Here is a 144,179-nt window from a genome sequence, read left to right as displayed (position 1 = left end):
ATTACATTCATAGCAAATGACTACTTCCTTTTTGCTTGATTCACCCTTTTCCTTTCTAAAATTCTTCCTTGGGATGAACCTTTTATTTTGGAGAAGCAACTTCCTTATTCTCCTAGTTACCAAGGCCAATTCTTCCTCACTTATTTCTTCTTCTTCCTCACTAGTATCTTCGGAGGCTACCCTTAGAGCAATGTTCTTTTTCATCTTGCTAGGTTCCTCCACTTGCTCTCTCTTTAGAGTCATCTCATAGTCAATGAGATTCCCCAAGAGTTCATCCAATTGCACTTTGGTCAAGTCTTTGGCATCCTTTAAGGAAGTTACCTTTGGTAGCCATTCTTTAGGTAGACATCTTAGGATTTTCTTCACCAACTCTTCATTTGTGAATGTCTTCCCAAGAGATTTCATCCCTCCAATGATCTCAATGAACCTATCATACATTTGGCTAATAGTTTCATCGGATTTCATCTTGAACAACTCATATTGATAGATGAGGGATTCCATCTTGTTTTCCTTGACTTGATTGGTACCTTCATGAGTGACAACCAAAGCATCCCAAATTTCCTTGGCGGTGGACTTCATGCATACTTTGTTGTACTCACTTCTACTAAGAGCACAAAACAAGATGTGAATGGCTTTGTCATTGAGGGCTACCCTTCTCTTCTCTAGCTCACTCCATTCACTCTTAGGTTTTTGCTCTTGGTTTCCATCAATGAATCTTGTGGGAAAGAAAGGCCCATTCTCTACAATGTCCCACAAATCAACTCCTTCCGATTTAAGGAAATAATACATTCTATTTTTCCAATATAGAAAGTCATTTCCATCAAAGAAAGGTGGTCTCACAACCGATTGACCTTCTTGAGAATTGAGGGCTGCCATTTGATCTTTACTCCAAGATAATTATATCTTCAAGAAAGGGAGACTTAGCTCTGATACCACTTGTTGTCCCTTGAGGCAACCCAAGAGGGGGGGTGAATTGGGTTTATAAAAAATTTAATGGCAAAGACAAGAAATTAGAAGAGAATAGGGAAGAGAAAAATCAACACAAAGATTTATAGAGGTTCAGCTATCCAAGCCTACGTCCTCTCCTCAAGCTCCACTTGAGAGTTCAACTCCACTATCAAATCTTCTTTGGGTGAAGATCAAAACCCTTACAATCTTAGAGCAAGCCTTTGCTCTTTACAAATCTCTTTTTTTTCACTCAAGAGCAATTCTTTGCTCAATGCCACACTCACAACAACAGAATCTCTCAATCAACCTTTACTCACTCAGAAAAGCCAACCAATTACAACTCAAAACAAGCTTTCAAGAAATCAATGCTTTGGCTCAAGGTTTTGAGAGAGAGAGAATAAAAAATGCTGTAATCTCAATAAATATTTGCTTAGATGGTTGTTGTAACCTCACAACAACAAAAACAAGTTGTATTTATAGTTCTATCATAAATATGGCCGTTGGGGGTGCATTAAATGCAAATAGAGCCGTTTATGTTCAGAAATAACCGTTATACCGTGCCCAGAAAAACTCAGGTTCGGCGGCCTAAGCTTAGAGTTCGGCGGCCGAACCATTTGGGGCGAAGAAACTATTCCTTTAAAACTGAACTTTCGGCGGCCTAAACTCCATGTTCGGCGGCCGAACATGGTGGACTTTCGTTTCTGTTCCTCACTTTCGGAAGCCAAACTTTAGGCTTCGGAGGCAGACCCAAAACACACTTTCGGCGGCCGAAGGTTAAATGTTCGGCGGCCGAAGGTGTGGGACTTTCGTCTCTGTCCCTCACTTTCGGAAGCCAAAGGTTACACTTAGGGGGCTGGTTGAAAACCCACCTTCGGCGGCCGAAAGTCAATGTTCGGCGGCCGAACATAGGGGACTTTCGTTTCTGTCCCTCACTTTCGGAAGCCGAAGGTTACACTTAGGGGGCTGGTTGAAAACCCACCTTCGGCGGCCGAAAGTCAATGTTCGGCGGCCGAACATAGGGGACTTTCGTTTCTGTCCCTGACTTTCGGAAGCCGAAAGATGACTTTAGGGGGGCAAAAAAATAATTCTTTAAATCTTTGAAAAATCATAACTTAGGCTGTAAAAATCCTTTTTTCAAACCGTTTGAACTTTTGCAACCTATATTTTTAGATCTTTCATTTTGATAAAAAATAATTTCAAAATCACTTCTTTTGGAAAATTTCATTTTGGTCCCTGAAAGTCAAGTACTTTTTAAAAAGTGGCCATATCTAAAAGAACTTTTAGAAATGAAAGAACCCTTGAGCCATCACAATCAATTACTTGAAATTCACAATGAATAGAATTTAACAAGGCATAAACAAAAATAATTTCTTATCCCTTTCTTGTGGTATGCTTCCATAATTGGCACTTTTCACTTTTGTGATTGAAGCAATTTCATTTATTTCAATAGGGAACCTGCAAGCTCAATACAAACACCTTTGAAGATAATTAGTAGCACACCAATTGTTTATTAATCATCAAAACAAGGATTAGGACATTTAGGTCCAACAGGTACCTATCTTCACACTTGATTAATATAATGAATACTCGCCTGTTCTGTTTCATCTCATACTGAGTATTTAGTACTGAAGATCTCGCCCTAATTCAAACGTGAGAAGGTTTAACAAGAGATACAGAGTGCAAATCAAATTAGCACATCTGTCCCAACAGATCTGAATGCTTTGCATTTTACAACTTCTTGTTCTAACTCAGCAGGTAATTTCTCCTTAATTTTTTTCTTGTGCATTGCAAACTGAATCTTGGATCTTGGATACTGCAACAATTGTTCATGTATGTTTTTCTCTTACTCACTTTATGACATATAAGAAAATTAGGCCTGTTTATATTAAGCTACCTAATGGGACTAATGTTTCTGCTAATTTTTTAGGGTCTATTTATTTTTCAGAATTGTTCATTTTATCTGAAATCTTATACATACATGAGTTATCAATCTTATTTTTTTAACTAAATTGACTTCTTCTCTTTCATGTATTCTTATTTTTCGTTATAATAAATGTATTATACAGTAGCATAATACACTGAAAAAGATTGGTTTAGTTGAGGTTAAGAATAGACTTTTTACATCTTGATGGAACCTATTTTATCCTCTGTTAACAGTACTTTGTTATTCGTAGATACTTGTGAGTACAGTTTGTTGAAAAAGGTTCTAATATATCTTTTGATATATAACATTTTAGACTAGGACATCCTTCCATGAATGTTATGCATTTTGTTCGTAATACACACTCTTATATGACTTCTTTAAACAATGAAATTTGTAATACTTGTCGTTATGCTAAATAGAAAAGGTTGCCCTTTTCCATAAGTACATCTAAGTCCTCTGTCTTGTTTGATTTCACTTATGCCGATATTTGGGGACCTTTTAAGGTTCTTTTTATTCATGGACACAAATATTTTTTAACCATTATAAATAATTTTTCTAGGCATACTTGGATTTTCTGAATGAAGCATAAATCTGAAACTTTTTTTTTAATCCAATCTTTTGTTAATTTCATTGAGATACAGTTTAAAACAAAAATTAAAATTCTCAAAAGTGATAATAGTCCTAAATTTGCTATGACTCGGTTTTTTGCTTCAAAAAATATTATTTATTAAAATAGTTGTGTGAAAACTCCACAACAAAATTCCATAATTGAAAGAAAGTATCAACATATTTTGAATATGGTTAAAGCTTTACTTTTACAAGCTCAATTACCAAAGATATCTTGGTCTTATGCTGTTGCATATTCTGTTTTTCTTACTAATATACTACCTACACCTTTGCTTGCACATAAATCTTCTTATGACTTGCTTCATGGTTCTGATCCTGATTTGTCTTCTCTAAAAATTTTTATCTCTTTATGTTTTACTACTACTCTTAATGCAACTAAGACAAAATTTAATCATATAGTAAGAAAGTATATTTTTTTTGGAATATAAGATTGGTATTAAAGGTTTTGTGTTGTTTGATTTGTCCACTAGAGAAATTTTTTCTTTTAGAAATATAGTGTTTTATGAATCTGTTTTTCCTTATGAAAAACACACTTATGGTCCTTCATCTTTAACTGATCTTGTTTTACCTCAAGATTGCACTATTCTTGATTCTGATTATTTTTTTTCTCACTCTCCTTCTTCTGAGCATGCTTCTATTCCTCACCAGTCAATTCCTATTATTTCCAAAAAGTCCACTTGAAATAAAACTACTCCTACCTACTTAAAGGATTATCATTGTCATTTACTTAAATTTGTCTCTCTAATTCTTACCCCTAATGTTTTTCACCCTCTTTCTCTTGTTCTTTCCTATGATCATCTTTCCTCCTATTATAAGTATTCTATTTTATCTGCTTCTATTATTACTAAGCCAATAACTTATCATCAAGTAGTTCAATCTGCTTGTTGGAGAGACGCTATGCAAATTGAAATTCTTGCTCTTGAGTAATATAAAACTTGAATTCTCACTGATTTACCACCAGGCAAAGAACCCATTGGTTGCAAATGGATTTACAAAATCAAACTCAAAGCTAATGGAACTATTAAAAGATACAATACTCAACTTGTAGCCAAAGGTTATAATCAAACAGAAGGTATTGATTTCTTTGATACTTTTTCACTTGTGGCTAAAATGACTACTATTAGACTTTTACCTACTTTAGCTGCTGTATATAATTGACATCTTCAACAATTAGATGTTAATAATACTTTTTTTCTTTCACTGGTGGCTAAAATGACTACTGTTAGACTTTTACTTGCTTTATCTGCTGTACATAATTGGCATCTTCAACAATTAGATGTTAATAATGCTTTCCTCCATAGAGATCTTAATAAGTAAGTTTATATGATTTTGCCTCTTAATTTTCATACCACTACACCTAATAAAGTCTTCTCAAGTCTTTGTACAACCTCAAGCAAACTAACAAACAATGATTTTCCAAACTTTCTACTGTTTTATCTAATTTTAGTTACATTCAAAGTAAATCTTATTATTCTTTCTTTATTAAACATAATTCTTCTTTTTCTACTGCTCTATTACTCTATGTGGATGACATTATCCTTGCTGATAATGATATGAAAAAAATACAACTTGTTAAAGATTTTCTTGACACCTCCTTCAAAACCAAAGATTTGAAAAATTTTAAATTTTTTTTGGAATTAGAGATTGCCAAATCTTCCAAGGGTATTGTGCTTAATAAAAGAAAATAGGATTTAGATATTCTTTTTGATGCAAGTTACTTTGCCTCCAAATCTATTTAGACACCAATGAGTAGTATCCTTAAACTTCAAAAGAATAAAGGCACTCTTTTGCCTGATCCTTCTATATATAGAAGATTTGTTGGCAGATTATTATATCTTACTACTATAAGACCTGATCTGACATATTGCGTTCAATAGTTAAGGCAGTACCTATCACATTCTACTGATTTTTATTTGTAGGTAGTCCACGGGGTTGTAAGATATATTAAAAGCTGTCTAGGTTTTAGTATTTTTTTTCTATAACATCTGATCTTCACTTAAAAGATTTTAGTGATTCTGATTGAACTGGATGTGATGTGTTGACACTCAAAGTTAATCAACACAGACTTTTCTTAATATCACATTACCAACAATCAAGAATAGTTTATAATAAGTATAATTGGAACCTTGCCTAAATCTCAAATAAGGGATATGAACAATAAGTTTATACAGTTTTGATTCCTATTTTGCTAGCAATTTCTGCCCTAGTGTATTTTTTTCAATTAGAACTCTAAAGAATCTCATGATTAAATTTGTCTTTGTCTCTTTGATGTAAAAGCCCTTCTTCACGAGCTTCCATGTTCCTTTGATTTTTGTAATGAGTTGTGCAAATCAATGTGCTTGTGCTCTGTTGAGGCGGTTGATTCTATGTTAAGCTCAATGAAGTGCTAATCCTCCATCATTCTTTTTAAATTTATTACTCTTTTAATCGATCTAAAATGTGATGTTTTGTTTGTTTTCAAAAAGAAGAAAGAGAATTTGTTCTATTATTGTCAAAGTCAATGGATTGATAGGTACTTAATTAGATGAAGCCAAGAAAATAGATCATTCATGGTTAATCAATTATATGGTATCTTACAAAAGTAACATTGGTACAGTAATAAATAAGTAAAATTATTTTACTAGATAACTACCAAATATTACAAGATTGATACAACATGATTATCGACATAGATAAGCTTTATTAAACCTCCTCAATTTGAAATATGCATTATTGCTCAAATTATTAATGAAATAGAACTGTTTAAACTCGTTAGAAATTTTAATTAATAACATTTGATTAAAAAAATTTAGAAAATAAAGAGTTAAAAATTAAAATTTTTTATTGAATTCTTAAAAATCAGAAAGTATGTCAAATAGCAAAAAAATAAAAGAGACTATTTATAATAATAAAAATTTATAAAAATATCAAAATAAATAATAAATAAATGGCAAAAACGTGCGTACTTTTAATTTTTTTTATAATTAAACTCTATACTTTTTTTGCCCATTAAAATTTGATATTTTAAAATTACTTCAATTGTATTTGTCGGTATTTGTAACATTTTTTTATTGCAATTCTATCCTATATTTTTATTTTTTATTAATTAAACTTTATTTTTTTAATATCTGATCAAAAGTACCTACCATTACTTATATTGTTGGAGACTTATAAAATTATTAAATTACTTTTATTCAGTATTAAATATATTTAAAAATTACTATTATTATTATTATTCAATTTTTTTAATTTTTATCAATAATTTTTATAATAATAATAATTTATCTTAATCTTATTTTAAGTAAAATCATTATGAATCAATTTTTTTTAAATTTGTCTAATATACATACTATTTAACATTACTTTTAAAATTATTATTAAAAAAATAATTTTATTAAATACATTAGTCATGAAACATTAAAAATAATTTAAAATAATATTTAACATGATTCATTTTAAAAATATTAAAAATAATAAAATAATTTTGTAAGATTTTTTTTAAAATTATTCTTTTAACTTTGAAATATGATATTAATCCACCACTTTTTTTAAATTATACTAGTATGTAGAGTGAATTTTAAAAAAGTTAATGAAATAAATAATTGTAAAAAAATTCTATATTTTTAGTTTTGTTGTAATTTTATTCTAAATTTTTAAATTATTATTAAGTTTATTCTGAAATTTGCTGATGTGGCGAGTGACACACAGTTTCATTAGTTACTATTAATTTCATTAGTTTTTAATAGTAGAAGTAATAGTAGGATGCAATTGGAGCACTTTTAAAAGATTAGGTTTTAATTGGTAAAAAATGAGTGTAATTGTAATAAAATTAAAAGTAGAAATTTATTTGGCCATTAACTCAAAAATAATTAAAATGTAAAATTAACCCGATATAATTTGGATCTTGAACTTTGTAATAGACCTGTGACTCTCCTCACATTTTTTAAAGTCGTCTGTCTCGAAATTTCCTTTTCGCAAATTATTGTGAGCTTCTAACGTATGTCAGACGACAGAAATTAAATCCGATTTAAGTTGTTCATAAAATTTAAGATTAATTGCTCGGTATCAATTAACTTAGAGTTTAATTAGCCGCTCATGAGTATATCTGTGGCTTTTCACGCGAAATTCTCTTTTAACAAACTTTACAAAAAAAAAGTCAATTTTAAATGATGTTTGGGTATGAAAGATAAATATAACTAAAGCTATGCATTGATTAGTAAAATACATAGCAAATCCATGATATGCATGCATTACGTAATTGACATTTATGGGTTATTTAGATCAAATGAATCCACAAATTATAGAATCAATTGAATTGCATACATTAATTTAATTGCATACATTATTGTTAAATAAAATCTCTCCTACATGTTTATATGTGTATATACATAAAATTTTGAGTTTAAACTCTCATTAAAATTAATATTATCAAAACAAAGTTTTTTAATAAAAAAATTAAATAATTTTCTGCTTTTCAATTAAAAAAAGGGCATTTAAAGCCTATTCGCTAGCTTCCACTTCAATTAATTTATAATAAGTTTAGTTGGTAGTATTCCTAGTCTCACTATTAATCAAATCAGTTTTACCTCCTCCATTCTTTTGAAGTCATTATGATCAGACCATTAACCTTAGCTTTTCGATTTTTTTTCACTCTTAAAATAATTATGTACATTTTTCCTTTCATGATTTTCAGTTTTCTTAATTCTTTTACGAAATGATGTTCAGATGGCGTTAGCCACAGCACCATACACTACAAGAATAATAAATCACACCATGTAATTAATTAATTAAATCAAATCATGATTTCACAATTTAATCAAGTACTTAGGTTAGCCACAGTGTGATTCACTAGTTGAAATGATCCATTAATTAGTATAATAATTAAAAAAAATTAATATAATAAAATATGTGGGTAGTTAGTATTTCTCAAGAAAAAAATCTGGAGGCGAAGTGAATATTGATGGGTGATTGTGGTGCAGAAGGAAGAATGGGCATCACCAAATTAATGAAACATTTGCACAAGAAAAAGTTTATGGTAAAGAGATTGGGGGGATGCAGAACACAGAAGCAGTGGGAGACAAAAGAGAATAGAGGAAATGAAAATGTTAAGAGAAACAGAAGCAGTAGAGCAAAGGCAGCAAGCAGCAGAGCATGCATGCATGTGAGAGACTCACGCCTACTGTCACAGCAGCCACAGCCAGCAGAAACCAACCATGAGCTTATTAGAAATTGGGTCTAGCGTCGGTGCTTCCTGCATACCCTCTACTCTTGTGGACCCCAATTCCACATTCCATTTTATATATACATATATATATATAATCTTTTTTCTGCTGCGGTCGTTAGCTTGCTAGGTTCAACTAATTAAGTTTTTCAACATCATGTCAGCTGACTCTCAGCTTTTCCTTACAACCCAGACTTTGATAGCTATTTCAAGGAAAATCCATTTTCAATTCTTGAAATTTTTTTTTGTGTTTTAAATACAGTTTTTTTTTTATTAAATTGTTAATTTTTCTCCATAAAATAATTAATTCCTATGTGAACATATCGTCAAAATCTGTTGTATACACTTGTTTAATGCACATAATTAAGTCCTCTTATATAAGCATCAAATCTAGGAAAAAAAAGTATTAAAGAAAATATTTTTATTTTAATTTTTTTATCAACATGTTTTAAATCCAATAATCATGTTTATAACTTGTTTTAATTTTTTATAAACATGTTTTAATTAATTAATTTTGATAAACATGTTTTAGAAGTTAAACTTAATAAACATTTGAAATCCAATGGAATAACCAATATTTATTCTGAGTGACCTGTTATTAGTGACATCATTGGATTTGCTAAGTTTTGATATGCAAGAAGGACTCATACATCTTTTCAACCATAATTGTACCTTGTGCATGTATTTGTAATATCTATTAAATCTGAACTAAATTTAATTAGTTCAAAAAAAAATGCCACACTCTTCATATTGAAAACTATATTGAAGCGTATTATATTTATGAGAGATTCAATAACGAAAGAAAAAATTTTAATATTATATTAAATTTAAATTAGACCTCTAAAATAAAGAATATCTTTTATAATTTGATTTTTCAACACATGCAATGTTGTTTGGGTGGGGAAATAGGATAACATAGCTCGTCTATGTTATTCTAAAAACAAACACAAGTAGAAATAAATTTTAAAAATTAAATAAAAAAAAGAGAAAAAACAATGAGGGGAGAGAGTTGACATCCTAATATTTCTTATGCTAATTTTTCATATCCAACTTTATAAAATAATAGTTATTTAACCTTAAAATATTCAAATTACACAGTGTATATACTTCAAGGTTGCATTTTTTTATAAAATTTGATGGTTTAGTAATCTATCTTAGTTAAGTTACACCTTTAAACTAAATAAGTCCATAATACAACCGTTGTATGAGGATTATGCAGTAAAAATTTTTCATAAAATTACAGCCTTTCAATGAAATTATAATAAAGGTTTTTACCACAAACGAGGAGATGAAAAGCTTAGAGAAGAATGGAGGGAGGTTAGAGAGACAAGAGCTCCGGGAATGGAGTTTGACTGCATAAGAAAAGAGGTGGCTCAAGCAGATTCAGAAGAAAAATTAGAGATTTTAATTAGTTTTACTCTTACTGCATTTTAAATTAAACAACACTTCAATCTTTACAAATTACAAGATATATAATGGAAAAATATCTCATATTTCAATTTACTTTATTTTTTTAAATTAAATAAATAAGACTAAAAATCAAAATTTTAGATATTTATAATGAAATCATATTAAATAAATTAAAAAAATTAAAATTAAGGAAATTGAATTGTAATATTGAAGTTGTTTTTAGAACAGAAATTTCGAGTTGGGAAGAGTTAATTGTATTTAAAAAAATTGAATTTATTTTTATTATTATTTTTTTTAATTTTTTCCCAAAACCAGAATATATTTATCTGTTAAGTAATAATTAATACACTATTAAAATTTTTTCAATTTAAAATTTGTTATATTCACTCTCAAGTCTCAAAGCAGAAACATCAAGCAAGCGTGCCATTAATTAATTTAAGTTGGAGGACAGAGAGCACGGTTGTCAGTTCCGAAATGCCACCATTCTCACCTATGACTTTTAGGTCCAAGAGGTTTTCAGTAGTTTTTCTTTTTTTTTTTCAAGTCATATTAACCATTACCTCCATTTTTTACGTCAAATCACAAGAATTTTCTTTTCCTTGAATTTTCATTATCATTTTCATTCACTTTCTGCAAATGTGAACCAAACTTCCAACTAAAATCTACTGTGTGATTTAACTTCAATTTTGACGAAGATAAATATATCAATCTGAAATTACAAATTTAAACTATTAGATTATGTTAAGGAATTATTAGAATTTCAAATTATAACTATTTTATGGATATTTAGACAAATGCTTAGAAATATAATAATTAAAATAAAGATTAAGAAAAAAAGGTTTTATAAGGAGTTATGAACCCCAAGTATGGCGGACTATGGGAAATAATTAATGATAATCTAAAACCGAAAACAGGTATGCTGAATAAAAAATTGAAGAAGTGCACGCAGAGCTTAATAATAATAATAATAATGATCTTATTAATCTCAACAGTAGAAAGGGAGGTGTATATTATAAATAAGAGTTCTGCTCAGCCATCGTTGGATCATTCTCCTTCTCACAGCTTTCAGAGAGACAGTCGTATACTCATAAACGCAGGCCATTGGCAACCACAACCAGCTGCAGCTTCTTTTTCTCTTTCTCGCAACTCGTAAGACGCACGCATAAACTGTCCTCACATTGATTCCGTATATGTCTGTGCAGCTCAGCTTCCCTCGCCTCCACTCTCTTCCCGAACTCTTTGCCTATGAGACTCCCCTTCATCAATTCTCACTCCCACTACACTTCTTCCCATAGACTTTCATCTCTCCCATGCTCCTCCCCGCTCTTCAAACCCGCTTCCCGCCGTCCTCCCGGGGGGGTCCGCATGGACTCATCCGCTGCACCTTCTTCTTCTTCTTCTTCTTCTACTTCCGGGTATCATTATCGCCGCCGCCAGAAAGACAAGATCGTCGTCATCATGGGAGCCACTGGCTGTGGGAAATCCAAGCTCTCCATTGATCTCGGCACAAGGTTTCAATCTGAAATCATAAACTCTGATAAAATGCAAATCTATAAAGGACTAGATATAACCACCAATAAAATCCCGTTTCAAGATCGTCTCGGCGTCCCCCACCATTTGCTAGGCGTGTTTGACCCGGAAGACGGTGAGTTGGGTCCTTCTGAGTTCCGTTTAACGGCTGGATTGGCCATCTCGGATATTGTTTCGAGACAAAAACTGCCTCTGGTCGTAGGTGGCTCCAATTCATTCATTCATGCTTTGGTAGTTGACCGATTTAATCCCGAGTTAGATGTTTTCAGCGGGGCATCAGTGTCGACCCGGTTAAGGTACGAGTGTTGTTTCATATGGGTGGATGTGTCACTGCCTCTGCTCTGCGATTATTTGTGCAAACGAGTGGACGAAATGCTGGACTCGGGAATGTTTGAGGAATTATCGGAGTACCGGCGATGGAAAGACCCGATGAGTCAACCGGGTTTACTGAAAGCAATTGGAGTGCCAGAGTTTGACCGATATTTTAAAAAGTACCCACCAGGGACAGGAGAAGGGGAGTGGGATGAGGGACGGAGAGGCGCATACGAAGAGGCGGCGAGGGAGATAAAGGAGAACACGTGTCAACTAGCGAAAAGACAGATAGGGAAGATAAAGAGATTAAAAAGGGCAGGGTGGGACCTACAGAGAGTGGACGCGACGGAAGCGTTCAGAGAGGCGATGAAGGTGAGAACGGCGTCGTCGGATGTCAAGAAAAAGAAAAGAAAGAAGAAGAGGTGGATGGAGGTTTGGGAGAGAGACGTGATGACTCCAAGCATGGGGATTGTGAACCGCTTCTTGGAGGAGTAGGTTTTCCGTTCCAGCTATCCTCTGTTTTTTTTTTAATTCTTTTTTTTTTTATAGAAAAAAAAAGACGACAAAAAAATGTTTTGGAGATGTCCAGTTTTGCAGCATTAGGACACATCTGCAGTCTATAGGGTAGGAGGATTTCAATTCTCAATTAAACCGGATTTGTGAATTTTAGAAGAGAGGTCCTTTGTGAATGTTAATTTGTTAATACGTAAGAGAAAGAGAGTATTTCATCTTAATGAAATATATATTCTTGAGGCAAAAAAAAAGTAGGAACTTTTCTTGTGCAGGCCCTTCTTTTGGTCAGTTTGTGTAATAAACCATAAAGCATACAGAGGCCTTTCCGTTTTTGGTCTCATTCCCGGTTCTCAGAGAATTGATCTTAGTATGGGATCTTCCTGCCAGAGTGCAGAGCATAATTTGCACAGAAAATAAAAAACATGCTTTATTTTCTCTCTCTTTTTTTAAAAGTATTAATAAACATTGTTCTTGATTGAATAAGTATTGAAATTATTTTTAAAAAAATGAAAAAAAAAAAGAACATAACGAAATCTTTGCAATTCGTGACTTAGATACTTGATAGATTCTGTCAAATGTTCTACTAAACTGGAGAAAGATTTTAGCTTCGGAGAAATACTAGATTATTTTCCATTGGAATTTGATATTCAAATTCAACTGATAAATATTTTACTCAATATTTTGCAGCCTAAGCAATGAAGTTAACAGTGGAAATTCTCTATAATTGCTGCTAAAAGATGAAGCACTGGCAGTAATTATCTGAATTTATTTTTTTATTTTAATTTTATTGGGGATCACCAATATTCATGAAGTTGTAAGTTTAATCATCAATAGTAGGTAGGGGATCCAAGTAGATGGATGCTCAGAAAGCAAAATTTATTTTAGGGGGTCTAATGGGATTTATGATTATTTTCCCATTTCTGTGGTCATCATCTTCAACCTGCAGAGAAAGCTTAGCTAAAATCAGGAATTCTAGAATGCAGAGTTGGTGACTTGGTGACCCAATGGGTCCCCATCATTAGGCAACATTCACCTATATATATATATAAATTTAGTTTAAATCCAGCTCATGTGATGGGGCTTTAACTCAAACTGCTTGGTCTTTTTAAGCTAAGCTACAAAAATATTTGCTCCATTTATAAGCCAATAGCTGCGACCATCCTATTAGCATAATTACGTCTGCTAATCATAATTACCAGTTAGGTTATTTAGATACATGATCATAATTTCTATACAGTAGGTAAACTTTTCCACCTTCTTAAATTAACTTATTCATTTGAAGCTGAGATGTTCTTTGAGAGTTGAAAGAATGGATTAATTTTTCACTTTTAAAAATTTATTAAAACACAGACAGAAAGAAATTGGCTGTCGAGGCCGTGGATTAGAGTATGGGTCAGGACATTCCTATTGGGCTATTCTTCTGCCAGCAAGCAAGCGGTGCTACCTGGGAAGACTTATTCTTCAATTTAATTTTTCACTTTTTTAAAGAAATAATTAATCATTTCAAAAGGATTATAAATGAATTAATGCAGTTTTCATGATTGGTAAAAAAACAATTTGTAATTTTTCTTTTAGTTTGGGATTATTAATTAATTCTTGTGTGGTTAATATGATCACACATATATAGAAATGTTAGCAAGCAGTATTTGTAAAAAAATATATATAAAATAAATAAATAATTGCCTGAAGTTAGATTTTAATTTTTTTTTTATAAAAGTGCTAGAAATTAATTATAATTGTTATTGAGCGATTAAACTCTAAATTTATAAATAATTTTTTTTATTTTAAATTGATAGTTATTTTATTTTCAATTCTAAATTGATAAAAAACCACGTAGCAGCAGAAAATAGCAGAAGAAATGAGATCGACGAAGTGTAGCATCAATAAAACGGTGCGCACCGAAGTTAAATGAAACGGTGCCGTTCCAATTGCACAAACTTTATAACGCGAAGCGGAGGGTTAAGGTCAAAGCCAGGTATGCTGTTTTCTTCTTCCAACTACCTGTAACAAACTCTGATTCTTGGCTGAAAACTCAACCGTTTTCCAATCTTGTAATATAAATACAGCCTGTTTTCACAGATTTTCCTCACCTGATTCTTTTAAGTTCCATATTTGTTCAATGTCAAACCTAGAAAAATGGTCAAATGAGAAAACAAAACAGAGGTGAAGGACAAAAGCATCGGAAAAGGAGCAAATCCCATTAACATAAACAAAACATTATGCAATAAGAAAATAGTTTTGAGATAAACAAGATGACTCCATTGCAGAAACCCAGAAGAGGAAGAGGCCGAAGAAGAAGAAGGGACCCTCCGCTCTGCAGTGCGCGTGCGCTTCCTATAGCGCATGATCCTATAGTCTTCAGTAGTTTAAAATAAATTTTAGAGACGAGGAGCTACTTTGTGTTGCGCATGATCCTATACTCCCCAGCCCCCTTCACTTTTCTAATTCTCAAATAAATTAAAAAGTTGTCTTTTAATTTACGGCCACATTTTAATTTTAGGGTTACTTTGATTCTAAGCCACTTTATTTGTAATTTTTATATTTCACAGAGGAGATTTTAACCATGTTAATGTAATCATAGAGTCAAGTTCATAGAGTTTTCAGGGATTAAAATTATAATTTTCCAACATTGAATTTTCCATTAAGCAATATTGGAATAAATTAATATAAATTAGTAGAAAGTTAATAGACGAGATAATTTATTATTTCATGTATTTATTTTGGATGGTGTGTCATATGAGACATGTTGATATCTCCTCCTGCCACAAGTCTATTTGTTTCTAAGACTCTTTAAAGGAAAGTGACTAGTTGGCCACCAGTGAAAACTGCGCCCAGCTGACTATCGTGGGCTTGAAGTGTTGTCGAGTTGTGCCTCTACTTCTTGTAGATCATCTCCCTATCTACAAGTGAGAGTTGTACCTCTACTTCTTGTAGGTCATCCCCCTGTCTACAAGTGATGTAAAGATTATTGAACGATTGGATTGATGTGAATGTATAATTACAATTTTGCTCTCGGAATAAAATAAGTTGTCAGTTCATGAGTTTTTATGACCAGTTCTTTTCTCTTGTGGATGTTGTGAGACTTGTAAATATATATCGTTTGAGGGCTTCGTTGGAGTCTTATGTAACCTTGACTATCGAGATAGTATGAAATCACAAATTATCGGATGATTCTTAAGACTGACTTGGTTTGAAAAGTTCAAACCAAGTGCCCGCACGGTTCAAAGCAAGTGCTAAAATCTGAAACCGTGACATTTGGTATTATAGCCTAGTTTCGATTAATGAACAATCTAAATAATAGGATGAGATTCTACTGGAATGTCTACTATCCAAGAGAAGAGGTTTGAGAAGCTTCGGGCTTGGGTCAGTGAATGTCCCACCATGAATTGGCTGACATGAGAGATAGAGTCAGTCCTTTTCATCCTAAAAAAAAATATATGATGAGATACGTGCAATGTGGTGCTAAGAAGAAGGTGTGAGCATTTTGGCTGTGGTGGCCATGTTGACATGAGGTGTTGCACACTCCACTATGTGCACTAATTGGGAAAAAAGTAATGATTTAGTTCTGCACACTCTATTTGACCTGTCTTTTGAAGAGGGGGTAATGACTAGGTGTTGCACGCTCCTTTTTAGTAATCATTGAAGAGAGAGTAATGACCTCGCGATACAAAGATAAGGGTGAGGATGAACCAAGAGAGCTTGAGACCATCTAAGGATCCTAAGTTAAGCACCTTCAAGAGTTTAGGCAGAGGCCTCCTGTGTTAAAATTGAGTCAAAGGCCTCCAGAGATGAAATTGAGGTAGAGACCTACTGAAAATGAATTGAGGCAGAGGCCTCTTATGTATTTTTGCAGTAATTGTGCGAAAATGTTAAATATGACATATATAAGACGGTGAGAAGTATTTCGGAAGTGAATCGAATGAGCAATTATCAATTGTATGAATTACGAGCTGATGCCTATGAAGTAGACAATGGTGGAATCCCAGAGCCCCAATCCTTATTGTGGGATGGAGGTAAATAATTTGCTCTTCAATATGAACTTATTTATTAATATTATTAAGAATTGTGACTATGCAGGTGTATAGAGAATAACGTTTATATGGTAAAACTATAAAGGTAAATCTATTCAAAAAATGAAAGAGTAAAATCCTATGGATAGATAATATTCACACTTTATAGGAGAAAAGGGTGATATGAAATGGTAAGCTTCAATTTTACTATAAAAATGTAGCATTTGTTATTCAAGAGAGTTGATAAACTCCAATAATGTGTTCATACGGAAAGTACATGAAGGAATTTTTTTTTCAACATCTATGATTAACACAAAAGAATGTGGCATTTGACTTTTAATAGAGTAAGCAAATTATGATAACAAATTCAAGAGATATGACTGAACTTAAAACCTTCCTGAAGAAGATTGAAACCTTGAGGAATAGGGTATAGAGAAAGGGGTGACCAAGATTGAGTTGGTTATTATCAAGGAGTTAAAAGAGATGTTCAACTTTCGGTATCCGATTGGTAGCCGCCCAAGAAGATGGGCCAAAGCAATAAGTGGGGGAGTGGTCCGAAATGTGGTAAACAGGTGACATAAAAGTGGCACAACTAAGCACTATGAAGTGTTCTCTGTGAATAAAGCCACATTGTGCTGCAAATTGCTTGTGCGGAAATATTTCGAAGACCTTGAAAGACTTTGTGAGGAAAATTGAGTAAGGAAGGAGGGAACATAAAGTATAAATCACAGAGTTGTCAACCCTGGGTTGTTTGTGCTTTCTTGTTCCTCCTTGCCCAAGGTAGTGTTGTTTACGTGAAGAAATTGGAGAGTAATGTGTATTATTAAAATACAAGTTCAATTCTACCTGTGTGGTTGAGCAAGAAAGAGACCTCACAGCCAAATAAAAGTTCTCACAAGTGGGTCAACGTTAAGGAGAACCGAGATAGGTCAAGAAGTACATGTTGCTTGAGGCAAGTTGAGAAGGCAAGTCGATGTTATGAGTTACGATGAAAGCGGCATAATAAAGAGAGTATCTTTTAGTAATTTCTTAGTATTGAGTTATAATGATGGTATTAATTATTTTATATATAGTCAATCTTAATAGTTATTTTAAGTACATTTTTGTTGCTCATAGGGTTCAACAAGAAAATGTCACATGTCAGTCATATTAGATATTGTAATACCCGGCTAGACTCCGGTATCGGAATTCCTACCGTCCGGTGGAATTTCGGGTGTCGGAGACCTCTAGAAGGGTAGAACTATGTTTTTATAAAATGTTTTAATGTATTTTATGTTTTAAGCATGAAGGGAAATGAGTTTTTGCATGAAAATAGCATTGGAGGAAAACTCAGGTTCGGCCGCCGAACCTCAAGTTCGGCCACCGAACATGCATGCGTTGCGGGTGTGCTTTAGGCCCCCGAAAGCATAAGTGAGGGAAGTCCAGGTTCGGCCGCCGAACCTCAAGTTCGGCCGCCGAACATGGCATGCATGCGGAGGCACATTCGGCCCCCGAACGTGGTCTGGCCAGCCACTATAAAAGGGTCCCTTAGCCGAAAACGGGCGAGCTTTTTCCCCATTTTCGGCCAAGGTGAGTCTCCGCCGTCCCTCACCCATCCTTGACGTCTTTCCTCTAGATCTTTCAAGATTTTCATTTGTTTTAACTTTGTTTTGAAGATTTGAGCTTTTGAGCAAAGTTTTGGAGCTTGGAGGTTCAAGAACCCAATCTCTCCCAACTTCGAGTTTAGGTCGTCTCTCTCTCGATCTTCAAGAGGTAAGAGCTGATCTTAAGCTCATTGCATGTTTAAAGTAAGTTTTAAGTAGATCTATGGGGTAGAATGCATGTTTAGGTTATGGTTATGTTTATGGGTATAAATGTATGTTCTTGAGCAATGTGGATGCTTAATGAGTTGTAGATGGGGTTTATGATGGTTTGAGGCCCCTAGGAACATGTATGCTGGTGTTTGTGTGTTGTAGAATAGGTTTGATGCATGTTGGAAAGGTTTGGAGGCGAAATGTGCAAAGGGAGCCAAGTTTCTGCCCTTTGGCAGAAACCAGATTCTGCAGCCGAAGGACTTTCGGCTGCCGAACATGGCTGGGGAGGCAGCCTTTCGACTGCCGAAGCTTGCCCCCGAAAGGAGACTTTCGTCTCTGTCTGGCAGTTTCGGCCGCCGAAAGTGCCGCCGAACATGCATGAGTTTCGTCTCTGTCTGGGAGTTTCGGCCGCCGAAAGTGCCGCCGAACCTGCCTGACTTTCGGCTCTGGAGGGACTTTCGGCCGCCGAACTTGCCGCCTAAAGTGCCCTGTCCAGGCCTCCTTTGCATGTTTTTCTATGGTTATTTCATGATGTTTTAGGGGGTTTTTGGAGAGTAGTTTATAGTTATGTTCAGGTGTGTTTGGTCCCTCATTTGAGTCCACCTGTGTAGGTTCGGACCCGAGGAACCGAGGACCCCAGCAGTGAGTTCAGCTGCTTCGGTGTTGTCAGAGTCAGCCAGAGGTGAGTAGAACTAAACTTAATCTTTTAAATTGAGAAATTAACTGTTTTATCATGTTTCATGCATCATGATTATGCAATAGGATGATTGCATTAGTTTTCACGAATATGCCGCATTGCATCGATTGTTATTGATGTGGGTGAATATTGGATGACCCAATTAGTCCATGACAGGAAGACCAGGACCCCATTCTACGGCCTGGCACAGAGTAAGGAAAGACCAGGACCCCATTCTACGGCCTGGCACGGTTATGGGACTCGAAGACCAGGAGCCCAGAGGAGGCCCTGGAGTAATGGTAAGTAATGTATGTTATGACAGGAAGACCAGGACCCCATGCTACGGCCTGGCACAGAGTTAGCTTGGACTAATTGGTGACAAGTTCACCCAACCCTTATGTGAATTGTCTGAGTTATGATGCATTTCATTGGAGCATGTTTGATAATATGTTCTATGGTTCTACTCACTGGGCTTTTAGCTCACCCCTCTCCCTTTTACCCCCAGACTCGCAGGTACAGGATAGAAGAGGAGGTCGGTTAGAGTAAAGCTTGTTTATGTAATAGATAGAATGTGGACATGACAAATCGTAGAACGATGTAATGTAAAAGTACAGTATAGATATGTAATGATGTTTATGGATGTTAGAGGTGTGCTTGACCATAGATTGTTGCTATCCCTTTTAATACATGATCTTATAGATCTTTATGATGTTTTTGTAAACCAACTCAGCATATGTTATGTCACCCATTGGGGGCACTGATGAGATCCCACAGAGGGATCACTGTTATGATTATGTTATAGTGCATGCACAGGTTGAGTTGGTGTATGAATGGAAAGAAAAGTTTTTAATTTTTATGTATGTTGTTGATCATGTATGGGATTAAGCAGGTTCACAGGATGCATGTTAGGCTTGCTACGGGTCCCGACGGCCTTAAGTCGACCCGGATCCTAGCGCCGGTAGCGGTCCGATTTTCGGGTCGTTACAAAATGGTATCAGAGCCCTAGGTTCATATGGTCGGACCTAAAGTGTCGGGCTCATAGATGTTATAGAAGGTCAAGCACAATAGGAAAGATCATGTCCACTAGGATAGGATGTGGAGTCCTGTCTTGTATGATGATGTGAAATGCCATGATTATATGCATGTGCATTAATGATATGCTATTATATGTGATGTATGTGATGCGGGTTCATGTGTGCCCACATGAGCCATATGATGCTAATGTTTGCTTGTGATGTGCACTATTTTTCAGAAAACAGGATGAGAGGAACTCGTCGATCAGCAAGATTGACTGGAGTACCACCTGAGGATGAGGGCACGAGCGCCCGTCCTCCAGCATTACCTAGGGCAATGTCTAGTAGGTCTAGCAGAGAAAGAGCAGTAAGAGACCCTAGAAGGTCTTTGGATCTGGGTAGAAGCAGATCAGTCAGAGGAACAGTTCAGGGAGGAGCGTCAGAGGACATGGGGGATGATATGGATGTAGAGCAGAGGAGGGATGGCAGTCTGGGAGTTAGCATGTCAGAGGAAGGTATGGGAGAATCCCAAGGAGGCACTCAGGCCTCGGGATTTGTTCAGCCACCTTACTACCCACCTTTCTCACAAAACCCTGGGTATTCGATGGGAGGTACATCAGATGACCCTAGCTTCACCCCTTATCCCACACAGATGCCATACCCACCATACTACCCACCATATTCACAATACCCAATGTATCCACCCCCACCTTACTATCCAAATCCAGCAAACCCTACCTCAGAAAATGTTGCACCACCTCCACCACCTACAGAACCAGCAGCCCCAGTTACTCAACCTTCTAGACCTAGCTCAGCCAGTGGGAGCAAGGTCAAGATGACTGAATACATGAAGCTGGGTGCTCCCCAGTTTGAGTCAGGTGATGACCCGTTTGTGTATCTTGAGAGGGTCAAGACTATTACAGAGGAGTTAGGGGCGGATGACAGTAGAGCCATTCAGATGGCTGGGTTCACATTAAAATGCAAGAAAGCCCGAGAGTGGTTTAAGAGTTATGTGAGCCCGAGGGTGGAAAGCTTGTCTTGGGAAGAGTTTGCAAACGAGTTTGCAGGATGGGCTTTTCCCGATAGTTCAAGGGAACTGAAAAATGATAGAGTTTGAACAGTTGAGGCAGACAGAGGATATGAGTGTAGAGGAGTACACCGACAGATTCTTGGAGCTGTTGCCTTTTGCTGGGCAGAGTCTGGACACAGATTCGAAGAGGTCAAGGAGGTATGTCATGAAACTTCATTCTAGATATTCCTCCTTGATTCAGTCCGTGGACAGGGAGAGCTTCCATGCCATAGTAGATATGGCCAGGAAAATGGAGGCCAGTGCCATCATTCAGGGGACAGTTAAGCAGACAGTGGCACAGTCTTCTGGTTCAAAAACTCCGGGTGGGGGAAGGTTAGATCCCTCTACCTTGAGTGCAGCAGCTTCAGGCAGTAAGAGATGGAGTAAAGCCAAGGGTAAGAAGAATAAGTTCTGGAACAAAGTCAAGTCTAGTCTGGGATTTGGGAGTGGCTCAAGCTCTGGTGCGGATAATGCAGTTTGTGCGAAGTGTGGTAGGCCACACAAGGGAGTATGTCGGTTTGGGACGAACGCCTGTTTCAAATGTGGTCAGGAGGGGCATATGGCTCGAGAATGTCCAAGAGCAGTCCCGATGGCTCAGTCCCAGCAGACAACTTCAGGCAATGTAGCGCAGCCAGCAGCTCCAGCCATGACTCAGGCCAGTGGCAGAGGCAGAGGGAGAGGGGCAGCCTCTTCTTCAGCGGGTTTCAGAGGTGAAGGTCCATCAGCTCCAGCACGGATCTTCACAATGACACAGTAGGAGGCAGATGCATCTAACACCGTGGTGGCAGGTAACTTAATCATTGGTTGTTCAGATGTGTATGCCTTGATGGACCCTGGTGCATCTCATTCTTTTATCGCTCCGAGAGCCGTGGGGAGGTTGGGTCTGATGACTTCTGGGTTAGAGTGTCGTCTCTGGGTCAGTGGACCCAAGTGTGATCCATCAGTGGCAGAGTCAGTCTGCCAGTGTAGTCCTGTGTTTGTTGAGGGAAGATGCTTGTCCGCCGACCTAGTGGTTCTAGATTTGACAGATTTTGACGTCATTCTAGGGATGGACTGGCTATCTACCCATGGTGCTACCTTGGACTGCAGGGACAAGGTAGTCAGGTTCAGAGGTTAGGATGGGTCTGAGGTTGTCTTCAGAGGAGACAGGAGGGGTACACCTAGAGGTCTGATATCAGCTCTTCAGGCTCGTAGGTTGCTCAGGAGGGGATGTCAGGGGTATTTGGCTCATGTGAGAGAGCTTAGCAGTAAGGTTAGAGAGCCCGCCTCGGTGCCAGTGGTTAGAGAGTTCTTAGATGTGTTCCCAGACGAGCTGCCAGGTTTACCACCTGCTAGGGAGATAGAGTTCGAGATAGAACTGATGCCTGGAACCCGACCGATCTCTATCCCTCCCTACAGGATGGCGCCAGCAGAATTGAAGGAGTTAAAGGAGCAGTTACAGGAGCTGGTAGACAAGGGCTTCATCCGACCGAGTACCTCACCCTGGGGTGCTCCAGTTTTGTTTGTGAAAAAGAAGGATGGATCCCTTAGGCTTTGTATCGACTACAGGCAGTTGAACAAAGTCACTACCAAGAACAAGTACCCATTGCCAAGGATCGACGATCTATTCGACCAGCTAGCAGGAGCGGGTTGTTTCTCCAAAATAGATCTGAGGTCCGGGTATCATCAGTTGAGGATCAGGGAAGAAGATGTGCCAAAGACAGCTTTCAGGACCAGATATGGGCATTTTGAGTTCCTTGTGATGCCGTTCGGGTTAACCAACGCCCCTGCAGCATTCATGGATCTCATGAACAGAGTGTTTAGCCAGTACCTGGATCACTTCGTTATTGTCTTCATAGATGATATCTTAGTGTATTCCAGAAATGCAGAGGAGCATGCCCATCATCTGAGGTTGGTTCTACAGACCTTGAGGGAACATGGCTTGTATGCCAAGTTCTCCAAGTGTGATTTCTGGCTGAGGAGCATTTCGTTCTTGGGGCATGTGGTGTCAGAAAATGGTATAGAGGTAGACCCCAAGAAGGTAGAAGCTGTGGCTAACTGGCCTAGACCCACTTCAGTGACAGAGATTAGAAGTTTCTTGGGTTTGGCAGGTTACTACAGGAGGTTCGTCCAGGACTTCTCAAAAATTGCAGCTCCTCTGACCAGGTTAACCAGGAAGAATCAGAAGTTTGTGTGGACCGACCAGTGCAAAGAAAGTTTGGAAGAGCTTAAGAAGAGGTTGACTTCAGCACCAGTGTTAGCTCTGCCATCTAGTGATGAGAACTTTACGGTTTTCTGTGATGCATCCCGAGTGGGACTGGGTTGTGTGCTTATGCAGAATGAAAGGGTGATTGCTTATGCTTCTAGGCAGCTAAAGAAGCATGAGTTGAATTACCCCACACATGACCTGGAAATGGCAGCAGTTATCTTTGCACTCAAGATGTGGAGGCATTACCTTTACGGTGTTAAATGTGAGATCTTCACAGATCATAAAAGCCTGCAGTACATCCTGAGTCAAAGAGATTTGAATTTGAGACAAAGGAGATGGGTAGAGCTGCTGAGTGACTATGATTGCAAGATTCAGTATCATCCGGGTAAGGCGAATGTCGTGGCAGACGCCCTAAGCCGGAAGTCACTAGGCAGTCTATCCCACATCACGGCAGAGAGGAGACCAGTGGTGAAGGAGTTTTACAAGCTCATTGAGGAAGGTCTACAGTTGGAGTTGTCTGGTACAGGTGCTTTAGTTGCTCAGATGAAAGTGACACCTGTGTTTCTGGAGCAAGTGGCTCAGAAACAGCATGAGGACCCAGAGTTAGTGAAGATTGCCAGGACTGTTCAGTCAGGCAAAGACAGCGAGTTCAGATTCGACAACAAGGGGATCCTCCGCTATGGAAGTCGTTTATGTGTACCAGATGACATAGGGCTAAAAGGAGACATTATGAGAGAGGCTCATAATGCAAGATACAGCATTCACCCCGGAGCCACCAAGATGTATCAAGATCTAAGAAAGGTTTATTGGTGGCCAGCTATGAAGAGAGAAGTGGCACAATTTGTGTCAGCCTGCGAAGTGTGTCAGAGGGTGAAGCTGGAACATCAGAAGCCGGCTGGAATGCTTAACCCGCTACCTATTCCAGAATGGAAATGGGAGAATATAGCTATGGACTTCGTAGTGGGGTTACCGGCGACGTCCAACAGATTGGACTCCATATGGGTGATTGTGGACAGACTCACCAAATCTGCTCACTTCATCCCTGTCAGGAGTGGCTATTCTGTGGACAAGTTGGCGCAGGTGTATGTTGATGAGATAGTCAGACTGCATGGGGTTCCTGTTTCTATAGTGTCAGATAGAGGACCCCAGTTCACCTCCAGGTTTTGGCGGAGTCTGCAGGATGCCATGGGTACCAGGTTGGATTTCAGTACTGCCTTCCATTCACAGACAGACGGACAGTCAGAGAGGACCATCCAGACCATAGAGGATATGCTAAGAATGTGTGTGCTGGACTTTGGAGGTTCTTGGAGGCAGCATCTACCTTTGGTGGAGTTTGCCTACAATAACAGCCATCATGCTAGCATCGGGATGGCTCCATATGAAGCTTTATATGGAAGGAAGTGCAGATCACCTGTTTGCTGGGAGGAAGTTGGAGAAAAGGCCTTAGCAGGGCCTGAGCTAGTAGAGATCACCAGCAGGGTGGTACCCTTAATCAGAGAAAGAATCAAGACGGCTGCAAGCAGACAGAAGAGTTATGCAGACATCCGCAGAAGGCAAGTGGAGTTTCAGGAGGGGGATCTGGTATTGCTCAAGGTGTTTCCAATGAAAGGAGTGGTTCGGTTCGGGAAGAAAGGTAAGCTGGCTCCGCGGTACATCGGACCCTTTGAAGTTTTGCAAAAGATTGGGAATGTATCGTACAAGCTGGATTTACCTGCTTCAATGGAGAGAATCCATCCGGTTTTCCATGTTTCTATGTTGAGAAAGTTCGTGTCAGATCCGGGCAAGGTTCTTAGTGAGCCTGATGTGGAGATCCAAGAGGATCTCACCTATGTTGAGCAGCCGGTACGGATTCTGGACACTCAAATCAGGAAGCTAAGGAACAAGGAAATCCCGATGGTGAAGGTCCTTTGGAACCACCACAATCTGGAAGAGTGCACTTGGGAGACACGGGAGTCTATGCTCCGGCAATATCCTCATCTCTTTTAAGGTTAGTCTCTATGTGTTTTATGTGTATGTTGTGATGACTTTATGCATGTACTAGTTGGGGAACATTCGGGGACGAATGTTCTTAAGGGGAGAGAATGTAATACCCGGCTAGACTCCGGTATCGGAATTCCTACCGTCCGGTGGAATTTCGGGTGTCGGAGACCTCTAGAAGGGTAGAACTATGTTTTTATAAAATGTTTTAATGTATTTTATGTTTTAAGCATGAAGGGAAATGAGTTTTTGCATGAAAATAGCATTAGAGGAAAACTCAGGTTCGGCCGCCGAACCTCAAGTTCGGCCGCCAAACATGCATGCGTTGCGGGTGTGCTTTAGGCCCCTGAAAGCATAAGTGAGGGAAGTCCAGGTTCGGCCGCCGAACCTCAAGTTCGGCCGCCGAACATGGCATGCATGCGGAGGCACATTCGGCCCCCGAACGTGGTCTGGCCAGCCACTATAAAAGGGTCCCTTAGCCGAAAACGGGCGAGCTTTTTCCCCATTTTCGGCCAAGATGAGTCTCCGCCGTCCCTCACCCATCCTTGACGTCTTTCCTCTAGATCTTTCAAGATTTTCATTTGTTTTAACTTTGTTTTGAAGATTTGAGCTTTTGAGCAAAGTTTTGGAGCTTGGAGGTTCAAGAACCCAATCTCTCCCAACTTCGAGTTTAGGTCGTCTCTCTCTCGATCTTCAAGAGGTAAGAGCCGATCTTAAGCTCATTGCATGTTTAAAGTAAGTTTTAAGTAGATCTATGGGGTAGAATGCATGTTTAGGTTATGGTTATGTTTATGGGTATAAATGTATGTTCTTGAGCAATGTGGATGCTTGATATGTTGTAGATGGGGTTTATGATGGTTTGAGGCCCCTAGGAACATGTATGCTGGTGTTTGTGTGTTGTAGAATAGGTTTGATGCATGTTGGAAAGGTTTGGAGGCGAAATGTGCAAAGGGAGCCAAGTTTCTGCCCTTTGGCAGAAACCAGGTTCGGCAGCCGAAGGACTTTCGGCCGCCGAACATGGCTGGGGAGGCAGCCTTTCGGCTGCCGAAGCTTGCCCCCGAAAGGAGACTTTCGTCTCTGTCTGGCAGTTTCGGCCGCCGAAAGTGCCGCCGAACATGCATGAGTTTCGTCTCTGTCTGGGAGTTTCGGCCGCCGAAAGTACCGCCGAACCTGCCTGACTTTCGGCTCTGGAGGGACTTTCGGCCGCCGAACCTGCCTCCGAAAGGTGCCCTGTCCAGGCCTCCTTTGCATGTTTTTCTATGGTTATTTCATGATGTTTTAGGGGGTTTTTGGGGAGTAGTTTATAGTTATGTTCAGGTGTGTTTGGTCCCTCATTTGAGTCTACCTGTGTAGGTTCGGACCCGAGGAACCGAGGACTCCAACAGTGAGTTCAGCTGCTTCGGTGTTGTCAGAGTCAGCCAGAGGTGAGTGGAAATAAACTTAATCTTTTAAATTGAGAAATTAATTGTTTTATCATGTTTCATGCATCATGATTATGCAATAGGATGATTGCATTAGTTTTCACGAATATGCCGCATTGCATCGATTGTTGTTGATGTGGGTGAATATTGGATGACCCAATTAGTCCATGACAGGAAGACCAGGACCCCATTCTACGGCCTGGCACAGAGTAAGGAAAGACCAGGACCCCATTCTACGGCCTGGCACGGTTATGGGACTCGAAGACCAGGAGCCCAGAGGAGGCCCTGGGGTAATGGTAAGTAATGTATGTTATGACAGGAAGACCAGGACCCCATGCTACGGCCTGGCACAGAGTTAGCTTGGACTAATTGGTGACAAGTTCACCCAACCCTTATGTGAATTGTCTGAGTTATGATGCATTTCATTGGAGCATGTTTGATAATATGTTCTATGGTTCTACTCACTGGGCTTTTAGCTCACCCCTCTCCCTTTTACCCCCAGACTCGCAGGTACAGGATAGAAGAGGAGGTCGGTTAGAGTAAAGCTTGTTTATGTAATAGATAGAATGTGGACATGACAAATCGTAGAACGATGTAATGTGAGGTCGGTTAGAGTAAAGCTTGTGTATGTAATAGATAGAATGTGGACATGACAAATCGTAGAACGATGTAATGTAAAAGTACAGTATAGATATGTAATGATGTTTATGGATGTTAGAGGTGTGCTTGACCATAGATTGTTGCTATCCCTTTTAATACATGATCTTAGAGATCTTTATGATGTTTTTGTAAACCAACTCAGCATATGTTATGTCATCCATTGGGGGGGCACTGATGAGATCCCACAGAGGGATCACTGTTATGATTATGTTATAGTGCATGCACAGGTTGAGTTGGTGTATGAATGGAAAGAAAAGTTTTTAATTTTTATGTATGTTGTTGATCATGTATGGGATTAAGCAGGTTCACAGGATGCATGTTAGGCTTGCTACGGGTCCCGGCGGCCTTAAGTCGACCCGAATCCTAGCGCCGGTAGCGGTCCGATTTTCGGGTCGTTACAGATATCTTATATGTAGTGTGCATCTTTTTGTAGGCATTTGGATAAATTACATTCTTAGGTAGAAAAAAAGAGATAGAGTATGCATAATGCCTGAGCTTACGAAGGGGGGGAACTGTAGATGTGCAAAAAAGGAAGAAAGTGCTAAGTGAGTTCTTTTGAAAGTGCTGAGTGAGTTCTTTTGAAAGTGGGGACACCACTTTCATAGGAGGATTCGTCAAACTTCACTACAAGTGGAATAGGATTGCGTTGTGTCAAGGAGATGGGTAAAGGCAGTTCAAGTCTTAGGGGTTAAGTGCTATTGGCACACCTGTTGATTCATACTGTGTTGTATTCTGAATGACTTGTTATATTAACTATTATTTGGATCTAACTTGGTTATTACTAATATTTCTTATGAGACTTTTATAGGTTAATTACGATGTCATGTGTGGCATGAGTTTATGCATGTTAATAGATTTACTGTATGATTGGATCGTATTTTTGAGGCAAAAAATAAGGTCAACACTTAAACATAAGAAATGGCGAAACGAGTTAAAGAGAAAAGAACTAACGAAAACAAGTTCAAACAATAAGTTCGTATAGAAGAGTTAAGTAACAACTTCCAATAATATTTACAGTAGATTGAGGAATTAAGAGCATAACATTTATCAATCGAAGACAGAATTTTCATAGTTTCATCACCATTAGGAACTAGCAGCTCATAGAGATTAATCGGGGATATTAATGTAAATCATATTATGGATTGAAAGCATAAAATCTCCCTATAATTAGCTTGTCAGCACAATTTTAAATTGAAATTAATTTTGTAATTATCTTCCTTTCTTATTGATTTCTGCTTTGTACCCAAGAACAATATATAATAATTCTTTCTCTTATTATTTCCTTCCCTTTACTTTGTTAAAAACAAAATTAACTTGGAATTTTCCTTTAAAATACTTGTCAAACGCTAAAAACAAATCTGCTTATGTAGAGAGAGATCAATTAATCTTAAACTCAGGCCCATTCATTATTTGGTTTCGGTTTGGAGAACCTTTCTTTGCTTTTTGGCTTTTGGCTTTTGGATATAAATTGACTTTGTATTTTATTTTAATTTTTTTTTTGAGAATGAGTCTTTTTCTTTTTAGGTTGATTTTATAATTCAGATAAATAATTTTCAATAACATAACATGCATGTATTATTAAAAAAGCTGTTGGATTAGTATATGAAATTTTTTTTAATTAAATAATATAGTAATTAAAAAAATTTCCAACGACTTACCCAAAAAATAGTGCATAATTGATTTGGTACCAAAATGCTAGCCACGAAAATACATATGAATGAATTGAATATATGACATAAACTCTCTCCTGGCTGCCATATACCTTGGGCCTTTTTTATCAAAAACTTTTTTCCATTATCATTTTTCATTTGAACAAAGGCGACTAAAAAAATTAAAAAAAAAAAAAAAGAAAGAAAGACAATAGAAAAGGGTGCATTATGTTGAAGTTTCTTTACCATATGGCATTTTCCATGCCGTAATCCTTACTATTCCCAAGCCTTCTTTATGTGTACCACTCATTAAAAATGACATGTTATAAAAAAAAAAAATCTTTAAGAAAAATGTTGTTATGAATTGAGACTAGAAAAAGTAACATGGTTGTATAAAATTTTAAAAAATGAATTTATAAGTGAAAAAAAGGCCTTGTTAAACCCTAATTGTGGCTTCCTACTAGAATTTAAATCCTAAAAATAAAATCTGATTGCTGAATTTTTATGAACGGAGCTTAACGATCATGCGATGGTACTGAAGTTTAAGGAAGTTTTTCAGATTTTGAATTATGGCAGTATTGGGAAGGGTGAATCGAGGGTAATGGAAAAATCAATAGAATTTTACACAGGGGAAGGAGAAGTTAATTTGAAGAGGATAGAGAGAGAGAAATCTAGGTTAGATAATTCTTTTGACATTTCTTTTTTAGAAAAAAAAAATGTATGAATTTATTAATTCTTTTTCAGAATATATTTATTTATATTCAGTTTTCCATATTTTTTAAGAAATTCTTTATTAAATTAGGAATTTTTTAAAATAAATAAACATGATTTTATTGAGCAAAATCAAATCAATACAAATAATATGAATGATGGGCAACAACTTTTTGATCCTAACTGTCTATTTTAGTTTTTACTTTTTAATAATAAATTATTCGCTTTGTTTAATAATTGGATATTCAAAGAAGAGTCTCCGTTCCCCTCCAGGAATTTTTTTTTTTTTTTTTTTTTGTCAAAGGCATTAAAAAACATGGATCAAGTTCTCATGCCTTCCGTCATTCTAAACTTAATCAATCAATAAATAAATAATTATTTAGTATAAAAGTGTAATAAAGTAGGAAATAAATAATGGATGAGAAGATCTAAGATGTGATTAAAAGAAATAATATCAAAGATTATGTATGAATTAAAATCTAATTTATAAAAATAACTATTTAAAACCAACAGATTTTTGCTTAGGTGATATTGAAATTGTCTCCAAACTTTGTAATGGTAAAAAAAATAGAATAAAGTAAAATAATTTTCTTTGTAATTCTGATTTTTTACTTGAATTTTACAACACTTGAATATTGAATAAACTACTTTTATCTTACCATAATAATTAAGTTGAATAGTAAAAGTTGAAGCTACAATTTCCGAAAATTAAAATTCTGCAGCGTAATTATCTGAGTTGGTTTTACTTTTACATTTGAAACTTTGACTATGACTTTGAATAATTCCAGAGCTGGAGTTTTCCTTTCGCAAATTCAGGCACGTGCTGTGTAAAAAATAATAATTGCTAACTAAGTAATCAAGTCATTTTCAAAATTATGAGTTTTAGGTTTGGTTTCTAATTAAAATTAATTGATAAATACCAAATTCCTAATATAATTATGTGTTTTCCTTAGTATGCTAGTGATGAAATGAGAATATTTATAATTTAAAAATTTTATATATAGAAGTCTACAATTCACATGCAGCTATTATATGTTATTTCACACGAAAATAAGTTTAAACACTATTAGATAAATATTTATATTTAAATTTTTGTATTCCTTATATTTAGATTTATATTTTTGTTTTCATTATACACACCTTGAATATTTTGCATAAATTTTCATATTAAACATCTAATTTAATAATTAGATACCCTTCTATTTGTAATACATCCTTTGATATTTATATTTTAATATTTTTATTTATCAAATATTTTAATTTTAATTGATAACCGCCGAATCTCATACACTCTGAGTAAAATCGGACTAAAAAAACAGCGCTAGTCCAAAACCCACGAAATCCTTTAGGCTGATCGATCCAGCATCTCAAGCGCTTATCCAGACACGGGGGCAGGCTGGATTACCCGCGAGTCCAAGTCTAGCGGAAGAAATTTAGCCTGGTGATGTGACATGACGAAAGATAGCAGGCTCAGTCACTTCGCAGCCCTACTTGCATGCGCGTCGGAAGAATTAAATGACCGCCTAGTATGGAGATGGTTCTAACATGCCCGTACGTACAAATTTGAATGACAGAGACAGATGTCACTGTAACAGGGAGGCCGTTAGACGCCACTAGACAAAATGAAATAAATAAAAAGAAAGAATTTCTTTCTATCCATCTTATCCATCTAAGATTATACCGTACACTCTATTCTCTAAATCTCATAATATTATTAATTATTTTAAAAAATATTATTTTTAAACATAATTTTATAAATTAAAATTTATTATTTTAAAATTATTTTTTAAAATAATTTTTTAATTTTATGATTAAATCTATTGTTTTAAAGTTATATTTAAAAATATTTTTTTAAATTATAGTTTTAAAGTTATATTTAAAAGTAATTTTTTTTAATTAAAATATTTAAAATAATGTTTTTTTAATTTAAATGTTTAAAATAGTAATTTTTAAAATTCAGATATTTATTAAATGAGGATTAAAATTTAAATATCTGATAATTAAAAATACTAAAATACAATGTTCAAGTACGCAGTTTTATTGCAGTGGAAGGGAAGAGCAGAGTTGAACCATATACATATACTGCTACGAAACTAACGCTGCACAACCTTGAAATTTTTGTTGAAGAGAGGCAGCCGACAAAGCCAACCAGGATATGTCTAAAAAATAGCCATTATAAAGATGGAAGAAGGGAAGCGACCGCCTCACGAGGGCTTTCCGCTAAGCCCTTATATTTAAATTTATGTCAACGGTCAGAATCGCTGGCTACTGTTCATATCTCTTTCTCTTCTTCTATCCATTTATTTATAGTAGCAGACATTTCCTTATTCTTGAAAACTGAATCTTGTTTCTCGCTTGCGTCTGAAGTTTCTGTGCATATATCCCCTCTTCTATCTTCTTGTTTTGCTATAATTCAACTCCCATAATGAGCCCAGCAAAGTTTCAGCAACACCAAAATAACATTCTCAATAGTCTCCGTCCTTCTCCATTGAAGATCAACAAAGATTCCCACCTCATCCACAAGCTGTCTTCTTCTACGGAAGCTTCCAATTCTTCATCAACATCCACTTCTGTAGTAGCCCCTGTTGGTGGTGAAGCAGGAGCCAAGCAGCTGCAACGAAACCATCCAGTTATTATCTACACTTATTCGCCTAAGGTTATTCACACGGAAGCCAGGGATTTCATGGCTTTGGTGCAAAAACTCACGGGTCTTTCCAGCTCCAGCTATGATGAAACCATAAAGCCAACCCAACAAGGCCAAGAGAGCGGCGGCGTTAACGTTACTAATAATAATAGTAAGGATTTAAAGGCCGCTGTTAGTACTGATGATAAGGAGTCCATTCTTAAAGCACCCAAAAATCGTTACTTGGCTGATATTCCACTTTTCACTCCAAATTCGGTGGATTTCTTTTGCTCCCCTAGGCCTGCACGTAGAACTGATTCGGCTTATGCATCTTCAAGCATGGCGGATTCCATATCTCCATCTGTTTTGAAGTTCATGAAAGGGCTACCTGAATATTGACATCAACTGATCTAATGGGAAATGAGGATCGAAGTCACTAATGAAGTATTCAACAACTGTATTGACCCTAGGAGGTTTGGTTCTTTTATGTTGTTTGATCTTGAGTCTTCCTTTTCTCGATATGCAAATTAAGAGAGATGGGCATGCAACCATCTAATAATGTAAGTCTTATGTTAATTAATTAATTCAATTTATTCTTTGGCCATTGGATCCACGTAGTTTTGAAAATTGGTATGGCATATGATAAGTTGAACTTTATAATTATCTCTTATAAGAGTTTTAAACACTGCTCTCCTCAAACTAATTTATGAGATGAGTTAGTTCTTATACAAATTTATGATGGTATCAGAGCTAATAATATACTCTTATGTTATATACTTCATAAAAATTTAGTGTTATATATAGATAAGCTAATTAACCTCAATATACCAAGTATAGTGTTAGATAACTAGCAGCCTCCAAAAGATATGTCCATGCTACAATTAAAATACTTGTCATAGATCAATGCATCTCTAAGCACAAATAAGTGGGTTCATCCCCCAAAGAAACGAATAGCTAGAATCCATTTCAAAATCTATTGGATTAATGGTGAATCGAATACACGTAAGAATTTGCAATTCTTGAAAGTCAAAACAAGGCGTGAGTAAAATGTGGAAGGGCCTAACACCTTGAACTATTACGGGTTCCCTCTCTATGACTTGGGTGCTTTTGTCCTGTCTCTGTTAGCCTTAGTTGTTGTTTTCTCGTAAATCCTTTGATAGGTTATCGATGGTTAACGATGGTTTGCGTGCGACATGCTCAACTCAGTAGGGCGACCCTTCAGTATGTTCTTTATTTTCTCGCAGATTTTGTGTTAGGCTTTCCTCCTTTTATTTTAGGATCATCAAACCCTAAAACCATATTAAAAGTCTGTTTGATATTAAATTTAAAAGCTTTTTAAAAAAAGTTTTAGTGTTTTTATAATTAAATTATATCAAAAATAATTTTAAATAATTTTTAATGTTTTTAAATTGTATTTAAAAAAAAAATATTTTTCTCAATAATAATTCTAACAGTAATATCAAACAGACTCTAAATCTCTCATGCCAAACAAAAACATGCATCAAACGATTCATTTGCAAGCAGTATTAATTAATTTGTGAGAATTAATACAAATCAACCAAAATGAAAATCCCAATGACTCGGAAGAACACTACTAACTGTATTATTAATTTGTCATGCAAAAAATTTGTAGTCAATTGGCTTCATCCTGTTGGATTGTCATATTAATTTTAGAATTTTAATTAGTCTCATAGTGTATAATTTGTCGACTCTAAAGTGGTTACTGTTTAGGCAGATGCAACTCTCAGCCCAAACATACTCTGAGACTGACCATTTGGAATGAGTAGTCTGTGTATCGCTAGGCCCATGCCCAATAAAAATTCAAAGGACATCCTGGTCAAAGATTTAAAAAAAAAAATCATTTTAGAAAATATTTTTGTTTTAAACCTTATTTCTAGCTAGGGCTAATATGAAAATTTACTTAACGACGGTCATACTCCAAGCATTCCAATTTTAGCGAAGTCCAAGTTAAAAAGACCGGATATAAGTTCTAGAACTCAATTTGCAGTTTTTAGTTTCATGTGGAATTTAGAATTTTGATCTCAATTTTTTATTTTTTTTAATGGTAAAATAGATTCTGTAATATTTGGAATCGTATTTAAATGGTAAAAAAAAATTAAATAATGGTCTGACCAAAGAGAAAAAGATATCGTACATCTATATGTACTGTTAACGTGACTGTCGCAGAATAACACAATTATAAAATGGTGGTTGTGCATTATTAAAAAATAAAAAAAGATAATAAATGATGTGAGGAAAATGAAAATTAAATTTATTAAAATACATTCTGAATTTTAATATTTTTTAAATTTCAGATATCAATTAATACCATCAAGAAATGAATGAAATTTTTTGATGATCAAAATTTTTTATTTTTATTTACCCATTAAAATTCATATTATCAATCACGATAAATGACTCGTAAATATAACATGAAACCCACAATACTCAAATTATTAAATTAATGGTTATATCCTTTCCATCATTAATGTAATGGAATCTGAATACTGAAATGGGCAAAATAAATTGAAGAATCTAATATCAATAATTAAATTAAATTATTTTCTGGACGGATTAGAAAGCCAGATAACTATGACTTGCAAGGCTCCATAATTCACCTTAATTAGGTGCAACAACTTATTAAATAATTATTATTTTTTAGAATTATATATATATAGCACTAATTCAATTATATCGTGGCTTATATTAGTTTGAACCCATGAATAAATTTTATATTTTTTCACATAATTTTTATGTATTTTTTTATTTGTTATTTTAAAATTATTATTTATATTTTTTAAACTATAATAAAATATAAATTAATTATTATAATTCTATTTAATTTTATTTTATTTTTAAAAAAATTTTAAATTAATTTTTAACATTTAATAAAATTTAATATATTTAAAATAGATATAATTATAAAGTAATTTTTTAATTATATTAATTTTGAATATTAAATTTTATTACATATTAAAAAAATTAAAAATTTGTTTAAAAAAATAATAATGAATGTAATGTTATTTTAGATATAAAATAAAATTAAATATAATTATAATAATCAATTTACATATTATTATTACCTAAAAATAAAAAATAAATAAAAATTACGAGACACAAGAATTACATTAAAAATAATCACAAAATAATTATAAAATGCCACATATTATATTTATAATCTTTGTAGTAGCTGTTAATTAAAAGTTTAAAATATTAATTTTCGTGAAACATGTTAATGTAATTCTAAACTCCATTTAAAAAAAAAAAGAAAAATACCATTTTAAAATTTATTGAAAAAGGAAATTAAAATTTTTATTTTATTATTTTTGTATTACTATAACTAAATTAGATTAATATATCTAAGAATTCCCGTTTTATCCAACCGCAGTTACAGACAGCTTAAAAATAATTGGGAAAACGGCACTAGAATAAAGATTGGAGCAAGTGGCCAACAACTATTTTGATTGGGCATATCGTATTATTCTTATCAACTACCACTTTTATTCTTTTCCTTTTCCTTCAAACCTAGAAATCAAAACCATCTTTATTAATTAATATTAGCTGCTCACTCCCACTATATCACCTAATTATACTAATATCACTTATTCTTAATACCCAATAATTTTTAATTATTTTTTTCGTTTACGTATTAATTTATTTATATTAAATTGATTTATTAAAAAATAAAATATTTTCAAAAAAATAAATCGAATGATCAATTTCACGATAAAAATAATGTGAAATATGATATAAATATAATTATTATTTTTAAATAGTATAATTTTTTTTAAAGTTTGATTAAAAGCTTTATTTAAAAATAATAATAATTTTTTAAATGTTCAAACTAAATTCCTTTATAATTGTATTTAAAAGAACTCATGAATGAAATGTGAAAAAAATGACAATTTAGTAAACCACATATCCACGGAAAGAAAATGACAATTTAAAATTTAAAAATATAAAAATATTTAAAATAATTTAATTTTTTATTTAATTTTAATTTTTTTTATTAATTAATTTTTCTTTAAAGCTAAATTTAGATTAACTTTTTTTTGGTTGTTGTACACCTGGCAAGAAAGGAGGTACATGCATATTAATTGACAAGTAATAGAGAAATTATAAAACGTGCAAGTCTCGTGAATGGGAAATTCAAATCGCCAAAACGACAACAAAATCCAACTTTGTTGGTTTATCCTTTCCATAACAGCTGTTTGGACTGGGGCATTATTACACGTAAACACCTATGCACTTACGTGACGTATTCTTTTTTCCACTCTTCTCCCTATAATTATAATCTAATCTTCCCATTACTTTTCTTTCAATTATTAGGGTTAGCCTTCAATCTTATTTCCAGATCAAATTGAACTGTAAAAATAAATTTATTAACTAACAATAATTAAATTGAAATTAAGTAAAAATTTTAATTCATTTTAATTTAATTTTTAAATTCCAGCCTGTAACTTAAAGTGCAATCCGCAGTCTCGGCGTTGTTATAAAAACATGGCAAATGGCTTTAGTAGCCAAATCGCTTGGTGGAGTTGGGTCTACGGTAAAATAATAATAATAATAATAATAATAATAATAAACAACTTTTTTATTTTATGGTTTTGATTATTTCAATTGTTGACCGAAATAGTTGAATCAAATTTAAAAAAAAAAAGGAAATTGCGAAAATTATTAATTTAATTTAGTTTATTTTTTTTATTTTAAGTGAATTATAGTATTTCATTATAAAAAAGATAAATAATGTTTCAACCGTGGACATTGACCATGTATGTTCACACTTGAATGGAACAACTCAAATGAATATTTAGATATAGTTTTATTTAATATCAAAAATATTAAAATAAAAGTCAATTTATTATACTTTTTAAGCTTCAATTATTTTTTCTTTGTTATCGTTTCGGTTATTTAACCAACATTTTTTAATAAAAATATTAAAATAATATAAATATACTATTTCTCAGTATACTTTTATTTCCATATATTAATTTTTAAAATAGTATGAATATTAATTAATTTTTTCTTAATACTCTTTATCTCCACTGTAAATTATAACTATTTCTATAATCTTTTAAAAACCTTTCTTAAAAAGTTATTAATAAAAGAATTTATTAATATTAAAATAATTAAATAAAATAAAAATTCATTTTGTTATAATTTTTGTGATATCATTGTTATTTTAATATTGTATGCAAATTTAAATAATAAATACAAATAAATAGATAAAGTATTTAATAATTTAGTTTTAAGGCGAACATGAAATTTTTAAGCGAGAATTATTGTTTTGCGTTAATAAAGTATTTTAGTCTCGCGCGTCACGAGTTGTAACTTTTTTTCCAACCACCAGATTTTACTAGAAGCAAAGATTTCTGTTGATCACAATCTAAAAGAAACTAATACCAAAACGTAAAGAAATTATTTAATTAATTTGCTTTTTTATTATTTATTACCTAATAAATAAATATTTACATTTTTTTTTTCATGACTGTTTCGCCGTTTCCACGGCCAAACAGCTACGACTCAAGACTCTCAACCGCGTCGTAACACCGAGTCACCACCGCGCAGCTCGTCAACAGACTCTTCTTCAGCGACAATGACGGCGTCAGCATCCCACCACGTATCCACGTCGGGTTCTGCCGCATTTATTAACGGTGAGCTCACTTTTCTCATGTCACCCACCTTTAGTCTCCCGGTGACGTCATCTCTGACGTAAAACTTCTTCCTGCCGCCGGCACTTATTCCGACAAATTTTCCCAACCTTGGACGCCACTCCGCCATTATTTCTGGGATCCGACTCCCAACCCGCGTGTCCCACACCCTCAAAATGTGTCCGGACACATTTGTATCGGCGGAGACTATCACCGCAGGCGAGGAAGACGACATGGAAACGGCCGGAATGTCGCTTTTCTCACCAAAAATGGAGAATACATTGAGCGACTTATTCATATCGTAAACTGAAATGCAATTTCTTGATTCGTGGTCAAGGTTTAATCCAAATCCTAAGCCTAAGTTGTCCCAGAGCTTCACTACGTTACTGCCATTTGTGAACTCAGACCATGATGAAAAGAGGTCTTCAAGGCTACTGTTTCTACGTCTCCTTAAATTATGATTATGCAACTGATCATCGGCGTAATAATCGGAACCTCTGACTCTAAAATCTTCATCAATGGACCTCCATCTCTGCGAAGACGATGATGTATGTTCATCTTCTTCTTCTTCCTCTCCGTCGTCGTTGTCGTCTTCTTCCGATAGCGACGAACAAGACGTGTCTGTTTCGCTGCCGTAGTCGTAATCTTCGTCGGTGATGAGAGAAGGTTGGGAAGAGATTAAAAAATGGTTTTGGATTCGAAGGATGAGAATCTTAATTCTATTGATTATGGTGGAAAAAGAGGCGAGCAGAGCAAGAACCAGAGCTCCCCATTTCCAAAAACTGGAAGCCAGGTGAATCTTTTCGACCCCAGATAAAGCAAAAATCTGAGAAAGAAAAGATGGGTTTTGCAGAGAGGTTATGCCAGCTTCGAAATCGCCTATTCGATTGATCACAGGAATCTCCATGAGAGTACAACAAAAGCAAACAGGGGATCTCCGTCAAATCACAGACAAAACCAATAAAGCCTGCGGGGAATCAGCGATAAGAAATTGTAAGGAAATGAAAATCTGGAGTGAGCGAAAACGAATGGAAAAATATGAAGACTTCGGAAAAAGGAGGTTTTGCAAAGGGCAGAAGGTGGGGTTTATAAAGGCAAAAACAGGGAATTATTCTCTGGAAAACTATTAAAAAAAAACAATAAAGAGCAGAGACAGAGTTTTTGGAGCTGATGTGGCAAACAAAGATTGGTGATGGAGTATGGATTAAAGAGCCACGTCAGAGAAAAGTAGCTAGGTATTTGGAAAAAGAAGAAGAAGATAGGGAGCGGTGAGTCAGCAAATGGTAATGTGATGAAGTTGAAAGAAAAGAAGAAGGTGGCGGGACAGACAAAAACTGGGAACGAGTGGCTGTGAGAGAGAGCCGTGCGATGACAGCGAATATGGTTGGAGTTTAGTTTGGATGCCAAGACAAGATGCTGATGCTCTATGATAGTGTGTGGTTCCCACTCTCCACTTTTCACCAACACCGTCTGTTTTTGAGTTTGTGATTCACAAACAATGCCACAAAATTAATATTTGTGGTACAAAATCGAATTAAATTAAATATTTTTAAAATTTTAAATTAAAATTTAAATTCATTTAATTTTAAATAGAATTAAATTAAATATTTTTGAATTTTTAGATTAAAATTTAAATTCATTTAATCTTAAATTGAAACTTCACTTTAAATAATGTAGAAATTTTTTGTTATTCACTATATTTATCTAAAAATGAAGTGTTTTTAAATGTTTTGCATATTATAAATAAAGTAGGAGTTTTTTATACAACAAAAATAACAGAAAAGTTATATTTTAAACACTTGATATGCATAACTATGAGAAAAATGCGACTTCAGAATTTTCCTTACAAATTATAATTTTTTTAAAATACAATAAATATTGTAGTTCCACTGATTTATTATAATATCGATTACATGTAATTCGATTATAGTAAATAAAAAATCCACTATACCGAATGCCCCTAATTTATCCTTGCATATTTATGTACAATTTATTTAATTGAGCACTAAAATGCTGTCGTTTTCAGGTTAATTATATTAGTCCCTGGCCGGTAGGGTCGGTTGGGCAATCAACCATGACAATCCCGCTTCTTAATCATTAACTATATTATATTATTGGAAAATATTCAAAAAAAAAAATGTAGAAATGTCTATAAAGAAAAAAACAAGCAAAATTATTGGGAGAGTGGTAGTTGGCTTAGCTGGCTCATTATAGGTAGGAAACAATTTTCCTTAACCTCTGCCTTTATTTTATTTATTGAGGGCATTCTTAAAAAACTAGCAGCTTTGCCATTTTCACATTGCCCACTGCTGGTTAATCTTCAGTTTAAGTTAAGCAAGGTAAATAAATTATTATCAGTTTTCATCATGGATGAAATAAATATTAGCTGAAAACACTTTATTTTTATTAGATTTAATAACTTTATAAAAATAAAAAATAAAACATCCAAATATACTCTTGCACTCTTCTTCTTCTCCTATTATTATTACTATTATTATTATTATTATATCTTCCGCCATCCGAAAACTTGTAATCAATATTAATTTTCTCTCTTTAAAAAAAAATATAAAAAGTTTACATTAAAAAGCCCAAGCCCATATACAAAGGCCGAAAGAAACATTAGAAAGCTCATAATACAACCGTGGCCCAAAAAGAAGAACCAAATTAGACTAGCCCAACCTAGGTACAAGGTCCAACCTATAAACTGAACCCTAATTCTAAACTGGTGAAAAAACAAAGAGCTTCATCACCACTCATGTTGTGGCCCGTCGATTTGATCCTCAATTAGCCACAAACCGGTGTATGAAGGACCAAACAGCCACAATTAAAATAGATCAAAGATCTACATCCAGAAAGCTCAAGAAGTAAACAGCGAGGGCAGGAGGCAACGCATGAGCCATAGGAGGCAACCCATAACCATTTCAACATGGACGAAGGGAAAGCTGAAAATATTCTTTGTCGTTCCATTCGTGCTTTTTAGACTTTTTGAGTCCTATAAACTAATTACAAGCACTCATTTATTGAAAATAAATAAAAAAGAAAACAGAATAGAAATCTAAACGGTAAGTAAAAGAAAAGAGAGTTAAATTTGAAAAAAAATTGGTAAAGGAGAAGATGGATGAAATATAAGGCCACGGATATGCTCTTTCATCCGAAATTAGCTGTATTCACCTATATCTCCTACAAGAAATTACACTAGAATAGGAAAAAAAAATAATTTGGTCCAACATCTCTAACTATTTTGAAAATTATTTTGTTTTTTTTTTCTTTTATAATTTCTCTATATTAACTAGTCCAATTGATAAATTACATTAAATTTATGTGTTATTTATTTTTTATATTTATTTTTTAATTATATAATTATTTAATTCTTAATAAAGACATCAAGCATATCTCAAAGAAAACTCTTTTCAATGAAATTTAGATTTGGAACCGACCATACGAAATCTATATGCTTCCCCTCGAAACGGTGAGTGTCTGCCATTAATTTTATTATTAAATCACCGTTAACGATGGAGAAAAGTCCAAAAAAGTCTTCTTTCTCTGTTGTTATCCCATTTCCTCCAGACAGGGAAAAATAAGAAAGAAATTTAAATAAATTTTATATGATTTTTTTAAAGTTAAAATTTTTTAAATTAAAAAAATTTAAATTTACTGATAATTATACTGTCAGCGTTTAACAGACATATTTTAATTTATTTTAAAATTTATTATTTATTTTATGCAACTATAACAATATGAGGTTTAGTACGAAGTTTAACACAAATACAAACTTATTAAATAATCGTTATTAAGAATATGAAAAACCTAATCGATTGAATTAAATTAGAAATTTAATTTAATTTTTTTATTTTTAAAAATTTTTACTATTTTAATTCGATTTGATTTTAATAAAAAAATTAATAAAATCGAATCGATTAATAATAATAATGTATTATTTTTAATAATATAAAGAGATTAGATTATAATTAAAATTGAAATATATCAATTAAATTTTAAAATATTAAATATAATACGTAAAAAATAAAAAATTCAATCAAATCGAATCTTATCGATACAATTCAAATTGATATCTATTTAAAATTCAACCAGCTTTACTTTTTAAATATTAAAATTTTAATTTATTATTTATTTAATCATCATATGAATAATTTAATTGTGTAATATATAAGGTTTATTTTTAATTGAATGGGGTTAATTTACCATCTATAATTTGTCTCCACCCTTCTAGTTGATTCTATTATCAAGATAATCCGTTGGAATAACAATTAGAAAATATGAATTTATAATCTCATGAAACACATGCAACATAAAGAATTAATATATTTTGCTCCTATGTGACTGTCCGTATTTGTTAAGCAAATTAAATTATTTATATATAAAATTTTATTTTTACTACATAACATTATTAATTTACCATTTAAAATTTTAATAGAATTTTTAAATAATTTATTGAAATAAATATATTTTACCAAAATTTATTAATATTATTCTATAATTTTATGTAAAGTTAAAAGAATCTCTTATTATTCCTCTGGGTATATTCTGCATTCCAATTCAAATATCCAACTGTATTTCCAAGATTTTAAATCACAAGTCATAATCATAAAAAAAATAAATTATCTAGATTGAGTCTAGATAAACCGATGATCATCATATTCACTTTTCAATTTGTATCCTTTTCTAAAAATTTCTTTTCATTTCAACCACGTAGCCTCTGTAGCCAATAGGCACAGGCATGAAAATGACCTTAACTGGCCATTTACGTTGAGCTTCAAAACAAATATTTTAGAATACATCTATTATGCAATCGATTCATATAAGAACAGGCATAATAATTTAATTTATATCAAATTAATTAAAAAATAAATAATAATACACTAATTTAAATGTAAATTCCAAGTATGAACATAGGCACAAATCCAATCCAAGTCCACAGCCATTTAGGAAACCAGTTTGTCACATCCAAAAATAATTAAACACTTGCCTTTTCTGCAAATCAAACCACCACATGATTTCTGAGACACAGATCAAGGCTGACGAGAAAAAAGTTGGCATATTCATACCACGAGTTCACACCTGTCCATATCCCATACGTTTAGGTTATTGCATTTTGCCATTTCCATTTCAGTGGCTTTACTATATATGGTACTGAAATTAGCATTGCTTGTCTTAGAATCAAATGGGCTACTCTTCTTTCAAGGTTGAGATGTTATTAACTGTATTCTCACTTGCACTTCTCCTCCCTGTGATTCATGGCTGGGGAAGTGATGGCCACTTCATTATTTGCAAAATTGCTCAGGTCCTTCAGCCTTCCTTCTACTTCTCATGTTCTTTTTGTATGGTTTTATTCTTTTAGTTGGTGTAATACTGTGTGTTACTTTATGTTGTGAGCAGTCTCGGATGAGCGAAGCTGCTGCAGATGCTGTAGAGCAACTTCTGGCAGAGTCTGCGGAGAATGACTTAGCGAGCCTGTGCTCATGGGCAGACAATGTCAGATTCCGGTACCGTTGGTCAGCTCCTCTTCATTACATTAACACCCCAGATCTCTGCAACTATCAATACAGTAGTAAGTTCTTTTTCCTCATCTTCCCTCCCACCGACATTTTCCTATTTATTGATCAAAGAGTAATATTATTATAAATTTTGGGTCTTTAGGGGATTGCAAGGATGAAGATGGAGAGACAGGGAGGTGTGTTGCTGGTGCAATTAATAATTACACTTCCCAACTTCTTACCTACATCAATGCCTCCTCCCTGCAGACTGAATGTAAGTAAATCAAGTCTATCGTTCAATCTCTTCAATTCTTATCTGACAAAATATAATGATACGGGTGAATATCAGATAATCTCACAGAAGCACTTCTTTTCCTTTCTCATTTTATGGGGGACATCCATCAGGCAAGCCACTTAATAATGAAATGCATACCCATTTATTTATATCTTTGGAGTCGGTGAATGATAGTATAATCTTCCAAAATTTAGCCTCTGCATGTGGGTTTTGCTTCAGACAAGGGAGGCAACACAATTGATGTCCATTGGTACACAAGGAAACAAGTCCTTCACCATGTGAGTCCAATTGCTATACCAGCTCCATGAACTGTAATAACATAGTACTAATTGATGCAAATGATTAAAGGTCTGGGATAGCAGTATAATTGAGACAGATGAAGAAAGATCCTACAACTCAAATGTGGATGACATGATTGATGCAATTCAGCAGAATATTACGGTATTCAATTCCTCAAATGAACTATCTGCATATGTGTGTATAATATTTGGCTCCATCTGTTCTGACATACTTTTTCTTCTTTCCCTTTGCATTGGGAGTTATGAACAACAGACAGAATGGTCAGATCTAGTTCAAAGATGGGAGACTTGCAGTCGAAACAAGCCGACCTGCCCAGACATGTATGCTTTAAAAACCTCTGTTTATTTTATTTTTTATTTTTGCCAAGGTCACTGATTTAACCAAATCCACCTACCACCAGGCTAGCCTTTGAACAATATATCATAAGTGGGCTTCTTTTAAAAATATCAGGCTAGAATTGAGGAAGAATTATAACTGAATTGATGCATTACTCTCAAAGAAGTTTTCATGCTTGCTGTAGATATGCATCTGAAGGTATCAAAGCAGCATGTGATTGGGCATATAAAGGCGCACCTGAAGGATCAGTACTAGAAGGTAGTCATAAGATCTTGTGTGATTGACAATTAAGGCATTTCCATTTCTTTATTCGATAAATAAGAAATAACTAAGAGAATAATCTGCTTGTAGATGACTATTTCCTATCTCGGAGATCAATAGTGACTTTGCGATTAGCTCAAGGTGGAGTTCGATTAGCAGCCACTCTCAATCGCATATTCAAATGACTCAGTCTGGTTTTTATTAATGTTCAGGGTTAAGTAAAGCATGCCTATGCTATTCTTAATGTTGTGTTTCCTTTGATCAATTACATTTGCTGGGAAAACAATAGTACATAAATTCTAATAATTCTTGCCCTGTTTTCTTCAAGAATTATAGTCAGCATTTAACATTTGCAGATTCATGTATGTGTAATTCCGAGAAGCAACAGCAGAAGTGATATTCCATGGAAATATACAGTTTCATCCAAATGCAATTACAATATCATTCACTAATCGCTATCTGTAACAGGCAGTTAAAAGGAGAGGGTGAGGGGGGGGGGGGGGGGGGGGGAAGGATCCAACTTTGAAGAGAATCCTTGTAACATTACATGCTTCTTAGCATAGTTAATTTAACATCAATGGCCACCATCATTTCCTCTCAGCTACTCTGTTTGCCTGCCAAGCCATCACTGCTTCTGTCATTTTCAGGGTTTAGAACTAAAAAGCTTTAGTTTGAAGAAGCTTTCGTGTACATCAAAATAAGAGTTTTCAGCGTCTGGGAGATGAAGAAACAGAGGGAGGAAAGATTTTGTCATAACCGCCAGTCCATTTGGTCTTCATCTGAAATCGAGGATACAAGGAATCAGGAGAATCATATGAGTTCTTCATAATTTCATTTCTTATTGAGAAGTCGTAAAACACAAGTAGCCTTCTCCCTCTAAGTTTCTAAGTAGCTAAACCACGACAAAGCTACTAATTTTTCCATAAAAAGATTATTGGTAAAATATTTAAGTGGTTAACTTTATAACATCACATTTTTATAAAAATATAATTATTTAACCATTATACTTTAAAAAATACAATTATTAAAATTTATATACATCATATTTTTATAAAAATATAATTATTTAACCCTTATACTTTAAAAAATACAATTATTAAAATTTATAAATTTCATAAAATATAGTGTACTATTTTATTAGATACAAGTACTATCTCATTGCCCTAAGATAAGATACTAAATCAATCATATCATAACAAATTTTATTTTATTTTTTAACTTTTATATAAAAAATAAATAAAGATCATATTTCAAAATATACATTTAGTATAAATAAGTACAATGATTTAATTGTATTCTTATTTAAAGTCTAAATAAATTTAATTTTAAATTTTTTAGCTAAAGTGAAATAAATTCTAATATAATATAATATTATTTTTTAACAATAAAATATTAATTTTTATAATTCATAATATCAAAAATTTAATATTTTAATTAATATAAAAATTTTAAATATATGGATATAATAATAATTTTTTAAATTTATAAAACTGAAATTTTATTATGTAAAAAAATATTTTTATTATTAAAAAATAATATTATATTAAATGATGAGTTATTTCACATTAAGTAAAAATAAGGAGTTTAATTGATAAAAAAGTTTTGAATTAAGATTATTTAGGAAAAGTAAAATGACTTAATTGAACTTATATAAGAGAAATTTCTTTACTATTTTTTCTCTGTTAATTACACTTAAAAAACTAATTTAAAATATAATCCAAATACATTCAGCATAGTTTGGCTTTTTGAAGATCTTGAGGTCGATGACTTAGATTGGAGGCCTTTCTTAGACTCAAATAGAGTAAAACTTGATGATTTGAGATCCAGAAAATAAGGTTTTACAATGGGTTTTTGAACTTAGGAAAAAGCTTAGCCCCTCCAGAAGAGAATGTTTCTTCTTTTTATCTGTTTCCATTGTCTGTCAGTGACGTGTAACTGTCTGGCTTCCTTTGGACCACCTGTCTCTGCCATACTGATATAATCGTACGAGGATATCAGATTCCTGCCCCATGTGTAACGGCCTCTGAAGTGATTCCCCCCCGGACGCGCATGCGGATGGACCCTCAAGGCGGATGGGTTGATCCTCTTCCTGATTCTGAGCTAGACCCGAAGATTGGATTAAAGTTAAGCCCAGGTAGGATCTGTTTGATGGGCCGTGTGGACTGGGTCGGCCGGATTGAGGAAGATAATTAGAGCCCGGTCTTAAAGCTGAGCGGACCGGGCCTGGTTCATGCGGGAGACTTGAAGGCCTCCAGATAATGGGCTATTGTCATGGGTCTAGCCCTAGACCGGGGTGAAAAGATCCAGCGGTCATCAATTGCCCCTTTACCTTCTCGTCAGTTATTGTCCGACTGATGAGGGGGTAAATATCGAGAGTAATAATGACCGCGCCGCCCAAGGACAAAACTGCTCAAAACATCTTTTCGGCTCTTTACTATTTCAAATTTCGTATTCTCCAACTTTTCTAGAAACTTTTGCTCTCCTCTGTTCTCTCGCTCTCTCCGTTCTTCTCTGCTTCGTCTGCCCTAACTGTTTTTCAGGTACGCCTCTCCTTTTACCATGGATAGTTCTGACCTGCCCGATGTCGTCAACCAGGAGTCTAGCATCACCCCGTCCAACATTAGGAGTTTCATTTCTAGGGAATACCTGGATACCCCTCTTTTTCACATCCGGGCTCCTTACCGGAATGAGAGGATCGTTCTTCCTGATCCTTCTCCCCCTGGCCTAGTCGACCCTCAAAGAGACGTCAGTCTAGTCTTCTTCATCAAACAAAGGGAGTATGGTCTGTCCTTTCCTTTTTCTCCGTCCTTCAAAGAGGTCTTCCAGTATTTCGAGATCACCCCTCGCATGCTAACCCATAACTCTGTTCTTTTCATGTCTTGCTTTGAATCCATGTGTCTGAGCTGGGGGTTCACACCCACGGTTCATCTATTCGTTAGCTTCTTCAGGCTGGTTAAGGCAAGCCAAAAATTTTATTACTTTGCCCCTCGTGGTGGGTTATCCATCTTCACGGGCTATAAGGACTCCATCAAAGGCTGGGTAGAGGGGTTTTTAGTGGTAGAGTTGAAGAAAGAGACGGGGTTGGCTTGGGAGCTCGGTCTCCCCTAGGAGAATGTCTCTCTGGGTTGCAACGACCTGCCCAAGTTGAGCCTTACCGAGCAGGTCGGATTCCTTCGACTGACTTCTATGGATAGGAAGTATGACGTCGAAAAGTGCTTGTACGCGTCCAACCTTAGGGATATTAAGGACGCGGGTATCTTATTCTATCTGCCTGTGTTAATTTTGTCTTTATGATGCTTTGCTGAAAATGGTTCTAACCTGTCTTATTCTTGTGGCTTTTGCAGCTTCTTCAATGAAAATGGACCAGATTAAGCCCCCTAAGAATCTCGTGCTGTCCCGTGAGAGCATGGACGCTGCTCTGGATGCTCTCCTGGCTGGGAAATCTGTGAATGAGGCTACTCAAAGAGTGGTCGAGGCTATTTCTTCCAGGTCGGCTATCCGACCTCCTCTTCCTCCAGTCTCTTCTCAGGTTCCCAAGTCGAGCTCTCGACATAGCAAGTCGTCTCAGCCCTCCAGCGGCAGCAAATCGAGCTCGGCTCGTCAGTCTTCTCAAGCCCCCCGGCCTCGACATGCTTCTACTGAGAGGACAGAAGAGACTCCAAGAATTATTTCTAAAGTGGCTGAGGACGCCGAGCTGGCGAGGACAGATCCTGTCCTTCCTCCTGTGGACGCTTCTGATGCGGGGCTTGAAGTCTCCGCTGTTGCTGAGGAGGAGGTCCCCAAGGTGGGGCTCGAGGCCCCCATTACTGAAGAGGGAGCTCCAGGGAAAGGAAAGGAGGTTATTTTTGTAGACAAAGATGTCCAGGAGGCCCCTGCCGGAGATGCCCCTGCTCCTGAGGATGTTGGATCCGGCTATGTTAATGACAGAGGTGTCACAGAAAAGGCTGGGGACAAGCGTCCTGCCCCCCCTGAAATGTCCGCCCCAGCTCCTGCTCGGAAGAAATCCAGGGCTTCCAAGGGATCAGCTCCAGCTCTTCCTCCTATTGGAAAGGAGAAGGACGTCTCCGTGATACCCTTGTTGTCTGCTCCTGACAACGAGATCTTGAATGCAGAGGACATCACCCACCAGTCTCCCGCAAGTGTAGTCGCTGAAATTATCAAGGAGGGAATGTTTGGCGGTCTCACGGAGGCTTCAGACCCACGCTTGCTTGTTCTCACTGGTCTTCTAGCTAGTTCTACCAGGGAGCAGGCAGCATTCCGGTCTCGACCTCGGGGGGAGCTGGGAGACACAATCAGGGAGATGCTCCTGATGGTAAGTCGTGCGTCCCGGTGTCTGCTCATCTTCTAATTTTCTTTGTTTCTTTGTCGTGACAGCTTTCTCTTTTTGCGCTAGGTGATGGGCCTCTTCATGGAGGTGGACGTTCGTGACCACTCTCTTCGGGAGTCTGTGGATCGCCGAGTTGAGAAGGCACGTCTAGAGGAAAACCTGTCTACCACCAGTGATGCCCGGAGCAATCTGGCCGCAGCCCATGAACATGCCAAGTCCCTAGAAGCGGAGTTGTCTCACGCCCGGAGGGTTCTTAAAGAATTTGACGAGAGGGCAGCTGCTGCTGAGGTCCGCTGCGAAGAAGTCTTGAAGCAGCTGTCCTCCACGGTGGATGCCCTTCATGAAAGGGACGAGGCTATGAACCAGAGGGACGAGGCCCAGCGTCAGTACGAGGCCTTGAAGGCTGATCTCGAAGGAGCCCAGGCTCATCTTAACAAGGTGGAGGTCCAGAAGGAGGGGGCACTAGCTCGGGTCGAGGTTCTCGAGCTGAGTAAGAGTTCAGATCATATCAGAGACCTGACTTCAGCGGTAGAGGAGTCTAAACTTCATAATCAAAAGCTCTGCCATGAGGTCAGGACTTTGGAGCATAAATGCTTGGCCCTGCTCGAGGACGCCAAACTTGCCGAAGATAGGATTCAGCTGGAGTGCGAGAGGCGCTTGATGGAGTATAAGAAGTCCTCCGAGCTGAAAAAAGAGATCGAGCAGGCCTGTGAAGCTCGCCTCCAGGATTATAAGAGTTCTTCTGAATTTAAAGCCAAGATAGCTGAGGCCTATGAGAGGTGACTTGCGGAGTTCCAAGGCTCTGATGAAATGAAAACTGCCGTATGGAATAAGGGCTTCCGCATGTTCATCTCTGGATACAACTGGGGCCTAAGGACAACCAGATACGCTCCCTCTACCCCGTTGGCTGAACTTCGAGCTGTAGAGGAAGACTCTGATGGTGAGGAGGTGCTTTATGGGGAGGATGACAGGCCTCTACCCAAAAGAGCTTCTCGCATTGTAGCTGGGCCTTCTGAGGCAGAACCCGAGCTGGGAGACGACAATGCTGGGCCTCAAGGACAGGAGATCGTGCCTTTCGTGGGCACTGGGGGGTCTGAGCAGGAGGATGCTGGGCCTCCCATAGACAGTAATGTAAATAATGTAAGTGTAGATAGTACAGGGGATAATGTAGATGACAATGCCCCTAGGCATGTAAGTCCTTTAAGGACAGTTTTTCCTTCAGTAGAGTAGACTGTAAAGTAGGTTGTAATTACTTTTCTTTTTAATGAAATTTAATTTTCGAGTTGTGTTGGTATTTTGAGTTATTTTGATTGTTATTTATTTCTCTGGCTTTATTCATACTTGAGTTGTTCTTACCTCTGCTTGTTCTTCCATCCTCACCGGGCTACTTATTCTGTCTAAACAGTCTAACTTGTTTAATTTTAGAGATTTGAGAATAAAATACTTAGGCGGTGTCTAATAAGTCTTGTAAGGAATTGACTACATCGCCTTTCATTTCTTGCCCCTCAGTTAATCAGGGCTGAAAACTTAGTAAGAGACTTAGTCTTCGACTTATAATCTTTTCTAATTTCACAAGGGCGTTCTTATCTGTAAATTTTCTCCGAGCTGGATTTGCCTTAAGGCTAAGATCCTCAAGCTGTACTTTTTTATAGATCTCAATCTTATTAAGTCTTTTACTATGAGCTCGGTTTTTAACAGCTGACTTAATATCTTCAACTTTTTTTCCATTATTTTATATGCATTAGTTCGGACGTGTAGCCTTTATATGACTGAAGTAAAAGGGATTATGTACCTCTTTAAAACAATGAGCAGGGTTGATCTTCTTGTTTTCAGTTCTGTTTCTTATCTGCTCACGGCTTTGAACTTCCTTTCAGCTCATAAGAGGTTTGTTATCTTCATTTTGTTCTTTGAGCTTTCTGAGCTCGGTTCTTCTTCTTTGCTTGGTTTTCTGAGTTTGTTTTTTCAGGTCGGCACTCTTCGGCCTCTTGTCGTTCTTCATCTGATGATTCAGTTTTTAGGGGTTCCCCGGCTTGGTATTTTGTTGCTTAGATCTTTTTCTAGGTTAGCCGAGCTGGTTTAGTGTCATTCATCAATCTTTGAGGTCGGTATCTTACTAGTCTGCAATCCGAGTTCGGATTTAGACTTTTTATATCTGCTTTAGTATATTCTTGAGATCGGCATGGCGCTTTGCCTCCTTTGGTTGTCATATGAGATCTGAGTCCCTTTCTCTTAGGATTTGAGCTCCTTTGGGAGGTCGGGTCTAGCTGTGCTCCGGGAGATCGGGATGATCTCAGTCTTCCACCTCCTTAAGGTCTCTATGTCTCAGTTCGGTTTTTGTGGAGCCAGGAGATCTTGGGGATCCTGGGCTTCCACCTCCCTGAGGTCTCGATGTCTCAGTTCAGTGTTGGTGCCAGGAGATCTTGGGGATCCCGGTCTTGTAATGCCAGGAGATCTTGGGGATCCTGGTCTTCCACCTCCCTGAGGTCTCGATGTCTCAGTTCAGTGTTGGTGCCGGAAGATCTTGGGGATCCCGGTCTTGTAATGCCAGGAGATCTTGGGGATCCTGGGCTTCCACCTCCCTGAGGTCTCGATGTCTCAGTTCAGTGTTGGTGTCGGGAGATCTTGGGGATCCCGGTCTTGTAATGCCAGGAGATCTTGGGGATCCTGGGTTTCACCTCCCTAAGGTCTCGATGTCTCAGTTCAGTATTGGTGCCGGGAGATCTTGGGGATCCCGGTCTTGTAATGCCAGGAGATCTTGGGGATCCTGGTCTTTCACCTCCCTGAGGTCTCGATGTCTCAGTTCGATTTTTGTGCCGGGAGATCTTAGAGATCCCAGTCTTGTAATGCTAGGAGATCTTGGGGATCTTGGGCTTCCACCTCCCTGAGGTCTCGATGTCTCAGTTCAGTGTTGGTGCCGGGAGATCTTGGGGATCCCAGTCTTGTAATGCCAGGAGATCTTGGGGATCCTGGGCTTCCACCTCCCTGAGGTCTCGATGTCTCAGTTCAGTGTTGGTGCCGGGAGATCTTGGGGATCCCGGTCTTGTAATGCCAGGAGATCTTGGGGATCCTGGTCTTCCACCTCCCTGAAGTCTCGATGTCTCAGTTCGATTTTTGTGCCGGGAGATCTTGGGGATCCTGGTCTTGTAATGCCAGGAGATCTTGGGGATCCTGGTCTTCCACCTCCCTGAGGTCTGGATGTCTCAGTTCGATTTTTGTGGCGCTAGGAGATCTTGGGGATCCTGGGCTTCCACCTCCCTGAGGTCTCGATGTCTCAGTAAGGTCTTCTAATATCTATTCTTTTCTTTTTTTGAGAGAGTTAGTACTCACAGTAATAGAGATAATCATTGCATTGTCATAAGGTGGTGTTATTCCATTCATTCGTGTTTTCATAGTACAAGAATTTCTTTTTACAAATATTCTAAGAGAAGTACCTCTTCTACTTCACCGGCTTATTCAACCTTCTGTTCCTCCAACGATCATGTTGATGGGCCCACTGGACCCATCATTCACTGGCCCTGCTCCCACTCTCCTGAGTGTTTGCGCTGCTGAATTCGGCTGAGGCCTTTGTCCCTCCGGTTTCTTCACAAAGTTCTTGAGGTGTCTCCTCTTTATTAGCCTCTTGATCTCAGCGATCAACTGGAAGCAGTTATTGGTGTCGTGGCCATGTGTGCGATGATATTGACAGTATTTGTCAGGATTTCGCTGGTCTACTTTCGTTCTCATAGGTTTGGGCCATTGGAGGAACTCCTTGTCTTGGACGACCATGAGTACTTCGGCTCTGGAGGCATTGAGCGGGGTCGGCTTCTCTGGAACCCACGAGGGGAGTGATTTATGTTCTGGGACCCTAGGAGGGAGGGGTCTTTGGTCCCTTCACTCTCAAGGCTGTTGGTAGAGCTCAGGCCTTCTGCCTAGTTTCTTTTCTTGCCTTTCCGACCTCCTTTCTTCCGGGGCTTTCCCCTTATCGGCCACTCCTTTGGCGAACCTGCTTGTTATCAAGGCATCATCCTGCCTTATGTACTTCTCTACTCTCTTCATCAGCTCGGCTAGGGAGCTGGGAGGCTTCCTGCTTAACGAACCATAGAATTCGAGCGAGGTCGTCCCTTTCTGCATGGCTTCCACTGCTCTGCCCTCATCTAGCTCAGGGATCTGCAAAGCCTCCGTATTGAAACGGGCAACGTACTCCTTGAGCGATTCATCCCTTCTCTGCCTGACTGTCTCCAAATAGCTCATCTTCCTATCAGCAGGCACCTCGGCTATGAACCGGCTGATGAAGCGAGTGGCCAGATCTCCAAAGCTTTTAATGCTTCCGGTCTCCAGGCTGTTAAACCATGCCCGTGCTGGCCCCGAGAGCGTCGTTGGGAATACCTTGCACATCAAGGCATCTGACAAAGTCTGTAGCTCCATGAAAGTCTTGTAGTTCAAGACGTGCTCCCGGGGTTCCCAGCTCCATCATATGCGGCCATAGGCGGCATCATAAATTTTTTAGGGACGATCTCCTGCTGTACCCACTTCGAGAAGGGTGAAGAGGTGGGCAGAAGAGTTTGGCTGGGGTCCTTCGCCCCTAACTCCGCCAGGAGTTGCTCTCTCATCTTCTGCAGCTTTTGGTCTACGCTCTCTTCTTCCTGCCTGAGCTTTTTCTCCACGCGACCTTCCTCCTCTCATGTCTCGCTCCCCGTTCTTCCGGTGGTTCTGGCAGAATAACTATCAACTTCATCATTCTCTATCAGCTCTCTCCCCCTCTTTCCGTGAACTCGAGCTTCCGGCTCTTCCTCTTCTCCTGCTCTTCTCCCCCCGTCTCCGGTTTTTTGGCTGACAGTTCGGAGATGGTTGAAGGTAGGCTGAGGTTCGTTGGTCCGGGGCTCTTCCACCACCGGCAACGCCTGTACTGGGGTGCTGAGACCCCGTTGTTGCATTATCTGCCCCAGCTAGTGGGCGGTGTTTTGCAACTGGAGAGCCATGGCTTGAAGGTCCTGGTTGGATAAGGCAGCTCCAGACATGTTCCCTGCCAACCTTGGCGGGGGGTTGAAGGGGATTGATGTTTGGTTGTTTGGTATTGTGGAACTGGAAAAAGAGAACTGTTGTCTCTCCTGAGCGGAGCTCAGGTCATTAGGGGTATTGACAAGATTGTTTTCGTTGTGGTTAGCCATCGTGGATCTCAGTGGGTATTATAAGAGTGGAACTCCGGCGTTGAAAAAATCTCCTTCGTCCCCACAGACGGTGCCACTTGATGATCTGAGATCCAGAAAATAGGGTTTTACAATGAGTTTTTGAACTTAGGAAAAAGCTTAGCCCCTCCAGAAGAGAATGTTTCTTCTTTTTATCTGTTTCCATTGTCTGTCAGTGACGTGTAACTGCCTGACTTTCTTTGGGCCACCTGTCTCTGCCATACTGATATAATCGTACGAGGATATCAGATTCCTGCCCCATGCGTAACGGCCTCTGATTCTCCCCCGGGCGCGCATGCGGATGGATCGATCCTCTTCCTGATTCTGAGCTAGACCTGAAGATTGGATTAAAGTTAAGTCCAGGTAAGATCTGTTTGATGGGCCGTGTGGACTGGGTCGGCCTGATTGAGGAAGGTAATTGGAGCCCGATCATAAAGCTGAGCGGACCGGGTCTGGTTCATGCGGGAGACTTGAAGACCTCCAGATAATGGGCTATTGTCATGGGCCTGGCCCCAGACCGGGGTGAAGAGATCCAGCGGTCATCAAAACTAGCCATGCATGGCCACCACTGATAAATAATGCCTCCTGGCTCATGCTCCTCAGTGTGTCAATGTCTTCCCTTAGATACTAGGTGGCTCGACGACTAGGTGGTGCTGCGTCCCTTTATCTCTTTTTACCAAGTCTCCTATTGATTCCGGTCGGCGGTCGAATACTCGCGCTCTAGTTAGCTGGACTATTAGTTAGGAATCATCTCTGTAATTAAGACATAGACCGTGTACTATACATCTTCTTCTTAATGAAATCTACTATTGGAAAAAAAAAAAAAAAACAAGCAGATGATGTAGCGAAGAAAAAGCCTAAGAGTTGGAATAGACAAGTGGTGGAGAGTGGTTAATTAGCAGTGGACATAAATGGATGTGGACAGAATAGAAGCATAGAAACTCGTGGGGAGAAGGGTTCCACGCCTTCAATGTTTCAACTTTCAAGCCAAACTGCAACACTCCAAGTGATCTTCTGCTCCACACCAGCAGGCATATCCTCCTAAAGATAAGATACATAGTACATCACTCTAGTACTTGGGCTTTGCTTTTGCAACGTCAACTTTCAATATGGTCGCTCATATTCGCTTTCAAACATCACCACGGCCCTGCTGATTGTTGCATTTCACGAATGCCTCCACACAGATTACATCTTCTCTTACTTTCTTTTTTTTAATTATTTTTTCTTTTTGCTGTTGCTTATGTCTACTTCATTGAAATGGCACTATTAAGTGTTAGCCTAATTTCTGGTATGGCTTTGATTTCTTTCCTCTTCGGCAGTAGACCTACCATGCTTTCAAAATTTGCTTGAATTGCCAAAAGAAATGATGGCCCAATAAGGCCCAAGAACCCCTGACTATGCCCATGCTTTTATTGCAGCTTTTAGTGTACTTATCATTCTGTCCTCAGATCGAATAAATAAATAAAATTTCTTCAATTCTTTTGAAATCTCATAATACTGCAGCTGCTTTAGTTACTTTAGTATAATCCTAACAAAATAGTTCGTTTTTAATCCAATCAGAAAAATAAATTTAACAAAACACAATAGTATAATCAATTCATTTTTTAAATACTTAATTTTTAATTTTTAATATAATCGATTCGATTCAAAATCAAGTTAAACCATTCACGATCAGTATAATGCCAGTAACTAACCAACATCAATTAAAATTTACATATAAATATCTAGCAAGATAGAGAGAGCAGAATGTCTTTTTCTTTGGTTTTCACTATCACATAATAATAATATGCATCAAAGAGATTTGGAATCCTTGGTAAAGGGATAGACTAACTGGCAATAATTTTCAATCACATGAAGTGGCTAAGACAATCCTGTTAACCAAACAAAATTGTCAGCTTCCTTGTGTCCTTGCCCAATAATTTGTTTTCCTCTTCAATATGATTATGAATTGAATGACTAATATAGAAAAATAATTAATTAGATAAAGATACCATAGACAAAGTACAAGATTACATTAATAATGACTATATTTTATGTTTTTTCATTTGCTATACGCAGACAATACAATTAGTGGCGGAGCCAGGAGCTTCCCTTTAATAGGGTACCGGCTGCGCCGCTGCGACACCTTCATCCCCTTCAAAGCATTTTTCGATCGCCGGTACGGTACGTGCCCCTTGCCGTAACTTCCCTCCGCCCTTAAATGCAATGCATGTCTCCTTTTAAAAACATATATTATTTAGGTATAGAACTAATTGTGATTTTAGTCAAAGGAACCATGCTGAATGAAAATAATTAGAAGCTTCCCCATATCCTTCTCTTCCTATCCTCTCCATCTGTTGTACTTCATATGCATTTGTCCCCTAAAGCATAATAAATTCTTTCATAAATCAGAAAAGTAACTAAAAAAAATTAATTAAATTAAAATTTTTACAAAATTTTAAATGAATTAATTACCTGAGTAGTTTCAATAATATTGTCATTCTCCAAATTGAAATCATAGTACATACTAGCTGCTGAAAGCTTCATAGAGAGAAACTGCAAACGAGAATGAATTAAAGATTTAATTAAGTATTCAATTATGTAAGATGAGATTTTAATTATGTTTCATAATTAACTCACTTCAATTTGATTTTGGAGTGACTGAACATAATTAATAATGACGTCCAACATTACAGCCATTCCCATCGTCTGCAAATATACAAACAATTATCATATAATGAATTAAATAATTTAAAAAAAATACAAAATTGAGATTTATTTTGTTAATTATTTACCTTATAACATCCTGGAACCAGGTTCTGTAAGTTTTTGAGCTTCTCATTGATCTTCTCTCTTCTTACCTACAATGATACAGAAATATGTTCTTGTTCAGTTCTTCCTTTTTTCCCCTTTGCCTAAATAACAAATTAACTAAAAAGACAAACTTTTGATATCATTCCATTGTTTATCCCGTTGAGAAAATAAAATTGTTAAGCAACACTTTGATTATTGCATTTCGTGGTTGAAGCATGGATGAATTTGAGAAAATTTTAGTTTTGGATGCAAATATGATAATAGTTCAATATTTATATATCTTTTTGAAAGAAAATACCCTTTCTGCCAAACTGTGACTATCTGTAGCTTGGCCTCTTTTTGCTCTCACATGAACTACTTCTGTTGGCTTCTGCAAATCTTTCTCATCCTTTCTCTTTCGTTTTCTTCCTCCAAAGCTCTACAAGTATCACAGTAATCGTTAAGAAAGCCTAAACTTGCAAAGACATAATATAATAACAGAGCTTATAAGCTTATTAAAAGGAGCATGCACAACCCAGAAACATGATATATCAATCTGACCTTAATGTTTTCACTCTGCCCAGTTCCAGAAACTGCAGCAGCAGGAGATACGTGCAGCGAGCTTTGGATATTATTAGCCAAGTTCATAGGGAGATACGATTGCTGTTGATGATTCGTGAAGCTTCTGCCATAGGAGAAATCTACAAATTGATCTTGATCATCGGTTGACCTAAAATTCTCTAATGCTTTGTGGTCTATCAGCAGCAAATTTGAAGAGTCGAGTCCTGAGAAAGAGGGCTTAAGGTTTTGCAGATTCTCAGTAAGCTTATAAGCCATCTGATTCAGATTAAATCTGGTGCATATGCAAATAAAGAGAGGAGCACTCGAGAGTGCAATGCATAGATGAACTGCGGACCCAACTCCAATACATATATGTGTGCGGAGCAGGAGAAAGTATATGGTAGAATTCGTTACACGGTATAATTATTTTTCATAAAATTCAATATTGCTAAAACAATTAAGAATAAAAAATACTTAAGAAATATATAAATGCAAATTGTAAAAAATTAAAATTTATTTTTGCTTATTTTAAAATAAAACTATTTGTTCTTTAAATACTAATTAATTTCGTTTATATAATAATAATAGTAGTAGTAATTAGATAAATTAATTAATTAAAATATTAAATAATATTATAAAAAATGATAATTCTAAATCATAAATTTGACACGTTTGAGTACTAGAGACCATTAGTTCCCCATGGTAAAATTTGATGGGGATAGAAAATTCTTGGAAATGAAATGATTCCCGACAGCTACTATATTTCTGTTTTTCAAGCATGCTCCTCATTTCACTATACTTCTTCTGTATGGCCCAAAACTAATGAGAAATCTACGTCTCTATAATGGGTGCAAATAAATCTTAGTTTTTTTTTTTTTTCTTTAAATTAGAGATTAAAAAGATAAAATTTAAAATATTTTAGATTTATTTAGATCCATTTACCATCAATCTAAATCTGTAAGTGCAAATCTTTATAGGTTATGCTAATAATTAATCTAATATTTAGTATTAAACCTTCATCACTAATTTGGCATTATGTGGTCCAATATTGCATGTTCCATTAATACAAAAACCTAATCTAAGTAAGTTGACAACCTCATCACCTTTGCTAAAATCCAAAAACACAGAATCTTCAAGGTAATGGGAGTATGATTTTGATGCTCCTAAAATTTGACATGTTTTTCACACAGATGCAATGGAGGACTTAGTTTTTTTTTTTAAATAATTATTCATCAACTATGTCAAACATATATCCTAATATTGTAGCAACCGTAAGGTCGTTATTGTTCACCATACTTATTATAATTTGCCACCAAATATTTGTGGTAATGTGAGTTGAGACTGTCACCATCTTCAACAATAAAGGTGACCGATGATTATTTTGGTTAGGCTTGGGACCGCTTTAGATTGGTTTTGATCCAATTAAATTATATTAAAATGAATTTAGATAGTATATATATTGATGACCGCTGGATTTCTGCACCTCGGTTTAAGGTCAGACCTATTAGGGCAGCTCATAATCTGAAGGCTTCTAGGCCCCCTCCAAGAACCAGGTCCAGTCCATTCTGTTCAAAGACCGTGCTTCAGTCCGTTTCTTCAAAACAGACCGGCTTAGCTCTTCCGGCCCGATGGACAGATCCTCTCCGGGCCTAGTCTCAACCTCATCCCCCGGCCCAGCTCAGAATCAGGAAGGAGTTCAGCCCTTTCGCCTTGTGGGACCATCTGCATGCACGCCCGGGGAGAATCAGGGGCCATTACGCATTGGATAGAGATCTGATTCTCTCGTACGTCCGTATCAACGTAGAAGGGACAGGTGGTCCAATGATACACGTTCTGTTAACACGTCACTAGCAGACAAAAGAAAACATATAAAAGGAGAAATACTCTCCTCTAGGTTTAAACTTTTCCAGTTTTACAGAACCCATTGTAAAACTCTATTTTCTGGATCTCAGATCATCAATTGGCACCGTCTGTGGGAACGAAGGAGATCTTTTCATCGCCGGAGTTCCACTCTCACAAATACCCACTGAGATCCACAATGGCTAACCACAACGAAAACAACGTTACTCCAAATGATCTGAGCTCTGCCCAAGAGGGGCAGCAGTTCTCCTTTTCTAGTCCTACAACGCCAAACAACCAAACACCAATCCCTTTCAACCCCTCGCCAAGCCTGGCGAGGAATGCTTCCACCGCTACCTTGTCCAACCAAGACCTTCAAACCATGGCCCTCCAACTATAGAGCACCGCCCACTGGTTGGGGTAGATAATGCAGCAACGGGGCCTTAGCACCCCCGCAAACGTGTCACCAGTGGTAGAAGAACCCCAGACCAACGAACCTCAGCCTACCTTCAACCACCCCAGAACTGTCAGCCAAGAAACCGGAGACGGGAGGAGGAGAGCCGGAGAAGAGGAAGAGCCGGAAGCTCGAGTTCATGGAAGGAGGGTGAGGGAGCTGATAGAGAATGATGAAGTCGATAGCTACTCCGCCGGAACCATCGGAAGAGTGGGGAGCGAGACATGGGAAGAGGAGGGCCGCCAGGAGAGGAAGCCCAGGCGGAAAGGGGAGAGTGTAGACCAGAAGTTGCAAAAGATGAGAGAGCAACTCTTGGCCGAGCTAGGAACGAAGGATCAGAACCAGGCCCTCCTGCCCACCTCTTCACCCTTCTCGAAGTGGGTGCAGCAAGAGACTGTCCCCAAGAAGTTTATGATGCCGCCTATGGCCGCATACGACGGGGCTGGGAACCCCAGGGAGCATGTCTTGAACTACAAGACTTTCATGGAGCTGCAAACTTTGTCAGATGCCCTGATGTGCAAGGTATTTCCTACGACGCTCTCAGGGCCAGCACGGGCGTGGTTCAACAGCCTTGAGGCAAGAAGTATTAGTAGCTTTGGAGATCTGGCCACCCGCTTCATCAGCCGGTTTATCGTCGGGGTGCCCGCAGATAGGAAGACGAGTTACCTGGAGACGGTCAGACAGAGGAGAGACGAACCACTCAGGGAATACGTCGCCCGTTTCAACACTGAAGCCTTGCAAATTTCCGAGCTCGATGAAGGAAGGGCTGTAGAAGCCATGCAGAAGGGGACGACCTCAGCCGAGTTCTTTGGTTCATTGAGCAGGAAGCCTCCGACCTCACTGGCCGAGCTAATGAAGCGGGCTGAAAAATACATAAGGCAGGACGATGCTTTGGTGACAAGCAGGTTCGCCAGGGGAGCGACAGATAAGGGGAAAGCACCAGAGGAAGGGAGGTCAGAAAGACACGAGAAAAAGCATGGCAAGAGACCTGAACCGTATAGACAACCCTGGGAGCGCAGGGACCAAAGACCTCTCCCTCCTCGGGTCCCTGAGCAAAGGCCACTCCCTCTGGTGGTTCCAGAGAAGCTCACCCCACTCAATGCCTCTAGAGCCGAAGTGCTCATGGCCGTCCAGGACCAGGAGTTCCTCCAATGGCCTAGACCTATGAAAATGGAAGCAAACCAGCGAAATCCTGATAAATATTGTCAATACCATCGCACGCACGGCCACGACACCAATGACTGCTTCCAGTTGATTGCTGAGATCGAAAGGCTAATAAAGAGGGGACACCTCAAGAACTTTATAAAGAAGCCGGAAGGACAAAGACCTCAGCCGAACCCAGCAGCACGAAAAATGGGAGCAGGGCCGATGAACGATGGGTCCAGTGGAACCATCAACATGATCGCAGGAGGCACAAAAGGCTGAATAAGCTGGGGAAGCAGAAAAAGTACTTTCCTTAGAATGTTTGTATTATCAAAGCATGAATAAACACCATCCTATAGTAATGCAGAGATTATCTCTATTATTGTGAGTACTAACCCTCCTGGAAACGTAGAGACCTCCCGAAAGGTAGAAAGCCGACGGGATCACAAAGATCTCCCCGGAATAAAAATGGCCAGGATCTCGTAAGATCTCCTGGAGTAAAAACGGCCGGCGAGAATCTCAAAAAAGATCTCCCGGAGCAAAAACGGCCAGGATCTTGTAAGATCTCTTGGAGCAAAAACGGCCGGCGAGGATCTCAAAAAGACCTCCCGGAGCAAAAATGGCAGGCGAGAATCTCAAAAAAGATCTCCCGGAGCAAAAACGGCCAGGATCTCGTAAGATCTCCTAGAGCAAAAACGGCCGGCGAGGAATCTCCAAAAGATCTCTCCAGAGCAAAAACGGCCAGGATCTCGTCAGATCTCCTAGAGTAAAAATGACCGAGATCCCTGAAACACAGCCCGTATGAGGCTCGTCAAGAAAGCAAGAAATTAAATATTGACTTCACAATAAGGAAGACGAAATTCCGAACCCCTGAGCCTGTCGCACAGATAGCACAAAAGTCTAAACAAAAAATAAAAATCCGAGCTCCTTAGTCCGCTAAATGAACGGACTCACGACAAAAGCAAGAGACCCAACCCACAGCTCACAGCTCGAATACAAAAAAAAAAAAAAAAAAAACCCTATCCTAGTGAAGCATACAGCCCAGACCGCACCTACTGACAACGGGTCACCTCAAAAGAGGGACCAAATGTTCGAGCTCATAACCAGAAAGAGAGGCAACTTAAGTCTCACATAGAACCACACAGTTACCAATAAAGTCTAGGGATTTACCCCCTCACCACTCATGTAATAAGTACTGAGGAAGTAAAGGGGGCAGCCCGAAGAGAAATTCAATAGGCGTGAGCAGATAAAGACCCCAGATTCAGTTCCTGTCAGAACAGAACTAAAAACAAGAAAGCCTATCCTGCTCGCCACCTTAAAAGGTACGTGATACATTTTGCCTTGGTTATAAAGGGCTACACGCCCAAGCTCGTACATGTGAAATAACGAAAAGAAAAGTGGAAGACATTAAGTCAGCTGTTAAAAACCGAGCTCACAGTTAAGACCTAATGAGGACGAAATCTATAAAAGTACAGCTTGAAGATCCTGGTCTCAAGGCAAATCCAGCTCGGAGAAAACTTATAGATAAGAACGCCCTTGCAAAATTAGAAAAGGTTATAAGTCAGAGACTAAGTCTCTTGCTAAAATTTTCAGCCCTGATTGACTGGGGGGTAAAGAATGAGAGGCGATATAGTCAATTCCTTATCAAGTTTATTAGGCACAGTTTAAGTGTCTCATTCTCAAACCCTTAAAGTTAAACAAGTCAGATTGTCTAAGTAGAATAAGTAGCCAGGTGAGGAGATGAGAACAGCTCAAATATGAATAAAACCAGAGAAATAAATAACAAAATAGCTCAAAAATACCAAACAAAAAGGGAAAAGTAACTACAACCTGCTTTACAGTTTACTCTACTGAAGGAAGAATAGTCCTTAAAGGACTTACATGTCTAGGGGAATTAACATCTACATTACCTTCTGTACTTTCTACATTTACATTATCTACATTACTGTTTATGGGAGGCCCAGCACCTTCTGGCTCAGACCCCCCAATGCCCATAAAAGGCACAACCTCCAGCCCCTGAGACCCAGCATCTCCATCTCCCAGCTCGGCGTCTACCTCAGAAGGCCCAGCTGCAATACGAGGAGCTCCCTTGGGCAAAGGCCTATCGTCCTCCCCATAAAGCACCTCCTCACCGTCAGAGTCTTCCTCCTTAGCTTGGAGTTCAGACAACGGGGTAGAGGGAGCGTGTCTGGCTATCCTCAAACCTCTATTATACCCAGAGGCGAACATACGGAAGCCCTTATTCCATATGGCAAGTTTCATCTCATCAGAGCCTTGGAACTCCGCAAGTCACCTCTCACAAGCCTCAGCTATTTCAGTTTTCAGCTCATTGGACTCCTTGTAATTCTTGAGGTGAGCTTCACAGGCTTGTTGGATTTCCTCTTTCAGCTCAGCCGACTCCCTATACTCCCTCAAGCTCCTCTCGCACTCCAGCTGGATCCTATCCTCAGCCAACTTGACCTCTTCAAGCAGAGCTGAGCACCTCGTCTCCAGGGATTTGACTTGTTGGCAGAGTTGCTGATTCTGAAGTTTGGACTCCTCTGCTGCCAAAGTTAAACCCTTAACACTATCAGCTTGCTTGCTCAGCTCCTGCTTCAGGACCACAACTCGAGCTATAGCTTCACTCTTTTGAGCCAGCACGGCATCAAATTTTACCTTCAGCTGCTCGTGCTGGCGCTGAACCTCCTCCTTCTGGTTTATGGCCTCATCCCTCTCACGCAGAGCATCCACTGTGGAAGACAGCTGCTTCAGAACTTCCTTACAACGGGTCTCTGCTGCAGCTGCCCTCTCGTCTGACTCTTTAAGAACCCTCTGGGCCTGAGATAACTCCGCCTCTAGGGACTTGACATGCTCATGGGCTGCAGCCAGATTACCCCGGGTGTCACTGGTGGCAGACAGATTTTCCTCTAAACGGGCCTCTTCAACTCGGCGATCCACAGACTCCTGGAGGGAGTGGTCACGAGCGTCCACCTCCATGAAGAGGCCCATCACCTAGCGCAAAAAGAAAAAGCTGTCATAACAAAGAAACAAAGAAAATTAGAATATGAGCAGAAACCAGAACGAACGACTTACCATTAGGAGCATCTCCCTGATCGTATCTCCCAGCTCCCCCCGAGGTCGAGATCGGAACGCTACCTGCTCCCTGGTAGAACTAGCTAGGAGACCTGTGAGAGCAAGCAAGCATTGGTCTGAAGCCTCTGTGACGCCACCAAACATTCGCTCCTTGATAATTTCAGCGACAACACTTACGGGAGACTGGTGGGTAATGTCCTCGGTGTTCAAAATGTCATTGTCAAGAGCAGACAACAGGGGTATCACAGGGACATCCTTCTTCTTCTCAAGAGGAGGAAGAGCTGGAGCTGATCCCTTGGAAGCCTTGGGTTTCTTCTGAGCAGGAGCCGAGATCGGCACTTCAGAGAGGGCAGGAAGTTTGTCCCCGACCTTATCTATGACACCTCTGTCACTAGCAAGGCCGGATCCAACCTCATTAGAAACAGGGGCATCTCCGGCAGGAGCCTCCTGAACATCTTCGTCTATAAGAATAACGTCTTTTCTTTTTCCTGGAGCTTCTTCTTCAATAATGGAGACCTCAGGTCCCACAGCAGAAGCATCCACAGGAGGAAGGATAGGGTCTATCCTCGCCAGCTCGGTTTCCTCAACCACTTCAGAAATAACTCCCGGAGCCTCTTCCGTCCTCTCGATAGGAGAGCGTCGAGGTTGGAGGGCTTGAGGAGACTGATGAGCCGAGCTCGATTTGCTGCGGCTGGAAGACCGAGATGACTTGCTACGTCGAGAACTTGGTCTGGGAGCCTGAGAAGATGCTGGGGGAGGAGGAGGTCGAGTAACCGATCTAGAAGAAATAACATCGGCTACTCTTTGAGTAGCCTCCTTCACAGATTGCCCAGCTAAGAGAGCATCCAGAGCGGCATCCATACTCTCCCGGGATAGTATAAGGTTCTTCGGGGGCTTGATCTGGTCCATCTTCACGTCGGAAGCTGCAAAAGTCCAAAATCAATACAAAGTAAGACAACGAGCCATACATATCACAAAAGCACAACAACACAGCTAGGTGGAATAAAGTACCCGCGTCTTTAATATCACAAAGATTAGACACAAACATACACTTCTTTTCAACAGAAGTCAGTCGGAGATACCCGACCTGCTCAGTCAGGCTCAGCCGGGGCAGGTCATTGTAGTTCAGTGAAACGTCCTCCCAGGGGAGTTCTAGGTCCCAAATAAGCCCGGATTCCCTCTTGAGCTCCACTATTGCAAAGCCCTCCATCCAGCCCTTTATTGAGTCTTTATGACCCGAGAAGATTGAAAGCCCCCCTCGAGGGGAAAAATAATAAAAACCCTGGACTGCTCTTACTAATCGGAAGAAAGAAACAAACAAATACACCGTGGGTGTGAACCCCCAACTCAGACATATAGATTCAAAGGAGGACATGAACAAAATGGAATTGGGAACTAGCATCCGAGGAGTTATCCTGAAATACCGGAAGATCTCGATAAAGAAAGGAGAAAAGGGGAAGGTTAGGCCAAACTCCCTCTGTTTAGCAAAAAAGACCAGGCTGAGGTCCTTTTGAGGATCGATTAGGTCGGAGGGAGGAGGATCAGGAAGAACGATCCTCTCGTTCGGGTAGGGGGCCCAAATACAAAAGAGAGGGGTATCTAAATACTCTTTAGAGAAGAAATTTTTTAGGGTAGACGGAGTGACATTGGACTCTACCCTAAGAACGTCGGGAAGCTTTGGGCTATCCATGGAAGGACAAAGAGAAGAGCGTACCTTGGAGGTGGCTGGGGCAGAAAGACGATGTAGGCAAATCATACAGAAGATAGAAGAGAGCAAAGGTTTCGAGAAGACAGGGAGAAGTCGAAATTGAAAACAGTAATGAGACGAAGAGATGTCCCGAGTAGACTTGTCCTTTAGGCTGCGCGGTCATTATTATTCTCGGTATTTACCCCCTCATCAACCGGACAATAACTGACGAGAGGGTAAAGGGGCAATTGATGACCGCTGGATTTCTGCACCCCGGTCTAAGGTCAGGCCCATTAGGGCAGCTCATAATCTGAAGGCTTCTAGACCTCCTCCAAGAACCAGGTCCAGTCCATTCTATTCAAAGACCGGGCTTCAGTCCGTTTCTTCAAAACAGACCGGCTTAGCTCTTCCGGCCCGATGGACAGATCCTCTTCGGGCCTAGTCTCAACCTCATCCCCCGACCCAGCTCAGAATCAGAAAGGAGTTCAACCCCTTCGCCTTGTGGGACCATCCGCATGCGCGCCCGGGGAGAATCAGGGGTCGTTACGCATTGGACAGAGATCTTATTCTCTCGTACGTCCGTATCAACATAGCAGGGACAGGTGGTCCAATGATACACGTTTTGTTAACACGTCACTAGCAGACAAAAGGAAATATAAAAAAGGAGAAATACTCTCCTCTAGGTCTAAACTTTTCCAGTTTTACAGAATCCATTGTAAAACCCTATTTTCTGGATCTCAGGTCATCATATATATAATTAAATTATTTAATTTTAATTTAAAAATAAAATATATTAATAAATTTATATACATAATTATTAATAAAATTATCAAAAGGAATTTATTAAAGTAATTTAATTTTTTATTTGATTAAAAAAATATTTTTTATAAATTAATAGACTAAAAAATATAGAAAAATATTTTCATGTAAAATATTTTTCCTTGAAGAAATAGGATTTAAGTTTTGAAATTAGTACAATTTGGTTTATACGTTGGAAATCTATTACTGAACACAAATAATTATTTTAAGCATAAAATATATTTAAAATAACATAATAAAAATAATTTTTATAGTATAGTTTTACCTTGAAATTTGATGGTATTTTGCTCTAAAAATTCAATAAAGGTACAATAACTTATAATACTGAGAAAATATGTAGATCAGCATTATAAAATTTTTAAGAGTTTAAATTTATTTAACATAATGGATTCTTTTTTTTGAAAAAAAGATAAAATATTAAAAGTAATCCAATAGGAAAATACAATGGGGCAGCCCGTTTTGCACGGCCCATTAGTTATTAGCAAATAAATAGCGAAATCTGTCGTGCATGGGATAGATGAGTCTTTGAGCTTTCATTACTTCAGGCTTCAAATACAAAACTGAGGGATTGCTCAGACTGAGGGATTGCTCAGCCCTCATTCTACAAAATTTTTTATAAGCCCAACAATGGTCAAATTTATATGCAAACCTAAAATAAAGATATCTCGATTTTTTAGATTGAAATTAAATTTTATTTGTATCGAATTAGTTATTAAGCAATAACTGTTTCGAGTTTTTTTTTTAAATGAAAAATAAATTTTTTAATTTAAAACATAAAAATAAAAAAAAATCAATTTAAGTGAATAGTTGCAAATTTCTTAATTGGAGAATTAGTTTTCTAATACAAGAAAGTTTGTAATTAATTAACATAATTATAAATTTGAATTCCTAAATTCAAATCTGCAGGTTTTTATTGGCTTTCACAATGTTTATAAACAAGAAAATCAATTACTCAATAAAATTGTTTTGGACTCTTTGATTTGTTAATATCTCATATGTTTTCTTTCTCGTCTCTAACAACGAGAAAAAAAAAAAAACTATCTTTTTTTTTGTTATCCTCCATGTTTCTAGGATTTCAAACCCTCTTTACTAGAAACTGTGCTGGGGGAGCTCCCCTTATCAATCTTAGTCATCCCTTATCGAAATGGGTTGTAAAGATTTTTATGGCAACGCGTGAATGAAATGCCAATGATTCCTTCCTCTTTTGATTTTGAACGATTTATCTTCTTCACCGGCTCGATGAAAGATTTATTGCTGCAATCTCCATCTCTTTCTTCTAGTCTAACTCTTTAGCAATGTAAGAAAAACAAATGGGAAGCCTTTAAACTTGGGCGGTACTATTGAGTAACTTGACCTAAACTCAGTATCTGGTCTCTTGTGTCTATTGCGTTACTGGTGGCTAGAGGAGAGACACAAGAGGCTTTTTTTTTTTTAGCCAGCTTTATTTTATAGGCTATGGTCACATATTAATCTTTTTCTAATGAATTTCTTTAGAGAAAAAAAATTGTGTTAATCATCTACATGAAAAATTATACATGTAAAATTATCAATATAATATAATAAATCAATAAAAAATAAAAAATTATACAAAATTAGTTATTTTTTGGGAAAAAAAGTAATTAATTATTATATTTTTAAAATTCACTCGTTCATTATTAAGTTATATTTAGATAATTATCTATATTTTATTGACTCAATAAATATAATTATTTTATTGTATAATTGTTCGGTATGAAAAATTATACAGTGAAACAATTCTACTATATAGAATATGTCTACGAGCATAAACCTACTTAGTCCTTCTCTTTTAATCCTTTGGCGGTGGGCAGCCTTGAGGTCAAAATGCCAGAACATGCAAGGCAATAGCAAAATCTATTCAAATTTGGAAACTTCATGTGTTGCTAAGTTACTATGCATGTATCACCGAAAGTTTTGCTGGAAATATCAAATCTAGAGAGAAAGAGAGAGCCCTTTAGACCAAACTTATAAATAAGTGGATATCTATATTCTATGAGACTGGCATTAATCTTGGACAAGTGTAAAAAGGACAAAAAAAATCATTAAGGTTTTTTTCAAAATAATTTACTCCATTCTAATAAGATTTCGTAGCTCATCTAACTATTACAGCATGATTAACTTCAGGAAAATTTTTCCAAGAAAATTTGAAACCACCCGTTAAGGTTGTAAGAGGAAATTCTCTCTCCTCAAACATAGATCACAGTAAGAAAAGTTTTGAGTGAATGAACCACATGAGAAGCTTGAAAGTAAAAATGGATAACTGACAAACATCCTCTAATGGTAAACACAAGTACAAAACAGCTTCAATTATTGATTCCTGTATACTCTTCTTAATTATTCCAATCTTATCACAGATTAGGTCCCCACTAGCTTCTTTTACATTTATTTAAATCTCCCATGCCCTCTTTGTACCATTTTTTTCTAAAGTTTCTTGCTTTTTTTAAAAAAGAATGCAAGTTATTTTTTTTAATAAAATGAAATTCCATATCTTCTGATTTGGCAGATTTGCCAAGGAGCCTTTACAAGGTGTTGAACTTCAGATGTAGACACCAATTGCATCGTTGGGGTTAAGAAAAGTGTCATTACATCATTGGCTCATGTCTAATCAGTTTGACAATCTTATATTATATATGATGTGGAAATGGGCAAGCTAATCAATAAATACAGTCAAATTTAACTTACATTAGCAACAGTAAAAATTTCATTTTCGAATGAGTCTCTTTCCTTAGCTTTGATGGGTTCAGAGGAACAGAAAATCACAGTTGTTCCTTGAATATTTGATCACTTCATCTTTCATGAAACAGTTCTACATTCTTCAGGATTTTTGCTAATGATTAAGAAAATTTTAGGCTTAAATATTTTTTTTTTTCCGTGCATGTGTGATCAACAGCAGAAAGCTTTCTGCTAAATATATAAAATAATTTACTTAATTTTGTCTTTAATTTTATTTAAAAAAATTAAGAAACAATTGGTATAATAATTAAGATCCGACATTTAGTATTGTATTTAACCTATAATATATTTTGTCCAGTCAATCACGTTTCTTGCAAAGTGAATGAAGAAACACAAAAAGGAAAATAGGACTAAATCATCGCCCTCAAGAAACACACATAATTCATTTTCTTTAAATCATGAAAACATGACAAATAGTTAGCTGTTTTGAACTGTTAATACTCTTTTTTTTAATTTATAGATCTCTCTATTAAATCACGAAAAAACATAATCTTTAAAATTATTTTATTTTCGTATGAATCATTCAATTTTAATCTAATTAATTAATTCAGATTCACATCGACTATTCAAATATTCTATCCCCGCGTTGTTAGATAATCTTTTAAAATAATACAGTATCTATACTGTTGGTGGGATATAAAGGAACATGACCCACTTTGTACTTGCATGATCATGGTATGTGATTTGCTTCTTTCTTGATTGATTGTTAAAAGAAAGAAAAAGGTTGAATGTTCAATTATTCTTAAAGTTATTATTAAGAATTTTTAAATGTATTAATTAAAATTTATAAAATTAAGTTTAATATATTTTAAGTATAAGGTATTAAAATAATAAAGAGATCTTTAAAATTAATTTTTAATAATATTTAAAATGATATTGTTTAAGAAGTGTTAAGTCTAATGCCAAAAACTCTGTAGCTTTACACTAAGTTTGGAAGGAAGAATTTGATAATAAAATATTGATTTTTTTAAAGTAATATTCATGTTTGAGAAAAATGAAAATGTGTTGTTTAAGGAAGCTAAGATTATTATAAGTTCAGAAATTTTCAAAAACCTCACTTTTCTATCCAATAAATTAAAGCATTAGGGATATTTTGATAGTAAACTCTCCATTACTTTATAAATTCCCATATATTCACTATATTAAATATTAGGCTAATTGATTTGAATAAACAAAAACTTTTTGGCTAATCATAAATTATCTTCAAGATTTTATTTATTTAACAATAAAATATTTTTACATTTTTTTTTAACTTTTAGAATACTTGATTAATTAAAAATATTTTACTGGTGAAAAGGATAAGCCATTTTTAAAGAAAATTAATTACTTTTTCTTTAAAATAGCAAGCCATGTATTTTGATAATTTTATTCTCACATTTACTTTTTATTTGTAAATTTATAAAAATATTTTTAATATTACAAGTAACATAATAAAAAAAATTTTACTTTGTTAAAAATATTTTATACAAAAAATATCTTTAGTAAAAACTATTTTCTAAAAATAAATAAAGCCTAAATTTTTCATTTTGAATGTTTAAACTTTTATTTTATTTTATCGATAATAAAATACATTTATTACAAACTTTTTTAACAAAATTCAAAATTTTCTAAATTGATTTTAAATTTTGTTACGGTTATTAAAAATCAAAATTTTAACATTCATTTTGGAATCAAAAATTTTATAAGAATTGAATTCAATTAATTTTTTTTTTAAAGATTAGATATTAGTTTAAAATTAAAATATTAGAGTATTAGTCTAAAATTAAAATATTTGACTACGCTTGCTAATTATGGAAAATGTTTGGTAAGTTACTGTGATGGTAGGACCCATGAAGTAGAGCATATGCCATAGCTAATTAGCTATATTTTCTTTGTCAGTTGTGCAGATTGCAAATTCTATTAATTTTATGGGTATATAAAGAGAAGAGCTTGCAGAGATACTGCTCCATAGTTGATTTCCAAGTTTACCAATCAAAAGAAATTCTCTCTTTCGATCTCTGATCAGTGATGCGCAGCATGAGAGCTCCTAGTGTTGCAAACAGGATGTGCAATTCTAGAGAAGACGAAAGCGAGCTAAGGAGAGGTCCTTGGACCCTTGAAGAAGACACTTTGCTCACTCATTACATTGCTCGTCATGGTGAAGGCCGATGGAACATGTTAGCAAGCTATGCTGGTAAACAAAAAGAAAAAATTACAAGCAATTTCTCTTAGTTAATTAAACCACTAATTACAATTACTGAACTTTTAACTTACATTCTCCATGTTTTGTTTGATTAATGACTTTAATTTCAGGGCTGAAGAGAACTGGAAAGAGTTGCAGATTGAGATGGTTGAATTATCTAAAGCCTGATATTAAGCGTGGCAATCTTACTCCACAAGAACAGCTCTTGATTCTCGAGCTGCATTCCAAGTGGGGTAACAGGTAAATCTCAGTTAATCTATTACGCTGTTAATTATATATTACAAGTAATCTCAATTTATATAGACTTTGTGGGTTCTGTTTATATTTAGGTGGTCAAAAATTGCACAGCATCTGCCTGGAAGGACTGACAATGAAATCAAGAACTATTGGAGAACAAGGGTGCAAAGGCAGGCACGTCAGCTTAATATTGAGTCTAACAGCAAGAGTTTCCTTGATGCTGTTAGGTGTTTTTGGATGCCAAGATTGCTTCAAAAAGTGGAGCAAAATTGCTATTCTTCTCCTTCATCAACTCTCGATTCACAAACTCATGCAATTGCTTCTGCATCATCATCAAATTTCGAACAAGTTGCTAATTCTTTTTCATCAGAAACATTTCCTCCACAACCCAAATTGACACAATACTCGAATCCTGCAAGTGAACATTCTTGTTCAGTCACTAGCTCTAGTGTTCTCTCCACAGATTTCATTCCAATCTCACACCAGACTGAAATTCTTGAAAACCCAGCAAGTTCTTGTCCACCTCTTCTCGATAGTACAGTCTACAATAACCTACTTCTGAGTGATATTTATTACGTGGAGAACAGTGGGTATGGCATGGATGCATTCAATCCTGCTTCTATGCCTGAATTTGACACTTTTGGTGATTCAACATCAGAATGCAACATGGCAGATGGCAATTGGGTGTTCGACGATTACATGGCAGATCCTCTATGGAACATGAATGACATGTGGCAAGTTTAGACTTTATAGAAAGATATAATATATATATATATATATATATATATGATGTATGTAGCATATCTATAGATTGTAAGGTGGATCTGATGATTAGGGTCCATCAACACATACATCATCTTCACTCAGACATCAACACAAATCTATAGATGATTGGGTAATTTGCAATTATAAGTAATGTAAGAGTGAGTTGTTGCATTTTGTTTTTCATCTAGAGAAAATAGTTAGAAATTATCAATGCGGTGTCGTTTATGTTGATTAGTACCTTCTCTTTAATATCTAACAAAAGAAATAATGAAAATAAAGACTTATTAAAGTATACTATCCATGTCTGCAGTTATGACTTTCCCATTCTGTTATTAAATAGATTTTTGTTTTAGTTGTGTGGTTGACGTTAGAAACTCTTTTTTCTAAGTTTAATAAATAGTTTGCGCTTTTTCTGTTGGGTGATTGCCCTGGTATTCGCCTATAGAACTCTATACCTTTTTTTTTTTCTAAAAGGAATCTTCATTTGGCTGTAATTTTAAGAGGAAAATGGCGATTAACTGGGCTTAGCTGATTGATTTTCCTGACTTGTCTGTTTTTAAAGCATTTTATAGAAAAGTTAGAAAAAATTCCGAGGCTTCAAAGGGAAACTGAAAAAAAGAGAAGGGTAGAAAGGTGGTAGTCAATTCAAGGAAATGATGGGTGGAAATGACCACACATGGGATGAGAGGTGGAGTCATGTCTACATTCTACATTTAACACTATCATCTACAATGGCAACAGAACTCTGAGAGCCAAAAAAAAAAAAAAAAAAGATAGAGGGAGAGCAGGGTGTGGGGTTGGGGGGACCTCAGGGTGGTTAATTGTTGCAATTAGAGGGGTACTGCTTTTTTTAAAAAAATAAAAAAACAAGAAACGAGAGGAGGATAGCTCTTCAGCATCATTTCAAATAAAAGTTCTCCACAATCTTTCGGATGATTTTTACATGTAAAAAAATCGCTTTTGTATTCAATTTAGTCTTTTATTTTGACCATGTAAGAGTTGCAGGGCTAAGATGGGGGAGCTGTATAGAGGATTGGATATTGAAGAATATAAAAAATAAAAAGCTGTATTAAAGGATGGATTTGACGCAGATGTGACTATGAATGGATTCTTTGGCATGCTAGGAATTCAAAAGCCTCACCACGTGTGAAAATTCAAAGTCCAGATTTCATTGTACTTTTTTTTTTTTACAAGTCATAGAGTATATTAATTTTGACTGAAATCTGTTCATGTGCATTTATATAATTGCATTTCCAACTTGTTGAAAAAGTGAAAAATAAAGTGTCTAATTCTAAGTTTTTGAATTCAGTATCAAATTCTTAATACAACTAATTTCTGTTAGAATTTAAATTTGAAACTTTATTAAAGGTAACTCGAATGCCATTAACTTAAAATTTATGGGTACTATAAAAATCTAAGTTATCATATCAAATTACTGTATAAATTGACAATGTCAGAGTGTTCACTATTACACCAACTTACATAAGAAAATGCTTTCTACTTGAGGAAAGATTGTCGGATTTATTTGCTCTTAGCTGTGAGCTGTGGCTAATATTCCTTGACTAATTGATCAAGGCAACTAACAAAAACACACATATGCATAATTACAAAAAAGCAAGAAACCAAAAACACAAGAAAAGAGGACATTTTGTCCTTAAACTTAGTGTATAGGCAAGGATCTAGGGAAGGAAAAGAAAAATAATATAGAGAATATTAAAAAGGTTAAAATGATTAACCAATCATTATTCTGTCCACTGTTTCAATAACTTATAAAGATTATTTCTTTTTGTTCCTTGAAATTTATGGTTCTCTTTTTTAAATGCACTGAAGCTGGGATAACTAATCCTTGTGATTAAAGGGTTAAGTCTTGAAACTGAAAATCATTAGTGAACCCATGAGAGAATTTGGTTGCTTTTTGCTGAGGTCTTGGTTGAGCTTGATAAAGCTAAAGAGGGTCGATAACAAAAAGGAAAAAAAAGGGTCGATTCTGCTTATATCATGGTTCGAGTGTAGCCAAGAATCTAGGGAGGCTCATATGATTTTATGCGAGTGTATCAAGTTCCAAAGAGGAACTATGTTCTCAAGCACTATATCAGCATCTTATGCTAAGATGTCTCGAAAGTATTATTATTATTATTATTATTCAAAAGTCTCCCAAGTTATATACTTGGAAAAGTAAAGTCGCACTTGGTCATGTGAGCTAAAAGAATTTGCTTAGATACTCATCCTTTCAAATTTCTATCAAATCAACTTTTCACTATCACACAATAAAGCGTGAAGAGACTGAACTCTCGTGATGGGGGCCTTTGTTTCCATGACTGGCAAGAGTTCTTGACCTCTCTTAAGGCCCCTCCTTTTGAAATTTTCCCCCACGCGCACAACCCATAATGTTTTAGAGAGAGAATTTCTAAGGGTATGGTGCATGAACTAATTAATAAGCTTCTCATTTTTCAATGATGGTGGGTCCAATGAAGTGAAAGCCACCTTCTTACTCGCTGAGATTATCATTTGCCCTTTAACAATCCCCTCGCCTCGTTATATGGTTCTTCAATAGGGGATGGATAAGAATATGCCCACCAAAATTTTAACTACCTTCTTCGTCGTTATGTTCCCTAAAGGACTAATCATTAACTTAGATTCGAAACCACTTAAAGTACAGTTATCTTGATTTGAAATGCTAATTGCCAGTTCTAGGATTTTAAATGGAACCACATAAGTAGCATCTTATTTACAAATAAGATGCTAAAGCTATTAAATAGAGAGACTAAGGTTAGCACATAGTTATATAAATATTAGTTTTTCAACTACTAAAAATGAATGAAAGTTTTTTTTTTTATTAAATATAATCATTTTCATACATAATTAATAATTAAAAAATTAATACTCATATAAACACATATTGTCTTTATCCTCACCTACTAAATAGCCTGCTAAATATGAATACAATAGAGTAAATCTAATTATGAAGTAAATACTGAAGTTCCTTAATTTTGATTTCTCTTCTATTACAATAGATCTCATCATCAATTTTAGAATTACAAGTACAGAATTAGAATTACTAATACATGTTCTAATGATGAGATTACTAATGCACTTGCCTCTTTTTTTAATGGACTTTTAACTATTGTTATTAGAGTTATCTCTTACAATTAAAGGTCTCAAATTTAAAATCGTCAGAGCTAAATATACCCAAAAAAAACACCTATCTTCTTTCATATAATAAAAATATACACTTGTACATTGATTTATTTATAATTTATAAAAAAATTCAAAGTTAACAAGTACTATTACTAGCTTGACTTAATTGGCAAACGTTATACGATATTTTAGAAACTCTTATACGATATTTTAGAAACTCGTACTACAATCACATGGACAATTGAAAAGCATCTGCCTCATAAATGCCAGTACTCTGCGACTAACACCAGAATAGAAACCAGCTCTGGCCCTACGACTTTGGGCCACAGACCTTGATTTAGCATAAGCTGCTTTCAAATTTAGTCCACAAAACAAAATTAGGAACACTAATCATGGAGCAAGGAGATTGATAATCTAACTTCCATTTGTTTCGCATAAAACTTTTTAACGTTTAAAGTATTCAAAGAATTAAGTAATGGTAATCATTTCCATAAAGGAAAAAATATTAAATTATTTTTTAAAATTATTATCCACAAATAAAAGGGAGCTAAATCTGAAACTTGAATATAGAATTATAAGATGTTGCTAGGATAGTCCTACCGGGACAAGAAAATAATTATCACAGCACAAATAAAAGAATAAACTTAAGAAGAAGACGTCTCGAGTTGCCCTGGTTACAAGAATTACCTCAAAAATCCCACCCAGATAAACCATCTAAGGATCACAAAACTTTCCATGCAAATTTTCATTAGGCCTTCACATTTTAAATCGTGTACATTGTTTCATCCCAACGAAAATATGAACAACAGTCTCCGCCTCTAAAATGCTCATCCCGTTTCTCTTCTGCTTTCATCGGACAACCTACTTCCCGCCCTTACTATAGCCGTCTCGCAGAGTCACAGTGCGATTGAAGACGAGCTTATCGGGTGTTGAATCCTTGTCGACCACAAAATAGCCTGGTTTACATATTAAAAAAAGAGATAATAAGTATATATAAGACGGCAAATAAAAACGTCACTAAGTTTACAAGAGGGGGAGAGATGACAGCAGAGCAAAAACAGAACGCATTAATTCAGACAATCAGAAGTGAAATGCCAACGTGACATGACACCAATAAATGGCCAAAGGAGTAAGAACTAATAGATTAAAATTCTCAGAGTTTATATTTTTGTTCCTAACATTAAGATTTGAAAATCAAAATGAATAGAAAACTTGATGTAAAACTGGAAGCAACATCCACTTTTCAATTCAATATATATCCAGAAAATTCAAAACTAAAAGAGGGTTCTGGAATTTTTACCAAGGCGTTCAAACTGGAACCTTTCCCCAACAGCGGCATTTTTAAGTGATGGTACAGCATATGCACCGGACATCACCACCTTGGACAGTGGGTTCAGATCAGCAAGCCAATCCTCAAGTTCAGCAGGATTCTAATGCAATAAATGATTACAATTGATCAGATATTGTATTTGCAAGTGTGATAAAGTAATATTAGAAAGCCCCACGGGAATTAAACAATTGCCAACCTCTGAATTAAACAGTTTGTCAAACAATCTGACTTCCACCTTTAGAGGACCAACCCCTAGGGAAGATTCAGCTACCCAGTGCAGAACCCCCTGCAAAGGCAAATGGGGTTATGAAAATTAAAAACAAACAGAAATGCCAACTCAAAAGAATATCACCTTTTGAAATCCAAATATACAAGTACCCAACAGCAAGTGCAGTGATGGAGAGAAAAGAAAAAAGAAAAGACCTTAGGTTTTGTTTTCTTGGAAGGATCATATTCAGCCCGGACCTCGATAATAGTCTCATTATCATCAGCTAAGACTACTTCCGTGCACTTTATAGGGAAAGCATACCTGCACAAAAGTAGAATCATCCAATATTGATGCAATTTTCTAATAACTGGATTGTCATACTGAGACCAAATCTACTCTAACGTTTCTGAGATTTATCAATTAATTTTGCATAATGAAGTTCAATTCACTTTTTATATGATCATAATCACGAATATGAATAATAAATACATACAGTAACAAATCCAAATCTCCTAATTCAAATCTCTCCTTCCAAACACAAAATAAGTGAAATTGCATCCATATACCTGAGTAGGACAGATTTGCCTGGTGCAAGCCCATAGTAATCCTTTGAATCTTTCATCCGGAAATCAGAATGCTCAATATATACAACATTGGAAAATGGAACCTGAAAAAGGATAGTTGGAAGGAAAAAATTGTAGCAGATTAAGAATATAGCATTAAGGTACAAAAACCACACAAGGATCAATTATTCAAATTTATTATGAACTAATTATGAAAAAAGCGGTAACTAAACCAGTCTCAGACCAGCAGCAGTAGGCAACTCAGATATGTTATATAAGTTCATGATAGGCCAGCAAAAGCCAGGATCAGATATTTAAAAGGAGGGTTATGTGTGGCTAAAGATCTTATAGCATGTCTAGTAGAGTGTAATGCAATCAAATTTCCTGCAGAAATTCAATAGAAATTTTAACTGCATTACATTACATTACACCCTAACCTACACAGGCTTATAGTTTCTGATGTGATACTTTATGTCAATAGCCTAGATTTATAGTGATTGTGTGCATAAATATGATTAGGCTATAATTAAAGAATTAATTTATTCTTGTAAATAGTATAAACCCTAATTGGCTTGAGGGGAATGATCAAACATTTTTCTCTCAAAGTTTTTGCTTCCATCTTCTTTTTTTCATCACCGTTTTCATGGTATCAGAGCCAAGAAATTTGGTTCAGCTATGATTGGCAGATCTGCCATCTTCCTTTGGAGACTACCATTCTCACCAGCTTCCGATTGGCGACCCGGTGAAGCGCCGCCACCTGAACCGGCTCCTCACGTCGTCCAAGCTATCTGACTACAGTACGTGACCTGTTCTTCGGCGACTTTTTCACGCCGGTGACCCTTCCTCCAACATCGCCCGACGCTGGCGACTCCAGCCCACTCGGTCTGGTCACCTGCCCAGCTCTTCTTCACACATCCCTTGTGACTAGTAGCTTCACATCTACTATTCACAGTCATAGATTTTCTTTTCTGCAAATTCAGTCCCCATGGTCCAATCAAATATTGCTCATTCTAATAATTCTTTTGCTTATCTAACCAAGATTTTACCCATTGGTTTGTGAATCCTCTACTCTAATGTTTCTGATCATATTTCTGGTAATCCCAATCTTTTCTCTACTCTTGTTTTACCTTCTACACCATCTAAAGTCACATTAGCTAATGATTCACAAACTCAAATTAAAATAATCCTCAACGTAAATTTCCTTCCTTCTATCACCTTGACTAATGTTTTATTTACTCTTGAATGTCCATACAACTTAATCTCTGTTAGCAAATTGACTAAAGATCTTTGTTGTTCAGTCATCTTTACAGCTAAATCTGTGGTTGTGCAGAACCGGAGTGTTGAGAAGATGATTGGAGCAGGATATGAGTCACAAGAATTGTACTATTTTTTCACTTCTAACTCTCTAACTGCTTTTGTGTCTACCACTTCTGCTGAACTCATTCATAGTGGTTGGGGACATCCAAGTCTGAACAAATTACAAAAACTGGTTCCTAATCTCTCTTCCTTGCCTTCTTTAGAATGCGAGTCTTATCAACTTGGAAAGCAAACTCGAACTTCTGTTCCCAAACGAGTCAATAATAGAGTCACTTCTATATTTAACATTGTTCATTCAGATATTTGGGGTCCAAGTAAGGTTAGTACAACTTTGAGATTTCAATATTTTATTACCTTTATTAATGACTATGGCTTTTAGCTCTTTCTAATGAAGAATCGTTCTGAGTTGTTCTCTAGTTTTCAAAAGTTTTATGCTGAAATCTATAATCAATCTGGTATTCACATTAAAATATTGCGAAGTGACAATGCAATAGAATATGTATCTTCCTCATTCACTCATTTCTTGTGTATTACTCACTAAACTCCTTGTTCTCATACCCCACAACAAAATGGGATTGCCAGGCGAAAAAATCGACATCTGGGAAGCTGTCCTTACTGCCTATTACTTGATTAACAGAATGCCTTCCACTGTTTTGCAGTATCAAAGAAAGTTCTCATTCTGTTCTATTTCCTAACCAGAATTCCACCCAGTTGTCTCTGTGTATTTTCGGATGTATATGCTTTATTCATGATCATACTCCTGACAAAAACAAACTCCAGCCTAAATCAGTTAAATGTATCTTTCTCGGCTTCAAAAATATTACAAATGCTATGACCCTACTACTAACAGATATTTTGTGTCTACAGATGTCACCTTTTTTGATAACTCTCCTTAATTTTCTTCCAGTTTAGCACACAAAACCTTTGTTCCTAAAACTTTACCTATACCTCCAACCCTTATTTCTCCTTTGCCTCAAGTGTGTTCATCACCCACTTCTATGCCACCTCTTCAGCTCTACACACGTTGGCCTCACCCATCTGCTAATAACAATGACATTTCTCTCTCTAATGCAGATACTTCTAATGACTCACCTCCGGTTCCATCATCACCTGCTTCAGTCATGCTTTCAACAGCAACAACTACTTCTACTTTTACTCTTCGAAAAGGTATTCTCTCTTCTCAAAATCCTCATCCCATTTATAATTTTGTGAGTTACCATCATTTATCTCCTTCCTATTATACTTTTATTTTTGTTGTGTCTGCTGTCTCTATATCCAAAACAGTTAGAGAAGCATTGGATCATCCTGGTTGGTGTAATGCTATGGTTGAGGAAATAACTGCTCTTCATAACAATGGAACTTGGGAATTGGTATCCTTACCACCTGGCAAGTCTACTGTTGATTGTCGATGGGTTTACATAGTTAAGGTGGGACCTGTTAGCAAAATTAATCGCCTCAAAGCTCGCCTTGTAGCTAAAGGTTACAAATTTTTAGGCTTGATTACAGGGATACTTTCTCTTCAGTAGTCAAAATAGCTTTTGGTCACCTCCTTATCTCATTGGCTGCAATTAATTACAAGACCCTTCATCAACTAGACATTAAAAATGTCTTTCTTCATGGAGAGCTCGCTGAAGAAGTTTACATGGAGCAACCTATAGGATTTGTTGCTCAAGGGAAGTCAGGCTTAGTATGTCATCTTCAACGCTCTTTGTATGGACTAAAACAGTCTCCAAAAGCATGGTTTGGACGATTCAGCACTATAGTTTAACAATTTGGAATTTCTTGAAATAATTCTGATCATTCCGTATTTTTTTGTCATAATGGTGATAGATGCATTTACTTGGTGGTCTATATTGATGATATTGTCATAATTGATCATGATGGAATCTCTCAGCTTAAGCAACATTTGTTCAACCATTTTCAAACTAAAAATCTAAAAATATTGAAGTATTTCTTGGGGATTGAAATGGCACAGTCTAAAACAGATATTAGGATTTCTCAACGGAAATATGCTTTGGATATATTGGAAGAAACAAAATGTTAAATTGTAGACATGTAGCTTGTTCCTAAACAGGAGGAGTCACTTAAAGATCCTGCTAGATACTGAATATTAGTTGGCAAGCTTAATTATCTCAATATCACGCGACCATAAATTTCCTTTGCTATAAGTGTGGTTAGTCAATTTCTTTAAACCCCCTACAGTAGCCACTGGAATGCAGTCATTCGAAATCTTAGATATATCAAAGAAACTCTAGGACAAGGTCTATTCTATGAGGACAAAGGTCACTCACAAATTGTTGGTTATTCTGATGCAGATTAGACAGGTTCTCCTTCAGATAAACAATCTACTTCAGAATATTGTATTATGATTGGAGGAAATTTTATATTCTGAAAAAGTAAAAACAGTGTGTGGTTGCAAGATCAAGTGTAGAAGCAGAATATCGAGCTATGGTTCTGGCAACAAGCGAACTCATTTGGTTGAAGCAACTCCTTCAGGTATTGGAATTGGAATACGACGATACTGGCTAAATAAAGCTGATATGTGATAATCAAGTTGCTTTCCATATTGCATCAAATCCAATTTTTTATGAAAGAAAAAGCATATAAAGGTGAATTGCCATTTTATTAGGCAAAAGATTAAGTCAGGAATTGAATATTTGTAACAAGGTTGGAGCATGTCATGTACGCTCCAGCTTGAGGGGGAGTGTTAAGATACTTTCTGTAAATACCCTAAATTTGTAGTGATTGTGTGTATAATTAGGAATATAATTGTGTGATATGATTGGAATGTGATTAGACTATAATTAGAAAATTAATTTATTCTTGTAAGTAGTATATATATCTCAATTGGCTTGAGGGGAATGATGCATTTTTCTCACAAAGTTTCTGCTTCCCTCTTCTTTTTTCCATCACCGTTCTCAATTTCGAAGTTGCAATATGCTCTCTGAAATGCACATTAAAAAAAAAAGAAGGAAAGAACAAAAAGAAGCTGAGCTGAACTTCTAATCCTAACATTTTCTACCGGCACTGGCCCTAGTTAAACCTGGATTGTGAGCCCAATCCCAATTAGACCAATACATGGTCTCAATCCAAGTTTGAACCAGAATATACCCAGTCAAAATCAGGCCGGAACCATCTCGAATTGGAACCAAACCAAATTGGATCAACTTTTGACCGGCTTCAGGTCAAACCTTGATTTTTCAGTTAAAAAAATATAAAAACTTGACATACAGATTTGGTCAAATCAGATCAAACTGGATGAACCAACTGGAACCAGAATCGGGATTTTAGGTGCCCAATCCCAACCCATAGGACCGGCACTGAACTGTGGCCAAGCTTAATCCCAATCATATAGGCACAGAGCTATTAGCTTATCTAAAGCAAAAAACACCAAATGTGCACATTTGTAAATAGTTTAAATATAGAGTAGTATTCTAATTGGGCACTATCCTCACATTCAATGGAAGAAACCCTAATTATTCTTTCTTCTAAACACTTCCCACCCTTTCTCATAAACCCTTCATTTTCCTCCAAATTGAGACCCCTCCCCCCCAAAAAGCAACAAGAGGAACCAATATTCTACTCTTATTAACATAAAGTGTGTCCACACATTTAAGATTATAGTTTATTGGCAGTCAACCAAACTTGATCTCAACCTATTTTTCACAACTCAAATCGCAATAGGACATGCTAGGGCCCTAACTAGATCGAGTTGCAACTATATCAACAACTGCTAAGAACCAAGATAGCTCGAGATATTTCAAAACTCACAAACATTATTGCCTGATAGAAATATAAAACTATGGCTTCAACCAGAATTGTGTATTCACCTTGTAAAAAGCAGAAGCATCATCATTTTGAGCATCAGGCCATTTCTTTGCCTCAAGATCCATAATGCAGCCAGATTCTAGGTTGGTAATGACCACCTAAGAACACAAAAGTTGAATTGAAAACCAGAAAACAATTGATCATAAAAAAGATAATGAAAAAATATGCGAACCTTTAGGGGGTGCAATACAACCATTGTACGAGAGGCTGTTTTATTCAATTCTTCTCTTATGTGATACTCAAGGCGTTCCAAACGTATCAAACTACCATCACTGTAGCACAATGCATACATGGAGCATAGTACAATAGATGCAACTAGTTTTCATTCAGAAATGATTAAATAAAATTGCTATTGCTTTAACTAAAAGCAAATTACAGAAAAACCTTCTAGTGATTCCAATTCCTCGGACAAAAGCATTGATTGCAGTTGAAGTTACGCCCCTTCGCCTTAAACCAGCAAGTGTCATAAGACGGGGATCATCCCAACCATCAACATAATTTTTTGTCACCAAGAAATTTAACTGAAACAACAAGCATACCAATAATTAGATTTATCACAAAACAGCAGATAAAGTTCAAATTTCAAGCTTTCCAAGGAAATGTTGCTCACTTTACGCTTTGACATCACAGTATTTGTAATATTCAGCCGTGAATACTCCCACACATAAGGCTGATAAATGCCCAGTGCATGTAACAACCAGTAATATGACGCACGCCGTGTCTCAAATTCCAACGTACACAGCTGCTCAAAGTTTAAAAAAGAAAAATGAAACCGAACTGTAAACACAGAATATATGGAAATCAACTTCATAGAGGACATGAGAAATTCAAAGTTAGGATTCAAATTGGAATTTGGAAGTCTTTGCATGCGAATGGCAACTGTGGCTTACTCAGGGAAATAGTATGATCTATAAATCATTTGCAGGCCAAAACCATCAAATTATTCCCAATGAAATCTATTAAGCTAAAGGACAGACAGTATAAGCCAGGACTTCCAAAAAGAATATTAGGTGACCACAGTCAATGTTTGAGTCTCTTGAAAAAGTCAGTCTGAAGAAATCAAGCACAAGTTAATACAATGATCTATTTCTAAGCTCATACAACTAGCAGAAGGGGGAAAGAAGGAACTTAGGAACATTCTAGCATTTAAAATTTGACATCCAAGAAGATGATGACCATTTATATTATGCTCAAATAACAATACAAGTTCCCAATTGAAAAGTTATGTTTGCAGTTGGAATGCAACTTTTAAGGCCATATTTCCTAACAAACATAGGACAAGATAAAAAAGAGAAGTTGGGCTCATTTTTCCTGTAAAGATTGCTGATACATTGTGGGAAAATATACCAGTCAATATTCAGGACCAGGCAGAATGTTTAATTGAGACAATTCAGCACAATTTCTTGGAGAGAAAGAGAGAGAGAGAGAGAATAAATTCTTGATGCTCTCCCCCGCTGGAAATCAATTAGTGGGTTGAACAATCAAAGGGGGGAATCCAGGTATTGTTAAAAGAATACTCGTAGAAAGATTTCAATCTTATGCATAAAGAGTGACTCCTAGTAAAATTAGGGAAGGCAAAAATAGAGCTGAATGGATGATAGAGGTGAGGATGTGAGTTTGCTCAAGCAGCTTCTGTCCTTGGGCTTGTGGAGAGGGGTAAACTATCTTGGGCATTTCATCATATTTTCTCATCTACTTTTTAAGTTAACAATTCTATAATCGTCGGTGTACTGATGTTGAGAATTCCAGCTTCATGTCAAGATACAAGTAGAAAACTGGATATAGAGAATAATGATATCTTCATTTAAGGTTAGGGGAGAGATGTTGAGAATTCCAGCTTCATGTCAAGATACAAGTAGAAAACTGGATATAGAGAATAATGATATCTTCATTTAAGGTTAGGGGAGACTTTCTATTTGTTTTAGAACAATTATCGATCCAGAAATCTAATCTTTAACCAATAACAGATGCTATTAATCAAGCCTTCAGATTGGGATCTTTGGTTAGCAATCGCTTCTTATTATGGATACCCAGTGACATGGACCTGGTTTATAGTAGGAATCTCGGGTTACCAAAGTGCCATAGGGAAAGGAGGGTGAGGTAAGTAAGACTAGATAGACATCAACAAAGAAGAGGGACTATGGTGTAAAATCCTTTTAAAACAATCTATTAGAGAGGTGAAGCGCAAAACATATTTCTTTTCCATGGAGCCCTATTTAGAGAATGAAAGTGCCTTCAAAATATCATTATTCACTTGGGAAAACTACAAGGGAAAAAGTTTTCAAATTTGAAAAACTGATGAACATATCTATAAATATTCGCCTGCATCGTAAAAAAGCAAAGGAAGTCAAAGAAACTTTTGCTTCTTCATTAAAACTGACCAGGCCAGTCGACTCCTAGGGATAATGGCAGTATCCCCCATTTGATGTTGTTATAAGTTATAACATAGCTCTTAGTTTCATATACAGTCCCATAATGTTAAAATAAAAACACCTAAAGTAAAACTGAAGAACAAAAATAAGTTACCGAATGAGTGATATTCTCAAGAGAATCCACAATGCAGTGAGCATAATCATAACTTGGATAGATACACCATTTGTCTCCTGAATGTGGATGAGGAGTAAACTGAAGAAAGAAAGTGAAACCATGAATACATGGAAAAAAGAGAAGTTCAGAGTCAAAGATGTTTATTGATAACACTTGCCTTGATTCTATAAGCAATGAGGTCATACATATTAAAATTATCACTCTGCATGTCTTGCTTCATTCTAAGTGTTGCCTTGCCTTCTTCAATCATGCCTCGTCTCATTTCATCAAAAAGTTTCAAAGACTCTGCAATAGGTCTATCCCTCCATGGACTGTTCATCTTCTTTTCTCTATACTCCTTGATCTCCTCAGGTGTCTAGGAACAGTATTGACTTAAATTAATCCTCTGACATCAATTTTAATCATCCAAGTAAAATTGCAACTAATGCAAATTGCCATTTCATGCAGATCAATTATATTGATGCAAAACTTGCTGACAATATGATTTATGCAACTATATGATATGTAGAAAAAGCAAGCAAGCTGGGGTAGCATGAAGCTGCTCAATGACTGGGACCAAAGATTTCTGTATGTTTGGGTTTTTTGTTTGAGTGTATCGTTGGAGCGCACGCTTGTGCAGGGTGTCTGGTGGGCTTGAACCCTGGCAGACAACATAAAACACTGAAGGCTACACCAAATTAATTCCAAACAATTACTATTTGGTCGCTACCTGGTGATCAACATATGCATGACCTCTTTGTATCAGCTCAACAGCCAAGTCATAGAGATCTTGGAAATAATCACTAGAGTAAGTGATCTACAAAAGGAATATAGAAGTCAGAAAAGGCAAATCCATGCAAATGCATGCCAATCAAATGGGTAACAATATTACCTTGAAGGGTTTCCAACCCATCCACTGGACTATCTCTTGAATATGATCAATATACTCCTTCCTTTCCGCCTCAGGGTTTGTATCATCATACCTAAAAGGGGCAAAGGTCAGGGATTAAGAGTTAAGACTAAGAAATAATGGCCAATGCAACATCATGTCATTCGTTATCACAAGAGTCCAGATGAAGTTTGTTTGACAGGCACTAGGCTTTATAAGATCCTCATCATACACAACCATTGCCATAGAACCATAAAGAACAATCAAAGGGGAAAACATAAATTCTCAAATTCTATTAATTCTCAAAAATCTTCACCAAAGTACATAGATGAAATAGGAAATTATGATATAATAACTACTCTTGCTAGCACTAAGCCTAATAGAACTTTTAAAATATTCCTAGATAATATTTAATTTAAAAAATATAGTAGTCAAGTATTTGGTAAAACTATGCATAAGTTACTATTAAATAGTTTTAAGTTTTTAGTTAACAACTATCCAGAAGTATCTTAATCTGCAAGATGACCAAAAGGGATATGTGCTTGTTTTGCTTGATCATAAAACAAGAATATTGTTGGCACTTCAAAACATTATAAGGACAATATAGTCTTTTACTTGGTCAAAGAGCAATATAGGATAAGTAGATATCAAAAGTAAGGGGTACCATACTTGTGGCTTCTGACTAATTTGAAATGGTTTTTTTAAAGCTAAATCAAACACTATTCCACTTAGGACATTCCACTTATAAATAGGTTTTAACTGACTTATAAGCCAAACCAAGTGCCCTCTAAATTTTATCACATTGCATCTTTGAAACAAAAGAATAAGAGCAATCTTCACCTTAGATAGCAGCATCCATCTCGCTCTTTTGCCAAACCAAAGCTAACAAACATTGCCTGAAAAATGTTTTTCAAAATGAGAAATATAATTCTAATATGCAAATGATTAATCTCAAAGATCATTTTTCTTCTCCTTTTTATGAATCATCTCAAAACATCAACAAAATAAATAAATAAATAAAAGTAAACAAATGATACCTTCGCATGACCTATGTGAAGATATCCATTTGGCTCAGGGGGAAAGCGAGTAAAAACTTTTCCCCCCGTTGCTTTCAGATGTTTATCAAGCATTTCCTTCGTGTTGCAGCATCTCAAAACAGATTTATCACTGAAGAATATTTCAGTGTGCACCTGAACAAAAGAGATTATCATAATGAGAGATAATGTGAAACAGACAATTTGAAGATTTAAAAGAAAAATTAGCAGCAAGTAAGAATCTAACATCAGCATGCAAATCTCATGTTTATTTTGCAAATTAAAATTTATAAAATCTTTAACTTTGACAAATGCACCAACAATCATAAAGCACGTATTGGCAATGACCATGATATCATACTTAGATAATCAAATATACCTTGAAATTTTCCTCAGGATTAGGAAATATAAGGAATGGATTAAGATCTTCCTCAGATGGCTGCACTGGATTATCATCAGCAACTTTTTTATCCTGTGAAATTTCAACATAAGCAAAAGAGAAAGAGAAAAGGAATTAAAATCTCCTCAACAACGATGGCCGCAGAATCTCACCTCAACTTTAGCAGGCTTTTCCTTTTTCTGCTTTGAGGGCTTCTCATTGTCAGCTGCAGTCCTTTCACCAAGTAATTCAAATAATTTTGCATCTATCAATTGCTAACAAACAATAAGACATGGTAGTAGAGAGATGTCAATGATTGAAACATGACACAATAAATTCTTAATATTGGCAATTTTTAGTAAACAAAATAATCAACACTTACCTTAACAATCTTTGGATCAGCCCATGGAAGCCTCTTACGAACATGCCCAAATAGATCACCCACTTAAAACAAATCATACAGCCAAATTGAAATATTAATATCAGCATAAGGCAGTAAACCATAATCATGCATGTGCCATGTAGCAATGCGCATACATGCAACAATAACACAAACACTAGAGTAAATGCACAACATGCCAGAAAAAAAAAACAAATTAATGGGATGGTCCCTCACAACCCCCACCCCCACCCACCAAAAAGAACCTTCACTTTTATTTCCCTAATAGGGCATGCTGCAACATCTTCAAACACTCCTTCAAACTTTCACTCTCTTCCATATGAGCCCACAACCCATAAGAGTGTGTATGCAGCAAAGAAACCAAATGTTAACCAAGCACTATAGAATTACAAACACTAGCCCAATCCAAGGTAAAGCATATATATATAAAATTATATATAATATTAGAATTAATACCAACCATTTGTTCGATAACGTAGCTCCAAAATAGATTCCTTATTCTGTTCAAAAATTTCATTTACAGTACGTTCAATATCTTCTACAGAGACCTCAACACCTGCGTAGAAGTACAAAGTTATCTTATCTCCTGAATGTAATGTTATTGATCAAAGAAATATAATATTCTACATAAAGACCATAGAAAAAAAAGATTATTTAAAATGGAGATAATAGCCAAATCAAACCCTAAACTTTACTATTTTTAACAATTTTACCCTAAACTTTTCTTAACAAATCTACCCTGCACCATGGTTATTGAATTAATTGTACCCTACAATTGATTCATTTGTTTAACTTAACCTCCACTGCAACATCATCTCCCTAATCACCATCCATCCTAAATTAAATCCTAATAAGCTATGCCCTCAAAATTTATTAAGAATTTTATTTTCTGTTTTAATTTAGGCATAAAAGATTTATAATTTGGTTTTGATCTAAAATTTGGTTTGCATTTGATTTAAGATCATAATATTAATATGATTCGATCTTAAAGACATTAAAATAGTTTTCCAAAATTAAGGAAAATGTATTATATTATTTTAAATAAATCTATTATATATTCAAATATAAAATTCTGGTGATATATAATAAATTTATTTCAAATAATATAATTTACTTTCCTTGTATTTTATTATAAATTAAAATATTTATTTCATATAGGGGATAGAGCTAATTAAAATTTTATATGGAGATAGGAGCGATTAGGGAGGCACTGCCCTAATTTTAATAAAAATATTTAATGGTATATAGGATACAATTAATTTGATTGGCATAGTTTAGGGTGGATCTATTAAAAAAATTAGGGTAGAAAAGTGGTGAAACTTAGATTTTTGTTGGCCATTAACCCTTTAAAATAATGATGAGATTCAGAAAGCTAGAAAATGAGGCAACAAGATGACCAAAAAAGAAAAATACCAAAAGGATAGTGTAGTACATTCAATCAAAAGGATAACCTACCAACACCACATGCTTCTTCAAATTCATTCAACTCAAAATTCTCTGAAGCAGTCTTAGATAAAAAAGAAAATGCAGCTTCTAGCTGGGCTGGGGTTTTAACCTGCAGAATTTTAAACAAGAATTCCAAAAGTTTGTTCCGGACTAAATGTTCTCAATTTAAATTCTAAAAACCAAACTTTTGCAAGTGTTAAGTAAAAATAAATAAATAATTTAAACCTTTGAGGAGACAATATATCCCAGCAAAGTAGGTCGATGTATGAGGGCATTTGCTGGGTACTTTGTAGCTACCTGTCAAACATATAACGAACACCAGAGTTTCATATGATACACAAAATGGTAACATTTGTAATGGAAGATTCATGGGGAAAAGAAATGCATGCAAACCACCTTGATAAAAACGGAATCATAAGTTTTACCGAATGGGAATGCATAAACTAAAAGAATACTTATAAAGGAATTTTGATATCTAGAGGATACTCAATTTGCAAAGTGCTCGGCAGCATAACCGCAGAAGAATGTATATATGAATTGGCTTACCGTGTAAAGGAGGTTTCCAATTGTTCTACTGCATCCGTCGGTGACACCCGCCTGAAGGCAGAAAATTAAATAAAGGTGACATGTTATACCGCAAAACACAATTACACAAATACTTCTCTACCTTTCAATTTGGAAATAAAGTTAACTTTTAAAAGGAAATTACAAAAGTAGAAGAAGAAGAACTAATCACTTTCCGTTATTTGGCACTCGAGTTCCTCAGTGAGAAACAACAAAGCGAAGAAATAATAAAATCCGAAAATGATAAAATAAGAAAGTAATCAGAGTACCTCGTGAATGACGGCGGTGAGATTATTGGTGACTTTGTTGTTGGCGATGGTGTTCCGCGCGGTTCTTTCGTCGAGACCAATTTTCAAGAACTGCTCCGATGGCGTATCGGAGCTCTCTTCCTTCACCATCATTCACACACACACACACACACACACACACACACACACAGTGAGAGAGAGAGAGAGAGGATAAAACTAATGCAATTAGTGAGCTGAGCAGGCGATCTATGGGTGTGAAAGGAATGTGAGGCTATCTATGAAGAGGATGATAAACCCTAATTAAGCCTCCAAGTGAAACTAAGCTAGAACGAATACTGAATCTGTCTGCCTTTTTTTCAGATACTTGAAATATTTTTTGTGGAATTAAGATTCTCGCTGGAACGAAGATTCTTTTGGACAGCAGCGTTAATTTTTCTTGATTTCTTTTTTTTTTTTTTAATTTATTTTTGGGAAATTTAATACTTAGTTTAAGTAAAACATATTAGTTTCCTTAATTTTAAAAATATATTAAAACCTCTTTAAATTTTTATTAAAAAAATATTAATTTATTTATTTATTAATCTATTATCTATATATAAAGTTGGCTCTTGAAGGATGCCAGAACAATAAAATAGTTTTCTTTTTTCTTATTTTTTAATTATTTTAATAATTTTCTCAATTTTTTCCTTATTTTTGAATTATTTGAATAGTTTCCATTTAAATTTATTTACTTTATTTTTTAAATTTTTTTACACAATCCAATCCAAATTTAATTAATTTTCCTTTTAGTTTTTGATAAAAATTAATTTAATTTTATCTTAAAATATATACATATATATTTGTGTTAAAAAATAAAAATTTATTTATTTATAAAAAATAAAATATTTAAATTTTTCATCATAGTAAAAGTAATAATAAGTTTGTAGTATAACTTAATCATATGAATAGTTATATATAAAATATTTTTTAATAATATTTTTTTATTTTTTGAATTATTTTAATATTTTTATTATACACCTATATATTTTACATTTATTATTGATAAAATATAGATTCGATTAATTTATCTTTTAAGTTTTTTATATATCCATATTTTTACGATCTATATTTATTTAATTTATTTTTTAAAATTTTTTATATAATTATTTATTATTATATTTATCTATTAATTTTATTTTTACATTTAAAATCCACAAACAATATAAGTTAAGAATATTTATTATTTATATAAATAGCTAACATATAAAATATTTTTTAATAAAAATTGCTATTATATAATTATGAAAAATAATTATATTATATATTTTTAATAAATAAACTTAATTTTTATAAATTAATATAATGTTAAAAATTAAAAGTATAATATGAATCGTGGTAATTTAATTAATAATAAAATTTTTTATATTATTATTTGAAATAAATGTAAAAAAATATATTAAAAAGTTTAATTATTTTATTGAGTAATTTAGCTGAGAATTTTGATTTTTCAAAAAAAATTCAGATTTTTTTATCTTTATTGCAATTTACAAAAATCTGCACAATGCAAGAGTATCAATTAGTTTTAACTTTATACCATTCAATTCAATAATGTAAAAGAACTCCTTAAGTAATTTTTTAATTTTATAAAAAATTGCTAATTAATTTTATATTTTAAATATTTTAAATTTTATTATTAATACTTAACAATTAAATTAATAAGAGACTAATTAATTTAAAAACATTTTAGTATATTTTTTAAATTAAAAAATAATTAATAATTTTTTCCCATGGAAATTATACGGTGAGTTTCTCTTATTTTTGTTATTCTTCTTAACCAGGCAAAGCTGAAGGTGCCGGAATTTTATTTTCAAAAATTGAATAATAAAAAATGTTTGCCTGTTCTCATGGGCTATGAAGCTGCAAGGAGAAGACGTCAATCGGCAATTTCCTGGGCTTCAAGGGATCGACAGTTTTGAGAATGGGCCCTCTGAGTTACCGCCGTTGCAAAAGTTGGGATACAATATGGTACTTTCATAAATCTAAAGCATATTTTATTTTTTAAATTTAAAGGGGCTTTCTATTAACACTCGGAGACATAGACTGATCATAAGTATATTTAAGTAAATTTATGAAATTTTAATTTCTACCCTTCAATTTTCAATTTCATTTAAAAAGAAATACTCTTCATTATCAAAACTTCACCATATTCTCCATTATTTTCTAAATTTACAGGCGTAGAATGAAACTCTTGTTTTCAAACAATTTTATTTTTTACTCCATATTCTCCCATAAACCCATAAAAATAGAATACAAAGACTCGTGATTAGGAGAAGCAAGTACCTTAACGAGTTAATTCCAAGGTCGACAATACAGTCCCTATTTCTTCCCTTGGATCGAAATTGGACAATGAAAGATTAAACTAGACCTATTGAAACAATAATTAGTGGGGTTTATGGATATTAAGTTCCAATTCATCATTATATCTACCTTGGCCTAATTATGGTTGTCCTTCCATTATGCATATAATAATTACCATGTTCAAAAATCATCATCCATCTCAAATTCAAAGGTAAAGAGTTGTCAAAATATTAATGGTTTAATTATTGCTCATAATTTTTATATTTATTTATATTTTTAATTTTAAATAATTTATTAGTATAACAAATTAATATAACAATATAAAAAATTATACTCCTTCCTTCTTATAATTATTCTCCATTTTATTTCTTCACACATATTAAAAAAAGATAATTATTTAATGCAAATTAAAATATAATTACTGAAAAGTAAAATAGAATGACAATTAATTGTTTAATTCATATTAAGTATGTTATAAATATAAAAATTAAATATATACTTTTTAGAATCACAGAATTTTAAAATTGAATTTTTGGTATAAATTGAATTACTTTTAAACTGGATTTAATTCTAATTTACATTAATTATATTAGTTAAAATTGTCTTTATAAATAATAATAATAAAAAAAAACCTTCAAAGAATTTTTCCATTCACAAGTTTGTCTCATAATTCGTACACGATGAAGATAAAAAAAATAAAAAATATCACACAATTAATATAATAATTAAAAATAATTTAAAAGTTAAAAATAAAAATTTCATCTTACATTATAAATTATTGATAAAACTTGATTTTTTTAAATGTGTGATTAGTTAAGGGTAATAATAAGCTTAGCAGGAAAATTATTTTTTAGATATTTTATTTAAAAATAAATTTATTATGCTATCAAAATCTTGTATCACACGTTGAACCTCTTATAAATATATCACACGTCAATAAAATTTTAAAAGTGAAAATATATTGAATATATCCCTTTTATACACAGACTATATATATTCCTCTAAAATTTAATTTTAAAAATGGTAATAGATTTAAAATTTTAGTTAAATAATTAAATATAAAAATATAACAAAGAATTTTTTTTTTTTTTGCAGAGATATGTATAAATAAAATCCTAGGAGAAGCCAAAGATGTCCAAATGGGACAGTGTGATCTGATCGGAGTTGGGACATCTAACATGTGAAGAGGAATGAATATGAATACTCGACAGTCTGACAGGCCCCTCTCCTCCCCTTCACTATTCTCATCCATCAATCTCTGGATCTCATTCTTTTATTTTCATTTTCTTTTTTTATTTAATTTTCTCCACATTGCCAGCTCCCACCCACATCCATCAATTATTCTCAACATTAATTTAAACATAATTCATATGTTTTTTTATGTAAAATTACTGATTAAATTTAGATAATAATTAAAATTGATAATTACATTCTTTCTATGGAAAAATTCTTGCAATGGATGAACAGAAGTCGGACAGGAATGGAGAGTTGAGACTGTGAAATAATATGTCGGTGTAGGATAAGAGGATGTTGAATGGAAGGACTCTGGTTGGATTTAGCTCAGCTTAGGGACATATCACGTTTCTGCTTTTATCATGTTTGCTGAGCTCTCCTCCTTTGTCTATTTGCCTTATAACACTATACACCTTAGATAATGCAAAGACTTACTTCATATTTTCATCAATTGAATTTAAGGCGAATAATTCAAATCGTGAATATCTATATATTTAACTAAGCTTATTTTACTGTAAATTTATTATTTTAAAATTATAAATAAATTAAATTATTTATAGTCTAATCAAGAGTCAATTTTAATTGAGTTAAATTTTTAATTTATTGATATAAAAAAAAGTCGATTATAAACTCTTCAAATTTCGATTAATTTATTTATATTATATTCATTGTCAGTAATAAAATGATAAAAGTAATAATAGTAATAATAATAATAATCTATAATCAATTATTTCTCCATGGACCCTACGTCGCTTGCCACGTAATTGCATAACCCATCAATTATCTACCTCTTGTCTCCAACATTTAGACAGTAACATCTCAGCTCCTACATGTATAACCAATTCATGTCCATCGACGTTATCTTCCATTAATGGCTACAAATAATAGAAACAGTAGAAATTTGCTTTGCTAATCTTAATGTTATCTTCCATTAATGGCTAGAAATAATAGAAACAGTGTAAATTGCAATGCTAATCTCAATTATTTATATGATTAAGACAATAACAACGTAATGGAGGCTAATCATTTCAAGTTAATACAAAACATTCACAGTAAACTTGATTGAAACCACGGGTCAATGGATCAAATCGATTATAAAATACGTGGCTTGTATTACTTAATATTAAAAATATCATATTAAAAATATCGATATAAAGAATTTACGTTCTTTTTCTTCAAGTAAAATTAAAAATTTAATTTTCATAAATGAAATAAATATTTGTTTTTAATGGACTAATCTGTTAATGGATATAAAATTTAATTTCAATCCAATAGACCATTGATTCTTTGTTTAAAAAAAAAAGAGAGAAAAAAAGTACCCAATACGCACCCAAAGCATATAAATACGTACATGTATTTTGTTGCAGGAATGTATTATGTTTCCATTAGAGACTCACTTGGGTTGTAGCCAATAGGCGAAATATCAAATTCTTTAAAGTAAAAGTCTTCCTTGGAAACCATCCTAGAGAGAGAGGGAGGGAGGGAGGGATTTTGTTTTATAGCCTTTCGGTGCTTGAATTCTACTTTCATCCTCTTTATCCTTTCTTTTGCACTCATGTCTTGCAACAATGGAATCCATTGTTTCTCTGCTTCAATCTTTTGCGTAATTGGTATCATGTCCTTATCCTTGGATGTTGGAACAATATGCTCTTTAGCTTAGACACAAAAGCAAAAGCTAAAGCTGCAATTGCTGACTTCTCACTCTCTCCCTACTTCTATTTGTTTTTCTTTCTTTCTAAATCGCCTCCATTTATTGCAGTTCTTGGGCTTGTTTGTCTTTTGAAACTTTTAGTTGTCTCACAGACAGACAGACTTTGTTCTTCCAACCTCCTGTGACTATGGCTGTAGATGTCTGCTCAGAGATTTCAAGCGCTGGAATTAGTCCAAGAATTTCATTCTCTCATGATCTCAACCAAAATACTGATGCTGTATCCATTGAAGATTGTCATCGTAGATTAGACTCATCTCTATTGGATTCGGATTTTGATTTCTGCATTAGCAGCAGCTTTGTCCAAGAATTGTCTTCTGCAGATGAGCTCTTCTCTAATGGCAAGATCCTGCCTATTGGAATCAAGAAACACTTAGTTTCTACTCAAGATATTGATCAACCAAAGCCTGCCGCTTGTCGTTGCCCTCTGCAAACTACAACCGAGACTACACAGAAGAAGCTGCTGAAGGAGTTCTTGTCAATGAGCATTGATGCAGATGAAAAGCCTGCATCAAAATCCTTTTGGCAGTTCAAGAGAAGCAATAGTTTGAATTGTGATAGCTCTCGAAGTAAAAGCCTGATACGATCTCTACAGTTTCTTTCACGAAGCAACTCAACCGGGTCAGCTCCAAATCCACCAAAACAAGCAATGTTCTCTAAAGAAACTCAGAAACTACGTCTGCAAAAACAGCATTCTGTTCCGAGCAGAAAATCGGCAGCGCCAAGTTCAGGGGCATTTTACTATTACAATTCAGGCCAGAAGCCACCTCTGTTAAGGAAGTGTGGGTCTTATGGGAATGGAGTTAGAATCAGTCCTGTGTTGAACGTACCATCGCCTTACATTTCTAGAGGAACTGCGAATCTTTTTGGTTTTGGTTCCCTGTTCTGTAACGGTAAGGTTAAAAAGAAGAAGAGATGATTATGAAGTAGAGTTCCATTCATGATCAGATCTTTTTCAAGTACAGATGTATTTTAGCTATCACTTTGATTCCATGGAATAGCATGTGATGATATCTATAAATCGAAAGAAAAATTCTATTGAGGAAATGATTGGATCTTGAGAAACAGAAACTACTGCAAGAGTTAAAAATGCAAAAGTGAAGTGAAAACTAAAGTGGAGACATATAAACAAGGTATTCTTCTTTCATTTGCTACCCCATGTATGCTTTTGCTTCTTCTTTTTATCCTTCTCAATTTTCTTTTCTTTTCTTTTCTTTTTGTATATAAAAATATAAAATGTTGTTCAATTTGACCATATGGGGTCCTCTGGTTTTGGTCTTTTTGTTGTATATCTTGATTGGAGACAAACAGTTGCTACAATGAAGTGGTTTCAAAATTATAAAAATCCCATCTTTAACTTTGCTCTTCTTAAAGAAATATATATAAAGTTTTATATGTTTCTGTTGGTTCTGGCTTATCTTTCACAGCCAACTCTTGGATCTGCAGTTGCTCATTAGATGGAATCTCTTACTCTTTTTATTTTTATAAACAACTAATTAATCTTAATTTCATGTTATTAAAATATGAATTATGCTTTAATCTCGCATTCCTTATTCCTTCCTAATAATTGTTTAAGTTAATGTTGATGCCATCTAACTAAAACATCAATGGAAGAAGGTTACCTGCTCTAATTTTTTTCTTTTTGGCAGTGGCCACTCTATCAGCTTATACTCCTGATTAAATATATACATATATATTTTAAAAAAAAAACTCCTAATTGGGTATTTATGGGATTTTTCTAAAATCTTATTTTAACTTATTCTTTAATTTAATTAAAGAATAAATAAATTAAAAAATACAACTCTCTGAAAAATATTATTATTTAAAAAAAATACTTATTTTAATTCAATTTATCACCGATCGAGAAATTTTTAAAATATATATAAGTAAATTTCATTATTTAGAAAAAATAAACGATATCCATTTTATTGTATTTTGAGTTTATGGTAGAATATGTTGATCTAAAATTTTTTTATTTTAAAATTATCAAATAAATTTTTAAGATATTCTATTCTATTTATTTTATGCAATGAAAGTAAGCTCTATTGAAGTGTCTTCAGAAAATATATCTTTTGAAAAATATAGTATTTTAGAGTAAATATTTTTAATGGATGAGAATAATCTCTAATTATAAATGTAAATATTTGAAATATTGACATTATTGTATCATATGCAATCAAATTTTGGCAGTTTCATCCTAGACAATAGCAATGATGTGGATAGTGGTCAAATTGATATATGGGCTTGGGATCCTTTTGGTCTCCACTCCACTTTCCTCAATCTAGAAAGCAACGGTGTGTTCATAAACTTAACTGAAGTAAATGGTTCCAATTTGATATTTCTTTTTTAAAAAAAAAAAAAAAAAAATCTAGCTCTCAAAGAAATCCAAAATATAAGACTTCAAATTATTATAATCTTGTACAAAAAATAATTTTTCATAAAAAGATGAAAGAGTAAATAATTATAAAAGTCTGATAATGCGATTAAAATGTCATAATTTGATTTTCCGAACTTATAAGAGATTAAAATTTTGATTAACATGTAATTATTAGGTTGGCATCTCATCCGCCGACGAGAAAAGCAACAACCGTAGGTGCTGCAGTAAATTTATAAGCGCTTCCTTTCAAAACATTGATCATAAATCACATAAATCTCCAAATAAGGAGACAGAGACTAGTGGATCTTACCCACAACCATTTTACTTTCAATGCCTTAGTGGGATTTTTCATATATTCTCTGCTTCTGAGTTAGGTGAAAAATAGCATAATGTAATATGTTTTATAAATACAACTGTTGCATTGTATAGAATAAAAAAATGTCCATCAAGTATTAATCTTATTTTGTTTTTTTTTTAACAGACAGTAACTTTATTTATTAATTTTATACCAAACATATCTTTAAATGAAAATTTTATCATACAATATATTTTTTTTTCAAAATATGAGAATCTTCCATTAATGTTTTTACCAAAATGGTACTTTTTTACATCGAGACCAAAATAGTACTTTGACTTAAACAGACATTTGTTAATTGTTAAAAACTGGTTAGAGACTTTTAGCGTTGAATACAGATGAATAAAAAAGTGTTTTTATAGTATTATTTTAGATTTTGAAAAAAATAATTTGTAAAAACTGTTTTATTATTTTAATATTTTTATAACTAAATTATATACAAAAAAAAAGTTTTAAATCAATTTTTAATACTTTTTAACTAAATTAGTTAATACTTTTTAACTAATATATTTAAATCGAATCACAAAACAGGATGTGCCGCGCTCCAACTTTACGAAATTTCATTTGAAAATATATAAACTAATTAAAGTATTTTTAAAACGATAGTAAGATTCATTAAAAAAGAATTAAATAATAATTTTTTAAAAAAATTTATGGGCAAGTTGCAAAATTAGGAAGCTAAGAAAAGAAAGAAAAAGAATTTAACGTAATTAATAAAAAATATATATGGGAACTCTAATCAATTTCTTTCTAATAAGGAAAACAAGTTAAATTTATTCCTATAATCATTATTTTCCTTGTAATTAATTCCAAACAACTTTCCTTTTCATTATTATATTATATAAAGCGATCTAAATAAGAAAAAATTCGATGGATTTTTCATTTAAAGTTTACGGAACTAAAATTAGACCGCAAATTGAGTTAAATATTAAATTTAAATTATTAATTATTAATTTACTTTTATTATAGAAAAGGAATATTAATTTGAAACTGAATTTAAAAGGACAAGCTGTCCCACTCCAATTCAAAACTGAGGTTAGTTGATACTTCATATTTTAAAGCGAGTCTAATTCTGAATTGAACTTGCTCGATTACAATTTAAAATCAGAACCGTGGGCGTGTCTGCTCCCGAGTCAAATATATTATATAGAGGCGGCTATTTGGCGGTCGGTTTCCAACTTCCAGGTTTTATCAACTGCCACAGAGATGGGCGCTATCAAAGGAAGCATCGTTTCATATTTCAGAACAAAGTGAATTTTCGGGAAGAAACTAAATCGGCCTCATTAAACGTACCGTCAGTTCAATCCTTCTGGATTCACGACTTAAAAGGATTTCAGCTTGTTAGAGAAAGATGATGATGAAGCAGAAGAAGAAGAGCAGCAGTCCTTCAAGTGACCCCCACCTCTCAACTGAGAAGAGATCAAGAAGAACTAGTGGTTAACTGCCCCAAGAACTCTAGTCCCAGTTGACTTCAATGCAGAAACTACTTAATTCAACATGAATCCTCAGGAAAAAAACAAAACAAAACTTGCATATTCGCGTAATTATTTACTGATTCAACAGTGTCAACTAGATGTCGGTAAGTGCAAAGAATCTTGTTTTATGAACTTTTGTTATTTATGAAGCCTCGATAGCAAATGAAGGTGTAATTATGGGATCTGCCGTTCTTCTATTTCTGCTATCAACTATCAGGCCATTTAAAGCAATGAGATTGACTTTAACTTCATAAGTTACTTCTAACAACGAAATGGGGATAGGATAGCTTACTGAAGGCCCATAAAGAATTCCATAACAGCTTCATTCTTCTCAAGCTACAGTTCCCTGCATTTCTCGTCATTTTGCCATGAATATAAAAGAAACTGAGCATGTGCTCCAGCATTCATGCTTAATCTTAGCTTAACATAAACAAGCAACACCAGATTTCAAGGCGGAGAATGGATTCATCAATAACATACCAAATTGGTAAGAACAAGGCATTCCCTTACTTACATTTAAGGACATGAACATCTGACAACCTTTTTCTTTACACAACATTATTTCGATAAACAAGGAAGAGAGAAAGAATCATAATTGAAGAGAACAAAATTAGCAATTTCAGAGCAACTGAACTTACACCTCATTGGGTCACTAGCAAATTTATGAAATCAAATCCCTATTCTCGAAGATGGTGTGCTATTCTCCTAAACTGGCATTACGAATCTCAAGTTACCATAGTAGTCAGCAAACAGAAGCCTTGAAATTTGATCTTTGCTTAAAATCCACCGCTCCAATTACTACCTCTGGAAAGATTACAAAAAAATATCAAAGTCAGTGATTGTTCAATCAAATAATTTCATTCAGAGACTTACTAAAAGAATCCAAATGTCCCATTCAGAATTAAAAGGCTAGCTTTAAAATACGTTTACCATCAGAAAATCAAATAGCCTCAATCGGTGGTTGGAAGTAACAGCAAAATATATATAAGCGATTTATGACAAAAATTTAAAATTTTACCAAATAAGAACAAAACAAAGAACATAACAATTATGAAATCCAAGGAAAAAAAAAAAAAACTTCATCGATCAAGCGTTTGCTCAGCAACCAATCGAACATTAAAATGGCAGGCTAATGAAGCAAAGCAATTACCTTCCCATTATCAGGTAACTCCGGCACCTTATATGTGTCAACGGTAATATTCTCCGTCAACCACAATCCAGGAAAGAGCATCTGTCACAAAAATTTAAAAAAAAAACACCAAATTAATTCCAAAACTGGTACCAGCGATTTTAAGAAACGCAAAAAACAGATGCTTTCAAGAAACACAGAATCAAAACCCAGCGGTTGACTTACATCCAACTGCTTCTGCACGTTCCTGTTTCGCTTCTTGGGCCGCCGAGCTGGTCTATGACCAACCATCTCCATAAAATCCTCCTCGATCTCCTTCCTTGAGAGCGCCAATGCAAACTTCGTCTTCACCTTCTCCGTCTCCTTTTCCTTCTCATCCTCTCTTTCCTTTTTATCTCCTCTAAGCCTAGGCGATTTCGCGCTCTCACTCCTCGACGGCGAATAATTCCAGACATTCTTCTCCTCAATTTTCAAGCCCTTCCCAGTAACAGAATTTCCGACAATCGGAGCTTTACATGCCGCTCTCCTTTTTCGCAGATTCCAAGGTCTCACCTCTTGCTCTGCCTCCGCAACAACCGCCGACGGTAGAACTGAAGAGGGAGATTGCTCCTCCACTTCCTCTTCCTTATCTACCTTCTCGTGCCGCTGAACCACCCGCAACTGGCCTCCTTCACCTGATACTTCTTTCATCAAAATTGCATCTTTCATCTTATCTGCGGCCGTTTTGAAATCAAATACCAGCTTCTCTCTAACTTCACCGATCCCACCCTGGCCATCGCCGCCGCCGCCGCCGTCATATCTAGCTTTTGGTCTCTTGAATGGGCGAGTTTCGTAATCCGCAGGAGCAACAAATTTAGACGGAGGAGATCGGCTGCTGCGAATGCGATCGGTGGAGATTCCACTGCTGATGTTCTTATCCTTAGAAGTAGATGAATCGGAAACTTTCATGCAGCGAAGATGTTTCTGATTCCCCCACTTCAAGCAAGGCAGATTAAAATTATGAAGCGGTGGCTTCGACCTCTCCGTTCCCATCGCCATAACCAACCTTTTTGCTTTCTCTCCTGACTCTCCAGAATACACCATTGAAATCTCACAACACACACGGACTCTCTGATGAGAGCTCTGATCCCTCCTCTTTATATATCTCTCTCTCGGCTGTTTGTTTCTCGCGATTTTATCTTTCTTGCGGAGAAGTTCTTTGGGTTTGTATATTGTTTCTGTTTGCGAGTGTTTGTGGTGCTGTTTTGGAAATCGCCGGGAAGGAGGAGTTTATATATGAGGGAAGGGAAAATGAAAAAGAGAAGGGAGAGGGCGATTTTAACGTTCGGGTGATGGGGATTCTTGGTGGCTCGGGGGTCTTTTGGTAATTTTAAACTGCTTGCGGCTAAAGTGCGCTGCTATGTTAAGAGGGTAACGAGGTGGGTTTTCCCGGGTAATACGTCGTTTTTAAGTGATGATGATTGGCATACCCACCGTTGGATATGGGTATATCTTATTCATCTCTTCTCGTGGCCGTTGATTAAATCCAGTCTAATGAAATTACAATCGACATAAATGACAGTTTCAGTTGAGAGTTTCTATAATACTTTTTTATTTTTGGGATAAATTTACAAATTTCAGTTAAATAATTAAATCGTTAAAATAACTATAAATTTTATCGCTATATTTAAAAATGATCTCACTTGCGTTAGTAATACAAATTCCACACTAAAATCCTAAATGAAGTGGAAGTATAATTTATGAAGTTGAGTATGCTCGTAAAAAATTGAAAAGAAACAAATAATCATTATATAATTAAAAGATTAATAAAGAAACACACCACTGATTTTTAATCAAAAATTTAAACTTATTTCTACTAAATCATTCATCTATAAAAACACCTCCATTTATATAATTTAAAAAACTTACAAAATTTATTTAATTACAAAGCATTAAAGCTCGATTCAAATAAAATATTCATCTTTATCTACTCTTTTATCGATAAAGACTAAAAAGAGATATATAGCACTTATCAACTCAGACAATAATGTCCAAGAATTCATATCTAAACTCGTTTTGCGCCAAATCTAGACCATCTAAGGGAAAAGTTTTAGGCGCCAGCCATAGCCAGTATAATAAATTTGGCTCTTTAAGACAAATAAAAATACACATACAATCTCAAAATCCATATGCACAAACTATCATTAGTAGAAATCATAGACACCCTAATCATAGTAGTTATAATCTGCCATGGAGGATCAACTTATTGCTAAAATGTGTCCCTTTACCAAAGGCTCTTAGTATATTAAGAAGATATTTCAAATTCAGATCAAAATTTAAAAAGTCAACAGATCACCGTTAAAACCCTCTCTATAAAAACTAAAATCTAGCTAAATTATCAACAAGTCAGGTAAACAAACTATCATAAAAGAGAGAAGCCACAATCTGTCTAAACAAAATTGACTACGGCAAGGGAAGTGAGTAAAAAACTAAACTCCAAATAAAGGAGAAAATCACCAAAGCAAATTCCAAAAAAATTTTCTCTCTCTACTTGAAGGTATTTCCTCTTCAACTAAAACAGTTATAGGAAAATAATCAAAACAATCAAATATCATATTTTTAATGTAGACAAAAAATAATTCTCTTTTTGTAAAATATAAATTAAATAGGGGCTTTTGTAATTTATTCATTAGAGACTCCAGAGATGCAGTTGGAGGTTTATGCCTTGGCTGGAGGGAAGATTGTATTCTTTTCTATTGTCCTATGATGAGGACTTCTTCATCCATGCTTGTATCTATGATCCTTTAATTAATGAAAGTTGGGATGCTCTTTTTATCTATGCAAGTAGTGTCAATGAATGTCATTTAGCTCAATTCTGATTCTTGTCTGTTTACAAATACGAATGTTTTGTTAATTGGTGACTTCAACTCTTTACTCAATTCGAATGAGAAATAAGGAGGCAATTGTAATTTCAAACACAAGATAGCTGCTTTTCAGTTGTTTGTTGATGACCTAGGAGTTTTAGACTTGGGTTTTAAGGGCTCCAAATGACCTGGAGCAATCGTAGAGAAGGCATCACTCACATTAAACAGAGGATTGATAAAGCTCTTGCCTTTTCAGGTTGGATAAATAAAATATCTATTGCTGTTCTCACACATCTAGAGGATGTAGGATCTAATCATAGACCTTTGTTGCTTGATACTGATCCCTTATTCTCAAAGGCCAAGAGACGTTTCTGTTTTGATGCTCGTTGGGTTGAAATTGAAGATGTACAGAATGTTATTAAGCTAAAATGGAATCAGCAAAATAGAGGTCACAGGCTCTTCCAACTGCACTCTAAGTTGAAGATTTATCGTCATGCCTTAGTCAATTGGAACAAAGGCAACCGTCAAAACTCCAAGATCAAAATCAACCAGCTGCAAAATTCTCTGCATCTTGAAAAGTAATCCAAATTACTGGCCAAAAACTGATATCTCTAACTGTAACGATCCGGAAATTCAGACCGCTACCGGCGCTAGGATCCAGATCGGCATAAGGCCGCCGGGACCCGTAGCAAGCCTACTATGCATCCTGTACAGCCGGTATAATCCCAAACATGATCCAACATTTTCATAAAACATTTAAAACTTTACCTTTAACCAGTTTGACCTGTGTATGCACTATGACTGAGCTCATATAACCCCTAGGGTCAGCATACCCTACGTCAAACTCGGTCCATCACATGAACAACATAAAAATAAAACTCATGTACAAAGGGATTATCCAACTCGGGCCAAGCACAATACTATAACTCTGAACATATAACATAATATCGTATTACAACATAACTCTTTTACATCCTTACATAACTTTACATTACATCATGTCCACTACTATTCTATTACATATCATGACCATAACCATATCTCGCCGTCTTCCTGAACTACTTCTGACCCTGCAAACCTGGGGTTAGGGGAGAGGGGTGAGCTAAAAAGCCCAGTGAGCAGAAACCATAAAGAAAACAATTTATTTTAACATATGCTATCATGGAATGCGTCACATCACAAATATATCACCTCAAGGATGAATCTGTCACCAATAGCCCTCTACATATCAATCTCGTACCATAACAAGTCAACAATACTCTATGCCAGGGGCGATACGGCCACGCCTGGACTTCATATGCTCTATGCCAGGGGCGATACGGCCATACCTGGACTTCTCATGCTCTATGCCAGGGGCGATACGGCCACACCTGGACTTCTCATCTCATATCATATCGTACATGCCATATCATATCATTTCATATCATGTCATAACATACTGAGGGCTAGAGCATCATCCAGTATCCATCCACATCATTATCATCGTATTATGCAATGCATCATATTCGTGAATTCTAATGCAAACAACCTATTGCATAACATGGTATTCATGATGCATGAACATGCTTGAACATGCTGAAAACATTTGATTTAAAACATAAGGGTTAGTTCCACTCACCTCTGGCTAGCTCTGGACTAACTCTGAAGCAGCTAACACTGCTAAACACCTCGGTTCCTCGGGTCCGATCCTACACAGGTGGACTCTAGTGAGGTGCCAAACATACTCTAAACGACTCATAAACAACTACCCAAAAACCCCCTAAAGCATCACTTAGACATGCATAGAAAACACCCATGAAAGGGCTGAACAGGGCGCTTTCGGCGGCACCTTCGGCGGCCGAAAGTCCCAGACAGAGACGAAAGTCAGGCAGGTTCGGCGGCACCTTCGGCGGCCGAACTCTCTCTCCAGAGACGAAAGTCAGGCACTTTCGGCGGCCGAACATTACCTTCGGCGGCCGAAAGTCTGCTTTCAAGCCAAAACTCAACTTTCGGGGGCAAGGTTAGGCGGCCAATCCCTGCATCCTCAGGCAGGTTCGGCGGCCGAAACCACCTTCGGTGGCCGAACCTGAGTTCATCCAGAACTCAGCCTTTGTGCATTTCAAGCCTTCCAAACCTTCCATACATCCCAAAACAAGCACCCAACTTCTCAAACACATGCATACATCCTTAACCATGCACAAAGGAGCTCAAACAAGCTTAAACTCCCAAAAACAACATCTAAAGCATACATAGATAGTTTATGACCCACATAGGCCAAAACCATCAAAACAAATCAACCCTCACATACTCTTTCCCAATCATGCATACTCTCTCCCATATGTTCAAGGGGCTTGAAAACTAACTTAAACCCCAACACAAACATCACAAGAACATACATTATCATACATTGGGCATAAAACCCACATAAACCCTAACATGCATATCTACCCATACTCAACCATTAAAACCTCTTAAAACTCACTTAAAACTTCATGAAACATAAAAGAAAGCATAGATCCACACTTACCTCTTGAAGATCGAGGGTTTGTGCGAGCTCTAACTTGGAGATGGGAGGAAACTACTCCTTGGGTCTCCAAGCTCCCAAAACTTGATCTAAGCTTGAAAACTCTTCAAAACAGCCATGGAACTCATAAAAATATGAAGGAGATGAAGAGAAAACATGAAAATGACCAAAGGAGGACATGAACACACCTGAGCTCGAGAATGGGGAGAAATCTCGCCCATTTTCGGTCTGAGGGGCTTTTATAGGTGGCCAGCCAAACCTCCTTCGGCGGCCTAACATACATGCAAAACACCCCCATGTTCGGCGGCCGAACTTGAGGTTCGGCGGCCGAACCTGGTTTGTTCACGCATAGCTTTCGAAAGCCAAAAGCGCCCCCAAAACCAACTCATGTTCGGCGGCCGAACTTCACTTTCGGCGGCCGAACCTGACAAAAACCTCCTTGGTCTATTCTTTTCAAAACTCACTTCTTTTTCATTTAAAACCATGAAATCTGTAAAAATCAATTTAGAAATCACATTTTACCCCTCTAGAAGACTCTGGCATCATCAAAATTCCATATTCCAACGGAGATTCCGCCGGAAGGTAGGGATTCCGATGCCGGAATCTAGCCGGGTATTACATTCTTCCCCCCTTTAAGAACATTCGTCCTCGAATGTTCAAACAAACAAACAGGCAACTCAGAGCATAGCATCTAACATACATAAGCAAACAAGCAACAAGTAAGCAAAACCTAAAAACCTGTCTTCTAAAAGAGAGACACGGTCATTGCTGGAGTATAAACTCTCGGTCTCCCCGGTGAATTTTTCATCTTAAGGTGATTCTAAGGGGCTTTCACCATCGGGATTTCCTTGTTTCCACACTTTCTGACTTGTGTGTCTGTGGTCCGTACTAGCTGCTCAACATAGGTGGGATCCTCTACGGTCTCCACCTCTGGTTCCTTTAAGAACCTCACTCGGACCCGACACGAACTCATATACTGTGGAAACATGGAAAAACGAATGGATCTCTTCCATAGAAGTGGGTAAATCTAACTCGTAAGATACATTCCCAGATCCCTTGCAGGATTTCAAAGAGTCCAATGTATCTGAGAGCTAATTTTACCTTTCTGCCCATAACGAATCACCCTCTCCTTTGGAGACACCTTCAGCAAACCTCGACTTCCTCGAGAACCTCAACACGCTTCCGCCGCGCACTCTGACAAAACTCTTCTTCTCTTCTGAAACTCTACATGCCTCTTGCGGACGACTTCATAACTCTCCTGCTGACTCACAGCAGTTCTGATTCTTCTCATCTTTTTCTGACTATGCAGCTCTTACTCCTTTTCTCTGCCTCTGATTCTCCTCTCTTGACTCAAGATGTATTGCAAGCTCTTTCGATCTGTAAGGATCTGTCCTCATACCTTATACAGGTACCGCCTCCACATCTTGAGTGCAAGGATTACCATCACCATCTCTAGGTCGTGCGTAAAATGATTCAACTCATGCTTCTTCAGCTACCTAGAAGCATAAGCAATCATTCTACCACTCTACATACACACAACCTAGTTCCACACGGAACGCATCACAGGACACTGTGAAATCTCCATCACTGGCGGACAGAGCTACCACTGGTGCTGACATCAACCTTTCCTTTGACTTTTCAAAGCCCTCTTCAATCTGAGTAGACCACACAACCCTCAGGTTCTTTTTGATCCATCTGGCCATAGGAGCGGCAACTCTAGAGAAGTTCTAGATCAACCTCCATTAGGTAACCTGCCCAACCCAAAAGTTCTTAATCTTTGTCATTACCATGGGCCTGGGCTAGTCAGCTACAACTTCAACTTTCTCAGGTCTACTTCACTTTCCTTTCTCCGACACACATGACCCAAGAAGGATATGCTCCTCGACCAGAACTCACATTGGAGAACTAGGCATCCAAGCCATGTTCTCTCAAGATCTGCAAATCCTGATTTCAGATGATGGGCATACTCTTCTGCATTTCTGGAATTCGCCGAGATACCGTCAATGAAGACAATAACGGAGTAATCCAGAAATCAATTAAAACTCTGCTTATGAGATCCATGAATGAGGTAGGGGTGTTCATTAACCCGAACGACATTCCTAGGAACTCACAGTGCCCATATTTGGTTCTAAACACTGTTCTCTGCACATCTTCTTCCTTGATCTTAACTAATGGTACCTAGACTTCAGATCTATCTTGGAAAGGCAACTAGCTCCTGCTAGCTGGCTTAAAATAGACCGTCGATCCAAGGTAACAAATACTTGTTTTGGGTAGTAACTTTGTTCAACCACTAGTAGTCGATATAAAGTCCTAGGGATCCATCCTTCATCCTCATAACAATACTGGAACACCCCAAGGTGAAGTGCTCAGTCAGATGGGAACCCTTAACTACCAACTCTTACAACTGATCCTTATAACTCTTTTAACTCTGTTGATACCATCCTGTGGGGAGGGATAGAGATTGGTCCAATTTCATGCATTACTTCTATTTTTAAACTCTATCTCCCTGACAGGTGGTAGTCCTGGAAACTCATCTGGGGAAACATCTAAAACTCTCTCTAATAACGGGCACTGAGGCGGGCTCCCTGACCTGACTGCTATACTCTCTCTGAAGAGCTAGAACCCCTGACAACTTTTTCTGAACAACCTACGAGCCTATAGGGTTGATACTAAACCTCTAGGTATCCCTATTTTGTCCCCTCTAAGGACTATCTCTGATCCATCCTGACCTCTGAACCTGACTACCTTGTCTCTGCAGACTAGGTAGTACCACTAGTAGAAGAACCAATCCAACCCTAGAATGACGTCAAACAGTCAAATCTAGAACCGCTAGGTCAGCTGGAAGGCATCTACTCACAACACATACTCTGACTATACCGGCAGACTGACTCTGCCACAGATGGATCACACTTGGGTGCACTGACCCAAAGGGATTACCCTAACCCATAAGCTATCAACCCAACCTCACAAGGGCTCACAAGCAACCAAAGAAAAGAGAAACATCAGGGTTCACAAAACATACACATCAGAACATACCAGAGTGAGATTACCTGATCCCATCGGGTTCGATGTGTTAGCCTCCTGCTGGGTCATGGCGAAGATCCGCGCTGGAGCTGATGGACCTTCCCCACGGGAACCTGCTGAAGAAGGGGTTGTCCCCCTGTCTCCGCCTCTACCACTGCCCTGAAACATGACTGGAGTTGATGGCTGTGCCATAGTGCCTAGAGTTGTCTGATGGGACGGTGTCATAAAAGCTGCCTTAGGGCACTCTCGAGCTATGTGCCCCTCTTGGCCGCATCTGTAACATGCTGTAGTCCCAAACCGACAGACTCCCTTGTGCGGCCTACCGCACCTCGTACACTCTGCAACCTCTGTGCCTGAGCTCGAGCCACCTCCTAATCCCAGACCAGACTTTATCCGATTCCAGAACTTGTTCTTCTTTGATCTTCTGAGACCTCTGTCTCCCTTCTTACTTTTTGTGACAACCTCGCTCAGAGGGGAGAGATTAACATCACTTGTCCCCGGGATTTGGAGTCCCGAAGACTGTGCCACAGACTGCCTAACCGTCCCTTGGATGATGGCACTAGCCTCCATTCTCCGTGCCATATCCACTATAGCATGGAAACTCTCCCTTTCTGCTGATTGAACCAACGAGGAATACCTGGGGTGAAGCTTCATAACATATCTCCTAGACTTCTTCAGGTCTGTGTCAAGACCTTGTCCTGCAAACGGCAACAGCTCCAGGAACCTGTCCGTAAACTCCTCTACGCTCATCTCTTCCGTCTGCCTTAGCTGCTCAAACTCAATCATCTTCAGTTCTCTGAAACTATCTGGAAAAACCCATCCTGCAAACTCATTGGCAAACTGCTCCCAGGATAAGCTCTCCAACCTTGGGTCCACATAGTTTTTGAACCACTCCCTTGCCTTCTTGCATTTCAATGTGAACCCTGCCATCTGAATGGCTCTACTGTCACTTGCTCCTAGCTCATCTGTTATCATCTTTACCGTTCTGAGGTACTCAAAGGGGTCATCGCCTGCTTCAAACTTGGGGGCATCCAATTTGAGGTAATCTGTCATCTTTACTTTACCGCCAACTGATGAACCAGGTTTGGGTATCCGAACATCAGGGACTATTGGTTCTGCTGGTGGAGGAGGAGGTGCAGCATCCCCTGGGTTAAGGTTTACTGGACCTGGGAAAAAGGGTGAGGATGAAAACATGGGGTACTGTGGGTAAAAGGGAGGATAGGGCATAAAGGTGGGATATGGGTTATGGCTAAAGAAATCTGATGTTCCTCCCATCGGATACCCTGGCCCTTGCGGGTAGGGTGGACACTGTGGTGGAACAAAGCCCGAGGCATAAGTGCCTCCTTGGGACTCTCCCATATCCTCTACTGACATACTCATGCCCAAACTACTATCTCTTCTCTGGTTATCCTCCTCTGTTTCCATCACATCCGCTGACATACCTTCATGAACTGATCTCCTCCGACCTGCATCAAAAGACCTTCTAGGGTCCCTTGATGTACCTTCCATGATTGTCCTACAAGATCTTGCCCTCTGCAGAGCAGGGGAATGGGCATCCATGCCCTCATTCTCTGGCGGAGCTCCAGTCAATCTCGCAGATCGACGAGTTCCTCTCATCTTGACTTCTGAAAGCATAACATAGCACATAAACATTAGCATTATATGGTTCATGTGGAAACACATGAACCTACTTCACATACATAGCATAACATTAATGCACATGCATAAAATCATGGCATTTCACATCATCATACAAGACAGGACTCCACATCCTATCCTAGTAGACATGATCTCTCCTACTGTGCTTGCCCTTCTATAACCTCTATGAGCCCAACACTTTAGGTCCGACCATGTGAACCTAGGGCTCTGATACCATTCTGTAACGACCCGGAAATTCAGACCGCTACCGGCGCTAGGATCCAGATCGGCATAAGGCTGCCGGGACCCGTAGCAAGCCTACTATGCATCCTGTACAGCCGGTATAATCCCAAACATGATCCAACATTTTCATAAAACACTTAAAACTTTACCTTTAACCAGTTTGACCTGTGTATGCACTATGACTGAGCTCATAGAACCCCTAGGGTCAGCATACCCTACGTCAAACTCGGTCCATCACATGAACAACATAAAAATAAAACTCATGTACAAAGGGATTATCCAACTCGGGCCAAGCACAATACTATAACTCTGAACATATAACATAATATCGTATTACAACATAACTCTTTTACATCCTTACATAACTTTACATTACATCATGTCCACTACTATTCTATTACATATCATGACCATAACCATATCTCGCCGTCTTCCTGAACTACTTCTGACCCTGCAAACCTGGGGTTAGGGGAGAGGGGTGAGCTAAAAAGCCCAGTGAGCAGAAACCATAAAGAAAACAGTTTATTTTAACATATGCTATCATGGAATGCGTCACATCACAAATATATCACCTCAAGGATGAATCTGTCACCAATAGCCCTCTACATATCAATCTCGTACCATAACAAGTCAACAATACTCTATGCCAGGAGCGATACGGCCACGCCTGGACTTCATATGCTCTATGCCAGGGGCGATACGACCATACCTGGACTTCTCATGCTCTATGCCAGGGGCGATACGGCCACACTTGGACTTCTCATCTCATATCATATCGTACATGCCATATCATATCATTTCATATCATGTCATAACATACTGAGGGCTAGAGGATCATCCAGTATCCATCCACATCATTATCATCGTATTATGCAATGCATCATATTCGTGAATTCTAATGCAAGCAACCTATTGCATAACATGGTATTCATGATGCATGAACATGCTTGAACATGCTGAAAACATTTGATTTAAAACATAAGGGTTAGTTCCACTCACCTCTGGCTAGCTCTGGACTAACTCTGAAGCAGCTAACACTGCTAAACACCTCGGTTCCTCGGGTCCGATCCTACACAGGTGGACTCTAGTGAGGTGCCAAACATACTCTAAACGACTCATAAACAACTACCCAAAAATCCCCTAAAGCATCACTTAGACATGCATAGAAAACACCCATGAAAGGGCTGAACAGGGCGCTTTCGGCGGCACCTTCGGCGGCCAAAAGTCCCAGACAGAGACGAAAGTCAGGCAGGTTCGGCGGCACCTTCGGCGGCCGAACTCTCTCTCCAGAGACGAAAGTTAGGCACTTTCGGCGGCCGAACATTACCTTCGGCGGCCGAAAGTCTGCTTTCAAGCCAAAACTCAACTTTCGGGGGCAAGGTTAGGCGGCCAATCCCTGCATCCTCAGGCAGGTTCGGCGGCCGAAACTACCTTCGGCGGCCGAACCTGAGTTCATCCAGAACTCAGCCTTTGTGCATTTCAAGCCTTCCAAACCTTCCATACATCCCAAAACAAGCACCCAACTTCTCAAACACATGCATACATCCTTAACCATGCACAAAGGAGCTCAAACAAGCTTAAACTCCCAAAAACAACATCTAAAGCATACATAGATAGTTTATGACCCACATAGGCCAAAACCATCAAAACAAATCAACCCTCACATACTCTTTCCCAATCATGCATACTCTCTCCCATATGTTCAAGGGGCTTGAAAACTAACTTAAACCCCAACACAAACATCACAAGAACATACATTATCATACATTGGGCATAAAACCCACATAAACCCTAACATGCATATCTACCCATACTCAACCATTAAAACCTCTTAAAACTCACTTAAAACTTCATGAAACATAAAAGAAAGCATAGATCCACACTTACCTCTTGAAGATCGAGGGTTTGTGCGAGCTCTAACTTGGAGATGGGAGGAAACTACTCCTTGGGTCTCCAAGCTCCCAAAACTTGATCTAAGCTTGAAAACTCTTCAAAACAGCCATGGAACTCATAAAAATATGAAGGAGATGAAGAGAAAACATGAAAATGACCAAAGGAGGACATGAACACACCTGAGCTCGAGAATGGGGAGAAATCTCGCCCATTTTCGGTCTGAGGGGCTTTTATAGGTGGCCAGCCAAACCTCCTTCGGCGGCCTAACATGCATGCAAAACACCCCATGTTCGGCGGCCGAACTTGAGGTTCGGCGGCCGAACCTGGTTTGTTCACGCATAGCTTTCGGAAGCCAAAAGCGCCCCCAAAACCAACTCATGTTCGGCGGCCGAACTTCACTTTCGGCGGCCGAACCTGACAAAAACCTCCTTGGTCTATTCTTTTCAAAACTCACTTCTTTTTCATTTAAAACCATGAAATCTGTAAAAATCAATTTAGAAATCACATTTTACCCCTCTAGAAGACTCTGGCATCATCAAAATTCCATATTCCAACGGAGATTCCGCCGGAAGATAGGGATTCCGATACCGGAATCTAGCCGGGTATTACAGTAACATGGAGAAAGAGTTAATTGAGGAATACCGGAAAGAGGAGCGGTTTTGAGCACATAGAAAAGTATTTCCACAAAATCTTCATACATCAAATTTTATTTTAATTTTAAAAAATAATTACTTAAAATTATCCATATTTAAAGTTTTTAAAATTAAAAAACAATTCGAACCAACACAATTAATTAATTAAAATTCACACTGCATAAACTAAAAATTACATTTTAATCCTTTCTTAGTACATTTTTCGATTTTGAAAATAATTCAATTTCATTTATTTAAATTAGAAATCTAAAACTCCTTTAATATATCAATTATTTATTAATCATTAAAATAAGAATTAGAGCACTTAAATTCAACTTATGAGATACATATGCTTTATTTGGGTTTTTAATTTTTAATTTTAATGTTAAATAAATTAAATAAGCTCAAAATAAAAATCAATTCAGATGTAAACATATTTTATTAAATTAAACTATTTATAGAAGGGAATAATCACAAAAATAATTTACATTTTTGGATATATATTTTAAATACTTAAATATTGTGATAATTAGAAAAATTTCAAACTTCAAGAAAATTTTATCAAATGTTTCAAAATTTCTAATTCAATTTTACTCTTATCATCAACTATTTTCAAATTTTATTTTTAAAAATATTTTTTAAACTTTATTTTCATTCATAAAACATAAAATTTCCGAGTCATTTAATCACACATTCTACCTCCTTATTTGATTAAATGAAATTATGAAGTTTTAATAAAAGTTAATTTGTTTGAAACTTAATATTTATTTATTAAAAAATGAAATTTAATATTTGATTAATAAAAGTTAAATAAATTTTAATATTTTTAGAAAATTAATCAGTTATACCAGAAATTAAATGCTCAAATTAGATTATTAAAATAAAAAGGGTAAGTGATTTTTATAATTAAACCATTTATAAAATAGATATTGAACGAAAAAATAGAAATTACAGATTTTTTTGTTAAATTAAAAGAAGATTTTCCCCTGTTTATGAATAATTAAAAAGTAATATAAAATGAAATGTGATTTAAGTTAAAAGAAAATTGAAAATAGAAAACCTATAATATAAAAAACCCTATACAATATCGAAAAACCGATATTATATATGTTTTTTTAAATAATTTTAGTGATAATATGATTATATTTTGTAATTTCAGTAATATATTTTATATTTTATATATTTTTAATATAATTTTATAATTTATATTATTAAAATTATACAATTTTATTTAAGGAATTCAAATTTTAATTTTATAAGTTGTTAAATAATATATAATAAAAAATTATAAATTAATAAAAATATAAATAAAATAATTATTTGAGAATTATTTTAAACTTAATAAAAGTTTTAGTTATTTATGTATATATATACCTTCTTTGATTATTTTTATATTTAGTGCTATCTAACTATTTTTATAAATTAAATTATTCATATAATTTAGATATTACTTTTTTTTAACTATTAAATAGTTATTAAAAATATTATAAAATAATAATATAATTTGATAACTTCTGAGTTCACCTCACCTCAGTCTAGGGCCAGACCCAAAAAAATAGCTCATTACTTAGAGATCCTCAAGCAACTCACGCTAATTGGGTCCAGTCCGCTCAGCCTCACGACCGGGCTTCATCTGGCTTTCTCCACCAGGCCGGCCTCGTCTTCACTACACCTCGGGCCGATCCCATTTGGGCCCTGCTTTATTCCTATTCTTCGGTCCAGCCCGGAACCCGAAGGAGGATTCATCCATCCGCCTTACAAACCCGCCTTGTAGACCCGGCTATCCGCGCACAGAGAAAATCAAAGACCGTTGCGCATGGGGCAGATATCTGATTCCCTCGTACGTCCGTATCAGCATAGCAGGGACAGGTGGTCTAATAATACTCGTTCTGTTGGCACGTCGGAGAAATACTCGCCTCTAGGTTTAAGTTTTTTCTAAGTTTTTTCTAAGTTTTACAGAGCCCATTGTAAAAACCCTATTTTTCTGAATATCATATCATCATAATCTAATTAGTTATTAAAAATTTCTAACAATATGATTTAAATGATTTAATTAATTAATCAAATTTATTCTATCTACATAGATTATATATATATATATATATATATGAATATATTTATTATTTTAATTATAAATATATTAATTGCTTTATAATTTTTAATTATATTATATGAGTGAATGACGTATTAATAATATAATATATTTTTATATATTAATTATACATATATTTTTGCATTAAAAATATATAATTAATAATTATATATAAAATAATATAATATTTTTAGTGAAAATTATATAAAATATATATTAGTATTGATATTCCTTTCAAAAAAAAATATTAGTATTGATATTATTATTATTATTATTATTTAAATAATAGTATTATTGCTTTTATTATTATTTCGATATTAATTATTTATTATTTTAAAATAAATATAATAATATTATAATTTTATTTATTAAAATAAATATTTTAACTGAAATTAAAATTAAAAAGAATCAAAATAAAAATCAAAACTGAACTAAAATGAAACAATCCTAAAATTATTTTGAATTATAGTACACTTGAATTTTAAATAGAATTTCTAAAAGTAAAAAAAATCAAAAATTTAATTTTAATCAGAATCGGAATTGAACCAAACACCCTAAATTCTATCGCGTTTGCCATCATTCAAATTAGAGAAGGAAAGAACAACGCATAACTCAATCTCAAAGCAACTTTCACACATTAAAACCGCCAAAACTCAATATTTAATAAAAAATTTGGCCATGATATTTCTGGTCTGATACAGTTATGAAATCAAAGTTTTCAACCATACTATGCTCTACGCTCTTGAATCCACAGACTCTTACAACATCTAGTTTCAGCCGATCATGTTGAATTAAAATTCTAATTGGTTTTCAACCTCTTGTATGCACGAAATGGTCACCTCATTAAAAAAACCATATCCGTACCACCAAAAAAACCAAAACTATACCTGTCGGCACATGAAATGGCATTCGAGGTCAAGGCTGCCACCTCCCCAGACATCAAAATGGCAACAAATCTCCTTTTTTTTTCTTCCCTTTTACTCTTCGCTCTAAAAATATAAATAATTTTTATATTTATTGTCTACATTGAAATCTATCATAGTGAAGATAAAAGATGTACAATGAAATCCATTTAAATATACAGATCAGGTATGTTTTTAATTTTGATCCTATAATAAATAAGAATGTAGACAATAATTTCCCGATTAGCTTCATTCAAGGGGGATTCTGTTTTCCAATGGCAAATTTGCCCTCAAGATTCCTTCAGCATATAGGTTTGCTCGTTCTTCAACAAACCGCAACTTAAGTTTGTGAATAAACAAATTGAAAGAGACTCAAAACAGAAAGAATGAGTAAACAGAAAGAAACCTCAGGTGGCCAACATTAATTTAGATCATTCAAGTAACCTATTCGATCATCACAACTTAACGAAAATTTCAAAATAATAATAACAATAATTGAAAAAAATAAATTTTTATTTTTTTATTTTTAAGTAATGAACTGAGATTCGGTGGCTTATCATATGAATACGAAAACACTTGGATAAGAGTTCGATCTCACCATAAAATTAATGAATAGAGATTGGTGGTCGGAGAGTTAATATAAAAATATCACTAATTCGAATAATTTAAGATTTTTAAGTAGTGAAAATATAAAGTTTTCTAGGTATATATATATATATATTTTTGATTGGTGGTCGGAGAGTTAATTCGAATAATTTAAGATTTTGAAGTAATGAAAATATGAAGTTTTCTAGGTAATTAAGTGATATTGAATTAGGATTAGGTTGGTTCAGAGTATATATATTCTGATTACCCTCGCACTTCTACATCATATTTCATTAGATTGGATGAAAACATTTTTAATAGGTGTGTTAGACGGCTTATTAATGGTAGACAATTGACTAATAAAAACAGAGGCGGTTAATCTATATTATGTTCTTTTATTCACATCACATTAGAGTATTCAGAGCATGCACATTTATGATCTCGACATGGGTCAGGGAAGCCAACCATCACATTGATAATTTGCATTTATTTCCTGAACGTATCAAGTTGTACTCGGTTTACTCGATTCTTATCAAAATTGATTTTTTTATCATTCAAAATTCAATCGAAATTTAAAAATATGTCCTAATCGAGAGGACATGATATTTTATAAGTTATTCCGATTGAAAAAATATAATATTTTATAAGTTCGATCTAAACTTATATATATATATATCTTAATCGAGAGGACATAATATTTTATAAGTTGTCTTGATCAAGACAACATGATATTTTATAAGTTATGATCGGCAAATTGAATTTCTTTTAAATGTTAGAAAGTTAAGTGGAATTCTTTTAACTTCTATTTGCAAGTAATTAAATTCACTACATTTTAATTTTAAAGATACATAACTCGAGCATGTCCAATTTAACTTCATTCGGCGTTCGAGACTCGTTCGCGCATAAGCCTAATTCCAACGGCTACTTGCTTATTCCTTTATGATAAAAGCAAAGTGCAACCGACCATGCTTTTCTTTTTTAACTTTTTCGGAGCTTGGCTCTCTCAGGCTTTCCATACCTTAAAAAGCTCCCTTTAATCATGACTCGAACCAATACCTTCATCAATCCCTTTCTGCAACCAAAAAGATTGCACTCCTTTCACCCAAAAATCATGCAGCAACCTCAAAGTTATCACAAGGAGAGACTACCCATTTTCCACAAGGTCTCAAATCTTCTTAGAATCTCTGTTATTGTTTCTAAAATGAAGAAACCAGCCATTACCAGGCTCATTTTCCTTCATAAATCAAGAAAGCTTAAAAGGCTCATGCTGCTGATCAAGCACTATAATAGCTGTGGGTTTCTCAAGGACCGTTGTGAGTTCTCTTCTTCAAGTACTCCTCTCATTTGTCCCCACAAGAAACAGTTCAAGCATGCAAGAGATAATATGAACTCCATGTTTTTCTTCTGTAATTGTTTGGGTGGATTGAATTCTGAAGGAGGAGAAGAAACGGTTCAAGCATGCAAGAGATAACATGCACATTTTCTTTTTTCTAAAATAATTATTGGTTGAAAATATAATTTAATTTATGAGCTTTACACAAAAAAAAAAGTTAAGAGGATTTTGAACAAGGAACCCAACGGAAGTTCCAGGTCAGGTGAGTGGAGGCCGAGTCGAAGCGCGTCAATTATCTTCCATGATTCGCACAAAAACCAGCACGTGACGAAATTATCATGTGAAGGGCGTTTGGCCGACAGCGGTACCAGTGTTCCATCATGAGCTCTTTTAATTTGGCATGTTTATCACATGTGCACATATACCAAGTTTTGGATCTTGAGTTATGCTTCTGATCAGCCGTTCTCTGTTTCTGTAATGCTAAATTTTATCCATTATATTAATAATCAACAAGGCTTAAATCCAACGACTAAACCTTAATTTTTTTAGAAATAATTTTATTCTAAGCATTAATCAATAGTGGATTTTAAATTAATTTTATCTTGATTAATAATCAACATACAACTGTTCTGCATATAATTGTTATAAATCAAAAAAAAATTTTAAATTGATTTTTTTAATTTAAGCAAATAAATCAAGAAATTGAACTTTAATATTTTTTTAAAACAAATTGTCCTAACTTGAATAAATTAAAATTGGTAACTGCACAAAAAGTTTAAAATGAACCAAATTAATTTTTTTTTTTCGATAAGTATACATAGATAAAAGTGAGCATTTAGCAGAAAGCTGAATTTTATTCTTGCAGTTTAACTTTTATTTAAATAAATCTTTTCTAAGAATTTATTTAAAATAACAAGGTATTTTAATTTATATCTAAATGAGTTTATTTGTAATGAATAATTAGAATAATTTTAATTTTTAATAATAAAAAATCAATTTTAATTATATTTAAAACATTTAAATTTATTTGTATTTGAACTTGATGAAGTTTTATAGTTTCTACTTTCTTTGCAACTTTTGGATGTCGATTTTTGCTATTTTCACCTTGCTTGGCGTAGGCTTTGTGGACTCCTGGTGGTTTCTTATTCTCTTGCTCCTCTGCAACCATGGAGGTACTAGCAGAGTGTTTGTACATGGTGTATCATTGTTCGGAAAAACTTACCTATAATGGATCTATAAAAATTCAAAATGTGAAATGGTAGTGGGCTTTTCATGGTATAATTTCAAATTAAACAAATTGCATCGGGTTGAGCGGACAGATATTGAGGTTTTCTTTGCAGGTTAGGGAAAAAATGAGAAACGCTGTAATTTTGGGAGAATTTTCATTTTTACCTTAGAATCAAATTAATTTTTTTTAATAGTAATTTTAAATTTTAATAATAGAATATTAGTTTTACATTTTAACATTAAAAATATAAAATAACGTTTCTATATTTTAATATTAAAATCCTATCAATACTTTTCAGTTTTAATAGTGTGATAAAATTGGAATACATGTTATTTTATTAGAAAACGATTTTCTTATAAATAATATTCACATGTAGATTATTTTTTCATGAAATAAAATAAAATAATTTAAAATTTAAATAATATATACATTAAATACCAATCTAATGATATTATAATTTATATCGTGATGGAGGTTGTCTTCCTGGAGCCGTTGTTAAAAGAAAAGAACGTCGATTTCGCTTGGAGCACCAAGAAGGTCAAGTTATGTGATGGCATGGCAGAGGAAGCAGTGGCGTCTTCTCTTAAGAATGGTTCTGAGTCAGGGGTGGCAGTCGAGTGGAGGCGCAAATCGTCTTTTAAGGATGTCTTGCAAGGCCAATCGATTGCTGATTTTGAGATGTGGGATTCGGAAGATTGTTCGGTTGATTTGTCTGATGATGACTCCAATTGTGAGAGTGATGAGCTAACTGATGACGATTGACTCAACATAAGAGTCTCCAAACCTGAGAAATATCTGCTACAGCGGCCGTGGCAATCCACCCTTATCATCAAACTGCTCAATCGTTCTATTGGGTTCAGCTAACATCAGAAGAGATTACCACAGCCGTGGACTCTAAAATCACCGTTTGACTTAATTGATCTTGTGAATGGTTTCTTTATGGTACGATTTACCAATGAATCTGAGTATGAACAGATACTTTCGATGGAGCTTGGGTAATTGGCGACTATTATCTTACTATTTGATAATGGCAGCCCAATTTTGACCTTGAATCTACAACGATTGATAGAGCATTGGTGTGGGTTTGCTTACCTAATCTCTTGATCGAATATTATGATAAAAGATTCCTGTTGTGAGTGGGTAGTAGGATTGGACGCCCGGTTAAGATTGATGAGGCAACATTGCAAGCTGCTCGCGGAAAATACACACACATTTGTGTGGAAGTCAATTTCTCAAAGCCACTATTATCTAAGTTTCACCTGCATAGGAGGGTTAGGCGTATTGAATATGGGGGGATGCATTTAGTCTATTTTGTTTGTAGTTACTGTGGCCACAGGATGGACAATTGCCCTGCTAAGGAAGTGCTAGATATGAAGGCTTTGCTCCTATGGATATGGGTGACAGACCATTGCCTCATCCATCAGAGTTACATAAAGAATATACTACTGGTACAAGTTATTCTGGTGAGAGTGGTGGGATAGAAGTGGTTGATACATTTGGCCCTTAGATGCTGGCCCATAAATCACGTTGCAATTCTCCTCATTCCGCTAGTGCTCTATTGGCTGTGAAATTGGTTGATTTGACTATTTCAAATAATCATGGTCGAACTAGCTCCTCTTCTCGACAGGTTCCTGCTGTTAATCGTTTTGATATTTTAAATAATATCTTAGTGGATGATGCTAGCGATAATAATGTTGCCTATGTGCCTATTCTTTTGAGTTCTCCATTGATGAACTCCCTTCAATCCAAAGCTTGGGTTGGTACTCACTCTTCTGTCCTTGTTGGGCATCGATAGAAATCTACTGCTCCTGAGATTGGGCTGGTTCCATCTGTTCCTCAAGCTCCTTTTGTGCTGGTTACCCCTACGTTTGTGTCTACCGATACTGGAGGTACTTCTTTATGCTCCCATCATAGGACTAAAAAGTCCATCTCTGTAGCCAAACTTGATGATCATGTAGTGGTAGTTGGTAAGGCTGGAATTAGTACAGTTGATTGCCGCAAGGTGTCTAACAATTCCCTGATGAATGATCCAGGAGATTGTATCTTGCCATCTCATGATTCGGGGATCTTGCGGGATATTTCGAATGTTCCTATTAGTAATATGAGTGCTCCTCATCAGGTTTGTGACTCTGGTTTGACGGATGCTTGTGATATTGCTGTAGAAAGGGGTTTCGAACTTGGTTCTCTTTAATCTTTGAGTGTAATGTTTAGCTTGTCTTGTGACACAGTGGTTGTGTTTTCTTCCTTATTACTTAGTACTATGACTATTTTAGCATGGAATGTACAGGGTATTATGGGCAAGAGAAGTCAATTTATCCTTCATGATTTTTGCACTCACTTTAAACCTTCCATTTTAGTTCTAGTGGAGATTCAGGTTAGTGGCTTTCGAGTTGATATGATTTTTCTTAAGATGAGTTTTGATTATTGGTTTAGGGTGGAGGCAATTGGCTTCAATGATGGCATTTGGGTTTTCTGGAATAACTCAATAGGTCTGGTTTCTCTTCTATCCACTCATCCACAATTTATGCATTGCCAAGTCGATAATCGGGTAGTGCTTCTTGGTATTTTATAGCTATATATGGTAGTCCAAAGGCTCATCTACAACATAAACTTTTTCTCGGGTCTGTCCTCTTTGCAAATCTCTTCTGCTACTCCTTGGCTTTTATTGGATGGTTTTAATTATGTAATGATGTTGGATGAAACTACTAGTGTGTGCTCTAATACTACTGCTAAATGTGATAGCTTTCGTGACTGAGTAAATGAACATGGGTAGAGCTAGACTTAGGCTTTGTTGGGTGCAATTTCACATGGTGCCGTGGATGCTCTATCGATATGGTTCTTGTTGCACGGTTAGATAGGGGTTTGTGTAATGCTTCTTGGCATATGCTTTTTCTACAAGCTAGCATCAAACACTTGAAAGATCTAACTCTGACCATTGCCCCCTCTTACTTCACTGAGTGATGCTTTGAAGGTGTATAACAGTGGAAAGTTTCATTTTCAGGTTGCTTGGCTTAAACATCCGGGATTCCTGTCTTGTGTCCCTCAGGCTTGGTCTTCTCATGGATTGGTTGTTAATCGTCTCTGGTATTTGGGTGGTAGGTTAAGTTTATGGAAGCGAGAAGTATTTAAAAATATTTATGTTCGAAAGAGAAGGTTATTGGTTCATATTAATGACATTCAGTGACTGGCTCATGTCCATTCCCATGTGGGCTTACTTCAATTGGAACAGAAGCGGCCAAAAGATCTTGATGCGATTTTGGACTAGAGGAAATTCAATGGTACCAGAAATCTAAAAAATAGTGAATTGTAGATGGTGACCGCAATACCAAATGCTATCATGCTTGTGTAGTACTCAAGCGTAGTAGAAGCATCATTCATAGCCTTAAAGATGTCAATGGGGTCTAGTGTTGGAATCAGGTTGAATTGTCGTATATGACTTTCTCTTTCTATAAACTACTTTATACTGATGAGTCAATTGATGCCTCCTCTATCAATTAGATCAATCTTTCCCCCCTTATGAAAATGGAAGATATTTCTTTGTTGGCCTCTCCCTTTTTAGCTGAAGAAGTTAAATTTGCTTTTTTTGGTATGGATCCCTTGAAAACTCCAAAGGAGATAGCAGTTCAGAAGAAGATGATGAACAGAAAAATGAATGCGAAGGAAATTGCGATTACTACAAGTCGCTGTGTGCAATGAATGGTCTTCTAGTACTAACAAGAGAAGACAACCTCATTCTGGATTTAATCGATATCTTTGGCGCGTTTGAATTTTGTCCTGGAGCATTCTCCCTTTTCTTGTGGCTTTTCTTTGTCTATTTTCATATAACAGGGCTTCAGTCCAAGCTTGGATATAGTCAAAGTAACTATACCATCTTGGTCTTCTATATCTCAGTTCTCTTTGACCCTGATAGATTCCCGGCATATTTTTATCAAAAAGCCTGGAAAGTGGTTGGTCGGTTAATAGTAGCAATGGTCTTGGATGTCCTTTAGGGTGATTCTATTCCCAGTGGTATCTGTAAGATCCTAATTACTTTAATTCCTAAATTTCAAGGCTCGGAGTTATTTCTCAATTTTGATCAATAAGCTTGTGTAATTTTTACCTATAAGGCTATCTCAAAGATCCTTATGAATCATATGAAAAGGGTTATTCCTTCTCTCATTTCTCCTAATCAGTGTTGTTTCATCCCTGGTCGACAGCTTCATGATAATGTCATCATTCTTTAGGAGGTGGCCCATTCTATTTAGAGACGTTTGAGTGGTGATGGTTGGATGATTTTAAAGATTGATTTGGAGAAAGCTTACGATAGGCTTAGGTGGGACTTTGTGTTAGACTCTATGCAATTGGCAGGTTTCCCGAGCAGTTGAGTGATGATTGTTTCTAATTGCCTGTCCTCCTACTTTATATGTGTCTTCCTGCTCTATATGTGTTCTATGGAATAATCAACCTTCCCCTCGATTTCAACCCTTAAGAGGTGTTCTTTAAGGGGACCCACTCTCACCATATTTATTTATCTTAGTCATAGAAAGGTTGGGTCATCTTATAATGGTAGTTGGGTTCATATTGAATTGTCTCATCGTTGTTCTCCCCTATCTCATCTTTTCTTTGTTAATGATCTCATTAAAAAATATCTCGATGAGTTTTGTGCTGGCTTTGAGCAAAGGGTTAATTATTCAAAATCTAAGATCCTTTTTTCACCGAATGTGACTACTCAGTTACAATAGTTAATTTGTGATATTGCAGGGATGTCTATCACTATTGACCTTAGAAAGTACCTGGGCATTTCAATTTTCTATGGATGTACACATAAGTATATGTTTGCACCACTATTTCAGAGAATGAATGTTGCTCTATTAGGTTGGAAAACTTCGCTGCTCTCTCTCTTGAGCATAATTACTTTGGGAAAATCTGTTCTCAATGCTTTGCCTAATTATATTATGCAGTCCTTCTATCTCCCTTGGGCAGTTTATGATCTTCTTAATAAGAAAATTTGTGACTTTATTTGAGGTGACCAAACTGGGAAAAGACGGGTCCATGCAGTACATTGGGATATCATTACATTGCCTATTGATCACGGAGGCTTGGGTATTCATAGTTGCCGAGAGATGAATATTGCTTTTTCTTGCTAATTTGGGTTGGTGTCTTCTTCATGATTACAACAGTCTCTGGAGTCTCATTTTACGAGGTAAATATGGGGTGACTTATTGGAGTGCAGATGTTTTCTCTCCTAAGAACAATTCGTCTATTATTTGGCGTAGCTTTGTTCACAGTGCTCCTTTGCTTCAAAAAGGTATTTCCCTTTCTGTTTATAATGGTATGTTGACTAGTTTTTGGAATGATTGTTGGGTTGGTCATACTCCTTTGTTGCCTTGGCTATTAATCATGTTTCCCAGTCCTTCCAATCTCTCATTGTTGCGCAGTTGAGGTCTTCGGGGTATTGGGCATGGGACTTGATACGACCTTATCTTGAATGCCTTCTATTAAAACCCATTTTCATTGTTCAAGATGTTAGAGCTTATGATGAGATCTCCTGGTGGTTCACATCTTCAGGAGCATTTTTCAGTTAAGTTTGCATATGAGTTGATAGACAAGTTTGATAGTTGGCCTAGGGATGGTATGTAGAAATTGCTTTGGAAAATCAAAGTGCCCCAACAGTGTCACATATTCTTCTAGTTGGTTGCTCATGGAAATATTATGATTAATGTTGAAATATTTAAATATGGGTTTACTAATAACCCGGCTTGTACTATTTGTACTCATAGAGAGGAAACAATCCTTTATATGTACATGACTGCCCTACTGCCCATCATATCTGGAATAAGATTTGGGACCTTGGTACGTGTGAATCATTTTTCGATTTGTCTGTGGTTGATTGGCTATGATACTGTGTTGGCTTTACATCCTCTTTAATAATTGCTTGTTAACCTCTTGGGATTTTATTTGTCGTAATGTAGTGGATTTGAAATGGTGAAATACTGTGGTTTTCCAACAAGTACTTGATGGTCTACAACTTGATATGAAATTACGTTCTTTATTACATTCTCTACATTGCAATATGGATGCTTGGTTGTACCGATCCTTATCTTTTAGTAAGCAGGGACATACTGTTATTCTTGTATTTTGGCAACCTTCTAATGATGAGTGGGTTAAGTTTAATTGTAATAGGGCAAGTACAGGAAATTCTGGTCGTAGTGATACTGGTAGTGTGATTCGTAATCATATGGAGGCTGGATTGTGGGCTATTATATTCGATTGAGTGTATGCAGTGGTATTGTGGCTGAATTATAAAACCTTATCTATAGTTTATCTTATGCATAGGAACAGAGTTTTTATTAGGTGGTAATGAATGTAGATTCTCAGTTGGTTTTAGATTTACTGTCTCATGAAGTGGTATTGAATTATCGATTAAAGGGATTACTTTTAGTGTCTTATGAAGTGATATTGAGTTATCGGTTAAAGGAGTTACTTTTGCAATGCGAATCTCTTCTATCTAGATCATGGCATATTCAGTTACTCTATTGTTATATAGAAGCAAATCATGTAACTGATTATCTTGTAAATTTTGCTGACTCTGCAAATACATGCTGTCATACTCTTAATTTGTTATGTTGGAATAGAGAAGGGATATATTTTTTAGTTTATTGGGATGTTATGTATCAAAAAATTTTGAAATTTAAATAATATATACCTTAATATGCCATTAACAAGAATGATTTAAACAATTTTTAAATGGTATTTTAAATTCTTCATAACTGAAAATATGTTAACGTGTTAACTAATAATATCAAACAATAATACGTTTGACATAAAAATTATATTTTTTTATAAAATATATATTTTTTCCTAAATAACTATAATAAATTGTTTAAGACTTATTTAATACTGAAAAAATAAATAAGAATATAAAATTAAATAATAGTGAAAGAGACGAAACACACTCATAAAAATAAAAAACATTAGATATAACATAACGAATTAAAAATCTATTCCGTTAAAATAAAATCCATCCATTTTCTAAAAAGAAAATCGTTATATAATATTAATTTCGTCTCATAATATTTATAATTTAAAATTTATACATCCAAATCAATAAAATTAATTAATAAATTTAATTTAAAAAATATAATAATTTATTTAAAATACTTTTTAAATTTTTTTTCATATATTAATATTAAATAATTTTAAAATTAATTATAATTTATATAAAAAATAAAAACATTAATTTTTTTTTTTGGAAAAAAAAAAAAACCCTTCATACTTCATACTTTGCACCGATGAGCCGACAACTGTTACTTCTATTTTCTGCGCAATTATGGATGTTGTTTATGTTACTTGTTTATAAAAAGTAAAATTATTAATTGCAAAAATAAGTTCATATAATTTAAAATTTGTCTTTTGATATTTCTTTGAGTAACCGAATTAATGATTTAAAAAACATAGAATGGTTTTTATAATTTAATATATAAATTATATTTGGAAAAATTATTAAAAGTTATCATATATTAATTTTTTTTTATTAAATATTTAATTAAAATATTTTTCTATTTTAATTTTCGGAAATTAACTTTTACTTTGTTTAAATACAGGACCGCAACTATGATTGCTTGCGTTGAAGAGCTATAACAGCTTGCTCTTTGAGGTTAGGGTTTTCAGTTGCAGATTCGTTATCTTTCGATCAACCATCGAAGAGAGGGAGTGTCTGACATTGAAATGGCGAAAGGGGTGGATTTTAAAATTTTCAACACTATGACTAAGACAATGGAGGTTTTCAAGCCCCTAGTCCCTGGCAAAGTCCGCATGTATGTGTGTGGCGTAACCTCCTACGATTTAAGCCACATCGGTCATGCTCGCGCCGCCGTCGTCTTCGATGTCCTCTACAGGTCCGTTTCTATATAAATGAAACCACTTACTCTTTGAATTCACAGTAATTCTCGGAATTGTATACGAAGGGTCATTGGTTATCTAACGAACAAATTAGAGTTGTGGGTTTGCTTAATGCAGCTGATATGAAATTATGCAAATGAAATAAAATTGATTTTTTAGTCCAGAAGGATGAGCTGGTAAAGCTATTAACCTGATAAACTTTCTTATTATTTTTAAGAAATTTCTAACATTTTAACAGATGATGCCATTTGTGAAAATGTTGATTTGGATTGAATGTAATAATTGTTGGTATATATTAACTAGTTATTGCTGTTTTGAATTGTGGTTTTTATGGGTCGAACCTGAAGGTTAATTATAACTTGTAAAGGGAAGGTTTTAAGAAGAGAGCTTGCTATTGTATTATGTAACGGAGTTTGATTGTTTGCAATTGCTTTTCAACTGTGGCTAGAATCCTAAAACTTTGAGGCTTTGAAAGATATTAACAGATTTGGAGAGTAATTGCTGTCGCAAAGGTTTTTGCTGTTGCAATAAGCAAGTCTCACCAAAGTGGAAAAATGACGAATTGAATTTTAAAAATTTTGAAAATTAACCACTTCTAGTCCTGAGACACTGAGTTTGGGGTCTTGTATGTGCAGAGAAGGTGCTAGGCACCCCACAATCATCCATAATCATAGATATTAAAGCTTTGAGTATGGTTCTCATGTTGCAAGTTGGAGTTGATGTTACCCCTTTAAACTTAGGTTGCATGGATTTGTGGATGTATTTTGTTGTTATTTGCTTTGCTGATACGTTCCTCAAGACTTCATAGTTTTTTCACTTAGTTTACATTTCTAATGTTGCGTGTTTGTTTTTCTTGATGCTATCATATAATTTTTCCTGAAATCTGCAGATATCTGCAACACTTAGGTTATGAAGTTACTTATGTGAGAAATTTTACAGATATTGATGACAAGGTAAGAATTTGGTTGATCTGATCTTCATTTGAATACATGGTTTTGATCTTTGATAAGCTTCTTGGAGTCCTAAAACTGATTTATATTTACAAAATTATTTTAACTGGTTGTTAGAGTTTGTTACCAAAACCTCAAGTTTGCATCTCTCTCTCAATTTGTAGGATGAATAATTGATAAATTTGTCAACTATTATGGCAGATAATTCGTAGAGCAAATGAGCTTGGTGAGGATCCATTATCTTTAAGCAAAAGATATTGCCAGGAATATCTTGTTGACATGGACAGTCTGCAATGCCTCCATCCTACGTACCAGCCACGTGTTACTGACCACATGGAAGAGATCATCGACATGATTAAACAAGTTTGTTCTTTTTTAACAACTTGATTGTAGAGTTTCAATGATTGCCTTTATGTTGGGGAAGAAAAGGAAGATGGTCAAGTCTGATGTACTTTGAATATTAATCAACAAAGATAAGAAAGATATGAACTTTAAGCTCTAATTTTCAATGTATTTTGACCTTTTGAATTTTTTTTTTAACTGTGATCTTTTCATTGCCTAATGGTAATAGCTAACTGGCAAATAAATATACTACTAAGGTGAGGTGAGTAGCTTGTACATGGAGACGTGTAGTGACCTATTTGGTCCTTTGTAATCATTTGAGAACTAGATCAACTCTGAATTGGGAACCATATTTAAAAGTTTCTATTTTGAAATGTGCAAGTGATTTGTGCTATTATTAGTTTAAGCATGTGGCAACTGTATTTAATGCTTGGTGCGGAGTTGAAACTTTTTTCTTTTTGCTTCCAAGCTTCGGCATTCCATCTTATACATTTTATATGAGCTTTTGTTTTCTGAGTGAAGGCTTAGTAGATAGAAAAATTACTTTATTGATTTTGCTGAGGGCTCTAGTAAACTAATCTGTGCATACCATGCCAAGTGTTGAGACATGTGGTGAGGGAAATTCTTTGCCGGTTAAGAAACCCTTGATGTTCTGATGGCTTGAATGGTGACATTTGGCTTTCATTTGATAGCCATTGTTTGATGCAACACTCCTCCCTCGTTTGAAAAGAGAAGAAGAAAACCCTTCTTTGAGCTCTCAAATTTGGTATATAAGTTGGACAGTGTCATATAGGTTTCCAATTTGATAAATGTTTCTTTAACTATCATACTCATTTTTCTATTTTTGTTGGGCAGTTCTGTTTTCTCTGTAGTGAAAAATAATGGCAATGTTTTCACAGATCATCGATAATGGCTTTGCATATGACATTGAAGGAGATGTGTTCTTTGCTGTTGATAAATTCCCGAATTATGGTCAGTTGTCTGGGCAGAAACTGGAAAATACAAGAGCTGGTGAACGTGTTGCTGTTGACACAAGAAAACGTAATCCTGCTGACTTTGCATTATGGAAGGTAGAAACTAGAAACCCTCACAACAAGGCCTTAAATTTTGTAGTTTTGATTACATAATTCAATATGAATTGTGAAAATTTAACTACTGATTGCAGGCTGCAAAGCCAGATGAGCCAAGCTGGAAGAGCCCATGGGGTGATGGACGACCAGGGTGGCACATAGAGTGCAGTGCAATGAGTGCTCACTATCTGACCTCCAAGTTTGACATCCATGGTGGTGGAAGTGATTTAGCTTTCCCTCATCATGAAAATGAGATTGCACAGAGTGCTGCTGCGCGCCAAGAGAGCCATGTGAGTTATTGGATGCATAATGGGCATGTTACTAATAACAATGAGAAAATGTCGAAGTCTCTGGGGAACTTTTTCACAATTCGTCAGGTAAATTTTGTTATACAAATTCTGTTCATTTTGATCTAAAGAAATACCCACACCATGAATAGATGCCCTAAAGTTCTGTCAAATTATTCTAGGTTACTGAACGGTACCATCCACTGGCTTTGAGATACTTTTTGATGAGTGCACACTACCGCTCTCCCCTCAATTACACTGTTTTGCAGCTGGAAAGTGCTTCAGATGCCATATTTTACATTTATCAGGTTTAAGGCTTATTTTTTTTCACTTAAGTTTTCATTTGAGAATTTGCCCAGCTCTTAGTGGGTAGATCCTGTGTGAAGTTGTGATCATTCATAAATGCTTTAAAGTATGTTTTGTACATAAATAGGACGTGTTTAAATTCAAATGAACTGTCACTTATAAATTTACTCTAAATGCATGAAGTATATTGTAACCCATTTGAATTGAATTTTGGTACAAGAGTTGTCCAAATGGGGTGGAAATACTAGTTGCATGAGTTTCTATGTTATGATGCTTTAGTTTCACTGGTACAGACAAGCATATGAAACGTGAATGCATGCAAGTGATGGTTGTATTGAACCTGCAAACCTGCATACTTACAATTTGATGTCATCTGCATTCATACCTCTGGGAAATTATATTAACTGGTGTGATTGTAGACATTGCATGATTGTGAGGAGGCCTTGTCATTGTTTCAAGATGGAAGCCAGGAGGGTGTGGGACTGAATGTCAAGAAGGTAGGAATTACTGCTGATGCGCAAAAATGCATCAATAAACTACGTGAAGAGTTTGAGTCCAAAATGTCAGATGATTTAAGCACTTCACATATCTTGATTGGTGCTTTCCAAGAAGCCTTGAAGTTCATAAATAGTTCTTTAAGTATGATCAAGGTACAATAAATGTCCTTTCAACCCATTTTAAGATGCCTTGTATTTTCTCAATTTTTTTTTTGTACATCTGGTCATGGGTTTGAGGATAGGAATAACAAATGCTTGTTTCCTTGACTTTTGGCAGAAGAAACAACAAAAACAACAACAACTATCATTGATTCAATCCCTGACTGAAATAGAGAAAGAAGCTAAGTTAATTCTGAAAATTTTGGGGCTACTTCCCCCTTGCACTTATGTTGAGGTGAGGTTTCCCAATTGTTCCAAAAAATGAATTAAACATCCATTTCTATTTTTGTTCGATTGAAACTTTTCTAACAAGATTATATTTTTCAATTGGACAGGTTTTGCAGCAGCTAAAAGACAAGGCGCTGAAGAGGGCTGGCCTAACAGAGCAGGATGTGTTGAGCTTTATTGAGGAAAGAGCAATGGCAAGGAAAAACAAGGATTTTTCGAGAAGTGATCAAATCAGGGCTGATTTGACTGCAAAAGGCATTGCGCTTATGGATGTGGGCAAGGAAACAGTTTGGCGACCATGTGTCCCTGTTGAAGCAGAACAGGATGCGCCATCTGTTGTAGCAGAACAAAAGCAAAACCCACTACCAGCTGCATCAAGTTGATGAACAGCCTTGTTCTGGCTTTAGCACAGTTGTAGAAGAGCAAAACCCCAGCTGCGAAAATGATACCATAAATGTTTTTACACTAGTTAAACCATTTTTATACTATTTATGTTGTAACATTGGGGAGCTTTAACTTATTGTGACCTTGTGACAGGCGATATAGAATTCAACCTTTCTTTTTTCTTTTTGGCGGTTGCAATACAGAAATACGTTCGTCTGCTCTAATGAGTTCCAATGTTGGTTATTGCCTTTATATGGTGTCGTGGTGGTTGTTTTGCTAATTTGCTTTATTTAATATCTCGACGCTGTTGCTGAAGTTTGCATTGGAGGGATAAACATCAGACACTTGAGTGTATATATACGTACATATTAAGCTGTTACGAAGAGTTGGACAAAAAAATAGCTGTTGCAAAAAAAGTATAATAATATTTGGCTAACCACAAATCAATAGTTGTGGCTCCGATAATGTTTAAACGTAATTTATTTTATATAAAAATTTACCTTTTAGTGGCTTGCTATATTATTAATGTGGCATTACCGCTTGCCTCTTTTACCGTATAAGTTGGCGAATCAAGCTCCAAATGTCCTGCTTATTGTCAGGAACTTGCTTCCTATATTAGGCCTACTGGGCTTGGACTGTTGTTGATGTTGACGAACTAAAAGAATGATATGGGCCCAATTATCTTAGACGAAATTATTGTTATTTATTTATTTAATTTGCAATTTGGTTAAATTCATACGCAGCAACTAGTGAAGGAAAAGAGCCGACACAGGAAAACCACACGCATGTTCAAACAGACTTTTCAAAACACAAAATGGTGCAAACAGAATTTTACATATGCAACAAAGTTAAAAGTTTTTTTTTTTTTCTACATGGAACCAGAAGGGCTCTGTGATGAATGGATTTGTGTACGTGAGAGCTGTGGACCACAATCCCAAAACAATGTCCCCTAAGCTAAGTAGGACCATTACAAAATCGTCTTTTGGGCAGAAGTTGGCCTAGACATTGAATGCCCTGAATTACTTAATCAGGACTTTCACATTTCTTTAGGAGGAGAAAGCGTAGGGGTTGTTCTTGTAAAAGGGTGTTGTTGCTAATTTGCATAGAGGTTATGTTTTTTTTTTTTTTTTTCCTCTTGGACAAGTATCCTGTCCATTATTTCCATATCTATTACAAGCATATTAAGTTACTTCCAAAGCATATTTTTCTGCGAAAAAAAAAAAAGACAACCTAACTAATTTACAGGGTTACCTATGAGATAAAGGCATTCATTTCTCTGTTTTCTCCTTGTTTACATGTTTCTTTGTTTCAACATAACTTAGCTAACTAGACGCATGTGAACATCAAATTAAACCTTTATGTATCAGCTGCTATATAGCTTACTTTAGTCGAGAAAAGCCTCCGGAATAATAATAATAATAATAATAATAATAATAATAATAATAAGCATATTTGATGAGTTATTCAAAGTTGGTAAGAAACTTGTCGTTTTCTCTAGAGTTAAATTGTCTTTTGGCTAGATAGATCCAAAACTTTATTTGGAATATCTTTCTTTTTTATTAAATTATTATTTATAATTAAAGAATTTATTTTTTCTAATTTATAAATTTTTTATTAAAAAAACATTATAAAATTTTATTTAAATTTTTTTCTTACATGATGAATTATACTAAACGGGTAGTATATAAAAAATCATTTAAAAATTTATTTTTTTATTAATTTTAAATATTTAATATTATATAAAATAAAATAAATTAATCCTTATCTAATAATTTTAATCATACTCGCTTTGACTTTAATAAAATAAAAATTAAATAGTTATATTTTATTAAAAGGCTAAATAATTAAAGTTGAATGTTAAAAGAAGAAGAATAAAAACGTCAAGATGTTAACTAACATTTGAATAATTTTTTATTAATATTGCTTTTACATTTTGTGGTAGTCTAGTGTTGATTAGAAAGAGTTTTTTATTAAATTTGTGTTGATTGATGTAGTATGTATAAAGATCTATGCATGATTAGGGTTTCTCCATAGTAATCTTCTAGTTGGCTATAGAGGATCCAGTGTAGTTAAAGGTCGTAATTTGGGGATTGCATAGTTGTACGACTAGTTTTTGTGCTTGCCAACTGAGTAGAGTTGAACCTCTCGAGGCTATAATTGCAAAGAGCTTTGCCGTGCGCCAACTCCTCCAAAATTGCCATTGTTATCACTTGGGTTTGAGGCAATGAAGAAAAGATATGTTTGGAATTTTGGTTGGTTTTGTTGTTGAAGCTGGGTTTTTGAGCAGGAAGACAATCTCCCTTTTTCCTACTCGGTTCAACCTCAGCATTGCTATTGAACCCGATGAAGACCATTTCATTTTGCAAGTTTCCAAACTCTAGGGTTTTGATCGTGAGCCTTTCACCTTTTGGTCCTAAGTTAAGTCACTTAAAGTCTTTAATCACCTTAATTATTAGTCTAAGGACTAAGGCTTGTAATATTTTTTAGATTCCCTTTATTTGTAAAAAAAAAAAAAATATTTAACTTTTTTGAATTTAAAGCACCATAACAAAAGTTCAAAAATAGAGGCATTAACAGCGATTGAGCATGGATGTAATGATACAAAATTGCATAATATCTTTTTGAATTCAACACACCATAAAAGCAGAAGTGGTTAAGTCTTTTTTGTGCTAAGTTGAAAATCACACAGGCCTTAGCAGGTCCCACTGCTGCCTTAAGTTATGTCTTTTATCACATTTCTTACTTTAGCTTGGACTTTGTGGTTCCATTTTGGAGAAAGGGCTATCATGAATGTAGATAACTTTCTGTGTAATCCTGACATGAAACAATTCTAGTATCCGAAAACAGACATGATGATTCATCATTAAAAAACAATTACTTTTTAATTTCAGTAATATAAAAAAATTTATTAATTAATTTCACCCATGTTCAATGGAAAAAGATAATGGTTTTGCCATTGTAAATGGTAATAATTTTGCAGACAGTGGAAAGGAAAGGATGCAGTACATGGTGACACATATTGGAGATACATTCAGGGACTGCACTTTTTCTTAAAATGCATTCTACTTTTAGTGATCAATCAATTCTAACAAAAACGAACCCATAAAATCTCAAAAGCAAAACCTACCAAATCTCTAAGACACACCATTCTTTTCTTTTGGTCTGGACTTTGGACCATTGCAAATATTGAGGTCCTCATCATCACTCTTTATTTTAATGTTGAAAGTTCATTGTTATAAACATTATAAATAATTTTTTACATTAATAATAATTGAATTATTTTCAGATTTTTTTTTCTTTCACGTTCAAATCATAGCAAAATCAAATTAAAGAGAGAATTGAAGAACGCTAATTGATGGGGAAGAATCTACGCCAACCAAAAGGGATATTTTCAATTTCTTGACAAGGATGAATTGCATGCATCAATAACATTAAAATGAGTGATTCGATATTTTTTTTTATTGAAAAACAAATGTAGGTTTTTAAATGTTAACATATAGTAAAATCAAATTGAAGACATGATGTTGGCTAAGACAGATATAATATAAATCAACTGGTCATGATATATCCACCAAAGGTTGTCCAAAGTGTTTGTTGGAGTTATTTTCTGGCAAAAGCAATTCTTGCACTCACATATAACCAATCAAGATGTCCCTTATTGAATTCTGAATTGACAACTCTCTAATTCAGCAATGAATTTGAAGGGATCAATAAGGCAATCCAAATAAAGAACACCCACATTCAGAATATTATTATTCTGTGGTCCAATCTATGATCAACTAGAGTTTAATTAGTGGGTTAATTTTTTTTTTTGAATTAATCTATTAAATATATGCATATACTTAATAAGTCCACCCACTAATGTTTGAATGAGCAAACTTCTTAAACTAGGCATTCATTGCCGATATTTTGGCTTTATTATAAGCTAACACATAGGCTAATTAAGCTCATTGGAAGGTGAATTTCCACTAGTGACCAAGTTTTTGAGAATGGGATTTCATTGGTTAGATAGAAGTGCATGTCAACATCTTAAGCATTGATGAAGCAAATTAAAGAAGTATTGGGGCCCAATCCCAGCTAGCTTGTGCAGGCAAAGTTGATGGAATAGGTTTGATTTTGTGAGTCCTGCCTCAACAATTGGTAGAGACAAAGTTGTGGGAATGGGTTTGATTCTTCTTGGCTAATTTATGCCTCAATTGCCACTAAGAATTTGGATTTTGTATTGCACCCATAATGTCAAAAAGGGGTCTAAAGAAGAAAAGGAATATGGCAAGTTTTGAAAGAAATGTATGCTTGGAAAATTATTATTTAATTTTTATAATATAAAAAATTTATTAATTACTCCTTTATTTTTAAAAAATATATTAAGATATTCTTATTATTTTAAAAAGTCTACTAATTAATTTTTTTATTAATTTTATTATTAAGTATTTTATTATTTAATCTATATAATTTTAAAAATTAATTAATTGATTCCTCAATTTTTAAAAAGTTTACTAATTTATTTTTTTATATCAGAAATATTTTATTTTTTTTTATAATACTTAACGGTTAAAATTAACGGATGTACTAACCAGTAAATTTTTTAAAATATTAAAAATAATTTTATAATTTTTTAAAATTAAAAAATTAATTAATAATTTTTTTATATGATATGAACTAAATATAAATTTACATAAAATGAGTAAAAATCCATGATAATTCATAATTATAACACAATCATTGTATGTACAGATGGGTTAAGTGCTTGTTGGGTTTGCATTATCGTGTTTCAGTGGTTATAAAGCAAACTTTGTTTTTTTTTTTCTTTTTCCACAAAACTTGTGTAGAGATTCCCAATCAAATCCTTTAATTTTTTTTATATTATTTTCTCAATAAATTCTCTCTTGATTGATATCAATCAATTTCTATAGACACTCACATGATCGTTTTGTAGTGTTTGACTTAAAAAATACACCAAAAAAAACTAGAGAAAATTAACATGACCTCCCCCAATCAGCTATTAAGATATATATATATATATATATATATATATATACGGGAAGAATTATATGCATGTGAAGGGATGTAAACAGGAAGGATACGCGAAATTGAGGGTATCCAAATGCGAATCCGATTATATATAAAATTTTTGAATCCGTCCCAAATCCATTTAGTATTTTAATTTTAATAGCCGTATCCATTCCAAATCCATTTAACAATACCATCATAATAACAGAATCCGACCAAACCCGATTTTTTTAAATTCAATTCAATGATAAAAAATTTAAAAATTTAGATATTATAACTCAAATAATAAACATGAATTAGAAAATTTAAATATACTAAAATAAAATAAAAACCAAAAGCAGAATTTATTCAATATCAAAGCAGTGAACTGTTCTAGGAGAAGAGAAAATAACGCATAACAGCACATCACAAATACATCAGATTAAATATCACCGACTACCAAGAGTCCTTAAAAAGTCTATTCATAACTGCAAGTAATCAAATAGCAAATCTGAACAGAGTTCCAGTCAAAGGAGATGTCGCCGATACCGATTGAAAAGAGACAAGGGCAGTCGGAAGAGAGAAGGAGATGTCACCGATGCCAACCGAGGAGAGAGAAGAGTTGTCTCCGACTAAGAAGTGAGAGATGTCGCCACTGGAGAGAAAAGATTTATCGTCGACTGGGGAGAGAAATGAGACGTCGTCGATACCGACTAGGCTGCCGGCACTCATCAGTGAAGTGGGGGAGAGAGGCGTTAGACTGGAAAGTGGAACTGTGGGAGATGTCACCGACTGAGAGAGAAGGAGATATCGCTCTCTGTAGAGAGAGAATATTTATCGTCGTTGGGGAGAGAAAGGAGACGTCGCCGGTGCCGATTTGGCTGCCGGCAGTCGTCAGTGAAGTGGGGAGAGAGGGCATGGAAGCGGGGAGAGAGGCGCAGAGAGAGAGAGAGCAATATGGTAAAATGAAAAATGAAATGAGAAATTAGGGTTAGTTTTGTTAGTATAGCTAATCGGATTCGGGTAACGGGTATTCGATCACCTAATTCCGAACCCTACCCGAATCCGAAACGGATAAAATTTTTCATGAGCTTCGCTGTTAAGCTAGACAAGACAACAGGGCACCCAACTAACTATCAAAGAGTTGGTTGGAGTTCTACAGCATGGAGTTTCTGCAATGACAAAATAGTAAAAAATTTTGGAGTTGTAGTCTATATTTGTTCAAAAAATATTTTTAATATTTTTTTTTACATTTTAGAATAATTTAAAATTTTATTAATACTAATTATTATAAAATGGCTGTAACTTACAATTTCTGAAACTCTTTGCACAATCAAATTGTTTTCACACATAAAAATTAATTTCCTTTAAAAAAAAAAAAGAATAAGGCCCTACAATTTAAACGTAGGGACTTTTAATAGAGATTGAAAGTTAGACCATCTCACATTTGGCCAGATAATGTTAATTTCTATCAGGTGAGAAACAGTTAGGAAAAAAAATGGTGAGATAGTAAAATAATTCATCACTTCCATCATAAGAAGAAGAAAATAAATAAATAAATAAAATGTGAAAAATGTACAGAAGAAAAAGTGGGGGTCATGGCCCTGCTGGAGCAAGACTAAGATGCAAGTCCAAGCCCAGTGCTTCATCAAAAGTGGGCCCGCCGTCCCCTTTCGAGAACCTACTCAATGACGCTGAGCCGTTAAGCTCATCTACACGCCCAGTATGGGCTCGATTTAGCACTGGTTGCAGCCCAGTTGATTTACTCATATCCCCTACACCGCCACTATACGGCAATCCACCAACCACCCTCCCACCACCGTATCCACTCCCACCACCACCACCACCGCCTCCTCCTCCACTGGGAAACACGCATCCATGCGAGACGTGGAAAGGTGCTGCAGGCCTTGGCAAGTAAATCCACGAAGGCGCTGCCGCCGGGACCACAACTTGACCAGGCGGAGCCAAGAGATGAGGTGGGGGGGCAAAAGCGGAGATCATGGGGTTTCTACCGAAGGAAACAGCAGCTGCAGCTGCGTTTCGGGTTGCTTGCATTTGGGCTCGCTTGAGTTGCTGTCTTTCCTTCTTATGTGCGTTCTGATGACCACCAAGTGCTTGTGAATTGGCGAATTCTCTACAGCAGTAGTGGCACTCGTATTTTCTACTGTCACCACCACCACCACCAGCAGCTTCTGCGTCTTGGGAAGTAGAAGAAGAAGTAGTTTTAATGGAGTCAGCTATAAGTTCTTCATCTTCAGAGACGCTGAAGCCAAAGAGTTTTAAGCGTGTGGTAGTAGAACTTGGTTTTGTTTGATAATCTAACTCTTCCATCTTCAGAAAGACGAAAAGAACTGACAAAAACAGAGGTATCTCAGACAGAGAAAGAGATGAGGATGCAAGAGGAGATGTTGCATGAGTGGGGTATATATATACAAATCTCCAAAAGAAAAGTCTCAAAAAAAATTGGACACAGTAAAGAGAGAGAGAGAGATGGTTGCGGACATCCCAAGGAGAAAGAAAGTGTGTGAAGGTATTTGGGAACACGACCCAAGAACACTCAGGGACCCAAAGGATTTGCAATTGCCTCTCCATTCTCTCTTTTCAACACACAGTGTTATCCTCTATTAATAAATTGGCAGGAAAGCAATACCCTTTTTTTGTTTGATATTACATTAGAAAACCACCCATTGCTTCGTCATGACATATACAATATGTTTAATTTTATTTGGTATATAGTTTACATTTTTGTCTTTTCTTTATTAGCTTTGCCCATGTGAGATTAAGATTGTGTTACATGTGATGGAAGGATAATTCAGGGTTTTGAGCTTTGCCTATATGCGTGTGGGATCAAAACTATTAGTTTCTTTTGTGTTGTCTTGGTGCTGTAATTTCTTATGTTAAAAGCTCTTTTATTTGAGTTTGGTATAATTTTTTTTATAAAATTCAAGTGTTTATATATGTATTTGACTTCTTATGTATAAGATATTTTTGAATGTTAGAATTAGGCTAAAAATAAGAGAAGACTGTTGATGATGGAGGATTATTGGGCCACTTGCTTTCAGTGATGATGAAATGTGTATACATAACCACAGCCAATTAGAGATTAACAAATCTGTATTCACTTGCTAAAGAGAAGTTTGGCTATACAATTACTCAACTTATATATAATGTGCATGTCCTAATATAACCACTTTGTACGTGACACATACCTTGCTACAGTAATGGCGGTGCCAGCCTTTGTCCATAAACATTTATTATTTTATTAATCAAAGATTAATACATATATAATTAATTATGTGATTATATTAATTTGTTTTACTTTGTAAAGAGCTCATGAGGTGGCTGCTTGCTTTTGTAATCTTATAATTTGTGACATTGAGATAAGGTAATGCATAACCTAATTAGCATTTTCTGGTTGATAGCTATTTTAAAAATATATTTAGAGAGTAAAATAATTAGCAATAATTGGAAAGTGTTAATGGAAAAAATAAGGGTATATACAAATATTTACGCACCCTACTGCGAGACTAGAAAATTCCATTCGTTCATGATTTAGCAGCAGCACATGTTACTATGATACTCTAATCAATACAACACACATAGTAGCACTTTCGTCTTTATCTTTTTTTTCTTAAATTATAATTGATTTCTCAACTCTGTAAACTACTCTAATTAATTTTATTTTAAAAATTTATTATTTAATTTTTAAATATTATTATTATTAATAAATTAATTCTAAAATCTGATAATATTTAATATATAATATTTATTAATAATAATTTTCTATATAATCTTGCTTTTTCGGTTGAAAGGGCGGATTTTAACGATAACTTTTTCTCGGTAGAATTAAATATTATTCAATTAAATTTTAGTTTTATTTTCAAATATTAACGGATGGTGTACTTTAAACTATTATTGTATTATATTAATTTTCATTTTTAGCCATTGAGGATCATTTCATTAATCGGCTGAAGTCTAAAGTTGCCTGGCTCGATCTCAGGCGCAGCCGACAAAACCACTAGCAGCACCACCACGACGACCACCATGCACCCACCGCTCTCTTTCTCTACAAAAAAGTCAACACACGCACACATATGCATGCAAAACAGTAAACGACAGCAGGTCCCTCACCTGAAGTACCAGCTGCATTTAAAGATCTAACAGCGTTTGAATAGTCCCACATATTAATCACTTGAAGATGGTCCCACGTGTCGCCATCATATTTATGGTGCATATCTAAACTAGATACGCAGGTGTCACATGATACAATTCACCTTTTGCTTCTGACAATAAGTCAAAACTAATCTCATATTTACAAACTTGTTCCATGTAGTATAATCAACATTATACAAAGTACTTTGAATTGATTATTGTCGAATCAATGTATTATAAATTTTTAAAAATAATTAATGATTTTTTTTTTTAAAAAAAGAAAGTTGATAATCACATCAAGGGCCTAAGATTACGTGTTAGATAAATAAATTTTTAGGATGTTTGCGTGATTGACGTTGAAAACTATATTATTAAAAGATTTTATTGCTTTTTGAGAGATCTCTCCGAATCTTACTAACTACAAGAGAGAGAGAGAGAGAGAGGTTTAATAATATAATAAGTGTAGGTTTGTAAAAACCCACTTGAAAGAAGTTAATAAATATTAAAAAGGAATTAAAGCTATTTTCTAAAGTCTTGATCAAAACTCCAAAACAATGGCCCATCATGTCTCCGCTTTCTCATGTGTGTGTTCTGTTCGCTTAGTCAAATTTTCCCATGTAAGAATAATCTTTATCAATCGCTATATTAGTTTTTTTTTTCTTATATATTTTTATCTCAAATGCCTATGTATAGACTAGATGAGATGGTGATGATGAATCATTACATGTGTGGGACCTAAACCCTAACATGGGTTTTAGTTTTAATTTTAGTTTATGGGATGTGCTTCAAATAATGATGCTTATAGATTCGGGACTTGGATTAGAATCTCTATTAGTTTAGAAATTTGCCTTTGCAATAAAACCCTAACCACCCTTTTGCTTTATTATGTTGGAACCAACAATCTTTCTTTCTTGCTTGCTTGCTCTTGGGAAGGTTAGAGAGAGGTTGGGCCACTAACTATCACCCACTATGGGGCTCAAGGAGTTGTCAGAAGGAAAAGAAAATTTGTACTGTGAACTTCTCAACTAAATTTGAGTACTGACTAGTCATGCTCATAAAACTTGAACACTTCAGACATATACATAGATTCATGGTTGTTGGGACCATTCTCTTAGTCTAACTAAAATTTAAGATCTTGTACTACTAAACCCTGCCCTTTTCACTTCATGTCTCAAATTGTTTCTGATCAATTTAAACATAATAATGAAATATGAAACTTGAATATGTAAACCCTAATTTTAGTTTTAGAATTTTTTTTTTGTATAATTCTTGTGGGTTTAAATAGAAGTCTAAAGGGTTTTATATTTTAAAATGAAGTTTATGTTAAATATTCTAAGTAAATGTATTGCGTCCAAGAATAAGTGTAAATTTTTAGGGGGTGGGAGGCACAAGGATTCCTCCACTGATGGAGGGAGATGCATGTGAAGGTGAATCTAATTGACCTCTTAGGCTCTTACTGTTTTGTGGACAAATTAAGGTAGGGCCCATGCAACAGAGTGGATCATATTGGGACCACATGTGCAAACATGGGGCAATGGACCCACATCTCCATGAAAAATTTTAACCAGGAGGGTTGGGGGGAAAGAATTGTCCAATCCCACTTCCATCATCTTCTTGTTCCTTTAGTAAACAACTGTCCTAATAGAAATGGCATAATTTTTTGTTTTTTAATTACTTATTGTAATGGGTTTCCACCATCAAATATTAAAAAAGAAAAAAGAGAGCCTTAATCATATTTGTTTCAGATTGAAGTGATGCCAATGTTATCATTTAAGATCACCCAAATCCCAAACGTGGCCCACCAAGTTGTGCTTATCAAGGAAAATTAACCAATGAAACAAATATAAAACATTAATTAAAGAAACATGATCCCATCATGTTACAACTCCATTAACTTTTTTAAACATCTTTTGTTTCTTTTTGCAACCATTACTTTTGGAAGGATCCAAAAAGGGATAGCCCCAATAGAGACTTTAATTTCAAGATGGAAATCCCTTTTTATGGATATGTTCAAATCATTTTTTTTCAACAATCCAAACATTGTGGGTGTGACTCAATAAGCTTCCCAAATGACACTACCTACTTGTTTTTAATTCCATTTTCAAAATTATATATAAAAATTAAGGGAGGTTTGGTGGAGTTAGCTTTAAGTCATGTGAGGTGACTCTTTCCTCCTCTTTCTCTCAATTAAAAAAAACAATTATTTAATCATTATTTCATGTCTACATGATCTTAATCCTAGACTCTACATCTAATTCCAATTTTTTTATGGTAAATTATTGCATACAAAAAATAATAATAACCATTAAAGAATTGTGTAATAATGAAATTAAAATCAATAATTTTCTTTCTTTTTAAATAATATAAATAATGTTGAGGATTGAGTTTTTATGAATTAAAAAAATATTTACTAAAAGTATTTTATCCGTGGACTAAATCAGAGCGAATAAAATTTATTTTTGATTTTATAAACTAGAATACTTGTGATTATTAAAAAAAAAAAAATTAAAGGTCTGTGAAAGGGGTTTTTGGTGAATCAATCAGACAAAGTATGCGTGGCCTGGTTGCTGATAAAGTGAGACACTTGGACGGCTACAAAAGGACACCACATTACATATAACCCACAGCCACGCCCATGCATTGGACGAATCTCTCTGCACATGAACGTAATATGGCAGAATTTTTAATGCAATATTCTCTTCATGGATTCTACTGTGTCAATTCCTCTTTGTATATGTATTATACACTTGCTACCTCAGAGTATGATCTCTGCTTCCCACTTAATAATATTAAATTAAAATAGATTTTCTTTTCATTTAGAAGTTTTGTAAAACTGGGTTGCCCAGCAAACTTTTATTGCCCCTTGAACAAAGGGGTTGGTTGCATGTGGGAGTTGTTCTTAGAATAAGGGTTTATTAAGCATTCCCAATTTTTTAAAAGAAGACTCTTCAATAAACAATCCTTGAAACCTGGAAGAATTTTGCCTGTTGGGAAAATCCAAGTAGATGCAATTAATTTTTAAATGAATTCAACACAGATTTCAAGACAAGTTGCTGAAATTAAAGAAATCTAGTTGTAGTTTGCGTACATTAAGTCATTCCTACCAGTTATTTTTTAATAGTTACCTAAATGTAGAGACAAATCTAATTAAGATTATGTGTTTAGTAA

The 144,179-nt window shown here is 35.5% G+C and overlaps 11 protein-coding genes and 1 long non-coding RNA gene across 14 annotated transcripts; 7 read left to right on the top strand and 5 right to left on the bottom strand.

Annotated features, from left to right (window-relative positions):
• Positions 1-11,177: 11,177 nt before the first annotated feature.
• On the top strand, positions 11,178-12,753 carry LOC110617168 (adenylate isopentenyltransferase). The gene has a single exon (XM_021759783.2). It carries the CDS (start codon positions 11,355-11,357, stop codon positions 12,444-12,446), a length of 1,092 nt encoding a protein of 363 aa, XP_021615475.1. The 5' UTR covers positions 11,178-11,354; the 3' UTR covers positions 12,447-12,753.
• A 19,197-nt stretch (positions 12,754-31,950) lies between these two features.
• LOC110616458 (VQ motif-containing protein 8, chloroplastic) lies at positions 31,951-32,856 on the top strand. The gene has a single exon (XM_021758818.2). The coding sequence runs from the start codon at positions 32,057-32,059 to the stop codon at positions 32,651-32,653; it is 597 nt and encodes a 198-aa protein (XP_021614510.1). The 5' UTR covers positions 31,951-32,056; the 3' UTR covers positions 32,654-32,856.
• A 4,930-nt stretch (positions 32,857-37,786) lies between these two features.
• Positions 37,787-38,812, bottom strand: LOC110616672. Its single transcript, XM_021759119.2, has one exon. It carries the CDS (start codon positions 38,810-38,812, stop codon positions 37,787-37,789), a length of 1,026 nt encoding a protein of 341 aa, XP_021614811.2.
• Positions 38,813-42,961: 4,149 nt separating this feature from the next.
• Positions 42,962-44,946, top strand: LOC110618166 (endonuclease 2). The gene is made up of 9 exons (XM_021761249.2): positions 42,962-43,207; positions 43,303-43,474; positions 43,564-43,674; positions 43,750-43,805; positions 43,890-43,973; positions 44,044-44,136; positions 44,248-44,315; positions 44,516-44,589; positions 44,683-44,946. Exons 1-9 carry the CDS (start codon positions 43,088-43,090, stop codon positions 44,775-44,777), a joined length of 873 nt encoding a protein of 290 aa, XP_021616941.1. The 5' UTR covers positions 42,962-43,087; the 3' UTR covers positions 44,778-44,946.
• Positions 44,947-56,106: 11,160 nt separating this feature from the next.
• On the bottom strand, positions 56,107-57,744 carry LOC110618253 (transcription factor bHLH75). The gene is made up of 6 exons (XM_021761389.2): positions 57,418-57,744; positions 57,176-57,295; positions 56,859-56,924; positions 56,704-56,772; positions 56,539-56,619; positions 56,107-56,444 (listed from the first exon to the last, which is right to left on the bottom strand). The coding sequence occupies exons 1-6, from the start codon at positions 57,691-57,693 to the stop codon at positions 56,349-56,351; spliced, it is 708 nt and encodes a 235-aa protein (XP_021617081.1). The 5' UTR covers positions 57,694-57,744; the 3' UTR covers positions 56,107-56,348.
• A 13,368-nt stretch (positions 57,745-71,112) lies between these two features.
• On the top strand, positions 71,113-72,647 carry LOC110618216 (transcription factor MYB62). The gene is made up of 3 exons (XM_021761335.2): positions 71,113-71,355; positions 71,475-71,604; positions 71,694-72,647. The coding sequence occupies exons 1-3, from the start codon at positions 71,190-71,192 to the stop codon at positions 72,343-72,345; spliced, it is 948 nt and encodes a 315-aa protein (XP_021617027.1). The 5' UTR covers positions 71,113-71,189; the 3' UTR covers positions 72,346-72,647.
• Positions 72,648-76,047: 3,400 nt separating this feature from the next.
• Positions 76,048-90,654, bottom strand: LOC110617598 (glutamine--tRNA ligase, cytoplasmic). The gene is made up of 23 exons (XM_021760499.2): positions 90,258-90,654; positions 89,971-90,021; positions 89,650-89,721; positions 89,434-89,533; positions 88,439-88,534; positions 87,961-88,022; positions 87,752-87,853; positions 87,579-87,671; positions 87,203-87,355; positions 87,006-87,061; positions 86,169-86,259; positions 86,007-86,093; positions 85,455-85,652; positions 85,277-85,375; positions 83,361-83,492; positions 83,135-83,271; positions 82,923-83,022; positions 82,753-82,848; positions 77,609-77,709; positions 77,258-77,363; positions 77,031-77,120; positions 76,805-76,934; positions 76,048-76,460 (listed from the first exon to the last, which is right to left on the bottom strand). The coding sequence occupies exons 1-23, from the start codon at positions 90,387-90,389 to the stop codon at positions 76,366-76,368; spliced, it is 2,379 nt and encodes a 792-aa protein (XP_021616191.1). The 5' UTR covers positions 90,390-90,654; the 3' UTR covers positions 76,048-76,365.
• A 4,578-nt stretch (positions 90,655-95,232) lies between these two features.
• LOC110617058 lies at positions 95,233-96,922 on the top strand. The gene has a single exon (XM_021759649.2). It carries the CDS (start codon positions 95,645-95,647, stop codon positions 96,431-96,433), a length of 789 nt encoding a protein of 262 aa, XP_021615341.1. The 5' UTR covers positions 95,233-95,644; the 3' UTR covers positions 96,434-96,922.
• A 3,244-nt stretch (positions 96,923-100,166) lies between these two features.
• Positions 100,167-102,151, bottom strand: LOC110616536. The gene is made up of 3 exons (XM_021758929.2): positions 101,076-102,151; positions 100,872-100,952; positions 100,167-100,525 (listed from the first exon to the last, which is right to left on the bottom strand). The coding sequence occupies exons 1-3, from the start codon at positions 101,931-101,933 to the stop codon at positions 100,520-100,522; spliced, it is 945 nt and encodes a 314-aa protein (XP_021614621.1). The 5' UTR covers positions 101,934-102,151; the 3' UTR covers positions 100,167-100,519.
• An 18,089-nt stretch (positions 102,152-120,240) lies between these two features.
• LOC122723817 lies at positions 120,241-126,369 on the top strand. Of its 2 annotated transcripts, none has more exons than XR_006351006.1 (2): positions 120,241-125,053; positions 125,184-126,369. It is a non-coding gene; the product is annotated as an uncharacterized LOC122723817 (long non-coding RNA). The 2 variants fall into 2 exon arrangements; XR_006351005.1 differs by having other exon boundaries at positions 125,157-126,369.
• A 987-nt stretch (positions 126,370-127,356) lies between these two features.
• LOC110617458 (cysteine--tRNA ligase 2, cytoplasmic) lies at positions 127,357-132,094 on the top strand. 2 transcript variants are annotated; one of them, XM_021760230.2, is made up of 9 exons: positions 127,357-127,643; positions 128,537-128,600; positions 128,799-128,960; positions 129,839-130,009; positions 130,105-130,386; positions 130,479-130,604; positions 131,022-131,252; positions 131,377-131,493; positions 131,594-132,094. In XM_021760230.2, exons 1-9 carry the CDS (start codon positions 127,474-127,476, stop codon positions 131,867-131,869), a joined length of 1,599 nt encoding a protein of 532 aa, XP_021615922.1. In that variant the 5' UTR covers positions 127,357-127,473; the 3' UTR covers positions 131,870-132,094. The 2 variants fall into 2 exon arrangements, with proteins under 2 accessions (XP_021615922.1, XP_043813404.1); XM_043957469.1 differs by lacking the exon at positions 128,537-128,600 and having other exon boundaries at positions 127,509-127,643.
• Positions 132,095-138,393: 6,299 nt separating this feature from the next.
• LOC110617092 (zinc finger protein GIS3) lies at positions 138,394-139,483 on the bottom strand. Its single transcript, XM_021759698.2, has one exon. The coding sequence runs from the start codon at positions 139,449-139,451 to the stop codon at positions 138,456-138,458; it is 996 nt and encodes a 331-aa protein (XP_021615390.1). The 5' UTR covers positions 139,452-139,483; the 3' UTR covers positions 138,394-138,455.
• Between the last annotated feature and the right edge of the window lie 4,696 nt (positions 139,484-144,179).

The sequence above is a fragment of the Manihot esculenta genome, chromosome 6 (genome assembly GCF_001659605.2).
Source record: "Manihot esculenta cultivar AM560-2 chromosome 6, M.esculenta_v8, whole genome shotgun sequence".
NCBI classification, from domain to species: domain Eukaryota; kingdom Viridiplantae; phylum Streptophyta; class Magnoliopsida; order Malpighiales; family Euphorbiaceae; genus Manihot; species Manihot esculenta.
The sequence above is the reverse complement of the archived record's forward strand: the minus strand, read 5'-3'. Positions and strand labels throughout refer to the sequence as shown.

Bases quoted from the DNA above. Each gene is read 5' to 3' on its own strand.
- LOC110618216 (XM_021761335.2), top strand. From the start codon at position 71,190: ATGCGCAGCATGAGAGCTCCTAGTGTTGCAAACAGGATGTGCAATTCT. The intron at 71,356-71,474 runs GTAAACAAAAAG...CTTTAATTTCAG, and splicing joins CATGTTAGCAAGCTATGCTG to GGCTGAAGAGAACTGGAAAG. The intron at 71,605-71,693 runs GTAAATCTCAGT...GTTTATATTTAG, and splicing joins CATTCCAAGTGGGGTAACAG to GTGGTCAAAAATTGCACAGC.
- LOC110616458 (XM_021758818.2), top strand. From the start codon at position 32,057: ATGAGCCCAGCAAAGTTTCAGCAACACCAAAATAACATTCTCAATAGT.
- LOC110617058 (XM_021759649.2), top strand. From the start codon at position 95,645: ATGGCTGTAGATGTCTGCTCAGAGATTTCAAGCGCTGGAATTAGTCCA.
- LOC110617168 (XM_021759783.2), top strand. From the start codon at position 11,355: ATGAGACTCCCCTTCATCAATTCTCACTCCCACTACACTTCTTCCCAT.
- LOC110618166 (XM_021761249.2), top strand. From the start codon at position 43,088: ATGGGCTACTCTTCTTTCAAGGTTGAGATGTTATTAACTGTATTCTCA. The intron at 43,475-43,563 runs GTAAGTTCTTTT...TTGGGTCTTTAG, and splicing joins CTGCAACTATCAATACAGTA to GGGATTGCAAGGATGAAGAT. The intron at 44,316-44,515 runs GTATGCTTTAAA...TGCTTGCTGTAG, and splicing joins AAGCCGACCTGCCCAGACAT to ATATGCATCTGAAGGTATCA.
- LOC110616672 (XM_021759119.2), bottom strand. From the start codon at position 38,812: ATGGAGATTCCTGTGATCAATCGAATAGGCGATTTCGAAGCTGGCATA.
- LOC110617458 (XM_021760230.2), top strand. From the start codon at position 127,474: ATGGCGAAAGGGGTGGATTTTAAAATTTTCAACACTATGACTAAGACA. The intron at 130,605-131,021 runs GTTTAAGGCTTA...GTGTGATTGTAG, and splicing joins CCATATTTTACATTTATCAG to ACATTGCATGATTGTGAGGA. The intron at 131,494-131,593 runs GTGAGGTTTCCC...TCAATTGGACAG, and splicing joins CCCCTTGCACTTATGTTGAG to GTTTTGCAGCAGCTAAAAGA.
- LOC110618253 (XM_021761389.2), bottom strand. From the start codon at position 57,693: ATGGCTTATAAGCTTACTGAGAATCTGCAAAACCTTAAGCCCTCTTTC. The intron at 56,925-57,175 runs GTATTTTCTTTC...GTATCATTGTAG, and splicing joins GTCACAGTTTGGCAGAAAGG to GTAAGAAGAGAGAAGATCAA. The intron at 56,620-56,703 runs GTGAGTTAATTA...TCTCGTTTGCAG, and splicing joins CACTCCAAAATCAAATTGAA to TTTCTCTCTATGAAGCTTTC.
- LOC110617598 (XM_021760499.2), bottom strand. From the start codon at position 90,389: ATGATGGTGAAGGAAGAGAGCTCCGATACGCCATCGGAGCAGTTCTTG. The intron at 89,722-89,970 runs GTAAGCCAATTC...TATGTTTGACAG, and splicing joins TTGGAAACCTCCTTTACACG to GTAGCTACAAAGTACCCAGC. The intron at 83,272-83,360 runs GTGAGCAACATT...TTGTTGTTTCAG, and splicing joins CTGTGATGTCAAAGCGTAAA to TTAAATTTCTTGGTGACAAA.
- LOC110617092 (XM_021759698.2), bottom strand. From the start codon at position 139,451: ATGGAGAGGCAATTGCAAATCCTTTGGGTCCCTGAGTGTTCTTGGGTC.
- LOC110616536 (XM_021758929.2), bottom strand. From the start codon at position 101,933: ATGGTGTATTCTGGAGAGTCAGGAGAGAAAGCAAAAAGGTTGGTTATG. The intron at 100,953-101,075 runs GTAAGTCAACCG...TTTTTGTGACAG, and splicing joins ACGTGCAGAAGCAGTTGGAT to ATGCTCTTTCCTGGATTGTG.